The sequence below is a fragment of the Ranitomeya variabilis genome, chromosome 4 (genome assembly GCF_051348905.1).
Source record: "Ranitomeya variabilis isolate aRanVar5 chromosome 4, aRanVar5.hap1, whole genome shotgun sequence".
Lineage (NCBI taxonomy): Eukaryota > Metazoa > Chordata > Amphibia > Anura > Dendrobatidae > Ranitomeya > Ranitomeya variabilis.
The window spans coordinates 94,716,621-94,860,799 of record NC_135235.1 but is presented as its reverse complement, the minus strand read 5'-3'; the positions used below and the strand labels follow the sequence as shown (position 1 = coordinate 94,860,799).

The following is a 144,179-nucleotide window of genomic DNA, read 5'->3' as shown; positions in this document are numbered from 1 at the left end:
ATCTGACTCAATGGAACAGCATCATAATCTAGCTGTGGCTGTGCATCAGTGCACTCCATGTCCGCTTCTTCTTGTAATGGGCAGGGTACAATTTCCCTTTCTAACCCAGGCACGGTATGTGTAAAGAGCTCCATGGAGTAACCTGTTGTGTCACCTGACGCATCCTTCACTTTTGGTTTGGGAGAAGGACACAAGGAAACGTCTTGTTCCTGACCGGGAGCATCCACTGACGACTGGCTGCTGTGACATTTTGAACTTTGGGAAGAGGAGGCCAAAGAGCTAGAGGCTGAGTCAGCAAGGAAAGCCAAAACTTTTTCCTGCTGCTCCGGCTTTAAAAGCTGTTTTCCTACTCCCAGGTAAGGGAGCCTTCGAGGACTTGTGTAGCCAGACGATGACGCAGGCTCAACACCTCCAGCCTTAGGTGCTACTGTGCTTTTGCCACTACCACCAGATGCAGCACCACCATCAGTACCAGCTGACAACCCCCGCCCATGGCCTCTTCCACCAGACTTCCTCATTTTTTGGGGGGAGACACAGAACCACAACTCTGGCCCAGTGGTATAACAGTAAACTATGAACGTGGCAGAAAGTGGATGCCTGATATATATGACACACTAGCAGTACAGCAGAATATACACTGTGTGCAAATTTTATTCTCCCTTTTTTTTGGGGGGGGGAGACACAGAACCACAACTCTGGCCCAGTGGTATAACAGTAAACTATGAACGTGGCAGAAAGTGGCTGCCTGATATATACGACACACTAGCAGTACAGCAGAATATACACTGTGTGCGAATTTTAATCTCCCTTTTTTGGGGGGGAGACACAGAACCACAACTCTGGCCCGGTGGTATAACAGTAAACTATGAACGTGGCAGAAAGTGGCTGCCTGATATATACGACACACTAGCAGTACAGCAGAATATACACTGTGTGCGAATTTTATTCTTCCTTTTTTTTGGGGGGGGAGACACAGAACCACAACTCTGGCCCAGTGGTATAACAGTAAACTATGAATGTGGCAGAAAGTGGCTGCCTGATATATACGACACACTAGCAGTACAGCAGAATATACACTGTGTGCGAATTTTATTCTTCCTTTTTTTTGGGGGGGGAGACACAGAACCACAACTCTGGCCCAGTGGTATAACAGTAAACTATGAACGTGGCAGAAAGTGGCTGCCTGATATATACGACACACTAGCAGTACAGCAGAATATACACTGTGTGCGAATTTTAATCTCCCTTTTTTTGGGGGGAGACACAGAACCACAACTCTGGCCCGGTGGTATAACAGTAAACTATGAACGTGGCAGAAAGTGGCTGCCTGATATATATGACACACTAGCAGTACAGCAGAATATACACTGTGTGCAAATTTTATTCTCCCTTTTTTTTTGGGGGGGGGGAGACACAGAACCACAACTCTGGCCCAGTGGTATAACAGTAAACTATGAACGTGGCAGAAAGTGGCTGCTTGATATATACGACACACTAGCAGTACAGCAGAATATACACTGTGTGCGAATGTCAATCTCCCTTTTTTTGGGGGGGAGACACAGAACCACAACTCTGGCCCAGTGGTATAACAGTAAACTATGAACGTGGCAGAAAGTGGCTGCCTGATATATACGACACACTAGCAGTACAGCAGAATATACACTGTGTGCGAATTTTAATCTCCCTTTTTTTTGGGGGGAGACACTGAACCACAACTCTGGCCCAGTGGTATAACACAACACTATGAATGTGCCAGAAAGTGGCTGGAATTATTATTTAAAAAAAAAAAAATAACAGCTCCCTACAATGAGCTCAGGACAAGTATGGCAGCAATAAAAACGACTGCTGAACACAAAAATGTGGACAAATAAACAAGATAGGTAACTGTGCAGAAAGGAGCAACAGGAATTTTGCTTTTAAAAAAGCAGTTGGTTTGCACAGCACCGTGCACACAGCTCTCGCAAGTCACACTGCTGGTCCGTGTGGAATCCGTATTTTTCTCACACCCATAGACTTTCATTGGCGATTTTTTTGCGCAATACGGTGACAAACGCAGCATGCTGCGATTTTCTACGGCCGTACAAGACCGTATATTACGGATGCGTAATATACGGCTGATAGGAGCTGGGACATAGAGATTGCAGCAACACCTCTCCCTATGCTCAGATCGGCAGAAGTAAGATGGCGGTCGGCGTGCACGCCCCTTTATACCCCCTGTGACGCCGCAGACAGCAAGCCAATCACTGCCATGCCCTTCTCTAAGATGGTGGGGACCGAGACCTATGTCATCACGCTGCCCACACTCTGCGTCCTCCTTCATTGGATGAAAAACGGCGGTGACAGCGTCATATGAAACGCGACTTTGGCGCTCTGATTGTGTACCGCATGGCCGATCCCTCACTAGGATCGGTTCGGGTTTCATGAAACCCGACTTTGCCTAAAAGTCGCCGATTTATGAAAATGACCGATCCGTTTCGCTCAACCCTACTCCTGGAGAATGAGAACACTTTATAGCATATCCAATTTGGGTGCATACTACATTGAAGTATGCTTTTGATTTCCTGTAGATCATTTCAAGGAAGGTCTAAATCTTAGAGGATAGAGATACATGTACTCAGATATGATTATGCTAAAATGGCTAGACTCATGAGATGAGAAGCTCTAGAGAGGGACAGAAGCACACACAAAATAGGGCAATGGTAAAGCATAAGTATAAGTGATGGTAGCGCTCACCTGAAGGTGTGTGCAGGGACAATACCTATAAAAGCTTGAAAAATTGCTGCTGCCCTGTGACAGGAGTAAATGGTTCATCCAGATGTCTAATGGCAAACATATAAACTGTACCATTTCGGCAGGTTGAGCTGCAGGAATGAAGAGCCTTGGGTTTCTAAATCATTTTTTATTAATGTGTTTCTACTCAGGACCAGCGCTTTTCTCAAGGTGTTGTGGTAGAGCAGCTCACGCGGCTGCGCACGGAGGTAGTCAATGGAACACTGCGCCTTTAAAAATGCACTTGGTTTATTAGTATCGCATAAGCAAAGGTGTGGTAAAGAAAATACAGCCTTCTGGGCAAAACAGCAACACAAAAACAAAATGGTAGCACTTTGTGCAGTCCTTGTACTAGTGGGGGTCAATCACTCAGGGTTAACAATGTCCTTGCACAAGCGCTATGTGCACAAACACTTTCCTGGAGTCTTCCTTTCCAGGCCCTCAATAGCCCTGACTAACCCTGGATTTATGCTATTTAAAGCCAGACCATGTGACTTTATATCATGTGACTGATCACATGATCCTGACATCACACAGGTCCTGTAAGGACACTGCAGGTGGAGATATGTGGACCCCATCCCTCCCGTTGTATGGAAGTCCACTAAAACCAGCCTATAAAATACATTTCAATAAACCGACCCAACACATAGTGTGCTGGAGGAAACAATTCTGGTTTTACACCACTGACACCATCATGTGCCGTGGCCCGTGACACATATGTCCCCTACATCACTTCACCAGTGATTCTGCCACAGTGTAAAAACCAAGTGTGCAGTGTACAGCAACTCATGAGTTGTCAGATTAAGGTCTATGACTGGTGGGATGTCGCTAACAATGAGAGTATCTAATAATCACACAAGTTTTCCAAATGGTCACACTCTTAACCCCTTAACGACCGCCGATACGCCTTTTAACGGCGGCCGCTAAGGGTACTTAATCCACAGCGCCGTTAATTAACGGCGCTGTGGAAAAAGTGAATAGCGCCCCCCAGAGTCGGATTTTCTCTGGGGTCTCGGTTGCCGAGGGTAGCCGAGACCCCAGAGAACATGATTCGGGGGGTTTTTACCGACCCCCGAGTTGCGATCGCCGGTAATTAACCGTTTACCGGCGGTCGCAACAAAAAAAAAAAAACGCGATTTGCCGTTTAATTTCTCTGTCCTCCGATGTGATCGCACATCGGAGGACAGAGAAATGTGGTCCCCGATGGCCCCCAATAGCCCCCCAATACTTACCTACCTCCCCCGGTGCTCCTCGTGTCTCCCCATGGGCGCCGCCATCTTTTTTCCGGGAAAAAATGGCGGGCGCACGCGCAGTGCGCCCGCCGCCCGGCACCCGGATGTTCTTTGGGGTCTCGGCTGCCGGGGGTAGCCGAGACCCCAAAGAACATGATCGGGGTCGGTTTGCACCGACCCCTGCTTTGCGATCGTCGGTAATTAACAGTTTACCGGCGACCGCAAAAAAAAAAAAAAAAAAAGCGATCAGTTATCTCTATCCTCTGATGTGATCGCACATCAGAGGACAGAGAAATAGGGGGATTCGGGGACCCTATCATACTCACCCGGGGTCCCTGGGTCCTCTTCTGTCTTCTCCTGCCAGCCGGCTTTTTCATCATGGCGGGCGCATGCGCAGTGCGCCCGCCATCTGCTGCCATCTGCCGGCCGGCAGGAGAAGACAAGTTGGGGCTAAAATTAGGGTTAGGGTTAGGGTTAGAGTTAGGGTTAGAGTTAGAGTTAGGGTTAGGGTTAGGGTTAGGGTTAGGGTTAGAGTTAGGGTTAGAGTTAGGGTTAGAGTTAGGGTTAGAGTTAGGGTTAGAGTTAGGGTTAGAGTTAGGGTTAGAGTTAGGGTTAGGGTTAGGGTTAGGGTTAGGGTTAGGGTTAGAGTTAGGGTTAGAGTTAGGGTTAGGGTTGGGGCTAAATTTAGGGTTAGGGTTAGGGCTAGGGTTAGGGTTAGGCTACTTTCACACTAGCGTTTTTTGGCTTCCGTCGCAATGCGTCGTTGGAGAAAAAACGCATCCTGCAAAAGTGCTTGCAGGATGCGTTTTTTCTCCATTGGCTTGCATTAGCGACGCATTGCGACGGATTGCCACATGTCGCATCCATCGTGCGACGGATGCGTCGTGCTTCGGCGGACCGTCGACACAAAAAAAACTACATGTAACTTTTTTGTGCGACGTGTCCGCCATTTCCGACCGCGCATGCGTGGCCGGAACTCCGCCCCCGCCTCCCCGCACCTCACAATGGGGCAGCGGATGCGTTGAAAAAACAGCATCTGCTGCACCCGTTGTGCGGCGCTTACAACGCTAGCGTCGGTACGTCGGCCCGACACACTGCGATGGGCCGAGTACGACGCTAGTGTGAAAGTAGCCTTAGGCTTCTTTCACACTTGCGTCGGTACGGGGCGGTCGCGATGCGTCGGCCCGATGTACCGACGCACGTTGTGAAAATTGTGCACAACGTGGGCAGCGGATGCAGTTTTTCAACGCATCCGCTGCCCAGTCTATGTCCTGGGGAGGAGGGGGCAGAGTTACAGCCACGCATCCGCGGAAATGGCGGACGCGACGTACAAAAAAAAGGTTACATTGAACTTTTTTTGTGACGACGGGGGCTAAAGTTATGGTTAGGGTTGGGGCTAAAGTTAGGGTTGGGGCTAAAGTTAGGGTTAGAGTTGGGATTAGGGTTAGGGTTTGGATTAGGGTTGGGATTAGTGTTACGTTTGGGATTAGGGTTGAGATTAGGGTTAGGGTTGGGATTAGGGTTAGGGGTGTGTTGGATTTAGGGTTTTGATTAGGGTTATGGTTAGGGTTGAGATTAGGGCTGTTTTGGGGTTAGGGTTGTGATTATCGTTAGGGTTGTGATTAGGATTATGGATCGGGTTGAGATTAGGGTTAGGGCTGTGTTGGAGTTAGGGTTGGAGTTATAATTTGGGAGTTTCCACTGTTTAGGTACATCAGGGGGGTCTCCAAACACGACAGCCAATTTTGCGCTAAAAAAGTCAAATGGTACTCCCTCCCTTCTGAGCTCTGCCGTGCGCCCAAACAGTGGTTTACCCCCACATATGGGGCATCAGCGTACTCGGGATAAATTGGACAACAACTTTTGGGGTCCAATTTCTCCTGTTACCCTTGTGAAAATAAAAACTTGGGGGCTAAAAATCTTTTTTGTTGGAAAAAAATATATTTTTTTATTTTCACTACTCTGCATTATAAATTTCTGTGAAGCACTTGAGCTTTCAAAGTTCTCACCACATATCTAGATAAGTTCCTTAGGGGGTCTAGTTTCCAAAATTTGGTCACTTGTTGGGGTTTCTACTGTTTAGGTACATTAGGGGTCTGCAAACGCAACATAACGCCCGCAGACAATTCTATCAAAGTCTGCATTCTAAAATGGCACTCCTTCCCTTCCGAGCTCTGCCGTGCGCCCAAACAGTGGTTTACCCCCACATATGGGGTACCAGCATACTCAGGACAAATTGGACAACAACTTTTGGGGTCCAATTTCTCTTGTTACCCTTGTGAAAATAAAAACTTGGGGGCTAAAAAATCTTTATTGTTAAAAAAGATATATTTTTTATTTTCACGACTCTGCATTATAAACTTCTGTGATGCACTTGGGCATTCAAAGTTCTCACTACACATTTAGATAAGTTCCATGGGGGGTCTAGTTTCCAAAATGGGGTCACTTTTGGGGGGTTTCTGCTGTTTAGGCACATCAGGGGCTCTCCAAACGCGACATGGCGTCCGATCTCAATTCCAGTCAATTTTGCATTGAAAAGTCAAATGGCGCTCCTTTGCTTCCGAGCTCAGCCATGCGCTCAAACAGTGGTTTACCCCCACATATGGGGTGTCGGCGTACTCAAGACAAATTGTACAACAGCTTCTGGGGTCCATTTTCTCCTGTTACCCTTGGTAAAATAAAAATTTGGAGGCAAAAAGATCATTTTTGTAGAAAAAATGCGATTTTTTTATTTTCACGGCTCTACGTTATAAACTTCTGTGAAGCACCTGGGGGTTTAAAGTGCTCACCACACATCTAGATAAGTTCCTTAAGGGGTCTAGTTTCCAAAATGGTGTCATATGTGGGGGGTCTCTACTGTTTAGGCACATCAGCGGCTCTCCAAACGTGACATGGCGTCCGATCTCAATTACAGCCAATTCTACATTGAAAAAGTAAAACGACACTCCTTCTCTTCCAAGCTCTGCGGTGCGCCCAAACAGTGGTTTACCCCCATATATGGGGTATCGACGTACTCAGGAGAAATTGTACAACAACTTTTGTGGTCTAATTTCTCCTGTTACCCTTGTGAAAATAAAAATTTGGGGGCAAAAAGATCATTTTTGTAGAAAAAATGAGATTTTTTATTTTCACGGCTCTACGTTATAAACTTCTGTGAAGCACTTGGGGCTTCAAAGTGCTCACCACACATCTAGATAAGTTCCTTAAGGGGTCTAGTTTCCAAAATGGTATCACTTGTGGGGGGTTTCCACTGTTTAGGCACATCAGGGACTCTCCAAATGCGACATGGCATCCGATCTCAATTCCAGCCAATTCTGCATTGAAAAAGTCAAACGGTGCTCCTTCACTTCCAAGCTCTGCGGTGCGCCCAAACAGTGGTTTACCTCCACATATGGGGTATCGACGTACTCAGGAGAAATTGCACAACAACTTTTGTGGTCTAATTTCTCCTGTTACCCTTGTGAAAATAAGAATTTGTGGGCGAAAAAATCATTTTTGTGAAAACAAATGCGATTTTTTATTTTCACGGCTCTACGTTATAAACTTCTGTGAAGCACTTGGGGGTTCAAAGTGCTCACCACACATCTAGATAAGTTCCTTGGGGGGTCTAGTTTCCAAAATGGTGTCACTTGTGGGGGGTTTCCACTGTTTAGGCACATTAGGGGCTCTCCAAACGCGACATGGCGTCCGATCTCAATTCCAGCCAATTCTGCATTGAAACAGTCAAACGGTGCTCCTTCACTTCCAAGCTCTGCGGTGCGCCCAAACAGTGGTTTACCTCCACATATGGGGTATCGGCGTACTCAGGAAAAATTGCACAACAAAATTTGTGGTTAAATTTCTGTTTTTACACTTGTGAAAATTAAAAAAAATGGTTCTGAAGTAAAATGTTTGCAAAAAAAAGTAAAATGTTCATTTTTTTCTTCCACATTGTTTTAGTTCCTGTGAAGTACGTAAAGGGTTAATAAACTTCTTGAATGTGGTTTTGAGCAGCTTGAGGGGTGCAGTTTTTAGAATGGTGTCACACTTGGTTATTTTCTATCATATAGACCCCTCAAAATCACTTCAAAGGTGATGTGGTCCCTAAAAAAAACATGGTGTTGTAAAAATGAGAAATTGCTGGTCAACTTTTAACCCTTATAACTCCCTAACAAAAAAAAAAATTGTTTCCAAAATTGTGCTGATGTAAAGTAGACATGTGAGAAATGTTATTTATTAACTATTTTTTGTGACATATCTCTCTGATTTAAGGGCATAAAAATACAAAGTTTGAAAATTGCAAAATTTTAAAAATTTTCGCCATATTTCCATTTTTTTCATAAATAATCGCAAGTAATATCGAAGAAATGTTACCACTAACTTGAAGTACAACATGTCACGAAAAAACAATCTCAGAATCAGCGGGATACGATAAAGCGTTCCAGAGTTATAACCTCATAAAGTGACACTGGTCAGAATTGTAAAAATTGGCTCGGTCATTAAGTACCAAATTGGCTCTGTCACTAAGGGGTTAATGTACTTTATTAATGTGTTTTCTTGTTACCATCCCAATTACTCACTGTACCAGGACATAATTTTGTATACCCACTGTTGGAGAGGCCTGGACTTCTAGTGATGGGGCAGAATCATGGACTGCATCAATCAATAGGTCGCTCATGTGGAAGCTGATGAGACATGGATTTAGGCAACTATTCTGAGTGTGCTTAATTGTCAAAGGAAAATTAGTAACGTCTGGCTTCTGGCCTCCTTCATCCATGGCTCCTCTATGCACAGGTGCCTCACTGACATGAATAGGATGTATGAGAATGATTAGCACAGCCCCTTACTTATTACCAGGTTGTCAATGCTAACAATCATTTGTCCCCACTGAGCCTTGCTATGACAATTTGCACTTTTCGAGTCATTTTAATTTTCTGTTTTCTAGGATCATTACAAACTCTTGGTAAATCAACACAATTTTTTAAAGGTTTTAAATGGAAAGCTACAATTAAAAAAAAGCATAACATGATCAACAAATCTGTATTTACCCATGTCTTATATTAATCCTAATGAAATACCTGATACCAATGCAAAGTGCTCAGGTTACATGCCCCCCTGCTTCAGATGTTGACTTATGTTAATTGCCACCTAGACGTTCTCTAAGAATGTCAATGCTACTAGCGTTATGTTAGCATTGAAGGGTGCCTTTTCAGTGTTTAACCACTTTGAGGATATCTATCATCACCTGTCCATCCATTCTATATGGGGAAAAAGAGTTAAGCTATGAAAATGACAGTGATCCATCCTGCTACAGAAAAATAAGACTTGACTCCTAGCTGCCGTGTGCAAATTCAATGGCTTCTGTTGTGTTAAAAATAATCTGCCACCAGGTTTTTGCAGCCTTATCTGAGAGCAGCATGATATAAGGGCAGAGACCCTGATTCCAGTAATGTGCCACATACTGGACTGATTAGTGTAGCTTTTATTAAAAAAAACAACAGTGTTTTATCAGCAGTAGATTATAACTAGAATGCTATTAATCCTGTTGCCATTAATCATGAGCTCTTGATAACCTCGCCCCCACCACTGATTGGCCGCTTTCTGCCTATGCACAGTGTATGCAGAAAGCTGCCAATCATTGACAATAGTTTGACAATAAATGGCTTCACCCAACCACTAACCATGAGTGGAGAAAAAGTTTTGGTGTTAACATTCATATTCTCTGAAAAATGCCAAGAAAGCAGAGATAATAGGCAAAGGAATGTAGTCATGTCTACATTTAGGGTTATACATTAATGTGGCTTTTCAGTGTGTCCAAATTGGATGAAAACAGTTACAGGGACATTCTCTGTAAAAATAGTGATTGTGCTACTGATAGAAGAATTCCCTTCCTGTCTCCTGCTCCTCACATCCCAGGTTCATGGCAAGGTTGTTAAACTTTACAGGTTACAGGTTATGAGGCCGGGCAATCCAGGAAATCTCCTCTGAACTATAAGGACAAGTTTACACACAGTGCTTTCACATAGATTTAAAGGGGATTCTGCTCTAAAATCTAATGAAAAAACATTCAAAATAGTTTAGGAATAAGATTCCTTTTGATTTCAATTGATCAAAATACAATGAGCTTCTCTGTGAAATTTGCATTTCACTTGACATTAAAGTGAAAACAATTCCAAAGAAAGTTTAAAAATGCATAAAAATCTCCTTAAAAACGGCATCAGAACTGAAGACCGCATCAAAAATCTGCATGGATTTCTCACTTGGAATTTTCTTGAAAGGTATATTGGAGCTTTCCACTTCAAATCAGCTCTGTGATATAATCTATCCTGACGATGATAAGCATTAGCTTACCAATGTAATTACAAGAAATAGTGACTGAGCAAGAAATTTGTGAACAAAAATAATTGTAATAGATGTCATCAGGTGAGTTTTAAGCATACTTGTCAACTACTGAATACAGCCGCCAAGGTGATAACTCTTTTACTACAGATAATGTAATAGATGTTACCTGCAGTCCTATGTAAAATCATAGATAACACAGTGATAAATGTCTTACTAGTACTACAGATGATGTAGTAGATGTTACCTGCTGTCCTGTGTAACACCACAGATAACCGTGATAACTCTCTAATTATAGATAATGTACTGTAGATGTCGTCTGCAGTCCTCTATAACACAGTAATAACTCCGAGACTTGATAATACAGTAGTGAAGTATATCGTGGCACAGCTGTGTTGGTGCACAAAATAGGTTCCCCAAACCAGTGAATATATAGTATAATAAATTGGCACTCAACTTATATGTGTCTGTTGCTTAGAAAGGGGTATTTTATTGCAGTCCAAAATAAAGACATTTCGGTCTAAACACAACCTTCCTCAGTAAACTGCATCAAACATATTGTACAAGAGACAAAATTGAAAAGGGTACATAAAAATGTATATAGAAAAAGTACAAACAACAATACAAAGTTAATCTCAAAATAATATTATTCCAAATCGGTGCATGGTGATGGAAGTGAGGGTAGGAAAAGTAAGGAGGGGAGAGAAGGAAGTAATTACATACCCGACTGCTCTTGTGATGTAACTAAATGGATGTCACTGTACCCCAATCTTCATGTTTGAAGATCGTTTCTTTTTGCAGACAAAAGGCACCACGATGGGCTCTAATGTAGCCCCACCTTATGCAAACAGCTATATGGCCTTTTTGAAGAGGAAGTGATATACACAGACCCATTATTTCAAGCCTATGGTCCAATCTGGAAACGTTACATCGATGATGTATTTTGCATATGGACGGGCACTTCTGATACACTCGATCTCTTCTTCCACAACCTCAATACAGCGTGGCCTGGCTTAACATTTACAATTACTAGTAGTACACAACAGGTCAACTTCCTAGACACTTTAGTCATGAAAGATGCATCAGGAGCTCTGAAAATGGATTTGTACATGAAACCTACTGACAAAAACAGTCTTTTACATTTCCAAAGTCTGCACCCCTTCTCTACTAAGAAATCGATCCCCCGGTCCCAATTTAAACGAGTACAAAGGATCGTGACAGAACCCACTCTCATCAGGACCAGAACTGATGAAATGTACAACAAATTTAAGGAACGTGGTTACCAATTTGCTGGCTCAGTTTACTGAGTTTTACCTCAGTTTACTGAGGAAGGTCATGTTTAGACCAAAACGTCTTTATTTATTTTGGACTGCAATAAAATACCACTTTCGAAGCAACAGACGCATATAAGTTGAGTGCCAATTTATTATACTTGATAACATAGTAGACATTAACTGCAGTCCTATGTAACTGAGTGCAGATAATGTAGTAGATATTAACACCACAGATAACACTGTGATAACTCCAGAGTATAAATACTTTAGTAGATATTACCTGCAGTCCCATGTAACACTAATATAAGCACCATTCAGTGACACATAGAGGTAGATACCAGTTAAGCACAGGCATTATGCAGACCTTACATCTGTATAATGTACAGATTTTATTGTACAAGCTACTGATTGTAGTCATTCATCTCATATTTTTTTATGATTGGCTCAGACCACCATAATAATTTAGGGCTCGTATTTCTTGACTAAATCCCCAACTCCATTTGCTGAAATGTAGACACAAAACTTGAAAGGAACCTCCACCATGCTTCACTGTTGCCTCCAGAGATTCTTTATTGGTCCATTATCCAGTTCTTACTTTTTTGTGCATAGTTGAGTTATTATTTCCATGTTGAAGGTATGGTTTTCAACTGTAATTTTTCCATGAAGACTACTTCAGACTTCTCTGAACAGTAGCTGGGTGTAGCTGGGTCCCAATTCTGAGCTGAAGTAAGCATAACGTGCCTTTTATCTGCTGCTCTCTTTCCTTTGCCAAATAGTGCTTCTTCAACATCGCCCTTTTTTTAGTGTCCTCAAAGCTGAGAAACACAGGCATATTTTTATCCATCATGCTATATCACCAGGGAAGTGTCTGACTGCTTCCAAATTAATTCTGCAGCAGGACAATGACCCTAAACATTGAGCGAATATCAGTAAGCATAATCTTCAGTGTAAAGAAGAACAAGGAGTCCTGGAAGTGATGATATGACTCACCAAGCCCTGACTCCAGAATAATCAAGTTCCAGAGTCAGCATCATCATCAGCATCATCAGAAATCGGCATCAAGTCTCTCTGAGATTACATGAAGAGACAGAAGGATTTGCTCAAGGTGCATCCACTAAAGATCTGCGGTTATTTTTCCAAAATGTGTGGAACAAACCCCCTGCCGAGTTCCTTCAAAAACTGAGTTCAAGTGCAGGTAGAAGAATTGATGTTTTGATGCTGTTTTGAAGGTAAAGAGCGGTCACACCATATATTGAGTTAATTTAGATTTCTCTTTTGTTAATTCACTTTGCATTTCCATAATTGATAAAAAATAAACTAGTAACACTTCGACTTTTGAAAGCAAACATACTTCACAGCATTTTTCCTCACCTGCCTAGAAGTTTTGAACACTGCTGTATGTGAACTAGATAACAACATGAAAAAGGTAATTGACATGACCATGTAAGAAAGTGGACAAGAGACAAGATGAGCATAGTTGATGCCTAGCTGAGTAACTGCAAGCAAACACCGCCTTCTGCTGTTCAAAGGTGAAAGCAAGAATTACAGTAGTAGGAACCCATTAGTGAGAACCTATGTTCCCAGAGGAGAATATTAAAGACAACATCAGGTCAGGTGACACTTGTGTCGCAGTTACAAATTATAAAAGGCTTGGATGGCCTAAAAGAGGCAGTTGGCACCAGAACCTGTACCAGGACAGGTTGTGTGGTCGCCACAGAAGGGTCCAAGAACAATCAAATTCTGGAGAAGGCCTGAGCTACTGGGAGGAAGGAATAGTAGAAGATCCTTAAGCACCGCCAATAGGAGATCCGTAAGTAAAGCCAGTAGAAGACCGTGACCAGATCCAATCCAGGGTAAGGAGATGATCCGGCTGTAGCAAAGGACCATTCCTGTGGGCTGTTACTTCCCGTGCAGACATATAGTACAGGGTATGGGCTGGGGCTATGCTTCAGGGAATGGAGACAGCCAGTACGACGAGCACACTGTATACTCAGTGACTCACACATCTAGGATTTGCAGCCTAGCGGGAAATACCTGTGACCACCGCTAGAGCCATTATTACAATCAGAGGTGTTTACAGAGACTACGCGGGGGCGTGCCTAGTGCTCGGAGTGACGCCCATGAAGTTGAGACATAAAGGCATTAGCATTCAGTTGGAGCGCCCCCAGACGCAGGGCCGCGGGGTACTCGGTACCGGGCCTCTCTGGCTCTGTCTTGGGGTCGTCACGGTGGCTAGACCCGGTCCGTGACCCTGCTAAGGGGCATCCAATGAAAGATGTGATGATGGTACGTGGTGCAAGTCGCGATGAATAACGAGAACACAGGGTTGCAGTCTCTTTACCTCTTTACTGAAGGCTTCAGGATCCTCAATCCAGAGTACTGCTAACAGGGCTGGCTGAGACCGGCCGGTCCGAAGGCACATCCAGAGTTTCCTTTGCAGGTGGAAATCAGTGCCTACCTTCTAGCGCCTGTGTGTTGTAGTACCTCCCTGCTGAGCACCACGGGATAGTCCTCACAACTGTTGTGTCTGTTTCTGATGTTCTTCTCTCTCACAACTCATATCTATTCTTATGTTCTTTCTCCGTCCCCCAGATGATATGGATAGGACGCACTTCCGGGACCCTAGCGTCGCCCCTCTCCCACAATTGCCCCCTATGTCTGCTTAGGTGATTTAGGTGAGACAGCCAACCTATAATTAACTGTCCTGCCGTTGGTTTGAAGTAATGCGTGGAGCCCAATACTTCCTCGGCGTTCCGGCGACCAGCTACGCGCCTCAGTAGGATGTTGCCTCAATCTTACGGCACGACTCCTACTGGCTTTATCTCCTTTTTGCTGCGATCTCGTTTCTCACTTCTCCACAGTAAACCTCGCTTCTTTTCCTTTCTTAGGATGCCGCCGCATTCGAGTGCAGGCGCGGCTCCGTAACGTTCTGTTCTGTTCACTAGGCCACTGTCAGGATCCCACCCCTGACAGAGACCCCCCTGAATCTTCCCCTGCAACACCCTCTGCCACAGGATGTTGCCTGGATCCAACCCAGTCAGCTTCTCACTAACTTCCTATCCAGCCCCCAGTTTTACCAGAGTGTGAGGAGTGGCCTAATACATAGAACCCTTTGCTCCCCCTGGTGGCCAGAATGTGAAGTGTAAAGTCTGACTGTGATACCTGGTCAGGTGAACTCTTTAAGTGCCATCAGACGTACCATCACTCCCCTTAGCGGCGAAGCGTCAGTACTGCAACAACCAGGACTCTGGGGCGCTGCACATTTAACTGCTAAATAACAGGAATGGTGCATGCAATAGAACGTTGCATAGAAATTGTATTTAGTGGTATTGCTGTGTCATAATATACTGTATCTACCCTGTTACTGTAACCCGCCATATAGTGTATGTATATATATATATATATATATATATATACATAGTATATATACTTAGAAATAGATTTTGCTTTCTGTGATAGTTAAATAAATAGTGTTGGTTAAGTACCACTGTCTCCTCATTGTCTGCGCTGTTGCATCCATGTAACCTGCTTACATCCAGACTTGTTTAGAATCGTTGTACCTCAGGATATGTGACTTGCGCCCTTTGCTGACATCTTCATCACTGTGTCACCGCTCTCTGGTGTTGTAAGTCTTTTCTCTGCTCTACTCCTCGCACTATTCCCTCACTTAGACAAGCAGTGAACCTCTATATTTCCCAGTTTACAGAGGTGGCTCCACTTCTGCCCAGGACATTCTTCCATTTTGATGAGTGGGCTAATGTTCCTCTGCCAGAGACAGGCCACAATGGTTTGTTTTCTTCGATGTGATTACACCTGATTAATGCAGATATCATATACTGCACACAGGGCTTGTAGAGGGGAGATGCTTTTCTCCTGCAACTGACCCCAATGGTGAGAACTTAGTGGACTTTATAGTCTTCTACCCAACTCATCAGCTACATTTTCCAAACTACACAGTAACCCTTCCGACTACTGGTTGGTTCTGCATCAGAGTTATCACTTTTCTCACGCTTCCCACATCCCCACAGTCTCGGGAATAACACATGACATTCATGGAGTACTAACAAAGTGTGTTCACAAAAGAAAAGTACACATGGCAGTATCACCCAACAGGTTTTAATCATAACATAAGGAGCGTTAAACACCATGAACAAAACATATTATGGTAAACCAATATGAAAAGATGGGGCTGTGAACAAGTCTTTGTCAGTAATGTCCAACCCTTTTACAAGCATGCAAATCCTATATCTAATATGGACATATACCGTAAAAGATCCATTTGTTAGAGAAATTCATCCAGTAGCACATTGGACGTCATTTGGTCTTTAAAACAGCACAACACTGGATGTTGAAATCTTTTTGCAAAATTTTTTCCCAGGAGGACAGGATAGCTTCTTGCTGCAAATTACATGGAAGTATTGATAAGCACAGGGCAAATGGCTGCCAGGAACTGGGCTGCAATGCTTAGATAAGCCCTAACCTTCAGATGTCCATCCACAGGTGTCAGAAGACCGTGATATGCTAAGAAAACATCACACCATTACTCCAACTTCAACCCCCTGAACTGCTCACAGGAAGGGTTCATTGATTTGTGCTGTTTAATCTACATTCTGAACCTCCCATCAGCATAGTACAGTGAAAATCTGGGTTTCTCCAACCAGGCAATTTTTGGCTGCTCGGTGTTCTAATTTTGACCCTCTTTTGTCCACTGGAGTTGCCATCTTCTTTCTCCCAGACAGCTATGGCACACGTCTTTTGTTGTAGCCCCCATTTGCTGTGGAACGATGAGTTGATGCACCTGAATTGTCTGTGGTTGCTGTTTGCTTGAGCACTGTGTGGCTGTGATATTTTTACATCATCCTCGACCACATTCTTTGAATTTTTTACATCCACAGTACGTCCTTTTGGGTAAAATTCTAGTAAGGGTAAGGCTCTTTTCACATTGCATTTTTGCCCACATTCGTTGGTCCCATTGGGGCTTGTGTCCAAACCCCCCTCAAAACAGGATTTCCAATTTAGCTATTGACTATAATGGTGCCAACAGAGTCAACATGTGTGCTAATGGGCATCATTTTCAGGCTTATACAATTACTGGAGTTGGACATTCACATGTAGTAGACTGCATCTAGTTCTCTCCCTCCAGTAGGTGTATACTCTCAAAAATAATGCACATCAAAGCACATGTTGACTCTGTCATCACTATTACAGTCAATGGCCCCATTGACGCATATGCCTGAATCCCGTTTTGCAGCATATTCAGTTACAAACCCCGATGGGACCAATGAAATTGCGTAAAAATGCAATCTGAAAGGAGCCTTAGTCCAAGGCTCCAGGGGAGGGGGGTCAATGGCCAGATTGCCCCTATTATAACTAAAATTCTGATGGCACAGAGTAGCAGGGAATGAACTAAGGATAGATTCCAGCAGCTCTGTTTCTCCCTATATACAATTATATCTGCATGCTTCCTTGTGGCTTCCTGGTCTGTGCCATCTCTCTGACCCAAGTGGTATATTGATGCAATTGCTCTGCTTGAATCATACAGCAGGATTTCCACCAAAAGGGGTTATATTGGATAATTATATACTGTATTAATACTGAGGGGCATATTTTTATTCAGGTTGCAATGTAGTACATTTTTTCATCATGTATATAAAACGTTATTTTTTTCAGGGAATTGGTGATCCGTGCGGCAAACACACGTCGTGGCTGGAAGATGTCGATGTGAAGGTCTGACCAAATGGAGAAGAAATGAAAGAAAATGACTATGAGACATCACTGGTAAATCCACAGTATATGGCTTGCACAGAGATGATGGGAGTAACAGTCTTATTTCTCAAACAACCTGCCTTATTAGGTATAGTGCTGTACATTGTTTTAAAGTATACTCAATTATTATGTATAGCGATTAGTGATGAGCGAGTTTACTCGTTGCTCGGGTTTTCCCGGTCTCCGAGTATTTGTTAGTGCTCGGAGATTTAGTTTTTGTCGATGCAGCTGAATGATTTACGGCTGTTAGACAGCCTGAATACATGTGGGGGTTGCCTGTTTGTTAGGGAATTCCCACATGTATTCAGGCTGTCTAGCAGCCGTAAATCATGCAGCTGAGGCCCGAAAACTAAATCTCCGAGCACGCCGAAATACTCGGAGATCACCCTGGAGACCCAAGCAACAATGCTATTCGCTCATCACTAATAGCGATGTCCTCTGTTATATAGTGTACTCTCTTATTATAGATAGCACCGCCACCGTATGTTAATAAATACAGTTCTTACTTTATTACTTTACTATTAATAGCACCATCCATTATTACATAGTGTCCTCCCTTAGTATCTACAGTAACTGATGGTTATAAGTGTGGTTTTTATTTGTTTTGCATGTGGAGTGCAGTGAAGTCAGATGTGCCAAATTCTTAAAAGGGTTGTCTAGAACTTTAACATTGATGGAGTATCCTTACGATAGGTCAACAATATCTGATTGGTGATGGTGAAACACACGGCACCTCTGCCGACCAGCTGCTCCAAGTGACGGTGACAGATGGAACTGCTCAGTGGCAGAGCTGCACATCTACAACAGTAGGTAGTAGGAGTAATTGTCTGTACTATCTTTTCTATGAGGGTGGATTCATTCCTGTAGATTTGCCTTCAACTTGCTGGTGATTTCACTCTTTGCATTTCAAGGGGTGAAATTGACATCAAATCTGCATCCAATTTCTATTTGTAACAAATGGATTTTGTAAAGGATTTATTACATAATGTAGAGACAGAAATATTGATTCCACCATTGTGTCACTTATTGGGCTGCTTGCTATAAATTTGATAAAATCACTGATTTATCAGCAGGAGATTATCACTGGAGAACTAATAAACCAGTTGCCAGTGCTACCTGTGTTGCTCCCGCCTTTATCATGGGGGTCTGCTGCATTCTGCTGGCACATTGGTAATCTGACCTGTTTATAAGGCGTATCCTTTTATGTGATGTTTCCTTGAAATGTTGTCTTTTGTTAGCCATTTTTTATTTTAGTGTTAGGACTTGCAAGTGTGATGATGCTTGACATTGGTTGTGAGTTTGCGTATTTTGGACAAAATATTGACTAATACCTCATGTAATGTATTCACTTTATATATTATTTTTCATTATTAACTACAGACCAGTCTGCAATCTTCCTTTAAAGGGAATCTGTCACCACTTTTTTGCTCTATCAGCTAAAAATATCATTTAATTGCTTGTCAGGTATGCATTCCACATCTATATTTGAAACCCCCCGACACCCCATGCATCACCCATAAAAACCTTTTTAATTGGTCCCATGCTGTATGTTAATCTGTTCAGTCCTGTCCGATGGGCGTTGCCTCTGTTCCCTGACTCCACCCCTCCTCGGCTTGCTGTACGCATTCTTCGCCGTGAATCCCGCAGAGCACGTACAGATTTTGCGCGTGCGCATTGCAATGTGACCTCACGCATGTGCAGCGCCCCAGAGTCCTGGTCGTTGCAGTACTGATGCTCCGCCACTAAGGGGGGGCTATGGTACGTCTGATGGCACTGAAGGAGTTCACCTGACCAGGTATCACAGACACCAATACATTTCACAGTCTGGCCTCCAGGGGGAGCTAAGGGCACTATGCATTAGGCCACTCCTCACAGTCTGGTAAAACTGGGGGTTAGATAGGAAGTTAGATCAGAAAGCTGACTGGGTTGGAACCAGGCAACACCTTGTGGCAGAGGGTGTTGTAGGGGAAGATTCAGAGGGGTCCCTGTCAGGGGTGGGATCCTGACAGAGGCCTAGCAACCAGAGAGAACGTTACGGGACCGACTTGCACTTGATCGCAGCGGTACCCTAAGAAAGGACCAGAAGCGAGGTATATTGTGCTGAGTGAGAAACGAGATCAACGCAACAAGGAGAAATACCAGTAGGAGTCGTGCAGTAAGATCGAGGCAACATCCTACCACTGGCGTAGCTAGAGCTTTTGCCGCCCGGGGCTGATTCCGAGTTTGGCGCCCCCCCCCCCATTGCCGTCACTCAATGCCGGGCACCGCCCCCGCAGCACTGTTTACCCATGAAATCCGGTGCCTGCGCTGTGTATTGCTGTTTGGTGCAGGCGCAGAGAGCTCTGGCTGTCTGACGTCACAGCCAGGCTTGCAGACTGCGCCTGTGCGGCCACCCACCTTGGTAATCCCAGCCCCACAGTGTGTTATGCATTATGCAGAGTGCGGGGCTGGGATTCATAAGCAGGGCGGCCGCACAGGCGCAGTGTCCAGCATTGCCCCAGTGTGTCCAGCAATCTGCCCCCAGTCTGTCTCCAACATATTGCCCCCAGTCTGTCTCCAGCATATTGCCCCCAGTCTGTCTCCAGCATATTGCCCCCAGTCTGTCTCCAGCATATTGCCCCCAGTCTGTCTCCAGCATATTGCCCCCAGTCTGTCTCCAGCATATTGCCCCCAGTCTGTCTCCAGCATATTGCCCCCAGTCTGTCTCCAGCATATTGCCCCAGTCTGTCTCCAGCATATTGCCCCCAGTCTGTCTCCAGCATATTGCCCCCAGTCTGTCTCCAGCATATTGCCCCAGTCTGTCTCCAGCATATTGCCCCCAGTCTGTCTCCAGCATATTGCCCCCAGTCTGTCTCCAGCATATTGCCCCCAGTCTGTCTCCAGCATATTGCCCCCAGTCTGTCTCAAGCATATTGCCCCCAGTCTGTCTCCAGCATATTGCCCCCAGTCTGTCTCCAGCATATTGCCCCCAGTCTGTCTCCAGCATATTGCCCCCAGTCTGTCTCCAGCATATTGCCCCCAGTCTGTCTCCAGCATATTGCCCCCAGTCTGTCTCCAGCATATTGCCCCCAGTCTGTCTCCAGCATATTGCCCCCAGTCTGTCTCCAGCATATTACCCCCAGTCTGTCTCCAGCATATTGCCCCCAGTCTGTCTGAGTCAGACATAAAGAAAAAAAAAAAAAAAGTAAAATCCTCACCTCTCCCGTTCCCAGCGCAGGTCCGGTGCACTCAGCGTCTCTCCAGCTCTGCAACGCTCAGGACAGAGAGGCTGAGCGCGCAGTGATGACGTCATCGCACCCTCTGCCCTGAGACGTCGCAGAGTCAGAGGGCGCTGAAGACGCTGCAGCTGCCGCAGGAACCAGAAGAGGTGAGTATTAAAGGGGGGCCCAATGCCAGCGCTGGCACCGGGAGGGGGGGGGGCCTGGTCGTGGCGGCGGTCGGCGCCGCCCGAAGATTTAAAGGGCCCGCGTCTCTCTTTTTTTTTTTCTTCCTCCTCCTCTCTGGGTCGGAGCCGCCCCCGGCATTGTGCCGCCCGGGGCGGCCCGCACCCCCCGCACCCCCCTTCCTACGCCACTGCATCCTACTGAGGCGCGTAGCCGGTGGCCGGAACGCCGAGGAAGTATCAGGCTCCAAGCAATACTTCAAACCTACAGCAGGACAGTCAGCTATAGGCGGGCTGTCTCACACCAATCACCTATGAAGACATGGGGGGCATACTAGGAGAAGGGCAACAGTAGGGTCCAGGAAGAGCTCCGAGCCTACCCGTCATACGGGTGCGTCCTAGCCATATCATCTGGGGACGAAGAAGAACATCATAATACAGTTGTGAGGTAACACAAGAAACAGACACAACAGTTGTGGGGACTATCCCGTAAGCACAGCAGGGGAGGACCGCAACACACAAGCGCTAGAAGGTAGGCACAGATTTCCACCTGCAAAGGGAACTCTGGAGGTGCCATCGGACCGGCCGGACTTGCGCAGCCTGGTTAACCATATTCTGGACTGAGGACCCTGAAGCCTTCAGTAAAGAGGTAAAGAGACTGCAACCTGGTGTCCTCGTTATTTACTGCGACCGGCATTGCACCGCACTACCACCACCATCCACACCTATTATTTGGGCGCCCCTCAGCAGGGTCACGGACCGGGTCTAGCCACCGTGACAACCCCAGAACAGAGACTCAGAGGCCCGGTACCGGGTACCCCTCGGCCCTGCGACAGTGGGGGCGCTGCAAACTTGGCGTCACGAACAGGATCTACTTAAGCCTGAAGAATCGGGTCATGTGTGCCTTGGAAATGTGATTTATTATACTTGGGCTGTGACTTATTGCAAAGACTGTGTATTGCCACTTGCTGCCAAAAGTTCCCGCCAAAACCGCCGCCATTACAGCGATAAGGAGAGCGCAGGAGAAGAAGAGGGGCGTGGAGTGGGCGTAGACAAGCTGAAGAGCTCGAAAGACAATGGCCGCCCAGTCTAAATATTTCGGCCCTTTGAGGACGTGTCCATCAGCAGCCGAGATCCGCCTCCTGATCCTCAATGGTGGGCAGAGACAAAGAAAGCGAAACCGCCCACGAAGGAGAGAGCGGGAAAAGGACGAGGAAGAAGGAGCGAGCCACGTGGAGGACGCCATGGCCAGCCGCCCGGAGCCGGAGCGTGGGGTCGGAGCTGAGGACTCCCCTGTTATGATCCCAATGGCAGAGGATCTCTGATATTCCGGCAAGATAGCAAAAATATAAATACTGCTCTAGGGAGGTGGAAACTGGGCTAACCGCATACCTGATCCTGACACAAACAACTAAAAGTAGCCGGTGAACGTGCCTACGTTGGTTCTAGACGTCTCGAACCAGCCGGAGAACTGACTACCCCTAGAGGGAAAAAATAAGACCTCGCTTGCCTCCAGAGAAATTGAACCCCAAAGATATAGAAAGCCCCCAACAAATAACAACGGTGAGGCAAGAGGAAAACACAAACGTAGAGATGAACTAGATTCAGCAAAGTGAGGCCCAATAGTCTAGATAGCAGAAAATAGATAGTGGACTATGCGGTTAGCGGAAAACCCTACAAAACATCCATGCTGAACATTCAAGAACCCCCACATCGACTGACGGTGTGGAGGGAGAATATCAGCCCCCTAGAGCTTCCAGCGAGTCAAAAATCAAATGTAAAGCAAGCTGGACAAAAACACTGAATAATGCAAACGATCCAAATTGTACAAAACAGACTTAGCTTTTCTTGCATGAGGCAGACTGAAAGGAATCCAGAGGAGACCAAATAGGTCTGGATACAACGATGCCAGGCAAGAGACTGAGTCCAGAGGAGACTCAAATAGGAAACACCCGCTGCTTAACGACACAGCTGGAGCTCAGGCCTGCAACACAGCATACCTAACACAATACCGTTAGTGACCACCAGAGGGAGCCCAGAAACACAGTTCACAACAGTACCCCCCCCCTTGAGGAGGGGTCACCGAACCCTCACCAAGACCCCCAGGGCGATCAGGATGAGCAGCGTGAAAGGCATGAACCAAATCAGCCGCATGAACATCAGAGGCGACAACCCAGGAATTATCCTCCTGACCATAGCCTTTCCACTTAACTAAATACTGGAGTTTCCGTCTAGAGATACGAGAATCCAGAATCTTCTCCACCACGTACTCCAACTCGCCCTCAACCAAAACCGGGGCAGGAGGCTCAACAGCAGGAACCATAGGCACCACGTACCGCCGCAACAAGGACCTATGGAACACATTATGAATAGCAAAAGACGCTGGAAGGTCCAAGCGAAAAGACACTGGGTTAAGGATTTCCAAAATCTTATAAGGACCGATAAAGCGAGGCTTGAACTTAGGAGAGGAGACTTTCAAAGGAACATGCCGAGAAGACAACCAAACCAAATCCCCAACACGAAGTCGGGGACCCACACTGCGGCGGCGGTTGGCAAACCGCTGGGCCTTGTCTTGTGACAATTTCAAATTGTCCACCACATGGTTCCAAATCCGCTGCAACCTATCCACCACAGAATCAACCCCAGGACAGTCAGAAGGTTCAACCTGACCCGAGGAGAAACGAGGATGAAAACCAGAGTTGCAGAAAAAGGGTGAAACCAAGGTGGCAGAACTAGCCCGATTATTAAGGGCAAACTCGGCCAGTGGCAAAAAGGTAACCCAGTCGTCCTGATCAGCAGAAACAAAACATCTCAAATAAGTCTCTAACGTCTGATTAGTTCGCTCGGTCTGGCCATTAGTCTGAGGATGAAAAGCCGACGAAAAAGACAAATCAATACCCATCTTAGCACAAAAGGATCGCCAGAATCTGGACACAAACTGGGATCCTCTGTCAGATACAATATTCTCAGGGATGCCATGCAAACGAACCACATTCTGAAAGAACAAAGGAACCAAATCAGAGGAGGAAGGCAACTTAGGCAAGGGCACCAAATGGACCATTTTAGAAAAACGATCGCACACCACCCAGATGACAGACATCTTCCGAGACACCGGAAGATCCGAAATGAAATCCATGGAAATGTGCGTCCAAGGCCTCTTTGGGATAGGCAAGGGCAAAAGCAACCCGCTGGCACGAGAACAGCAAGGCTTAGCCCGAGCACAAATCCCACAGGACTGCACAAAAGAACGCATATCCCGCGACAAGGAAGGCCACCAAAAGGACCTGGCCACCAAATCTCTGGTACCGAAAATCCCAGGATGTCCCGCCAACACCGAAGAATGAACCTCAGAAATAACTCTGTTGGTCCATCCATCAGGGACAAACAATCTCTCTGGTGGACAACGATCAGGCCTATCAGCCTGAAATTTTTGCAGCCCTCGTTGCAAATCTGGGGAAATGGCAGACAAAATTACTCCCTCTCTGAGAATACCAGCCGGCTCAGAGACTCCCGGAGAATCAGGCACAAAACTCCTAGAAAGTGCATCAGCCTTCACGTTCTTCGAACCAGGCAGGTACGAGACCACAAAGTCAAAACGGGAGAAAAACAACGACCAACGGGCCTGTCTAGGATTCAGGCGCTTGGCAGACTCGAGGTAAATCAGATTTTTATGATCAGTCAAGACCACCACACGATGTCTAGCTCCCTCGAGCCAATGTCGCCACTCCTCAAATGCCCACTTCATGGCCAACAACTCCCGATTACCAACATCGTAGTTCCGCTCAGCAGGCGAAAATTTCCTTGAAAAGGAGGCGCATGGCTTCATCAAGGAGCAATCAGAACTTTTTTGCGACAAAACAGCCCCTGCACCAATTTCAGAAGCATCAACTTCAACCTGGAAGGGAAGAGAGACATCTGGCTGGCACAAGACTGGCGCTGAAGTAAACCGACGCTTCAGCTCCCGAAAGGCCTCCACGGCCGCAGGAGACCAATTCGCAACATCAGAACCCTTCTTGGTCATATCCGTCAAAGGTTTAACCACGCTGGAGAAATTAGCGATAAAACGACGGTAAAAATTAGCAAAGCCCAAGAACTTCTGCAGGCTCTTAACAGACGTGGGCTGAGTCCAGTCATGAATGGCACGGACCTTAACTGGGTCCATCTCCACAGTAGAAGGGGAAAAAATAAAACCCAAAAAAGAAACCTTCTGTACCCCAAAGATACATTTTGAGCCCTTCACAAATAGAGCATTCTCCCGCAAAACCTGAAACACCATCCTGACCTGGTTCACATGGGACTCCCAATCATCAGAAAAAACCAAAATATCATCCAGATAAATAATCATAAATTTATCCAGATATTTCCGGAAGATGTCATGCATGAAGGACTGAAACACAGAAGGAGCATTAGATAATCCGAAAGGCATCACCAGGTACTCAAAATGACCCTCAGGCGTATTAAATGCCGTTTTCCATTCATCTCCCTGCTTTATGCGCACAAGGTTATACGCACCACGAAGATCTATCTTGGTGAACCAACTGGATCCCTTAATCCGAGCAAACTAATCAGACAACAATGGCAAAGGATACTGAAATTTAACAGTGATCTTATTCAGAAGACGATAATCAATACAAGGTCTCAGAGACCCATCTTTCTTGCCCACAAAAAAGAATCCTGCACCAAGAGGGGACGAGGATGGGCGAATATGTCCCTTCTCCAAAGACTCCTTTATATAACTCCGCATCGCGGCATGCTCTGGCACAGATAAATTAAAGAGTCGTCCCTTAGGAAACTTACTACCAGGAATCAAATCTATAGCACAATCACAGTCCCTATGAGGAGGAAGGGCACTGGACCTGGCCTTATTAAATACATCCTGAAAGTCTGACAAAAACTCAGGGATCTCAGAAGGAGTAGAAGAAGCAATAGACACCAATGGAGAATCGCCATGAATCCCCTGACACCCCCAACTAGACACAGTCATAGCTTTCCAATCTAAAACTGGATTATGGGCCTGTAACCATGGCAGACCCAAAACGACAACATCATGCATTTTATGCAGTACCAAAAAACGAATCACCTCCTGATGTACAGGAGTCATGCACATGGTCACCTGCGTCCAATACTGAGGTTTATTCTCTGCCAATGGCGTAGAATCAATTCCTCTAAGAGGAATAGGATTTTCCAAAGGCTCCAGGACAAAACCGCAGCGCTTGGCAAACGACAAATCCATCAGACTTAAAGCAGCACCAGAATCCACAAAAGCCATAGCTGAGTAAGAAGATAATGAACAAATTAAAGTCACAGACAAAATAAACTTAGGCTGAAAAGTACCAATGGCGACAGGATTAACTTTTTTCTTTAAACGTTTAGAGCATGCTGAGATAACATGTGTTGAATCACCACAGTAGAAACACAACCCATTTTGACGTCTATGATTTTGTCGCTCGGCTCTGGTCAGAATTTTGTCACATTGCATAGAATCAGGTGACCGTTCAGACAGCACCGCCAAAGGATTATCAGATTTGCGCTCCCGCAAACGTCGATCAATTTGAATGGCTAGAGCCATTGAATCATTTAGACCTGTAGGGATAGGAAACCCCACCATCACATCTTTAATGGCTTCAGAAAGACCATTTCTGAAATTTGCGGCCAGTGCACACTCATTCCATTGAGTAAGCACGGACCATTTCCGAAATTTTTGGCAATATACCTCAGCTTCGTCCTGACCCTGAGAGATAACCAGAAACATTTTTTCAGCCTGATTTTCAAGATTAGGCTCCTCATAAAGCAAACCAAGTGCCAGAAAAAACGCATCAACATTCACCAATGCAGGATCTCCTGGCGCCAGAGAGAAGGCCCAATCCTGAGGGTCGCCGCGCAAGAAGGAAATAACAATCTTAACTTGCTGAGCGGAATCACCAGAGGAACGAGGTTTCAGAGACAGAAACAATTTACAATTATTCCTAAAATTCAGGAATTTAGATCTATCTCCAAAAAACGGCTCAGGAATAGGTATTTTTGGTTCAGGCATAGGGCTATGGATAACAAAATCCTGAATGCTTTGCACCCTAGCAGCAAGCTGATCCACACTAGAAGTCAAAGTCTGGACATTCATATCTGCAGCAGAGTTTCAGCCACTCAGAGAAAAAGGGGATGGAAGAAGCTAGGCAAACTGCAGCAAAAAAAAACAAAAACAAAAACTCAGAACTTCTTTTTAATCCCGCTTCTGCGATGCATTAAACATTTTCTTTTGGCCTGGCATTCTGTTATGATCCCAATGGCAGAGGATCTCTGATATTCCGGCAAGATAGCAAAAATATAAATACTGCTCTAGGGAGGTGGAAACTGGGCTAACCGCATACCTGATCCTGACACAAACAACTAAAAGTAGCCGGTGAACGTGCCTATGTTGGTTCTAGACGTCTCGAACCAGCCGGAGAACTGACTACTCCTAGAGGGAAAAAATAAGACCTCGCTTGCCTCCAGAGAAATTGAACCCTAAAGATATAGAAAGCCCCCAACAAATAATAACGGTGAGGCAAGAGGAAAACACAAACGTAGAGATGAACTAGATTCAGCAAAGTGAGGCCCAATAGTCTAGATAGCAGAAAATAGATAGTGGACTATGCGGTTAGCGGAAAACCCTACAAAACATCCACGCTGAACATTCAAGAACCCCCACATCGACTGACGGTGTGGAGGGAGAATATCAGCCCCCTAGAGCTTCCAGCGAGTCAAAAATCAAATGTAAAGCAAGCTGGACAAAAACACTGAATAATGCAAACGATCCAAATTGTACAAAACAGACTTAGCTTTTCTTGCATGAGGCAGACTGAAAGGAATCCGGAGGAGACCAAGTAGGTCTGGATACAATGATGCCAGGCAAGAGACTGAGTCCAGAGGAGACTCAAATAGGAAACACCCGCTGCTTAACGACACAGCTGGAGCTCAGGCCTGCAACAAGACATACCTAACACAATACCGTTAGTGACCACGAGAGCGAGCCCAGAAACACAGTTCACAACACTCCCCCAGCTACCCGGATAGGCACCGCAGCCAGACCTCCACAGTTGACGCTGACCTCCTGCAGACCGGAGCGGACGACCTGATCCACCAACTCCTGCGGACGCAGCTGAGCACTGAGGCCGGGTGGAAGAAGACCATCATCGGGAGCCTCACCAGACATCTGTCGGCAGCCTCGTCTGGTCCGGAGCAAGAAAGAAGTTCCAGCGCTCTAAAGCGAGAAAGCAGTGCCCTGCCGAAAAGTGAGATGCTGCAAACGGAGATGACAACGCCGCAGCGCAAGGCCCTGCAACTAGCATTCCAGACCCCAGCGGAGACGGAGCAGATCGGCACTGGAGGGACCGTATCTGAAGCAGGTATGAAGAACGACCCTGCCTCGCCAGCAGAGGACTTGCTGATAGGCCCCGTCGCGGTGCCCCCTCTCCCTGGGACCTATAGACTCCGGCGCCTTACACCCTGGGATCGGGCCACGGGTATGGAGCACTTCTTAAAGGCCCCGATCTCGCCGATCACCTTGCCGAGCGAGGTCTATGCGGAGCTTCGGCCGCCAGAGCGAGAGTAAACCTCAATGCCATGGATATGTAAATAGTTAACTGTTTGTTTCCCTGCTTTTTGCTGCTTTAAACCCGACTAGGGTTATTCTTAAAGGGATCCCTTCGTTTACCCGGGATCCCTATTGCTTTTATTTTTGCTTTTATTTTCCTTTTTGCTCCCTGTTCACCCATGTTATAAAGAACTGCTGGATCATGAACACTGCATGATTACAAACTTCTTGTAAATAGTTTGCACCTTCTTAAAGGTGCCCTCTACTGGTTTTATAAAAAGAAAAGACTCTTTGCGAAGAAACTGTTCCTGGAAGCAGTACCGGAGTCCTTGCTGCATACGGACTTGCAGCTTGAGAAGTTGCACTACCTCATAGAGACTTGGTTCCTTCTTAAAGGGAACGTTCATTGATAGCACTTAAAGTACAATGATGCCTTAAAGAGAAATAATGATAATGCTTACATGTGAAGTTATATGTAGTCAGACAGTTGATTGTAAGGAATGTTAAATAATGTGTTAGAGAATGAGGACAGGAAGTGAACCCGTACGGGGTTAGTCGGTGAGTCCTCCTAGGAGCCATACAGAGATGGCTCGGTGATCCTGAACTGAGAGATGGATGATACGTTCTATACTGTGTATAGTAGCAGAAAGGCAGTAGGCCGGGGCAGAAAGGGGCGGTCCTGCAACAGAACGAGAGGCAGTAGGCCTGGGGCAGATAGACAGGCGGTCCTGCAGATGTAAAGAAGGAGAATGTAGAAAAGTTGATTAGCCTTATAAAGTTTTATAAGAAGGTCTTTAGTGGATTCAGCGAGTATGTCCTTAAAGGCAAAGTTAAATTATTGTTCAAAAATTTTGCACTTAGTAGAATACCTGGTTGGGTAAGAAAAGTTATTTATAGTATGTTATTTAAAATATTTAACCATGTTTGTAACGTTCAAGTGTCCTCACCTCCCATAAAGGGAAGCTCTGTTAAAAAGTTTACTTGTACTTGCATTTTCAAAATTGTATGTCTTTTTGCTGACATGTATTGTTGTTTTCTTCCCAGTCCAGGAGTACTGGATTTAACCGGGGGGGAGTGCAGCGCCCCAGAGTCCTGGTCGTTGCAGTACTGGAGCTCCGCCGCTAAGGGGGGCTATGGTACATCTGATGGCACTGAAGGAGTTCATCTGACCAGGTATCACAGACACCAATACATTTCACAGTCTGGCCTCCAGGGGGAGCTAAGGGCACTATGCATTAGGCCACTCCTCACAGTCTGGTAAAACTGGGGGTTAGATAGGAAGTTAGATCAGAAAGCTGACTGGGTTGGAACCAGGCAACACCTTGTGGCAGAGGGTGTTGTAGGGGAAGATTCAGAGGGGTCCCTGTCAGGGGTGGGATCCTGACAGAGGCCTAGCAACCAGAGAGAACGTTACAGGACCGCGCCTGCACTTGATCGCGGCGGTACCCTAAGAAAGGACAAGAAGCGAGGTATATTGTGCTGAGTGAGAAACGAGATCAACGCAACAAGGAGAAATACCAGTAGGAGTCGTGCTGTAAGATCGAGGCAACATCCTACTGAGGCGCGTAGCCGGTGGCCGGAACGCCGAGGAAGTATCAGGCTCCAAGCAATACTTCAAACCTACGGCAGGACAGTCAGCTATAGGCGGGCTGTCTCACACCAATCACCTATGAAGACATGGGGGGCATACTAGGAGAAGGGCGACACTAGGGTCCAGGAAGAGCTCCGAGCCTACCCGTCATACGGGTGCGTCCTAGCCATATCATCTGGGGGACGAAGAAGAACATCATAATACAGTTGTGAGGGAACACAAGAAACAGACACAACAGTTGTGGGGACTATCCCGTAAGCACAGCAGGGGAGGACCGCAACACACAAGCGCTAGAAGGTAGGCACAGATTTCCACCTGCAAAGGGAACTCTGGAGGTGCCATCGGACCGGCCGGACTTGCACAGCCTGGTTAACCGTATTCTGGACTGAGGACCCTGAAGCCTTCAGTAAAGAGGTAAAGAGACTGCAACCTGGTGTCCTCGTTATTTACTGCGACCGGCATTGCACCGCACTACCACCACCATCCACACCTATTATTTGGGCGCCCCTCAGCAGGGTCACGGACCGGGTCTAGCCACCATGACAACCCCAGAACAGAGACTCAGAGGCCCGGTACCGGGTACCCCTCGGCCCTGCGACAGTGGGGGCGCTGCACATGTGCAGTATGCTTGCCTAAAGGCGGGCAAAGCCGAAAAGCAGTACGGCGCAGTACTGGTGCATACGCCATACTGCTTTTCGGCTTTGCCCACAATGAAGCTCCCCTTACTAAAGTCTCAAATGATCTACTAACAGCTAAATCTAATGGTCACTACTCCATGCTAATTCTCCTGGATCTCTCTGTTGCATTGGACACTGTGGATCATCAGCTCCTCCTCACTATGCTCTGCTCTATCGGCCTCAAGGACTCCTTTCTTTCCTGGTTCTCCTCCTACCTCTCTGACTTCTCCTTCACTGTATCTCTTGCCAACTCTTCTTCTTCTAATCTTCCCTTTACTATTGGGGTTCCACAAGGCTTAGTCCTAGGCCCCCTCCTCTTCTCCTTATATATTGCCCCTATTGGACAAACCATCAGCAGATTTGGTTTCCATCATCATCTCTGTGCAGATGTCACCTAACTATACACTTCTTTTCCTGACATTGCTTTCACTTTAATACAAAACACCAGTGATTGTCTTACCGCTGTCTCTAACATCATGTTCTCCCTCTATCTGAAACTGAATCTCTCCAAAACTGAACTCCTTGTGTTTCCTCCCTCTACTAACCTACCCATACCCGACTTTGCAATTTCCTTCGGTGGTGCAACCGTAACTCCCAAGCATCAAGCTCACTGTCTTGGAGTTATATTTGACACAGAACTTTCCTTTACTCCCTATATCTAATCACTCACTCACTCAGCTGCACCTTAATTCTCCAGAATCCAACCTTTTCTCACCTTTGAAACTGTAAAACCTCTTACTGTCACACTCTTAGGCTAGGTTCACGTTGCGTTAGTGGGTGATCGCTAACGGACAGCGTTGCACGGCGAAAATGTCACAATTAACGCCGTGCAACGGGTCCGTTAGCGCACCCATTGACAGCAATGTTGTTTCAGCCTGAAGCGCATCGCTTGTGCGTGCCTTTTTCGCGCCCAAGGTCCGTTCCCCGCTTTCGCTGATCGGGGATCTGCGAGAGAGGGGACGTTAGCGCGACCCCTAAACGCGGCCCCTACAAATACATTGCGTTAGCGCAATCCGCTAGCGCTAAACGGATTGCCCTAACGCAATGTGAACCTAGCCTTATTCACTCTAGTCTGGACTACTGCAAATCTCTTCTGATCGGTCTCTCTCTAGCCAAACTTTCTCCTCTCCAATCCCTCCTGAATGTGGCAGCCAGGGTTGTATTTCTATCAGGCCGTTTCAGTGATGCGTTGCCATATTCTTTAAATCCCACCTGGTATTATAGGATTCTAATGCAATGTCCTGTAATGCTACACTATGTTGCTGCTAGGTTGTATTATGCCTTTATAGCTAGATATTGTATTCCTGACCAAAGCCACTTTACTGTTCAGCATTGCTATTTTTATTAATTATTAATGTAAACTTGTTACATCTATACCTGAGATGTGACAGATGTGCCACTGATGGACGTTAGGCTGCAGGAGATGTAAGGGATTGATGAGGTTATGACCAGAATTAGAATACAGTGGGGAAAAAAGCATTTAGACAGCCACGAATTGTGCAAGTTCTCCCACTTAAATAGATGAGAGAGGCCTGTAATTGACATCATAGGTAGACCACAACTATGAAAGTCAAAATGAGAAAACAAATCCAGAAAATCACCTTGTTTGATTTGGCAAGATTCATTTTGCAAATTATAGTGGAAAATAAGTGTTAGTCACCTAAAAACATGCAAGATTTCTGGCTCTTACAGACAAGTAACTTCTTCTTTAAGAGGCTCCTCTGTCCTCCACTCATTACCTGTATTAATGGCATCTGTTTGAACTTGTTATCAGTATAAAAGACACCTGTCCACAACCTCAAACAGTCACACTCCAAACCCCACTATGGTGAAGACCAAAGAGCTGTCGAAGGACACCAGAAACAAAATTGTAGCCCTGCACCAGGCTGGGAAGACTGAATCTGAAATAGGCAAGCAGCTTGGTTGGATGAAATCAACTGTGGGAGTAATAATAAGAAAATAGAAGACGTACAAGACCACTGATAATCTCGCTCGATGTGGGGCTCCACGCAAGATCTCACCCCTTGGGATCAAAATGATCACAAAAATGGTGAGCAAAAATCCCAGAACCATACGGGGGACCTAGTGAATGACCTGCATAGAGCTGGGACCACCGTAACAAAGGCTACCATCAGTAACACAATACGCCGCCAATGACTCAGATCCTGCAGTGCAAGACGTGTACTACTGCTTAAGTCAGTACATGTCCGGGCCCATCTAAAGCTTGCTAGAGAGCATTTAGATTATCCAGAAGAGTATTGGGAGAATGTCTTATGGTCTGATGAAACCAAATTAGAACTGTTTGGTAGAAACAAAACTCGTCGTGTTTAGAGGAGACAGCATACCTACTGTGAAGCATGGGGGTGGCAACATCATGCTCTCGGGCTGTTTCTCTGAAAAGGGACCAGGACGACTGATTTGTGTGCACGAATGAATGAATGGGGCTATGTATCATGAGATTTTGAGTGCAAACCTCCTTCCATCAGCAAGAGCATTGAAGATGAAATGTGGATGGATCTTTCAGCATGATAATGGTCCCAAGCACACCGCCAAGGCAACGAAGGAGTGGTTTTGTAAGAAGCATATGAAGGTCATGGAGTGGCCTAGCCAGTCTCCAGATCTCAATCCCATAGAAAACCTTTGGAGGGAGATGAAAGTCCGTGTTGCCCAGCGACAGGCCCAAAACATCACTGCTCTAGAGGAGATCTGCATGGAGTAATGGGCCAATATACCACCAACAGTGTGTGCCAACCTTGTGAAAACTTACAGAAAACGTTTGACCACTGTCATTGCCAACAAAGGATATATAACAAAATATTGAGATGAACTTTTGTTAATGACCAAATACTTATTTTCCACCATAATTTGTTAAATCAATTTTGCCAAATCAGACAAGGTGATTTTCTGGATTCGTTTTCTGATTTTGACTCTCATAGTTGTGGTCTACCTATGATGTCAATTACAGGCCTCTCATCTTTTTAAGTGGGAGAACTTGCACAATTGGTGGCCGACTAAATACTTTTTTCCTCACTGTATGCTGCCTGGTTAAGAATAAGAAACACCTCCTGCAGGGTGATTCTGGGAAAAGTGGGAAGCATATGGAAGCTAGAGGTACAAGCAGTAGTGTTTGAGGGCTTTTTACTGTCATTGTGGTCCAATGTGTATTGAATTGCAGGTGAGTCGGCTGAGTCATGGGTCCGCGAAGGTCAAATGTCTCTTATATCATGTCAAAAGAGCAGTAAAGAATGGCGTTATGTGAGATGGCAGCTGTGCCTGAGAATATACAGCAGTATTAGGTTACTAGAGGGGATAATTATTTTTGTAATAAAGGGTTTGTCCAGGAGTGAATTTATGAAGACATATCCATAGGATAGGTAATTAATAGGAGATTGGTCGAGGTCTGACACCTGTCCCCTGTAAGGCCGGTTTCACATTTGCGCACCTGTGCGCAATATTTGATCCGCATAGATCCGCATGCGTCTTGCATACCTATGTTTAACATGGTGTATGTAGGGACATGCATTTGTATCAGTTTGCATGTGGATGCGTGCACATGTGTCGTTTCGCAGTGTGTGGTGGGGTCCGTCGATTACAACATGTTGCATTTTTTGAGACGTCAATTATGCGCAGTCATCCGCATGCAGATGATTGTGGATGGAGTGAGTCAAAACAACGCATTACTGTCTATGGAAGCACATTGGTGCGCAAGAACTGCGCATGTCCAGGAACTGTTTTGAGACACGCCCTCCAGGAAATATTGAACGCATGGGCATAATCAACGCAAACGCAAGCAAAAACGCATACAAACGCATGCGCACACAACATTTTTTTGCCGTCATGCATAAGCTGATGTAGATAAAAAATGCTGCATAAACATGCGTTTGCATGCGTTTTGGCATGCGTTTGCACATGCACATGAAACGCTGCGCACAGAAACGCTATTGGGAACTGTGATGCAGTGACCCCTGTAACAGGTAGGGGGCGCTGCATGGTCTCCCCAGTATGCACACAGAGGTGTATTGAGGCCATGAGAGTGCATGGCAGTTGCATGCATGGCTGTGGTCATAAGACAAAGTCCGGCATTGTGATGAATGGCCGATATGTGTGTAGCAGAGGAGGAGACTCTGCAATGCCAGCCTGTAGCAATGTGGTGTTCTGGGACCTGTAGTCCTACAGATATAGTATTTGGCATATTTATAATGGGAGGCTAGGCAGGGCTAGTTATGTGAGATGGGCGGGACAAACTAGCCACACACACCCACACTCCCACCCGGGGCAGTGGTAAAAAGGGATATAATGTGACCATGGTGTGGGTCACAGGGGTCCTGTGTGGTCTGAGTGTGCAGACCTGTATAGTACAGGTGCAAGGTCCAGAGAGATACCTCGGTGTTGGGTGTGTTAAGCCCTGAAGAGCACGTGGTGGGACTTTGCTACTGGTGGCCTGGGTATTGGACTGGTCCCAGCTGGGGATGGACTGGCCACCTGTGTGATCCTGTGTAACCTGGGTGTTGGGAGGTCCTGGGAGTAGGACCGGATCCCTGAACAGCACGAGGTGAGGACCGGGATCTGCAGAGCCAGTGACAGCTACTGCGTGGGGAAGCTACAGTCCTCCTGTGGGTCTGGACTGACTAAGATATGCCGCCCAGGCAAGTTGGTGATCCCTGTGAGGCAGCTTACCCAGAAGAGAGGACTGACAAGGAGTTAGCAGGTGGAGCAGGAGCTTCCGTAAGGGACCTCCATAAACTGTTGGTGCTTATTGTATCATGAACTGTGTGGTAACCCACGGTAACTGGTCAGAGAGGACCAGTGTGTTTAGTTGCCACAGACTAAGGATCTGAAACTTGATGTGATGTCCTGGTTCAGTGTGTAAAATGGACTGCTCATGATATGGTTTATGAGGTTTAATAAACCATATGGACTGCTTTGTTTGAAAAACCCGTGCCCGTGTGCTTGAATCCCATGCCAAGCGAGTGTCCCCAGAGCAATCTTACAGAACCTAGCCTTATTGACTTATTGTATAGAGCAACACAAGAGCACTGGATGCACTGTGCTGTGGTTGTGTGTTGTTATTGACTTATTGTATAGAACAACACAAGAGCACTGGACGCACTGTACTGTGGTTATGTGTTGTTATTGACTTATTGTATAGAACAACACAAGAGCACGGGACGCACTGTGCTGTGGTTATGTGTTGTTATTGACTTATTGTATATAACAACACAAGAGCACTGGACGCACTGCACTGTGGTTATGTGTTGTTATTGAATTATTGTATATAACAACACAAGAGCACTGGACGCACTGCACTGTGGTTATGTGTTGTTATTGAATTATTGTATATAACAACACAAGAGCACTGGACGCACTGCACTGTGGTTATGTGTTGTTATTGAATTATTGTATAGAACAACACAAGAGCACTGGACGCACTGCACTGTGGTTGTTTGTTGTTATTGACTTATTGTATAGAACAACACAAGAGCACTGGACGCACTGCGCTGTGGTTATGTGTTGTTATTGACTTATTGTATAGAACAACACAAGAGCACGGGACGCACTGCACTGTGGTTATGTGTTGTTATTGAATTATTGTATAGAACAACACAAGAGCACTGGACGCACTGTACTGTGGTTGTGTGTTGTTATTGACTTATTGTATAGAACAACACAAGAGCACTGGACGCACTGTGCTGTGGTTATGTGTTGTTATTGACTTATTGTATAGAACAACACAAGAGCACTCGACGCACTGCACTGTGGTTATGTGTTGTTATTGACTTATTGTATAGAACAACACAAGAGCACTGGACACACTGCGCTGTGGTTATGTGTTGTTATTGACTTATTGTATAGAACAACACAAGAGCACTGGATGCACTGCGCTGTGGTTATGTGTTGTTATTGACTTATTGTATAGAACAACACAAGAGCACTGGATGCACTGCGCTGTGGTTATGTGTTGTTATTGACTTATTGTATAGAACAACACAAGAGCACTGGACGCACTGCACTGTGGTTATGTGTTGTTATTGACTTATTGTATAGAACAACACAAGAGCACGGGATGCACTGCGCTGTGGTTGTGTGTCCTACAGATATAGTATTTGGCATATTTATAATGGGAGGCTAGGCAGGGCTAGTTATGTGAGATGGGCGGGACAAACTAGCCACACACACCCACACTCCCACCCGGGGCAGTGGTAAAAAGGGATATAATGTGACCATGGTGTGGGTCACAGGGGTCCTGTGTGGTCTGAGTGTGCAGACCTGTATAGTACAGGTGCAAGGTCCAGAGAGATACCTCGGTGTTGGGTGTGTTAAGCCCTGAAGAGCACGTGGTGGGACTTTGCTACTGGTGGCCTGGGTATTGGACTGGTCCCAGCTGGGGATGGACTGGCCACCTGTGTGATCCTGTGTAACCTGGGTGTTGGGAGGTCCTGGGAGTAGGACCGGATCCCTGAACAGCACGAGGTGAGGACCGGGATCTGCAGAGCCAGTGACAGCTACTGCGTGGGGAAGCTACAGTCCTCCTGTGGGTCTGGACTGACTAAGATATGCCGCCCAGGCAAGTTGGTGATCCCTGTGAGGCAGCTTACCCAGAAGAGAGGACTGACAAGGAGTTAGCAGGTGGAGCAGGAGCTTCCGTAAGGGACCTCCATAAACTGTTGGTGCTTATTGTATCATGAACTGTGTGGTAACCCACGGTAACTGGTCAGAGAGGACCAGTGTGTTTAGTTGCCACAGACTAAGGATCTGAAACTTGATGTGATGTCCTGGTTCAGTGTGTAAAATGGACTGCTCATGATATGGTTTATGAGGTTTAATAAACCATATGGACTGCTTTGTTTGAAAAACCCGTGCCCGTGTGCTTGAATCCCATGCCAAGCGAGTGTCCCCAGAGCAATCTTACAGAACCTAGCCTTATTGACTTATTGTATAGAGCAACACAAGAGCACTGGATGCACTGTGCTGTGGTTGTGTGTTGTTATTGACTTATTGTATAGAACAACACAAGAGCACTGGACGCACTGTGCTGTGGTTATGTGTTGTTATTGACTTATTGTATATAACAACACAAGAGCACTGGACGCACTGCACTGTGGTTATGTGTTGTTATTGAATTATTGTATATAACAACACAAGAGCACTGGACGCACTGCACTGTGGTTATGTGTTGTTATTGAATTATTGTATATAACAACACAAGAGCACTGGACGCACTGCACTGTGGTTATGTGTTGTTATTGAATTATTGTATAGAACAACACAAGAGCACTGGACGCACTGCACTGTGGTTGTTTGTTGTTATTGACTTATTGTATAGAACAACACAAGAGCACTGGACGCACTGCGCTGTGGTTATGTGTTGTTATTGACTTATTGTATAGAACAACACAAGAGCACGGGACGCACTGCACTGTGGTTATGTGTTGTTATTGAATTATTGTATAGAACAACACAAGAGCACTGGACGCACTGTACTGTGGTTGTGTGTTGTTATTGACTTATTGTATAGAACAACACAAGAGCACTGGACGCACTGTGCTGTGGTTATGTGTTGTTATTGACTTATTGTATAGAACAACACAAGAGCACTCGACGCACTGCACTGTGGTTATGTGTTGTTATTGACTTATTGTATAGAACAACACAAGAGCACTGGACACACTGCGCTGTGGTTATGTGTTGTTATTGACTTATTGTATAGAACAACACAAGAGCACTGGATGCACTGCGCTGTGGTTATGTGTTGTTATTGACTTATTGTATAGAACAACACAAGAGCACTGGACGCACTGTACTGTGGTTATGTGTTGTTATTGACTTATTGTATAGAACAACACAAGAGCACTGGACGCACTGCACTGTGGTTATGTGTTGTTATTGACTTATTGTATAGAACAACACAAGAGCACTGGACGCACTGCACTGTGGTTATGTGTTGTTATTGACTTATTGTATAGAACAACACAAGAGCACGGGATGCACTGCGCTGTGGTTGTGTGTTGTTATTGACTTATTGTATAGAACAACACAAGAGCACTGGACGCACTGCACTGTGGTTATGTGTTGTTATTGAATTATTGTATAGAACAACACAAGAGCACTGGACACACTGCGCTGTGGTTATGTGTTGTTATTGACTTATTGTATAGAACAACACAAGAGCACTGGATGCACTGCGCTGTGGTTATGTGTTGTTATTGACTTATTGTATAGAACAACACAAGAGCACTGGACGCACTGTACTGTGGTTATGTGTTGTTATTGACTTATTGTATAGAACAACACAAGAGCACTGGACGCACTGCACTGTGGTTATGTGTTGTTATTGACTTATTGTATAGAACAACACAAGAGCACTGGACGCACTGAACTGTGGTTATGTGTTGTTATTGACTTATTGTATAGAACAACACAAGAGCACGGGATGCACTGCGCTGTGGTTGTGTGTTGTTATTGACTTATTGTATAGAACAACACAAGAGCACTGGACGCACTGCACTGTGGTTATGTGTTGTTATTGAATTATTGTATAGAACAACACAAGAGCACTGGACACACTGTGCTGTGGTTATGTGATGCTTTTGACTTATTGCATAGAACAACACAAGAGCACTGGACGCACTGCACTGTGGTTATGTGTTGTTATTGACTTATTGTATAGAACAACACAAGAGCACGGGACGCACTGCGCTGTGGTTGTGTGTTGTTATTGACTTATTGTATAGAACAACACAAGAGCACTGGATGCACTGTGCTGTGGTTATGTGATGTTTTTGACTTATTGCATAGAACAACACAAGAGCACTGGACGCAGTGCACTGTGGTTATGTGTTGTTATTGACTTATTGTATAGAACAACACAAGAGCACGGGATGCACTGCGCTGTGGTTGTGTGTTGTTATTCACTTATTGTATAGAACAACACAAGAGCACTGGACGCACTGCGCTGTGGTTATGTGTTGTTATTGAATTATTGTATAGAACAACACAAGAGCACGGGACGCACTGCGCTGTGGTTGTGTGTTGTTATTGACTTATTGTATAGAACAACACAAGAGCACTGGACGCACTGCACTGTGGTTATGTGTTGTTATTGACTTATTGTATAGAACAACACAAGAGCACGGGATGCACTGCGCTGTGGTTGTGTGTCCTACAGATATAGTATTTGGCATATTTATAATGGGAGGCTAGGCAGGGCTAGTTATGTGAGATGGGCGGGACAAACTAGCCACACACACCCACACTCCCACCCGGGGCAGTGGTAAAAAGGGATATAATGTGACCATGGTGTGGGTCACAGGGGTCCTGTGTGGTCTGAGTGTGCAGACCTGTATAGTACAGGTGCAAGGTCCAGAGAGATACCTCGGTGTTGGGTGTGTTAAGCCCTGAAGAGCACGTGGTGGGACTTTGCTACTGGTGGCCTGGGTATTGGACTGGTCCCAGCTGGGGATGGACTGGCCACCTGTGTGATCCTGTGTAACCTGGGTGTTGGGAGGTCCTGGGAGTAGGACCGGATCCCTGAACAGCACGAGGTGAGGACCGGGATCTGCAGAGCCAGTGACAGCTACTGCGTGGGGAAGCTACAGTCCTCCTGTGGGTCTGGACTGACTAAGATATGCCGCCCAGGCAAGTTGGTGATCCCTGTGAGGCAGCTTACCCAGAAGAGAGGACTGACAAGGAGTTAGCAGGTGGAGCAGGAGCTTCCGTAAGGGACCTCCATAAACTGTTGGTGCTTATTGTATCATGAACTGTGTGGTAACCCACGGTAACTGGTCAGAGAGGACCAGTGTGTTTAGTTGCCACAGACTAAGGATCTGAAACTTGATGTGATGTCCTGGTTCAGTGTGTAAAATGGACTGCTCATGATATGGTTTATGAGGTTTAATAAACCATATGGACTGCTTTGTTTGAAAAACCCGTGCCCGTGTGCTTGAATCCCATGCCAAGCGAGTGTCCCCAGAGCAATCTTACAGAACCTAGCCTTATTGACTTATTGTATAGAGCAACACAAGAGCACTGGATGCACTGTGCTGTGGTTGTGTGTTGTTATTGACTTATTGTATAGAACAACACAAGAGCACTGGACGCACTGTACTGTGGTTATGTGTTGTTATTGACTTATTGTATAGAACAACACAAGAGCACGGGACGCACTGTGCTGTGGTTATGTGTTGTTATTGACTTATTGTATATAACAACACAAGAGCACTGGACGCACTGCACTGTGGTTATGTGTTGTTATTGACTTATTGTATAGAGCAACACAAGAGCACTGGATGCACTGTGCTGTGGTTGTGTGTTGTTATTGACTTATTGTATAGAACAACACAAGAGCACTGGACGCACTGTACTGTGGTTATGTGTTGTTATTGACTTATTGTATAGAACAACACAAGAGCACGGGACGCACTGTGCTGTGGTTATGTGTTGTTATTGACTTATTGTATATAACAACACAAGAGCACTGGACGCACTGCACTGTGGTTATGTGTTGTTATTGAATTATTGTATATAACAACACAAGAGCACTGGACGCACTGCACTGTGGTTATGTGTTGTTATTGAATTATTGTATATAACAACACAAGAGCACTGGACGCACTGCACTGTGGTTATGTGTTGTTATTGAATTATTGTATAGAACAACACAAGAGCACTGGACGCACTGCACTGTGGTTGTTTGTTGTTATTGACTTATTGTATAGAACAACACAAGAGCACTGGACGCACTGCGCTGTGGTTATGTGTTGTTATTGACTTATTGTATAGAACAACACAAGAGCACGGGACGCACTGCACTGTGGTTATGTGTTGTTATTGAATTATTGTATAGAACAACACAAGAGCACTGGACGCACTGTACTGTGGTTGTGTGTTGTTATTGACTTATTGTATAGAACAACACAAGAGCACTGGACGCACTGTGCTGTGGTTATGTGTTGTTATTGACTTATTGTATAGAACAACACAAGAGCACTCGACGCACTGCACTGTGGTTATGTGTTGTTATTGACTTATTGTATAGAACAACACAAGAGCACTGGACACACTGCGCTGTGGTTATGTGTTGTTATTGACTTATTGTATAGAACAACACAAGAGCACTGGATGCACTGCGCTGTGGTTATGTGTTGTTATTGACTTATTGTATAGAACAACACAAGAGCACTGGACGCACTGTACTGTGGTTATGTGTTGTTATTGACTTATTGTATAGAACAACACAAGAGCACTGGACGCACTGCACTGTGGTTATGTGTTGTTATTGACTTATTGTATAGAACAACACAAGAGCACTGGACGCACTGCACTGTGGTTATGTGTTGTTATTGACTTATTGTATAGAACAACACAAGATCACGGGATGCACTGCGCTGTGGTTGTGTGTTGTTATTGACTTATTGTATAGAACAACAGAAGAGCACTGGACGCACTGCACTGTGGTTATGTGTTGTTATTGAATTATTGTATAGAACAACACAAGAGCACTGGACACACTGCGCTGTGGTTATGTGTTGTTATTGACTTATTGTATAGAACAACACAAGAGCACTGGATGCACTGCGCTGTGGTTATGTGTTGTTATTGACTTATTGTATAGAACAACACAAGAGCACTGGACGCACTGTACTGTGGTTATGTGTTGTTATTGACTTATTGTATAGAACAACACAAGAGCACTGGACGCACTGCACTGTGGTTATGTGTTGTTATTGACTTATTGTATAGAACAACACAAGAGCACTGGACGCACTGAACTGTGGTTATGTGTTGTTATTGACTTATTGTATAGAACAACACAAGAGCACGGGATGCACTGCGCTGTGGTTGTGTGTTGTTATTGACTTATTGTATAGAACAACACAAGAGCACTGGACGCACTGCACTGTGGTTATGTGTTGTTATTGAATTATTGTATAGAACAACACAAGAGCACTGGACACACTGTGCTGTGGTTATGTGATGTTTTTGACTTATTGCATAGAACAACACAAGAGCACTGGACGCACTGCACTGTGGTTATGTGTTGTTATTGACTTATTGTATAGAACAACACAAGAGCACGGGACGCACTGCGCTGTGGTTGTGTGTTGTTATTGACTTATTGTATAGAACAACACAAGAGCACTGGATGCACTGTGCTGTGGTTATGTGATGTTTTTGACTTATTGCATAGAACAACACAAGAGCACTGGACGCAGTGCACTGTGGTTATGTGTTGTTATTGACTTATTGTATAGAACAACACAAGAGCACGGGATGCACTGCGCTGTGGTTGTGTGTTGTTATTCACTTATTGTATAGAACAACACAAGAGCACTGGACGCACTGCGCTGTGGTTATGTGTTGTTATTGAATTATTGTATAGAACAACACAAGAGCACGGGACGCACTGCGCTGTGGTTGTGTGTTGTTATTGACTTATTGTATAGAACAACACAAGAGCACTGGACGCACTGCACTGTGGTTATGTGTTGTTATTGACTTATTGTATAGAACAACACGAGCACAGGATGCACTGCGCTGTGGTTGTGTGTTGTTATTGACTTATTGTATAGAACAACACAAGAGCACTGTACGGACTGTGCTGTGGTTATGTGATGTTATTGAATTATTGTATAGAACAACACAAGAGCACTGGACGCACTGCACTGTGGTTATATGTTGTTATTGACTTATTGTATAGAACAACACAAGAGCACGGGACGCACTGCGCTGTGGTTATGTGTTGTTATTGACTTATTGTATAGAACAACACAAGAGCACTGGACGCACTGCACTGTGGTTATGTGTTGTTATTGACTTATTGTATAGAACAACACAAGTGCACTGGACGCACTGCACTGTGGTTATGTGTTGTTATTGACTTATTGTATAGAACAACACAAGAGCACTGGACACACTGTGCTGTGGTTGTGTGTTGTTATTGACTTATTGTATAGAACAACACAAGAGCACTGGACGCACTGTGCTGTGGTTATGTGATGTTATTGAATTATTGTATAGAACAACACAAGAGCACTGGACGCACTGCACTGTGGTTATGTGTTGTTATTGACTTATTGTATAGAACAACACAAGAGCACGGGACGCACTGCGCTGTGGTTATGTGTTGTTATTGACTTATTGTATAGAACAACACAAGAGCACTGGACGCACTGCACTGTGGTTATGTGTTGTTATTGACTTATTGTATAGAACAACACAAGTGCACTGGACGCACTGCGCTGTGGTTATGTGTTGTTATTGACTTATTGCATAGAACAACACAAGAGCATGGGACGCACTGCGCTGTGGTTATGTGTTGTTATTGACTTATTGTATAGAACAACACAAGAGCACTGAACGCACTGCGCTGTGGTTATGTGTTGTTATTGACTTATTGTATAGAACAACACAAGAGCACGGGACGCACTGTGCTGTGGTTATGTGTTGTTTTTGACTTTTTGTATAGAACAACACAAGAGCACTGGACACACTGTGCTGTGGTTTTGTGTTGTTATTGACTTATTTTATAGAACAACACAAGAGCACTGGACGCACTGCGCTGTTGTTGTGTGTTGTTATTGACTTATTGTATAGAACAACACAAGAGCACTGGACACACTGTGCTGTGGTTGTGTGTTGTTATTGACTTATTGTTTAGAACAACACAAGAGCACTGGACGCACTGTGCTGTGGTTATGTGATGTTTTTGACTTATTGTATAGAACAACACAAGAGCACTGGACGCACTGTGCTGTGGTTATGTGATGTTTTTGACTTATTGTATAGAACAACACAAGAGCACGGGACGCACTGTGCTGTGGTTATGTGTTGTTATTGACTTATTGTATAGAACAACACAAGAGCACTGAACGCACTGCGCTGTGGTTATGTGTTGTTATTGACTTATTGTATAGAACAACACAAGAGCACTGAACGCACTGCACTGTGGTTATGTGTTGTTATTGACTTATTGTATAGAACAACACAAGAGCACTGGACGCACTGTGCTGTGGTTGTGTGTTGTTATTGACTTATTGCATAGAACAACACAAGAGCACGTGACGCACTGCGCTGTGGTTATGTGTTGTTATTGACTTTTTGTATAGAACAACACAAGAGCACTGGACACACTGTGCTGTGGTTGTGTGTTGTTATTGACTTATTTTATAGAACAACACAAGAGCACGGGACACACTGTGCTGTGGTTGTGTGCTGTTATTGACTTATTGTATAGAAGAACACAAGAGCACTGGACGCACTGCGCTGTGGTTATGTGATGTTTTTGACTTATTGTATAGAACAACACAAGAGCACTGGACGCACTGCACTGTGGTTATGTGTTGTTATTGACTTATTGTATAGAACAACACAAGAGCACTGGAAGCACTGCGCTGTTGTTGTGTGTTGTTATTGACTTATTATATAGAACAACACAAGAGCACTGGACGCACTGTGCTGTGGTTATGTGTTGTTATTGACTTATTGTATAGAACAACACAAGAGCACTGGACACACTGTGCTGTGGTTGTGTGTTGTTTTTTACTTATTGTATAGAACAACACAAGAGCACTGGACGCACTGCGCTGTGGTTATGTGATGTTTTTGACTTATTGTATAGAACAACACAAGAGCACTGGACGCAGTGCACTGTGGTTATGTGTTGTTATTGACTTATTGTATAGAACAACACAAGAGCACTGGACACACTGCGCTGTGGTTATGTGTTGTTATTGACTTATTGTATAGAACAACACAAGAGCACTGGACGCACTGCGCTGTGGTTATGTGATGTTTTTGACTTATTGTATAGAACAACACAAGAGCACTGGACGCACTGCACTGTGGTTATGTGTTGTTATTGACTTATTGTATAGAACAACACAAGAGCACTGGACGCACTGCGCTGTGGTTATGTGATGTTTTTGACTTATTGTATAGAACAACACAAGAGCACTGGACGCAGTGCACTGTGGTTATGTGTTGTTATTGACTTATTGTATAGAACAACACAAGAGCACGGGACACACTGTGCTGTGGTTGTGTGTTGTTATTGACTTATTTTATAGAACAACACAAGAGCACTGGACGCACTGCACTGTGGTTATGTGTTGTTATTGACTTATTGTATAGAACAACACAAGAGCACTGGAAGCACTGCGCTGTTGTTGTGTGTTGTTATTGACTTATTGTATAGAACAACACAAGAGCACTGGACACACTGTGCTGTGGTTGTGTGTTGTTTTTGACTTATTGTATAGAACAACACAAGAGCACTGGACACACTGTGCTGTGGTTGTTTGTTGTTATTGACTTATTGTATAGAACAACACAAGAGCACTGGACACACTGTGCTGTGGTTATGTGTTGTTATTGACTTATTGTATAGAACAACACAAGAGCACTGGACGCACTGTGCTGTGGTTATGTGATGTTTTTGACTTATTGTATAGAACAACACAAGAGCACGGGACGCACTGTGCTGTGGTTGTGTGTTGTTATTGACTTATTGTATAGAACAACACAAGAGCACTGGACGCACTGTGCTGTGGTTATGTGTTGTTTTTGACTTATTGTATAGAACAACACAAGAGCACGGGACGCACTGTGCTGTGGTTGTGTGTTGTTATTGACTTATTGTATAGAACAACACAAGAGCACTGGACGCACTGCGCTGTGGTTATGTGATGTTATTGACTTATTGTATAGAACAACACAAGAGCACGGGACGCACTGTGCTGTGGTTGTGTGTTGTTATTGACTTATTGTATAGAACAACACAAGAGCACTGGACGCACTGTGCTGTGGTTATGTGTTGTTTTTGACTTATTGTATAGAACAACACAAGAGCACGGGACGCACTGTGCTGTGGTTGTGTGTTGTTATTGACTTATTGTATAGAACAACACAAGAGCACTGGACGCACTGTGCTGTGGTTATGTGTTGTTTTTGACTTATTGTATAGAACAACACAAGAGCACTGGACGCACTGCGCTGTGGTTATGTGATGTTTTTGACTTATTGTATAGAACAACACAAGAGCACGGGACGCACTGTGCTGTGGTTGTGTGTTGTTATTGACTTATTGCATAGAACAACATAGGAGCTTATCTTACACCGTGTCTTATGCAATGAGGCAGTGCTTAATGTGCCTAAAAACTTCATATGAATTTGTAGCATCGGAATTAAGATTTCATAATGAACCTATGAAATTGTTGAATTTTCTGCTATTAATAGATGGATGTCACACACTTCGTGCAGATGAGTGTATTTTTTTTGTTATCTAAGAAAATCAGATAAATTCTGCTAATATCACTGTGAACAGACTCTGATCTGAAAAGAGTGTGAACATAACGTGATCCCATTCTCCATCTTCTCCACTCTGTGAGTGCGCGGAAATCAGACTGCACTCAGATGTCATTCGAGTGCAATCAAATCAGCAATTATTAAAATTGACAAACCCAAGTACAGATTCATATGTTCAAGGATTGCAATGTAGCAGTAAAAATCAAATGGTATATGATTTATCCATATGGGATACGATTTTATTTGCGGACATTAGTCTCATCTGACACACAGAAGAAGCAAGTCCAAGCTGCATCGCGTTTTGTGGGGGTTTAGTACGCAAGTTCCGATGGGACCACTGAGCGTGGAGATGAATGCAATGTGACAGAGGCCTTAGGAATCGCATGGCTGATATCTATTTTTTACTGTTCCACAACCATTCATGGCTCCTTTGGATCAGGACATGACCATCTCAGACTGTGGTCATCTGTAGGGTGATTGGGGTCACAGCCAGGGTGCACTGCTCTTTTCTGGCGTTACCCTTTGGCCAGTGATATGATTGGATGCAGAGGTAGCACAAGGTTCTTAGGGTTGTCTTGCTGCTGCAGAAACAAGGCTATGGGTGAAGAATGATGGGTATCATTAGAACCCTGAAATGCCTATTTCCAAAAATTGATATCTCTTAGCAATTAATGAAGTTTTTTTGTTTCTTGTTTTTGAAATCCGTTCTTGCTAAGCAGAGTTTTCTATGTGGAAATGTCCCATCCATCGTGAATCCAAGAAATGTTCTCCTCGCCACAATCTCATACATAGAAGTCTGATATTATTGAGTAATTTTGTACTGGACGCTTGTGGGGAATGTCTGTCTGGTAGCACAGGGCATGGCATGTCGTTCTTCAGCAAGGATGACATCACTGATATTTAGCAAGTGTGACTTTAGGACATGCTCACCACGTGTGGTATTTTGGAAATCAGCGGGGGCAGCACAGCCTCAGGGACAGAACAGTAGGTGCTTGGCAGGAAGAAAATTAAGGTCACAGGTGGCCGAGTCCTTTGATGAAACTTGCAAATGATGTTAAAGAGACTTTCCTTGTTCACAAAGTCTTTTCCTTTATTATTCTCTGGACTCCTTTGTCACCTCCTCCCTTTTTTGCCTCTTGTGAATAAATTGCGCATTATTTTATAGTCTTTTAAAGTAATGGTAATACAGTTACACTTCACTGCTTCTCCTATTGTGTCCTAGTGCTTCAGTATGTCAAGGTAATGAAAAAGTATCATGTCCCTTGTGCATCAGGATTGTTATTTCTACACAGATCATATTGTACATCTCAAAGATTTCCAAAAAAATGGAGGTTCAATACTTGTGTTGTAGCTATCTGATATGTGATATGCAGCTCTGGTAAAAATTAAGAGACCACGGCAAAATGTTCAGTTTGTCTGATTTTTCTCTTTATAGGTATATTTTTGAGTAAAATGTAAATTGTTCATTTATTCTATAAACTTTTGACAACATGTCTCCGAATTTCCAAGCAATAAATTTTGTATTTTTTTCTGAAAAAGAAAAATGGTCAAAATTAAAAAAAAAAACCCTCAGTGCTTTCAGACCTCTAATGCAAAGAAAAAAAGTTCATAATCATTTAGAAACAACAATACGTACTAATGTTTTATCTCAGGAGGAGTTCAGAAATCAATATTTTGTGGAATAACCATGATTTTTAATCACAGCTTTCATGCGTCTTGGCATGCTTTCCACTAGTCTTTCACACTGCTTCTGGTGCAAAAGTTTAAGCATTTCTCCTTTGTTTGATGGCTGGTGACTATCCATCATCCTCGTGATTACATTCCAGACGTTTTCAATAGGGTTCAGGTCTGGAGATTGGGCTGCCCATGACAGGGTTTTGATGTGGTGGTCTCTTAATTTCTGCCAGAGCTGTATATGGTGGGAATGTGAATCCATTACTGTGATATGTATGAAAGTTACCTTTTTCCCTCTGCAATGTCATATATAATATCTAAACATCTTTCTTTTTGAGTAGAGATACTCTATTTATGAGTAGAAATGAGCAGATCGATCACTGGAGGATCAACCTTGAGTCAAATTTACTGAAATTTGAGGTTCCATGTGAATTTGAACACTTTGCGATAAGCACCATTTCCCTCTAATCTCTTTTTGTGTGGTCACACATGCCTCCCGATAATGCCCTGCACCTATGACCTCTAACGGATTATCATCGCTTGAACAGTGGTGGTCAGTACCTGGGACATCACAGATCAGCGGTTCCCAGTGGTGGACAGTTTATACAGCAGTCGTTTTCCATCACTGTTTTCCATCACCGGAGACTTACCCAGTAATTTCTCTCCTGTTGTGTTTAAACTCCCATGGTCAGTAGGGTCCTCACTTTCTTCCTCCATTAAATTTTAAGCTCTCATGGTCAGTGGAGTCTTTTCTCTTTCTCCTCTCCCCCACATATATTTTCCAAGCAATTACAAGCTTTACCAGTATTGAGATTCATGCTAATTTATTTGCAGAAAATCAAATTATTTGGAAAAATTTGGCAAAGTCAGAAAATTTGAATTTGATAAGATCCACTCATCTTGATCTTTGAGTATAATCCAGTAGTATTAAGTATATCTTAATTGAAAACAGACTAAAAACAGTTAAATATTGGAAAAATCTCATTTCAACCCCCTTAGCAGAAATCACAAACCGTTTTAACAAAATTTTGCCTCTCTGAAAAGATTTATGTTGGCACTCACCTTAAAACTAGGGTCACATGGGCATATATTCTTTCATCCGAGAGAATTGGGTGGATTACACACTCTGAAAGTGTGTAAGTATGATCAGAGTTTGATCAGAGTGTGATTCGATTGCAGATTGTACGAGTGCAATCTGACAAAACATCGGATCACACTCAAGCCAATCTTATTCTACAGTATGTAGCTGTGCACAAGTCCAATTTATTCCTCGAACTGAGCCGGTTCAAGGGAACAATTCCAGGATGTCCGAGTGTGATCTTATGACCAGAATGCAGCATAAAAGAGCATCGTTCATGCATTATCTTGGGGGAACAGGACTCATGCTGCCGAGAACCATAGCAGTCTATTCTCATGGACTGTTAGTGGGCATTGTTGGCTTTGGTCTGCCTGTGTAAAGAGACATTCAAACGACCACCAATAGGTAAAGGTTTACCGATTGCAGGTAGCATCTTGCCACTGGTCCGTTTGTGTAAACGGACATTTAGGCTACTACCGTAGATTCTTTCATCTGAGAAAATAAGGCCAATTATGCAAATTGACAATCTGATCAAACTCTGGTCCTAGTGTCAGCATATTGTGATCAGCTCCTCGGAAGAGAGAATCGTATCACACTGTAAGAAGATGGAGAACAAAATTTCTCCATCTTCTCCATTGTGTCACTGCTCGAAAATTGGACTACACGTGATCATTTGCATTCACTCATTGCTTTGCATGGTCGAGAGCGTTACGATATTCGGACCAAACTCGGACAAGCTGCAAGCCGATTCAAGGAAAAAAAATCAGACATGTGCGCGGCCCCATAGAATAACATTTCTCCAAGTGTGATTCGATTTTTTGTTGGATCGAACTTTGACGGAAAATATGGTGGTGTAAGTGAGCCCTAATTGTGTTAGTCTGCAATGTCTTATTTGTACATGTACCCTCTGATTTGTAAAGTGCTTTCGAGTTTTTGGTGCTACATCGACAACAATATGCCATGTTCAAATTACTGTTTTGAAGGCGACACCTTTGGGTTTTATAGGAAAAGGATGAAAGTGTGTGTTGAGTTATGGGTAGCTAATAAGTAGAAAATAAAATCCTGTAACCTGATTCTAGTGATTTATGAGCGGGGACACCATGGCTCAGCATTGGCAGGAGCAGTTCAGGGGGTGGAGTGCAAGTCCTTAGCATTACAGTGCAGGCACCTGAGTTTGAATACTGTGGCTCAGCATCAGAGCGGAGACGTAGAGCTGACATGTGGAGAATTTGCAAATTTCCTCTGGATCTGTGTGGGCTTAGATAACACGCATTGGATATAAAGAGCTGAGGCTGCTGCTTGTCTGACCCGGAACTCAGTCTATGGTAAGCAGATCTTAGCGTAATCTACAGAAGTTATGGCAGGAATTCCTTTAATCTGTATAAATGAGAAGGCAAGCGGGCTCTACATCGCATCTCATAGGTCCTGGAAGGAAATGCAGTGCCATAAGTTGGTGTTTGTGGTTTCATAGAATTATTGCTTTTATATCGTCTTTATAAGCTATCATTATTTTAGCCTTGTCTACAAATAAATTATAATATGATGTTATTGCTACTTAGTTTATTTAGAGATGAGGCTGAAATAATGATTACATATAATTAGGGAAGACAGTTTTTCTCATTATCTTACAATCTAAACTATATATAGATTTAATTGTAAGTTTTGCACATTGGGTTGAAAAAATATATATTCAAGATCTTTTTCGTTTGAGAAAGTGGTGCAAATTTTGTCAAAATTGTGCTAATGAAATTTTCACCAGGAACATTGAAATCTGCACAAATGTTCCTGGTGAAAATTTCATTAGTACGATTTTGACAAAATTTGCACCCCTTTCTCAAACGAAAAAGATTAGGCATCTTAAAACGGTTCTTTTTATTCTGCGTTGTCTAATTTTGGAACTGAACTACATTTTGATATTGTATAACTGCATAACTTTTTCCCCAAAAAATATTTTTCTGCTTGATTATAATATTTATATTGGAAATCACTTTATGTCTTTCTACTCACTATTTTGTCTTGGCCCTTTCTTCTTTTTCTCTCTGTCTTGTTAACTCTTCGTAGTGTTGGTTTAGATGATCTCACCATCATCTGGAGAGATGTTTGTAATGCAGATCTTTATGCTCCAGCAGAGGAGGGCAGGTCAGGTAATGGCCTCGGGCTGGGGAGAGGCAATGTGTGTAGTAAAGTGAAGGATTATACACTGCATGTCGTTTACATAAGACTAGCTCTGGCCTCCACAGTCAATGAGTAGGAAATTCTGCCATATGTTTTGGTTGAATACATTCATAGTTTTCTATTAGGAAAGGGTCACATGATCATATTTCCTCTCATTTGAGAGAATCAGGCCGATTAGGCTAATGACAGTCTGATCAAAGGTTGATGCGTTTGATTCGACTTTCTCAGATGTGTAAAAGATGTAAAACAAATGTCTACATTCAGTCCATGAAAATTGGACTGCAGTCGGATGTCATCTGAGTGCTCTCCTATTTTTTATTTTATGGGGACGGACACATTGACTGGCATTGCCGAGTGCAATCAGATTTACGGATGCTAATCATGCATGCTGCAATTTTTTTTCCTACAACAGAGGAAAAATTGGACATGTGTAAAGCCCTATAGAATAACATTAGTTCAAGTGCAATGTGATGCTTTGTAGGATCACAGTCGGACCGAAAATACAGTGGTCTGCATGAGCCCTTACTGAGTTATGGCAAACGGTCAGTATCTGATTGGCTACAATACTATTACCTGAGGTGTACTAATCATGCCGATACAGTTGAATGTGGTGCATAGGGAAGGCGGTGCCGGGTGGGCCCTTCTGACTCATGAGTGGCTACTGGCTGGGGGCCCTAGGCAGCTGCCTATTCTGCCAGCCCCTGACGCCGACCCTGCTAAACAGTAACTAAGCTTCTCAATATATCTGCATACCAAAATGTACACCATACCAATACACCTCTATTGCTTCTTTTTTCACCTCTTGGATTATCAACCAAGTATTATTATATTAGATATTTAGAAAATCAATGAACGTGATTTTTTATCAGATATTATACAGCCTCCTATTCCTTTATAAAATCTCTTACTCCATTTGTGCATTAAACAGAGAAACAAACATTGACATTTGCTTTTGTTATAACTAGCGTCACCCTTATTTCCTTAGTTTGGCAAGATCTTTCCCTTACTCCTCTTACTGGAAAGGGAATAATAAAATACCGTTTGATCCTATGTAGCTTAATGACGTTCACATTTTCTGCCTGACATTACTCCAAATGTGACGCAGATTTTCATTTCAAGTGACAAATTTTGGCACGTTCCTTTTAAAACAATATGCCATAAGTGGTGTGAACGTGCACTAGGTGGCAGCACTGAGTAAGGCTGGGAAAAAGACATGTGAAACATTTGGTGGCCATGCGTGTCCTATAATGGAATGTGCTCTGAAGTAACAATAACAACAACAGGGTCGGCTTTATTACCAGGGCCTGTCCATGTAGGCTGCATACACTTTATACTATAAACAGATCAGAAATAGGATTACTTTCATATGCACTTTACGGTATATTTGTTTTACTCCCTCAAATAGCGCCATCATATTCCATAGCATTTTACAGACATCATCACTGTCCGCAATGGGTCTCATATTCTAAATTCTATATCAGTACATCAGGTGAAATAGCTATTGAACATGTAAGTAAATGTATTTCTAAAGGCACTATTGACATGACATTCTCGCCATATGTCAGTAACAACCCATCCATTCCACACAGGCAAAGTAATCAAACCATAGATGTCCATCATTTACGTTATACAGTATGTTATAATGAGAAATGACACAGGAAAAAGTATTGAATACGCTTACTGAAATCTAATTAATACTTTATACAAAAGCCTTTGTTGGTGATGACAGCTTTAAGACACTTCCTGTTTTGAGAAACTAGTCTCAGACATTGCTCAGGTGTGATTTTGGCCCATTCTTCCACACAAACACTCTTAAAAACCTGAAGGTCCTGTGGTCTTCTATGAACTCTGAACTTTAGTTCCTTCCATACATTTTCTGTTGGATTCAGGTCTGGTGATTGGCTGGCCATTCTAGCAGCTTTATTTTCCTTTCTCCGAAACAAATTGAGAGTTTCCTTGGCTGTGTGTGTGGGATCACTGTCTTTCTGAAACGTCCACCCTCGTTTCATCTTTATCATCCTGGTAGATGGCAGCAGATTTTTATTAAGAATGTCTCGGTACTAGTGTTGAGCATTCCGATACCGCAAGTATTGGGTATCGGCCGATACTTGCGGTATCGGAATTCCGATACCGGGATTCCGATACTTGCCGCGTATCGGATACCGGAATCGGAAGTTCCCAGATTCAAAATGCACAAATTCAGCCAATGAGAATGATTTCAAGTGTGGGCACATCCTGTTCAGCATGGAGGGCATGAAACTACTGGCATGGCTGTGATTGGCTGCTGAAATGATGTCATGATGCAGTTTAAAAGTCGCTGGCGCCATTTTGCGATCACTCTGCTGTGAATTCAGTTAGTGACAGGACGCTGTTTGCTGACTGAGGGCCAGTTTAGAGATAGCGATTTGCTTCTTTGTGCTTTCCAAAGGCTAATTTAGCAACCGCTGTGTTCACCTACTATTCACCTTGCTTTTGCCTTGTAGCGCTGTTTTCACAGCGATCTGCAAGGTCTGTGTGTGTGTGTGTGTGTGTGAGTGCAGCCCACTCTCTAGTCTGAGTGCAGCCACATAGGCCATCCATAGCTGGTTGTATTCAGTTCAGGGAGGGTGGTTCATTGCCTCATACTGTTCTTTTTTTTTTTTTTTTTCCAAGTAGTGTAGTCTGCTGCTAATTTTTAACAAAAAATCCTATTAGTGTCTTTCCACCCGTCTCCAGCTAATTTGTGGAAAAACACTACATAGGATAACGTAGAGGAGGGTTTTTGGGCCTTGCAGCGCCGTTTACGGCTGTCTGCACGGTCTCCGTGTGACTGCAGCTCGCCCTGTAGTCTGTGAGCAGCCATAGCCTGGTTGTCTCCAGCTCAGGGTTCTTCACTGCGTCATACCGCAAAATCAATTTTCATTTTGTTTTAAGTAGTGCAGGCTGCTGCACATTTTTTCAAAAAATTCCTATTAGTGTCTTTCCACCCGTCTCCAGCTAATTTGTGGAAAAACACTACATAGGATAACGTAGAGGAGGGTTTTTGGGCCTTGCAGCGCCGTTTACGGCTGTCTGCACGGTCTCCGTGTGACTGCAGCTCGCCCTGTAGTCTGTGAGCAGCCATAGCCTGGTTGTCTCCAGCTCAGGGTTCTTCACTGCGTCATACTGCAAAATCAATTTTCATTTTGTTTTAAGTAGTGCAGGCTGCTGCACATTTTTTCAAAAAATTCCTATTAGTGTCTTTCCACCCGTCTCCAGCTAACTTGTGGAAAAACACTACATAGGATAACGTAGAGGAGGGTTTTTGGGCCTTGCAGCGCCGTTTACGGCTGTCTGCACGGTCTCCGTGTGACTGCAGCTCTCTCTGTTGTCAGTTCAGCCCCCAAAAAATAAATAAATAATAAAGTTCACCAAACACACCAGTGACACCACTTTACATTTCTGTAGGCCACATTAGCTCATATTAAAGTCTAGTCCACACTTTAGAAAATTAGTGTTTCTTATACCTGTTAGGAGGAGTTGTTCAGGAATAAGCACACAAAGCCGTTAGTACTTTTCTGCTTATCTTTATCAGTCACCCAAGATGAAGAAGGCAGTGAGTAAGGCACGTGGGCGTGGGCGCGGAGCAGGGAGGGGACGTGGGGATTCTGTGCCCGCTGCGGGCACCGGTGACTCATCAGCACCCACTTTCACAAGGGAACAGTCATTCATGCGCAGCTTTGTCGCAGAGCGCCGTACACCGCTGCTGCGTGAAGACCAAATTGAAGCCGTTGTCGGATGGATGGCAGCTAATGCATCAACTTCAATTAGTGCCACATCCTCTCAGACACAGAGCACTGGAGAGCAGCCATCTGTCTCTTCACCACCTGCCAAATTGCCCAGGCAGACAGAGAGCCCAGGACAGGAGCCGTCTCTACTTCTGTTCTCTGAATCTCTTGGCTTGGAAACAGGGGGCCAGCCAAGCAGCATTGGAGAAATGGAAGAAGAGGCAGGGTGCAGTGATGCCCAACAGCTTTTTCTCTCTTCCTCTGAAGAGGCGGGTGGGCCAGTGGCTCCGGTCACCACATCGCAGGCTGCATCAGCTGATGATGACACTCAGGTGCCACTTACTGGTGCGTGCTCTGCTGCTGAGACTACCTAGGAGGAGCAGTTGGGGGCAGAGGGTAGTGTAGATGATGAGGTCCTTGACCCATCTTGGCGTGAGGGACAGGAAGGTGGTGGGAGCAGCTCTGAGGAAGAGATTCCCCGTACGGCCCAAAGAGGGAGAGGGAGGGGGAAGACTGCGGATCCTGCAGCCTCCGCTTTGGCAGCCGTTAGGAGCATGTCTCTTCCAAAAGCCAAAAAGGGCGCTCCCAAGACTTGCAGTGCCTGGTCCTTTTTTGACACAGTTGCAGCTGACATTTGCTATGTCAAATGCAAGGTGTGTCATCACAAAGTCAAAAGAGGTCGAAATGTCAGCAACCTCAATACCTCCAACATGTGGAAACATGTGCGCACCAGGCACCCGGCGGAGTTAGAAAAACACACTGAAGAGCTAGGCCAACCAACAGCGGCAGCTACCACCTCTTCAGCTCGTGTTGCCTCTTCCTCCAGCTCACACGCAGCTGGTTCGGCTTCCTCCCAGGATCGCCGTGGAAGAACCTCTGGCCCTGTTGTCCAGAGACCCGCTGTAATTCCACCCGCAGCACCACTTTCCCAGTCATCCACACACTCCCAGCCCAGTCTACAGCCATCGGTAGTACAGGCATGGGAGAAAAGGCGGCCTTTCTCGTCAAACCACCCACGAGCACAGGCTCTGACTGCAGGCATTGCCAAACTTCTGTCACTGGAAATGCTGTCATTCAGGCTGGTGGAGACTGACAGCTTCCGTGACTTGATGTCATTGGCAGTCCCACAGTACAATGTGCCCAGCCGCTTTTACTTCAGCAGGCAAGCCGTCCCTGCCCTGCACAAGCATGTGGAGGGACACATAAAACACGCGCTGCTGAACGCCGTCAGTAGCAAGGTCCACCTCACCACCGATGCATGGACCAGTCAACATGGACAGGGGCGATACCTTTCCCTCACTGCCCATTGGGTTAATGTCGTTGAGCCGGGTACAGACCGTGCGAGTGGCGCAGGACGTGTCCTGCCCACTCCAAGGATTGCAGGAATCCATTCTGTACGCATTGACTCCTCCTCCTACACCAGTTCCTCAGAATCATCGCTGCAGGAGCCGTCACAGTCCACCTCCACATGGACCCGTGATGAACGTGTACCTGTTACGACCGACATGAGCACAGCCGTGGCCAAACGTCAACAGGCCGTCTTGAAATTAATTTATTTGGGGAATCGAAGCCACACAGCGCAGGAGCTCTGGAATGCCATCAAGCAGGAGAGCGATGTGTGGTTTGTGCCAGCGAATCTCCAGCCAGGCATGGTAGTGTGTGATAATGGCCGAAATCTGGTGGCAGCTCTGGGCCTCGGCAACCTTACTCACATCCCATGTCTGGCACATGTGCTCAATTTGGTCGTGCAGAGTTTTCTGAGGGACTATCCGGATCTTGATGCACTGCTGCACAAGCTCCGCCTAGAGTGTGCTCACTTGCGGCGTTCCAGCACGGCAAAAGCGCGCATTGCGGCTCTGCAGCGCCGACACCGCCTGCCGGAACATCGCATCATATGTGACCTACCTACCAGGTGGAATTCCACGTTACATATGTTGGAGCGGTTGTGTGAGCAGCAGCAAGCTGTAATGGAGTACCAGCTGCTTCAGGCGCAAAGAAGTCGCAGTCAGCGCCGTACAGACTTCACAACCACAGAGTGGGCCACTATGAATGACGTCTGCCAGGTTTTGCGTCCCTTTGATTATTCCACGCGGATGGCGAGTGCAGATGATGCACTAGTCAGCATGACTGTCCCCCTTATCTGCCTGCTTGAAAAATCACTGCAAGCGCTAAGGGATGATGTTGTGGAAGAGGTGGAGGATGAGGATTCAGCATTTCCATCATCTTCTGGACAGTCAGCGCCACGTGGTTCCTCACAAACGCGTAGGCAGGGGACAGTTTGTGAGGAGGATGAGGAGGAGTCAATGGAGGAGGAAGACATCCGTCCAGAGGAGGGAGTTACACAATTGTCCAGTAGTCAGTGTGTACAGCGAGGGTGGGGTGATGACGAGCGGGCAGAGATCACGCCTCCAGCAGGGGACAGCGTTTCTTGGGCAGTTGGCAGTCTGCAGCACATGGTGGATTACATGCTGCAGTGCCTGAGAAACGACCGCCGCATCGCCCACATTCTCAACATGTCTGATTATTGGGTGTTCACCCTCCTCGATCCTCGCTACTGGGACAACGTAGAAAGCCTCATCACACCGTTGAACCGGGAGCGAAAAATGCGGGAGTACCAAGACACACTGGTGAATTCCATCATCTTCTCCATTCCAAGTGAGAGAAGTGCTGCTAGTGCATTCCAAAGCAGCTCAGTGCGTCCAGGCAGTGGTGGAGGCTCTGCACAAAGAGGGAGCAGAAGCAGTGCCTCTGCCCAAGGCAAGAGCAGTATGGCCCAACTGTGGCACAGTTTTCTGTGCCCGCCACAAAAGTCTACACCATCACAGACGGCTCCAGTCAGCAGGAGGCAACGGTTCCGTCAGATGGTGACAGACTACATGTCTTGCCCTCTTGCTGTACTCCCAGACGGCTCTTCCCCTTTCAAGTTTTGGGTCTCAAAGCTGGATACATGGCCAGAGCTAAGCCAGTATGCATTGGAGGTGCTGGCTTGCCCTGCGGCCAGTGTATTATCGGAACGTGTCTTTAGTGCTGCAGGTGGTGTACTAACTGACCGTCGCATGCGACTATCCTCAGATAACGTTGACCGGCTTACTTTCCTGAAAATGAACAAGGCCTGGATCTCGCAGGAATTTGCCACTCCTCTTCCTGATTAAATAATTAGGTGACTGTCTACAGTATCCAGGTCTCCTGTTGTGTTCATCTTTCTACCACCCGAACTTAAATTCCTGGGCTCCAACACCGCCAGTTGAGGCTCAGAAGTGCCGTCTGCACAGTCAAAACATACGACCCAGTGTTATTGGGTTTCAGTAACGTCAGCTGATCCCCAGCTGTGTAGCCGGCAATGTGTCCTGCGACCGCCACGCTGACACAACAACTGAAATGTAAGGGAACCTGTCCCCCCCCCCAAGGCGTTTGTTACTGAAAGAGCCACCTTGTACAGCAGTAATGCTGCACAAGGAAAAGGTAGCTATTTTTGTTTAGCTCCTTGCACACGCAGGACTTAACACTTATAAAATGTGTCCACTGATACCGTAAAACCGTCCCGGAGGTGGGACTTTCCTTCGTAATATGACGCAGCACAGCCGTCATTCCTACCCCCTTGGCGCCGTGCCCCGGCTCCTCAGCGTTGTTTGATTCCGTCCTGGAGCCTGCGCTGTTATGTTATCCCTTGGCCAGGCACACTTAGCGCTCCCCGTCTTCTGACATCATTTGGTGTCAGGATGGCTGCGCCTGTGCGGCCGCGCTGGCCGAGAGCCCGCCTCGCAGTGTCTTCTGATTTCATCCCACTGGGGGCCTGAGATCCATGGACATGCGCAGTGCATATCTGAACCTCCACCTCTCTCTCATCTCCCTATGGCTTCTTCAGACTGTGCGGTGTCAGCTGGTCCCTAATAGCATGCCACGGCCGTGACACCGCACAGTCTTAAGAAGCCATAGGGAGGGGAGTGAGAGGCGAGGATATGCACTGCGCATGGCCACGGATCCCAGGCCCACGGTGGGATTACATTAGACGACACTGCGAGGCGGGCTCTCGGCCAGCGCGGCCGCACAGGCGCAGCCAGCCTGACACCAAATGATGTCAGAAGATGGGCAGCGCTAAGTGTGCCTGGCCAAGGGATAACATAACAGCGCAGGCTCCGGGATGGAATCAAACAACGCTGAGGAGCCGGGGAACGGCGCCAAGGAGGTAGGAATGACGGCTGTGCTGCGTCATATTACGAAGGAAAGTCCCACCTCCGGGACGGTCACACGGTATCAGGGGACACATTTTATAAGTGTTTAGTTCTGTGTTTGCAAGGAGCATCATGAAAAGAGCCACCTTTTCCTTTTGCATCTTTTTTGCTGCACAAGCTGGCTCTTTCAGCTACAAATGCCTTGGGGGGGGGGTTAAGGTTCCCTTTCGACTTTCTCCAATCAGGCTTCGGCCTACATTGTGTTCCTCTGCTTCTCCTCCTGTCCCTGGGCTCCAACACCGCTAGTTGTTGCCTGGTAGTGCTGTACGCACAGTCAACAGTCCCTCCTCTGTTATTGGGGTTCAGTAACGTCAGCTGTTCCCCTGATGTGTGTGTGGCAATCCCTCCTACCTCTTCCTACCTCCTCCACCTCCTCCTCCTCCACCTGTCCCTGGGCTCCAACACCGCTAGTTGCCGTCCAGAAGTGCTGTCCGCACAGTCCCAACAGTCCCTCCTCTGTTATTGGGGTTCAGTAACGTCAGCTGTTCCCCTGCTGTGTGTGTGGCAATCCCTCCTACCTCCTCCTACCTCCTCCACCTGTCCCTGGGCTCCAACACCGCTAGTTGCCGTCCAGAAGTGCTGTCCGCACAGTCCCAACAGTCCCTCCTCTGTTATTGGGGTTCAGTAACGTCAGCTGTTCCCCTGCTGTGTGTGTGGCAATCCCTCCTACCTCCTCCTACCTCCTCCACCTCCTCCTCCTCCACCTGTCCCTGGGCTCCAACACCGCTAGTTGCCATCCAGAAGTGCTGTCCGCACAGTCCCAACAGTCCCTCCTCTGTTATTGGGGTTCAGTAACGTCAGCTGTTCCCCTGCTGTGTGTGTGGCAATCCCTCCTACCTCCTCCTACCTCCTCCACCTCCTCCTCCTCCACCTGTCCCTGGGCTCCAACACCGCTAGTTGCCGTCCAGAAGTGCTGTCCGCACAGTCAAAAGTCCCTCCTCTGTTATTGGGGTTCAGTAACGTCAGCTGTTCCCCTGCTGTGTGTGTGGCAATCCCTCCTACCTCCTCCTACCTCCTCCACCTCCTCCTCCTCCACCTGTCCCTGGGCTCCAACACCGCTAGTTGCCATCCAGAAGTGCTGTCCGCACAGTCAACAGTCCCTCCTCTGTTATTGGGGTTCAGTAACGTCAGCTGTTCCCCTGCTGTGTGTGTGGCAATCCCTCCTACCTCCTCCTACCTCCTCCACCTCCTCCTCCTCCACCTGTCCCTGGGCTCCAACACCGCTAGTTGCCGTCCAGAAGTGCTGTCCACACAGTCAACAGTCCCTCCTCTGTATTTGGGGTTCAGTAACGTCAGCTGTTCCCCTGCTGTGTGTGTGGCAATCCCTCCTACCTCCTCCTACCTCCTCCACCTCCTCCTCCTCCACCTGTCCATGGGCTCCAACACCGCTAGTTGCCGTCCAGAAGTGCTGTCCGCACAGTCCCAACAGTCCCTCCTCTGTTATTGGGGTTCAGTAACGTCAGCTGTTCCCCTGCTGTGTGTGTGGCAATCCCTCCTACCTCCTCCACCTCCTCCTCCTCCACCTGTCCCTGGGCTCCAACACCGCTAGTTGCCGTCCAGAAGTGCTGTCCGCACAGTCAACAGTCCCTCCTCTGTTATTGGGGTTCAGTAACATCAGCTGTTCCCCTGCTGTGTGTGTGGCAATCCCTCCTACCTCCTCCTACCTCCTCCACCTCCTCCTCCTCCACCTGTCCCTGGGCTCCAACACCGCTAGTTGCCGTCCAGAAGTGCTGTCCGCACAGAGCCAAACACCTTGCCAATGTGTTAGTGGGGTTCAGTAACGTCAGCTGTTCCCCTGCTGTGTATACGGCAACGTGTACTGCAACCGCCATGCAGGCACAACAAGTTAAATTTAAGGGAACCTGTCCCCCCCCCCCAGGCGTTTGTTACTGAAGGAGCCACCTTGTGCAGCAGTAATGATGCAAAGGGAAAAAGTGCCTCTTTTCGTGGTGCTCCTTGCACATGCTGAACCTAACACTTATGAAAAGTGTCCCCTCCTACCGTGATACCGTCCGGTAGGTGGAACTTTCCTTTGTGATGTGACGCAGCACAGCCGTCATTCTTACCCCCTTGGCGCCGTGCGCCGCCTCCTCAGCGTTGTTTGAATCAGTCCCGGAGCTTGCGCTGTTAGGTTAGCCCTTGGCCATGCACACATTTTGCGCTGCCCGTCTTCTGACATCATTTGGTGTCAGGCTGGCTGCGCCTGTGCGGCCGCGCTGGCCGAGATCCCGCCTCGTACTGTCTTCTGATTTCATCCCACTGGGGGCCAGAGATCCATGGACATGCGCAGTGCATATCTGAACCTCCACCTCTCACTCATCTCCCTACGGCTTCTTCAAACTGTGCGGTGTCAGCTGGTCCCTAATAGCATGCCACGGCCGTGACACCGCACAGTCTGAAGAAGCCGTAGGGAGGGGAGTGAGAGGCGAGGATATGCACTGCGCATGGCCACGGATCTCAGGCCCCCAGTGGGATTAAATCAGAAGACAGTACGAGGCGGGATCTCGGCCAGCGCGGCCGCACAGGCACAGCCAGCCTGACACCAAATGATGTCAGAAGACGGGCAGCGCAAAATGTGTGCATGGCCAAGGGCTAACCTAACAGCGCAGGCTCCGGGACTGATTCAAACAATGCTGAGGAGGCGGCGCACGGCGCCAAGGGGGTAAGAATGACGGCTGTCATGTTCTCAATGGCAAGAGAACATAGCATCAGCATATATAGGAACTAGCTCTTGGAAGATGGGAACTGAGCTGACCATGAACTAAACCTAACGCACAACTAGCAGTGGCCGGGTAGCATGCCTACGTTGATTCTAGATGCCCAGCACCAGCCGGAGGACTAAATAATGCTAGCAGAGGAAAATATTAGTCCTAGCTCACCTCTAGAGAAATACCCCGAAAGGAGACAGAGGCCCCCCACATGTATTGGCGGTGAATTAAGATGAAATAACAAACGTAGTATGAAAATAGGTTTAGCAAATTTGAGGTCCACTTACTACATAGCAGAAGACAGAAAGGACACTTTCATGGTCAGCTGAAAACCCTATCAAAACACCATCCAGGAATTACTTTAAAACTCTGGCATTAACTCATAACACCAGAGTGGCAATTCCTGTTCACAAGAGCTTTCCAGACACAGTAACGAAACTACAGCTGTGAACTGGAACAAAAATGCAAAAACAAACATGGACAAGAGTCCAACTTATCTAGTAGTTGTCTAGGAGCAGGAACAAGCACAGAGAGGCTTCAGATAACATTGATGACCGGCAAGCAACTAACAGAGCAGCAAGGTTAAATAGCGACTCCCACATCTTGATGGGAACAGGTGAACAGAGAAGATGAAAACACCAGTTCAATTCCACCAGTAGCCACCGGGGGAGCCCAGAATCCAAATTCACAACAGTACCCCCCCCTCAAGGAGGGGGCACCGAACCCTCACCAGAACCACCAGGGCGATCAGGATGGGCCCTATGAAAGGCACGAACCAGATCAGAGGCATGAACATCAGATGCATTCACCCAAGAATTATCCTCCTGGCCGTATCCCTTCCACTTGACCAGATACTGGAGTCTCCGTCTGGAAACACGAGAGTCCAAGATTTTCTCCACAACGTACTCCAACTCACCCTCAACCAACACCGGAGCAGGAGGCTCAACGGAAGGCACAACCGGTACCTCATACCTGCGCAATAATGACCGATGAAAAACGTTATGAATAGAGAAGGATGCAGGGAGGTCCAAACGGAAGGAAACAGGGTTAAGAATCTCCAATATCTTATACGGGCCGATGAACCGAGGCTTAAACTTAGGAGAAGAGACCCTCATAGGGACAAAACGAGAAGACAACCACACCAAATCCCCAACACAAAGCCGAGGACCAACACGACGGTGGCGGTTGGCAAAAAGCTGAGTCTTCTCCTGGGACAACCTCAAATTGTCCACCACCTGCCCCCAGATCTGATGCAATCTCTCCACCACAGCATCCACTCCAGGACAATCCGAAGATTCCACCTGACCAGAGGAAAATCGAGGATGAAACCCCGAATTACAGAAAAACGGGGACACCAAAGTGGCAGAGCTGGCCCGATTATTGAGAGCGAACTCTGCCAATGGCAAAAAAGCAACCCAATCATCCTGGTCAGCAGACACAAAACACCTCAGATATGTCTCCAGGGTCTGATTAGTCCGCTCGGTCTGGCCATTCGTCTGAGGATGGAAAGCGGACGAAAAAGATAAATCTATGCCCATCCTAGCACAGAATGCCCGCCAAAATCTAGACACGAATTGGGTCCCTCTGTCAGAAATGATATTCTCAGGAATACCATGCAAACGAACAACATTTTGAAAAAACAGAGGAACCAACTCGGAAGAAGAAGGCAACTTGGGCAGAGGAACCAAATGGACCATCTTAGAGAAACGGTCACACACCACCCAGATGACAGACATCTTCTGAGAAACAGGCAGATCTGAAATAAAATCCATCGAGATGTGCGTCCAAGGCCTCTTAGGAATGGGCAAGGGCAACAATAATCCACTAGCCCGAGAGCAACAAGGCTTGGCCCGAGCACAAACGTCACAAGACTGCACAAAGCCTCGCACATCTCGTGACAGGGAAGGCCACCAGAAGGACCTTGCCACCAAATCCCTGGTACCAAAAATGCCAGGATGACCTGCCAACGCAGAAGAATGAACCTCAGAGATGACTCTACTGGTCCAATCATCAGGAACAAACAGTTTATCAGGTGGGCAACGATCCGGTCTATCCGCCTGAAACTCCTGCAAGGCTCGCCGCAGGTCTGGAGAAACGGCTGACAATACCACTCCATCCTTAAGGATACCTGTGGGCTCAGAGTTACCAGGCGAGTCAGGCTCAAAACTCCTAGAAAGGGCATCCGCCTTAACATTCTTAGAACCCGGTAGGTATGACACCACAAAATTAAACCGAGAGAAAAATAATGACCAGCGCGCCTGTCTAGGATTCAGGCGCCTGGCGGTCTCAAGATAAATCAAGTTTTTGTGGTCAGTCAATACCACCACCTGATGTCTGGCCCCCTCAAGCCAATGGCGCCACTCCTCAAAAGCCCACTTCATGGCCAAAAGCTCCCGATTCCCAACATCATAATTCCGCTCAGCGGGCGTAAATTTACGGGAAAAGAAGGCACAAGGCCTCATCACGGAGCAGTCAGAACTTTTCTGCGACAACACTGCCCCAGCTCCGATCTCAGAAGCGTCGACCTCAACCTGAAAAGGTAGAGCAACATCAGGCTGACGCAACACAGGGGCAGAGGAAAAACGGCGCTTAAGCTCCCGAAAGGCCTCCACAGCGTCAGGGGACCAATCAGCAACATCAGCACCCTTCTTAGTCAAATCGGTCAATGGCTTAGCAATATCCGAAAAACCAGCAATAAATCGACGATAAAAGTTAGCAAAGCCCAAAAATTTCTGAAGACTCTTAAGAGAAGAGGGCTGCGTCCAATCACAAATAGCTTGAACCTTGACAGGATCCATTTCAATGGAAGAGGGAGAAAAAATATATCCCAAAAAGGAAATCCTCTGTACCCCAAAAACACACTTAGAACCCTTCACACACAAAGAATTAGACCGCAAAACCTGGAAAACCCTCCTGACTTGCTGGACATGAGAGTCCCAGTCATCCGAAAAAATCAGAATATCATCCAGATACACAATCATAAATTTATCCAAATAATCGCGAAAAATATCATGCATAAAGGACTGGAAAACTGACGGAGCATTAGAAAGACCAAAAGGCATCACTAAATACTCAAAGTGGCCCTCGGGCGTATTAAATGCGGTTTTCCACTCATCCCCCTGCCTGATTCGCACCAAATTATACGCCCCACGAAGGTCAATCTTAGAGAACCACTTGGCCCCCTTTATGCGAGCAAACAAATCAGTCAGCAACGGCAATGGGTATTGATATTTTACAGTGATTTTATTCAAAAGCCGATAATCGATACATGGTCTCAAAGAGCCGTCTTTTTTTGACACAAAGAAAAAAACGGCTCCTAAGGGAGATGACGATGGACGAATATGTCCCTTTTCCAAGGACTCCTTTATATATTCTCGCATAGCAGCATGTTCAGGCACAGACAGATTAAATAAACGACCCTTTGGGTATTTACTACCCGGGATTAAATCTATGGCACAATCGCACTCTCGGTGCGGAGGTAATGAACCAAGCTTGGATTCTTCAAAGACGTCACGATAGTCAGACAGGAACTCAGGAATTTCAGAGGGAATAGATGATGAAATGGAAACCACAGGTACATCCCCATGAGCCCCCTTACATCCCCAGCTCAACACAGACATAGCTCTCCAGTCGAGGACTGGGTTGTGAGATTGCAGCCAAGGCAATCCTAGCACCAAATCATCATGTAGATTATACAGCACCAGAAAGCGAATAATCTCCTGGTGATCCGGATTAATACGCATAGTTACTTGTGTCCAGTATTGTGGTTTATTATTAGCCAATGGGGTGGAGTCAATCCCCTTCAGAGGAATAAGAGTCTCCAAAGGCTCTAAATCATACCCACAGCGTTTGGCAAAGGACCAATCCATAAGACTCAAAGCGGCGCCAGAGTCGACATAGGCGTCCGTGGTAATAGATGACAAAGAGCAAATCAAGGTCACAGATAGAATAAACTTAGACGGTAAGGTGCAAATGGAAACAGATTTATCAAGCTTTTTAGTGCGCTTAGAGCATGCTGATATAACATGAGTAGAATCACCACAATAGAAACACAACCCATTTTTCCGTCTAAAATTCTGCCGCTCGCTTCGGGACAGAATTCTATCACACTGCATACTCTCTGGCGACTTCTCAGTGGACACCGCCAGATGGTGCACTGGTTTGCGCTCCCGCAAACGCCTATCGATCTGAATAGCCATTGTCATGGACTCATTCAGACCCGCAGGCACAGGGAACCCCACCATATCATCCTTAATGGCATCAGAGAGACCCTCTCTGAAAGTCGCCGCCAGGGCGCACTCATTCCACTGAGTAAGCACAGACCATTTACGGAATCTTTGACAGTAAATTTCCGCTTCATCTTGCCCCTGAGATAGGGACATCAAAGTTTTTTCTGCCTGAAGCTCCAAATGAGGTTCGTCATAAAGCAACCCCAAGGCCAGAAAAAACGCATCCACATTGAGCAACGCAGGATCCCCTGGTGTCAATGAAAAAGCCCAGTCTTGAGGGTCGCCCCGGAGCAAGGAAATCACAATCCTGACCTGCTGTGCAGGGTCTCCGGCAGAGCGAAATTTCAGGGACAAAAATAATTTGCAATTATTTCGAAAATTCTGAAACCCAGATCTATTCCCCGAGAAAAATTCCGGCCAAGGAATTCTCGGCTCAGATACAGGTGCATGACAAACAAAGTCTTGCAAATTTTGTACCTTCGTGGCGAGATTATTCAAACCTGCAGTTACACTCTGAAGATCCATTACAAACAAGTGGACACAGAGCCATTCAAGGGTTAAGAGGAGGTAAGAAGCAGCTAGACAGCAATTAAGGGCTAGGCAGCAAAACTCTGAGGGGGAAGAAAAAAAAAAAAAAAAATTCCCTTAAACACTTCTTTTTCTCCTGCTTCAGCCCAAACAATTAACACTTTGTGGGCCGGTCAAACTGTCATGTTCTCAATGGCAAGAGAACATAGCATCAGCATATATAGGAACTAGCTCTTGGAAGATGGGAACTGAGCTGACCATGAACTAAACCTAACGCACAACTAGCAGTGGCCGGGTAGCATGCCTACGTTGATTCTAGATGCCCAGCACCAGCCGGAGGACTAAATAATGCTAGCAGAGGAAAATATTAGTCCTAGCTCACCTCTAGAGAAATACCCCGAAAGGAGACAGAGGCCCCCCACATGTATTGGCGGTGAATTAAGATGAAATAACAAACGTAGTATGAAAATAGGTTTAGCAAATTTGAGGTCCACTTACTACATAGCAGAAGACAGAAAGGACACTTTCATGGTCAGCTGAAAACCCTATCAAAACACCATCCAGGAATTACTTTAAAACTCTGGCATTAACTCATAACACCAGAGTGGCAATTCCTGTTCACAAGAGCTTTCCAGACACAGTAACGAAACTACAGCTGTGAACTGGAACAAAAATGCAAAAACAAACATGGACAAGAGTCCAACTTATCTAGTAGTTGTCTAGGAGCAGGAACAAGCACAGAGAGGCTTCAGATAACATTGATGACCGGCAAGCAACTAACAGAGCAGCAAGGTTAAATAGCGACTCCCACATCTTGATGGGAACAGGTGAACAGAGAAGATGAAAACACCAGTTCAATTCCACCAGTAGCCACCGGGGGAGCCCAGAATCCAAATTCACAACAGACGGCTGTGCTGCGTCACATCACAAAGGAAAGTTCCACCTACCGGACGGTATCACGGTAGGAGGGGACACTTTTCATAAGTGTTAGGTTCAGCATGTGCAAGGACCATAATTAAAAGAGCTAAGTTTACCTTTTCCAGCATTAGTGCTGTACACGATGGCTCTTTCAGCTACAAACGCCTGGGGGGGGTTTAAAGTTTCCCTTTCAACTTGCTCCAGTGCAGGCTTCGGCCTACACTCTGCTCCCTCTCCTCCTCCTGCTGACCCTGGGCTCTAACACCGCCAGTTGGGGCCCAGATGTGCTAGCTGCACAGAGAAAAACACCAGCCAAAGTGTCAGTGGGGTTCAGCAACGCCAGCTGTTCCCCTGCTGTGCAGCCGGCAACGTGTCCTGCAACAGCCATGCAGGCACAACAGACCCAAAGCTGCCGCCAGTGCAGGCTTCGGCCTACACTCTGCTCCCTCTCCTCCTCCTGCTGACCCTGGGCTCTAACACCGCCAGTTGGGGCCCAGATGTGCTAGCTGCACAGAGAAAAACACCAGCCAATGTGTCAGTGGGGTTCAGCACCGCCAGCTGTTCCCCTGCTGTGCAGCCAGCAACGTGTCCTGCAACAGCCACGCAGACACAAGAACTGGAATTGAAGGAAACCTGTCCCCCCTCCCCCAGGTGTTTCTACGTTTTACAGCCACCTTGTACGACAGTAATGCTGCATGTGTGCAAGGTGGCTCAGAAACTTATTCTCCTTGCCCATGTTGAACTGAACACGTCTAAAATGAGTCCTCTGCGACCATTAAAACGTCCCTCAGGTGTGATTTTCCTTTGTATTGACACGCAACAAGCTCCTTGGTAGCGCTGCCCGTCTTCTGGCATCATTGTTTGGCTGCCTGCGCCTCTGCGGCCGCCTTGCCCCACACAACGCCCCTCGGTGTCTTATTTATTTGTACTGCGAGGGTGTGATTGATGGGCATGAACGGTGCATTTCTTCGCCTGTCCCTCATCTCCTTCCGCCTTCTTCGGACTGTGCGTCTTCATGGCCGTGGCATGCGATAAGGGATCAGCTGACGCCGCATAGTCTGAAGCGGGTGTAAGAACCCAAGCGAGAGGCGAACATATGTACTGCACCAGGCCATGAATCCCAGCCCCGCAGTGTTTTAACAATGTTAAGACACTGCGGGGCTGGGATTCATGGTCATCGCAAACCGCAACGGCCAACATTACATGATGTCAGAGGATGGGCAGCGCTAACAGCGCAAGGCCAAGGGATAACACGACAGCGCAGACTCCTGTGCAACAAATAACGATGCTCAGGAGGCCGCGCCAAGCACCAAGGTGGCATTTTTGCCAGCTGTACTGCGTCTCTTTACGAAGGGAACTCACGCCTCAAAATCAGTTTGACTGTGTAAGGGCCTAAATGTTATACGTGTTCCTTTCAGCGTGTGCAAGGAGCAAAATTAAAAGAGCAACCTTTGACTTGTGCAGCATTACTGCTGCATAAGCTGTGGCTCTTCTACTTTGTAACACCTGAGGGGGTGTTAAAGGTTACCTTTGAAATTGGTTCAATTAGGCTTCGGCCTACACTCTGCTCCCCCTGCAGAGCCCGGGCTCCAACACCGCCAGTTGGGGCCCGGTACTGCTAGCTGCACAGAGAAAAACACCAGCCAATGTGTCAGTGGGGTTCAGCACCGCCAGCTGTTCCCCTGCTGTGCAGCCGGCAACGTGTCCTGCAACAGCCACGCAGGCACAACAGACCCAAAGCTGCCGCCAGTGCAGGCTTCGGCCTACACCCTGCTCCATCTCCTCCTCCTGCTGACCCTGGGCTCTAACACCGCCAGTTGGGGCCCGGTACTGCTAGCTGCACAGAGAAAAACACCAGCCAATGTGTCAGTGGGGTCCAGCACCGCCAGCTGTTCCCCTGCTGTGTAGCCGGCATCGTGTCCTGCAAAAGCCACGCAGACACAAGAACTGAAATTGAAGGGAACTTGTCCCCCCTCCCCCAGGCGTTTGTACGTTTTACAGCCACCTCGTACAGCGGTAATGCTGCATGTGTGCAAGGTGGCTCATAAACGTATTCTCCTCGCACATGTGGAACTGAAAACACGTCTGAAATGTGTCCTCTGTGTGACCATTTAACCGTCCCGGTGGTGTGACTTTCCTTTGTAATGACACGCTGCAACCCCCTTGGTAGCGCTGCCCGTCTTCTGGCATCATTGTTTGGCTGCCTGCGCCTCTGCGGCCGCCCTGACCCACACAACGCCCCTCGGTGTCTTATTTATTTGGACTGCGAGGGTGTGATTGACGGGCATGAACGGTGCATTTCTTCGCCTATCCCTCATCTCCTTCCGCCTTCTTCGGACTGTGCGGCTTCATGGCCGTGGCATGCGATAAGGGATCAGCTGACGCCGCATAGTCTGAAGCAGGTGTAAGAACCCAAGCGAGAGGCGAACATATCTACTGCGCCAGGCCATGAATCCCAGCCCCGCAGTGTTTTAACAATGTTAAGACACTGCGGGGCTGGGATTCATGGTCATCGCGAACCGCACCGGCCGACATCAAATGTTGTCAGAGGACGGGCAGCGCTAACAGCGCAAGGCCAAGGGATAACACGACAGCGCAGACTCCTGTGCAGCAAATAACGATGCTCAGGAGGCCGCGCCAAGCACCAAGGTGGCATTTTTGCCAGCTGTGCTGCGTCTCATTACGAAGGGAACTCACGCCTCAAAATCAGTTTGACTGTGTAAGGGCCTAAATGTTATACGTGTTTCATTCGGCGTGTGCAAGGAGAAAAATTAAAAGAGCAACCTTTGACTTGTGCGGCACTACTGCTGCATAAGCTGTGGCTCTTCTAGTTTGTAACCCCTGAGGGGGGGTTAAAGGTTTACTTTAAAATTGGTTCAATTAGGCTTCGGCCTACACTCTGCTCCCCCTGCAGAGCCTGGGCTCTAACACCGCCAGTTGGTGCCCGGTACTGCTAGCTGCACAGAGGAAAACACCAGCCAAAGTGTCAGTGGGGTTCAGCACCGCCAGCTGTTCCCCTGCTGTGTAGCCGGCATCGTGTCCTGCAACAGCCACGCAGGCACAACAGACCCAAAGCTGCCGCCAGTGCAGGCTTCGGCCTACACTCTGCTCCCTCTCCTCCTGCTGACCCTGGGCTCTAACACCGCCAGTTTGGGCCCGGTACTGCTAGCTGCACAGAGAAAAACACCAGCCAATGTGTCAGTGGGGTCCAGCACCGCCAGCTGTTCCCCTGCTGTGTAGCCGGCAACGTGTCCTGCGACAGCCACGCAGACACAAGAACTGAAATTGAAGGGAACCTGTCCCCCCTCCCCCAGGTGTTTCTATGTTGTACAGCCACCTTGTACAGCAGTAATGCTGCATGTGTGCAAGGTGGCTCGGAAACTTATTCTCCTTGCCCATGGGGAACTGAACACGTCTAAAATGAGTCCTCTGAGACCATTAAAACGTCCCTCAGGTGTGATTTTCCTTTGTATTGACACGCAACAAGCTCCTTGGTAGCGCTGCCCGTCTTCTGGCCTCATTGTTTGGCTGGCTGCGCCTTTGCCGCCGCCTTGCCCCACACAACGCCCCTCGGTGTCTTATTTATTTTGACTGCGAGGGTGTGATTGACGGGCATGAACGGTGCATTTCTTCGCCTATCCCTCATCTCCTTCCGCCTTCTTCGGACTGTGCGGCTTCATGGCCGTGGCATGCGATAAGGGATCAGCTGACGCCGCATAGTCTGAAGCGGGTGTAAGAACCCAAGCGAGAGGCGAACATATGTACTGCGCCAGGCCATAAATCCCAGCCCCGCAGTGTTTTAACAATGTTAAGACACTGCGGGGCTGGGATTCATGGTCATCGCGAATCGCACCGGCCAACATCAAATGTTGTCAGAGGACGGGCAGCGCTAACAGCGCAAGGCCAAGGGATAACACGACAGCGCAGACTCCTGTGCAGCAAATAACGATGCTCAGGAGGCCGCGCCAAGCACCAAGGTGGCATTTTTGCCAGCTGTGCTGCGTCTCATTATGAAGGGAACTCACGCCTCAAAATCAGTTTGACTGTGTAAGGGCCTAAATGTTATACGTGTTTCATTCGGCGTGTGCAAGGAGAAAAATTAAAAGAGCAACCTTTGACTTGTGCGGCACTACTGCTGCATAAGCTGTGGCTCTTCTAGTTTGTAACCCCTGAGGGGGGGTTAAAGGTTTACTTTAAAATTGGTTCAATTAGGCTTCGGCCTACACTCTGCTCCCCCTGCAGAGCCTGGGCTCTAACACCGCCAGTTGGTGCCCGGTACTGCTAGCTGCACAGAGGAAAACACCAGCCAAAGTGTCAGTGGGGTTCAGCACCGCCAGCTGTTCCCCTGCTGTGTAGCCGGCATCGTGTCCTGCAACAGCCACGCAGGCACAACAGACCCAAAGCTGCCGCCAGTGCAGGCTTCGGCCTACACTCTGCTCCCTCTCCTCCTGCTGACCCTGGGCTCTAACACCGCCAGTTTGGGCCCGGTACTGCTAGCTGCACAGAGAAAAACACCAGCCAATGTGTCAGTGGGGTCCAGCACCGCCAGCTGTTCCCCTGCTGTGTAGCCGGCAACGTGTCCTGCGACAGCCACGCAGACACAAGAACTGAAATTGAAGGGAACCTGTCCCCCCTCCCCCAGGTGTTTCTATGTTGTACAGCCACCTTGTACAGCAGTAATGCTGCATGTGTGCAAGGTGGCTCGGAAACTTATTCTCCTTGCCCATGGGGAACTGAACACGTCTAAAATGAGTCCTCTGAGACCATTAAAACGTCCCTCAGGTGTGATTTTCCTTTGTATTGACACGCAACAAGCTCCTTGGTAGCGCTGCCCGTCTTCTGGCCTCATTGTTTGGCTGGCTGCGCCTCTGCCGCCGCCTTGCCCCACACAACGCCCTTCGGTGTCTTATTTATTTTGACTGCGAGGGTGTGATTGACGGGCATGAACGGTGCATTTCTTCGCCTATCCCTCATCTCCTTCCGCCTTCTTCGGACTGTGCGGCTTCATGGCCGTGGCATGCGATAAGGGATCAGCTGACGCCGCATAGTCTGAAGCGGGTGTAAGAACCCAAGCAAGAGGCGAACATATGTACTGCGCCAGGCCATGAATCCCAGCCCCGCAGTGTTTTAACAATGTTAAGACACTGCGGGGCTGGGATTCATGGTCATCGCGAATCGCACCGGCCGACATCAAATGTTGTCAGAGGACGGGCAACGCTAACAGCGCAAGGCCAAGGGATAACACGACAGCGCAGACTCCTGTGCAGCAAATAACGATGCTCAGGAGGCCGCGCCAAGCACCAAGGTGGCATTTTTGCCAGCTGTGCTGCGTCTCATTACGAAGGGAACTCACGCCTCCAACACAGTTTGACTGTATAAAGGGCTAAATGTTATACGTGTTTCATTCGGCGTGTGCAAGGAGAAAAATTAAAGGAGCAACCTTTGACTTGTGCGGCACTACTGCTGCATAAGCTGTGGCTCTTCTAGTTTGTAACCCCTGAGGGGGGTTAAAGGTTTACTTTAAAATTGGTTCAATTAGGCTTCAGCCTACACTCTGCTCCCCCTGCAGAGCCTGGGCTCTAACACCGCCAGTTGGTGCCCGGTACTGCTAGCTGCACAGAGGAAAACACCAGCCAAAGTGTTAGTGGGGTTCAGCACCGCCAGCTGTTCCCCTGCTGTGTAGCCGGCATCGTGTCCTGCAACAGCCACGCAGGCACAACAGACCCAAAGCTGCCGCCAGTGCAGGCTTCGGCCTACACTCTGCTCCCTCTCCTCCTGCTGACCCTGGGCTCTAACACCGCCAGTTTGGGCCCGGTACTGCTAGCTGCACAGAGAAAAACACCAGCCAATGTGTCAGTGGGGTCCAGCACCGCCAGCTGTTCCCCTGCTGTGTAGCCGGCAACGTGTCCTGCGACAGCCACGCAGACACAAGAACTGAAATTGAAGGGAACCTGTCCCCCCTCCCCCAGGTGTTTCTATGTTGTACAGCCACCTTGTACAGCAGTAATGCTGCATGTGTGCAAGGTGGCTCATAAACGTATTCTCCTCGCACATGTGGAACTGAAAACACGTCTAAAATGTGTCCTCTGTGTGACCATTTAACCGTCCCGGAGGTGTGACTTTCCTTTGTAATGACACGCTGCAACCCCCTTGGTAGCGCTGCCCGTCCTCTGGCATCATTGTTTGGCTGCCTGCGCCTCTGCGGCCGCCCTGACCCACACAACACCCCTCGGTGTCTTATTTATTTGGACTGCGAGGGTGTGATTGATGGGCATTAGCAGTGCATATCTTCGCCTGTTGTCACTCATCTCCTTCCGCCTTCTTCAGACTGTGCGGCTTCATGGCCGTGGCATGCGATAAGGGATCAGCTGACGCCGCACAGTCTGAAGCGGGTGTATGGACCCGAGTGCGAGAGGCGAACATATGTACTGCGCCAGGCCATGAATCCCAGCCCCGCAGTGTTTTAACAATGTTAAGACACTGCGGGGCTGGGATTCATGGTCATCGCGAACCGCACCGGCCGACATCAAATGTTGTCAGAGGACGGGCAGCGCTAACAGCGCAAGGCCAAGGGATAACACGACAGCGCAGACTCCTGTGCAGCAAATAACGAAGCTCAGGAGGCCGCGCAAAGCACCAAGGTGGCATTTTTGTCAGCTGTGCTGCGTCTCATTACGAAGGGAACTCACGCCTCCAACACAGTTTGACTGTATAAAGGGCTAAATGTTATACGTGTTTCATTCGTGCAAGGAGAAAAATTAAAAGAGCAACCTTTGACTTGTGCGGCACTACTGCTGCATAAGCTGTGGCTCTTCTAGTTTGTAACCCCTGAGGGGGGGTTAAAGGTTACCTTTGAAATCGGTTCAATTAGGCTTTGGCCTACACTCTGCTCCACCGGCAGAGCCCGGGCTCCAACACCGCTAGTTGCTGTCCGGAAGTGCTGGCTGCACAGAGCCAAACACCTCGCCAATGTGTCAGTGGGGTTCAGCACCGCCAGCTGATCCCCTGCTGTGTAGCCGGCAACGTGTCCTGCGACCGCCACGCAGGCACAACAGACCCAAAGCTGCCGCCAGTGCAGGCTTCGGCCTACACTCCCCTCCCCCTGCTCCTCCTTCTGCTGACCCTGGGCTCTAACACCGCCAGTTGGGGCTCTAGGAAGACAAGCTTGAATAGGTCCCCATCCTGGTTCCAGTACCGTCAGCTGGTTCCGGGCAGAGCCTTTGGCTTAGGTGCCTCCCTCTGGGTATCCGAGTTCCACCAACGTCAGGTGGTCCTTGGTAGTGCTTTCAGGCACGGGTACCTCCTGCTTAGTAACCGGGTTCCAGTAACGTCAGCTGGTCCTCGGTAGTTCCATTGGCTCTTGGACCTTCGGCTACCCATCCGGGTTCTAGTACCGTCAGCTGGTTCTCGGCAGTGTCTTTTGCTCTTGTACCTTCTGCTCCCCATCCTGGTTCCAGTACCGTCAGCTGGTTCTGGGCAGAGCCTTCGGCTTAGGTGCCTCCCTCTGGGTATCCGAGTTCCACCAACGTCAGGTGGTCCTTGGTAGTGCTTTCAGGCACGGGTACCTCCTGCTTAGTAACCGGGTTCCAGTAACGTCAGCTGGTCCTCGGTAGTTCCATTGGCTCTTGGACCTTCGGCTACCCATCCGGGTTCCAGTACCGTCAGCTGGTTCTCGGCAGTGTCTTTTGCTCTTGTACCTTCTGCTCCCCATCCTGGTTCCAGTACCGTCAGCTGGTTCCGAGCAGAGCCTTTGGCTTAGGTGCCTCCCTCTGGGTATCCGAGTTCCACCAACGTCAGGTGGTCCTTGGTAGTGCTTTCAGGCACGGGTACCTCCTGCTTAGTAACCGGGTTCCAGTAACGTCAGCTGGTCCACGGTAGTTCCATTGGCTCTTGGACCTTCGGGTAGCCATCCGAGTTCCAGTTCCATCAGCTGTTTCTCGGCATTTTCTCAGCCTTCTTGTACCTTCTGCTACATTTCCAAGTTCAAGACCCTAAAGACGATGACCCTGAAGACCACCCCTAAGATGATGACGACACCAGAGACGACAACCACCGAGATGACGACGACCCTGGAGACGATGACCCTGAAGACGACCCCGATGACGACGACCCCGATGACGACGACCCCGGAGACGACGACCCTGGAGACGACGACGACATGGGAGACCGAGAAGCAGAAGAACAAGAGGCTGCAGAACAAAGAGCAGAAGAACATTATGCATAAGACTAAATATCAGAGCAAAAGATATTATCTAAATTATAAGCAGAAGAAGACTAAGCAGTGTATGGGGGTGAGTCCGTTCCTCCTCGTGGTGCCCCTGGATAAAGCCTGATGCTGCAGGCCAAACTGAACGCGGACAAATGTAACTCTTTTGTGACAGGCAGAACGGAAGGTGTAATCTTCAAACTTTTATAGATAACAACTACGGGAATGCCTGTCACAAATAAGAATATGATGAAGAAGTTGAATATGAAAAAGATAATAGTTAAATAAAAAGAATATGAACAATGTAAAAAAAAAAAATTATAGGTAGAAGAAGAAGAAGATGAATAAGGTGAAGATAGTTGATGTCAAAGAAGCTGATGATGAGGATAATGAAGAAGAAAGTGTGGGAGAAGTAAAAAAGAAGGTGAAGGACGTGGAAGTAGTGAAACATCAATATCTGACAAAAAAAAAAAAAATAGTCAAAATCTTTCTAACGCCGAACGTCATAAAAAAAAAAAAAAAATCCTGCTATTCTATTTGTTTGGGCTAAACCTCTGTGCCTTTAATGTCTCCGCCACCTCCCCCAATACATCCTACATTATTCTTAGTTGTTTTCCTTCATGTAGAATTAACCTACAAGGAAAGAAAGGGTTTATTTTAATTCCGATATTTTCGTCCCATTGACTTGCATTGGGATCGGGTATCGGTATCGGATTAGATCCGATACTTTGACGGTATCGGCCGATACTTTCCGATACCGATACTTTCCGATATCGGAAGGTATCGCTCAACACTACGAGTCGGTACATTCATCTTCAGGCATCACTCACTCGTACCCAGGCCTGTATGGCAGCACACCTAGAAATGATTAACATAGGTTTCTTACGCCGTGATACAAACCTGTGCATGATGCCTAAATCTGTGATTAGATGCGATGAGCTAATATAATAATATAACTATATAACTAACCAGGTCCTTGTGTGTAAATGAGTATTAATTTCGGATAATCTAATGCGAATGTGGATAAAAGCAGATGTTGTGGGTATTCAGGATGGACTGCATTTGTATTGAAGTGAATGGTGTATAGTTTTCTGATAAGATGGGGTCCAAATTTTGTGTTTGGGTTCTTTTTTTTAATCAATTAAATTATTATTATTGTTTTTACAAAATGTTAAATATAATGTACAGTAAAAAAAAAATACAAATGAATTAACACCAGGGCAGTTCTTGTTCCAGGAAAACATTTGGCCTTGCCCTGTAAGAATCATTCCAATGAATTGCATTTACCGGGACATTTTTTGTTAGCCACTTATCTGTGAATTGTGTGGACTTTACCATTAGTCCCACCGGCCTGCATTCTACACTGAATACAATACTTTAACCCCTTCAAAGCTAAATCAGCACTTGGATATTCCTATTTTCACTTTAGACATATTAGGTGATCACGCGTAAAGCTTTCTAGTATGATGGTCATAAATTACATGGGTTCCCAAAGACTTACTGTATGCCTAATGGCGTGAAATATCAACTCACCTTTGCTTAGAACTGTTTTATGCATTGTTCCTGTTATTCCTCCTGAAAATAGTTGATACTAAAACAGACATGTTAGAGTTAAAGAGGTTGTCCAATACTTTGACATTGATGACATCTCCTTCAATGCCTGATCGGCTGGGGTACGGCACCCAGCAAGACCTCCAATCATCTGTCCTCGGTGCCGGCAACGACCCAAAGTGCTCAATTACGGAACTGCGCCATTTACTGATAGTGGCTGTGGGTGGCCAGGTACTGCACATCTACCCCCTATTTAAATCAGAAATTTCCTTTGATGGTACTTTAAAAGACTAATTTTTTTCCATGGGAAAAACATGGCAAAACAAAAGCTCTTGGATAGGGTTGAGCGACCTTGACTTTTTTAGGGTCGAGTCATGTTTCGCGAAACCCGACTGTTGGAAAAGTCGAGTCGGGCGAAATCGGCCGATTACTGCGCAAAGTCGAGGATCGGCCGGAACACGAAACCCTATGCACGTCAATGTTTTTTTTTTTTTTTTTCTTCTCTCCCTCTCCCTCTACCTCTCCCTCTCCCTCTCCCTCTCCCTCTCTCTCTCTCTCTCTCTCTCTCTCTCTCCCCTCCGTCCCAGCACAGAAAATTTCGTTTTACACATTCCAAATCGCTAGTGCGCACAAGCGATAAAATGATGATAGGCGTGCACGCCCTAACCCCTATGTCATCACTCTGCCCACGCTCCTTCATTGGCTGAAAAAATGGCGCTACACGCGTCATACGAAACGCGACTTTGGCGCCAAGATCGCGTACCGCATGGCCGACCCCACACAGGGATCGGGTCGGGTTTCATGAGACGCCGACTTTACCAAAAGTCGGCGACTTATGAAAATGAACGATCTGTTTCGCTCAACCCTACTCTTGGACATGCTGACTGAGGTACCGGAGGACACTGAAACAAGCTTAGAGAGTTGGTTCTAACGGTTTAGTAAGAATACTGACTATTGTTCCCCTTTGGATGTTTGAACATATTGTAGATATTTAGCCTAATTTTTTATTTTACTTTCAATTTTCAGTACCTCTTGCATAAGATTCCCCAAAAGAATCATCTGATTTTATACAATGTTGAGTATTTTTACTACACCTATGTAATTTCTTCAACTGAAGGGGTAATTGATGGAGATGTCAACTAATTAGTCCATGAATTGTACATCTGGCTTTCTCCTTATCTCCCAACCTCCACATTCGTGTCACATGCAATTATTCTCCCACTATCATAATTACTGCTCCCTTCCTCCAACAGCGCACATTTCCTGATAAACTGTAGGGCCATGAGCCGCCATCATTAGTTACACATTGCTCAGTACCATAATTGCCAAAACTGGCGGGAGGGAGTTATATATACAGAACATTTACAGTAATGGTATAAATAGTCACTTTAACCAGTGTTTCATTTACAGAGTGTTGTACAATTCACATGACTCCTCTGTCATCGAAATCTGCGCAATAAGTGTAGTAATCATTAATGTTATTTTACTAGTGTGACTGTTTACTGACATCTAGGGGAATAGAGGGCTGTCAATAAGAGTGTTTTGTAGAAAATTAAAGGATGGAATTACGTCAAATATTTAAGAATGGTGCCCTGAAAATATGATAACCCTAGGGATCTATTGGAAGGCAAAGCTTGAGGGGTTTAATACTGTATAACTGCAGTGCCTCCACGGGAAGAACGATGCCTCCCGTTGTGATCACTAAAAATCAATAAGCTGTGGCACATAGACATGCTGGGTCTTCCAGAAAGATAGAAGGATAAAGGAGTTGTGGGGTCTTCTGTGTCCGTGACTGCAGACTTCTAGGTTCTCACAGCATGCGTATGGTGGCTCTCCAGTATTGCTGCCGAGAGCAGGCGACCGCATGGCCACAAGTATGTGATTTGCATACTTTCGGCCACATTACAACTAGACGTGCTTGGCTTCACTCCGTTCACTTGTATTTATAAATAGGTGTATTGAAATGACGCTGCATGAATCAGCCATCAGCCATTATCTGAATGAGTCCAGATTAAAAGTGTTATTCAGTGTGGGGAAGTATAGAAGTATGCTCGGCCAAGAGTGATGATCTTTCTTAACAGTATCAAACTGCATAGGATGGCACTTTTGACAAAAATGTTCTAAATCTCAAAATACCCAAAGAGATAATCTTTGGAAATAGTTTTCTTTACTGTTTATGAGCATAGTGGGTCCTGACACAGCAGTGGGCCACAAGGGTGCATCAGAAGACAACCCCATTTGGGCCACAGTTTGAGGCAATCTCTTGCCTCTATGGTCTATTTCTCATGGGTTGTTCACAAATAGCCCATTAAATCTTGTTGATATGGTTGTACACCAATAAAGTACAGCCACATACACAGATCCATGTGACTTTTTAAGAAACGGACTATTTTTCTTTCATGAGTCATCCGTTTCGCATGTTGCATACTTTTTAAAAGATGAAGGTGAACTGTCTGCACTTTTATTTATTGAGTTTTAACAATGGACTAGTAGGATGTGCTCTGAGTCTCACAGACCAGAGATACGGATCCATTTTTAAAAAGGACGTGTGTCTGGATCAATGAAACACTATGGGTCCATGTGCTGCCTGAAAGAAGAAGAAAAAACCTCCAAAAACTGGACAGCACATAGATGGGTGAATGTAGTCCAATTCCAAAAACCAAGTCTGAAACTGTGAGGAAACCAGCAGATTTCTGACCTTAAGTTTGGATATACTGTATAGAGAGATAAATGCTGAGCAGCTCATTAGATTTTTGTTTTTTGTATTTTTTCAATCAGAACAGGGCTTGTGTGTAATGTAAAACCAAAAGTGAAGATTTCTAAAGTGATAGAATATACGTGACAAATTGCTAAATGGGGTAAATGTATTTTTTCAAAAAGCAGATTCTTTTTTTCTTAAAATAAACGAATTATATGATTCCTTTAAATCTACTAACCCCCATCTTCAAAATAAGAGAGGTCAAATTTTTTACGAGAAATGTTGGCTTATTGTGTGAATAGGGGGATGTCAGGCCGGGTTTTGTTGGGTCGGTTAGGATGCATGTTTTTGGAGAACCTTTTTGTTCAACCTGTCAGTTTGGAATTTCATATCATCTCTACAGAGTTAATTTGATTATACCAGTCATGTAGAAGAAGGCGCAGCCAGTGCATTTTTGGGCTTGTTGAAAAATGGCTTGAATTTCAGTTCTCTTTATTTTTTATTTTATTTCCATGTACTGTACCTCTTGATAGCTTTTTTTCCTCAGGTTCTAGTGATAATGTGGCTATCTGTCAGATTTTAAATTAGTACGTAGAAGTTGTTTATATATTCTTCTTCAAAAGCTTCTATTCCTAGGGATAATTTTCATTGTGAAATGTTTAGTTTTATATATATAATCAGTAGTCTCTCTGTAATGAATATTGTGTAAAAGATTTTACTACAAAATACATGCCCTAAGCTTTAACAAGGATTGATCACCATGACGCCCTAAGAGAAGACATGTGATGTCTGTCTGTGTTGTCTCCTCTCATGCTTGGTTTCCTTGCATGTTCTTTATTTAGAAGTTAATGAATCATGTATGGAGACATGGTAAATTACAGTAATTCTAGCTATTTGGAAAGAAAATGAATCTGGAAGAATTGAGACTGTTCATACTATTTGCTTCGGGTATCACTGAAAGATCTTCTCACGCTTTCATTTTAAAAGTGCTTTTCCACGGCTTGGAACTAACCTCTTCATATACTGCATTTTGGATCACTTTGATTAGCAACTTTTCTCCCAGTAGCAGCATGGATAGGTTGTAGTCCACACATCTCGTAGGTTTTATTCCACGACTCATTATGGCACTGGAGACGAAAACAACGTGAATCATGGCTGGCTTGTGCTGCTCTTGAGAATAAAATTGCTTGTAATCCTGCAATGCCTCATTCCTCCTGAAAATCTGTGAATACATTGACAACCAGGTGTTGTTTGTTTGGTTGTGTCCCTGCACAGTGTGATACATTCATCACTGAATGGACAATGTAAAAGTGTGAAGGAACCCCCCCACCAGCTGGTAATGTAACACCCCAGGAAGCCGGTTGTTACAGTGGTATTGCCTTCCTCACAGGGAGGGTGATGCCATGCCTGGAAGCGAGGAAGATCCCTTTACCAGGTTACACGTACACACAACACTGTTCTGACTCCAGGCCACAAGGGGGAGCTCTGATCCAGTTTGTGGGTGGTTTCCCTATGTATTCTGGCTGGAGGAGGAGTTAGATAGTCAGTCTTGAGGAGAGCTGGGGTTGTGCAGACACATGGTTCTGCAGCTTCTGACAGGGCAGTCTGTGAGAGACTGTGAGGGGAGCACAGGCAAAGGAGAGGAAAGATACTGGGAGTGGAGCTGTGAGAGGGCTCACTCCAGAATCAGTGCAAGTAACCGGAGGCCGGAATTCCGAGGTTGTGGGGATAACTGTATGCCCCACAGCTGAAACCGGCGGGCAGGAGATTTCAAGTCACCTGTCCACCACTACACTCAAAGACACAGCAGCTTATAGAGCCTGGAGTCACCACTAGAAGGCACACCTGTAAAAAGGCTTGAGTTGCCTGTGTGAAGCCTTAGGCAGCAAGGGACTTAAACCACAGCGCAGTAAGGAAGGCTTCCAACCCCACCTGGCTAGGGGGATTCCGAATTGCTTCCAGGCTGGCCGGACCTCACATCACCTGTTACTGGTACCCTGGACTGTGCCTGCATACTTCCAGTAAAAGGTAAAGAGACTGCAACCTTGTGTCCTCCAATTCTTCCCAGCACTACAATGTCTGTCATCTTTACCCACTACACCAGGAGTCCTAGGGATCAAGCTTCACCTGTGGGAAGCCATACCATCCCTGATGGAGTACCATCATCCCTAGTGGACCCCTTTAAGCAGTGTCGGTCATCCCTGACTGAATACCACAGGTGGTGTCACTAACATTCTTCATTCAAAACAACCCCTTTAAAGACCATCCCTTTAACTTGGATGCCCAGGGCCACGGACCGGGTCGCTGCCACCGTGACTACCCCTTTAATGATCACCGGACCCGGCCCGAGTACCCCAAGGTGCTAGCGGGCGCTCCAGTAACACTCTGTTGTCAATTTCTTAAATTTCTAGTAGAAATAACAGAAGAATAGCATAACACACAGTTGTAAGATAAGATGCACTAGGAAGGTTTTATTTTTTGGGAGTCCGTTTATTTACTAAAATTGACCTGTTAGAAGAGCCGACAGATCCTGTCTGTCGATCTATACAGATCCTGTCTCTATCGATCTATAGAGATCCTGTCTACTGATCTATACAGGGCAGCACGGTGGCTCAGTGGTTAGCACTGCAGCGCGGGAGTCCTGTGTTCAAATTCCACCAAGGACAACATCTGCAAGGAGTTTGTATGTTTTCCCTGTGTTTGTGTGGGTTTCTTCCAGGCACTTCGATTTCCTCTCATATTCCAAAGACAAACTGATAGGGAATGTAGATTGTGAGCCCCAATGGGGACAGCGATGATAATGTGTGCAAACTGTAAAGCGCTGCGGAATATGTTAGCACTATATAATAATAAAGATTATTATTATACAGATCCTGTCTACCGTTCTATACAGATTTTGTCTATTTTTAGCAAAGGATTAATAGGTATTCCAAATACAAGAATGTCTTACTGGTGATCTGGTTACTGCTGTCCAGTAGAATGTGGATTTCAATATTCACTTTTGAGCATTCAAGCAGTTACAGTAGATGAAGAAGATGGATTTTTGGGTGGAAGACTTGCTCATGATGAAGCAGTTCCCCCTCTGTTTGGAAGTTTCCTATATTTCCCCTCGGGTAGCTGAATCAGTAGGGGAAACTAAGATCTTCCAATCCAAAGATTATTCTCCTCTGTACCTTTTTGGAGGAAGAGGGATAGCATATACAGCAGAAGCTCCTGAGTCCAAGCGTGAGTAAAGGCATCCGGAGATTTTGGATTGTCCTGCTATCACAGAGAGTAACTTTTTTTTAACCGAAGTCAAAAATAGTTTTAAATAGAATGGGTTTACATGGGTTTACAGTTGTCTATCTCACTAGATACACTTCTGGGTTTAGTTGAAAAAACGCATCAAAAGCTACCAGGTTATTCCCCACCACCTCCCCAAAATGCCATTTGTGATTCCACCTTAGTTACATAGTCATATAGGTTGTAAACACATAGTTCCATCAAGTTCAGCCTTTCTAGAGGCTCCTGGCCCCTATATAAATGCTGATACAGTGTTTTCCAATACTATGACATTCCACAGTCTTACTGCTCTAACTGTAAAGAATCCTTCCTATTTAGTTGCCAAACTCGCCTCTCCTCCACACCTAATGAATATTCCCGAGTCCTTATGTAAGTTCCTTTGAAGAAATAACATGGGATATGTTCTGCTGTGCAAGGTAACAATAATAAATGTTAATTTGTTCCAGTCTTGTGTATGAATTACAAAATAATTTGTCTTGTAAATTGACCAAATCTAAGGATAACTAGACATCGTCCCATTAACTGCAAGAGTAAAATGCCCTAGGGCTTCCTATCGCCTCTTATCCATTCCTAGTAAGTTATTACAGTCTTATGACACCATGGCCACGTCTCTATTTGTAAATGGGGAAGATGGAGCCCCGCACATTTTTACACTACTGATATAGAAGAATGATTACATAACCTGGGTTGAGCCACCTCGTTCCATGGGTCCCACAGCAGATTCCCTGACTGCCTCTACGGGGTCTAGGCATCACACAGCCCACTTCTCGAATGCTAATCACTTTAACCCCTTATACAATTTTTTGGCTGTTCATGCTAACAAATAGATTTTCCCCAATTTTTATTAGCTTTTTTTGGTGATTGCACATTTGTGGATTCAGTGTGTACACAGATTACATGAGGGTGAAGCCGTTAACAAGCATAGGTCGGCATTTACAGTATCTCCTGGGACTACGCTCATGTTGAACTCTGAGCGAAAGGATGCGAAAGTTGCAGGTCGCGATATTTACCTTGGAAAGAGTTGAGCTGGACCGCGGTCAGTACAAAGCACAGCACATGTGGCTTGTTCCCACAAGCAGCGAGAAGAAATCAGCCTCATTTTCCTGTCAGCAGGGATAGGCTGATGTCAGAGCAGGCTAGGATCATACGTTCTTCACGTGTTTCTGCCACAACTTTTAGGCTTGTGCATTCATGAAGATACATGGTGTTCTACAGGACTTGAAAAAACTGATACACATGACCCGTATAGAAAAGACAGGATTTTCTTTCACTTAGTAAATATTCAGAATACCCCTCCCTTTATTTTGACAGGGCTAGGTGGTGTGGACTTGCCACTTCTAAACAAGAACGTTCTTAATCACTGACAGATACAAAACCTTGAACCACTTTGACAGACAAAAGGTCAAGAGGTCAAAGTTTGCTAGGTGTCACTGCTACATGTCAGCACAAGACAAATTGATGGAGTCGCATTGCACCCCTGAGGGCACTGCGACAGCAAGTTGCAAAAAGTCTAATTACTGTGTCAGATTTTTTGCAAACTGTTTATCTCGATTGACAATATGAACCAACTGATTGGTATTGCATCTAAGAAACTTTGACCATGAAGCCAGAGTCCCATGTAAAGCTAACCTTAGGTCATGTTCAGTATTTTACAGCAGTACTTGTAAGCCAAAACAAGGAGTGGGTGAAAAATGCTGAAGTGGTGACATGTTCCAATTATACCTCTGATTGTTCTACTTCAGCCAGCAAAATGCAGAAAATCAACCTGTAAAAGCCAAACAACGCAACATTTTTAATTAAATTGAAGTGTAAAAATTATTCTTGGCTTCCAAAAAAAATGCATCCAGGTAAAAAAAGGAAAAAATATGGCTTAGGAGCAGTCCATATTCTTTATCAGTAACGCGTTTCCATTGTAGTAGGACTGATCAGTCTCACTCTGTAGGGGTGTACTTTATGTAGGAAAATACTAGGGGTTATATTGAGATTCCTGTGGAGTCTCAAACATGATGTCACAGTGAGCAGCGCCGACACTCTGCTTCTATCGCCGTCTCCATAGCTTCTGTGAAAGAAGACCTTGTCAGGGGGCCGAGATAGAAGCAGGGAGCGATACCAGTGCTGCCCCTGATGACGACTTGTTTGAAAGCAGTGCTAGAAGCTGTGTGGCAATGCTGGTGTCACTCACTGCTTCTATCTCCGCCCCCTGATAATGTCATCTTTCACAGAAGCTACGGCAGTGGAAATAGAAGCAGAGTGCCAGCGCTGCACTCACATCTCCAATAGCATCCATCACTTAGGATCCAGAATGTCTTCAGATGGGGCCGTGATACCAGAAAATATATTTTTAGGTGCTGGGCCACCCCTTTAAATCTATCACCTTTTGCAGAGAATTGTTGAAGCCTAACGTTTATTGCCTCTAAATAAGACAGTCACACCAAGCTCGTCTTCTCTGTATGAGAACTATTGTATTTGTAGTTAGCGATTCCAAAAGTTTGTAAGCACTTGTGAGTGAAAAAAAAGTAAATAGCCATTGGATTTCTCCTTGATTCTTGTCTCATAGGGACGCAGTGAGCGACAGCTCAGCTGCCCCATAGATGGCGGGGGCGTACTGGGCCATCAGTATTGTGAATGGGATATCTCAGCTGCCTAAGCAGGGACTGGGGCGTGCTGAATATCCTCGTGCTAATTAGGGATAGTTCAGTCGCCTAGTCAGGGGCTGGGGCATGCTGGTCTGTCCCCATTCAAATTTAGGATTGCTCATCTGTCCAATCACAGACTGGGCCTGCTGGGCTTGCTCCGGGTATTTGCCTTTCAGGGTGGACGCCTGGCCATTTAGCTGGCTAGCAATGATCAGACCATAGCCTTGTTGTAGCTTTGCTCTGTGGAATTTCTGACTTGTGCTTTAGTGTACTGCTGTGTGACCTCAGACCTTGCCTTTGCTTCCATGTTTGCTTAGCTCTTTTGTCTTGATCCGCACTATTTTGGACTGCTGTCCTCAGATCGTGACCTGTTTACACTTTTATCTTGCCTTTGACGTACACTCTTGGCATTTGACCCCAGACTTCTTGACTTCGCTGCCTCATGGCTCATTCCTGCAAAATGACAATAGCCAGCGTCACACTATGATTCCACAGAACGTCTTGTGGAAGCAACGTTGCAGGGATGAGCAAGCAAACTATCGTTTGTGGTTTTCGGTACGGCTTTGAGTCAAATAACAAAAACATTTCTTTAAGAAAGTTGAACAACAAGCTGAGAAGTTCTTATTGCAGATGTCTCTGACAAAAAGACCCTTGACCTGTGGCTACATGATTTTTCCACACAGCTGCTATTTTGTGAAAAGACAGTGAAGATTTACCTTACTAGCACTTTGCCAACACTTTCCATTATGGAAGATTTTGTACCATATAAAGCAAGGAATACATAAAAATGGATCTATGTTATACCATTTCAGCATTCTTTAGTGAATTGTAGCATCTTTGGCTCTTGTGTTAGAAAGTTGGTTGTCGAAGTGCCAACACTGAAGTTAATATTTATAGCATTTTTGTGATTGTCAAAGAGATTGTTCAAACAAGTCAGTCTGCAAGGCAACAAAAGAATTTTTCTTGAGGAGTTACTTGACCCAATGTACTCATATCAGCACAAAATAACCGGCATGTAAACAATGGATATGTCATCAGCTAGTAAAATGTAGCTTAGTTAGATATCATGACTAAGCAAGTACAAAACTGTACATCTCATTCTACTGCTGTCTAAAAAAAATGCTGGGGCAGCAATACATATCAACCAAGAGAAACGTTCATTTTATAGGCTGGTAGCCATTTTCAAAGACCACATTGTTGGAGGTCTCTGCATAAAGTCAAGAAAAATGCCACTTAAATCCAAAATCTTTAACAGGCTCCAACAACCTTCCATATTGAATCACCATCAAAAGTAACAACTGGTAGATAAAGGACAAGCCTTTAACCCATTACTTGCCAAATTAAAATTGGATTGTACGGATTTTTCAGAAAAGGGCATCCCAATATTCATTTAAAAATGGCAATGACATGATTTCCTATTTTGAAAACATTCATTTTACAAACACAACACAAAAAATTGGACCAAATTATAAAAATTATATAATCTTAGTTGCTAGAAGCTAAAGATTAGGCGTCCCCAAAAAAGGACATTGGTAGATAATGGGTTAAAAACTAATTGTTGTGTTAATTTTTATTTCATAAATCAATAGTACATATGAAAGGAAGAAAACTTTGTAAATCTGCTTCTTTCTCTGCTAGGACTGATCATTAATAAAAAAAATTTGTCTTCACTTAAAGGGAATCTGTCACCCCAAAAATGGCCTATAAACTAAGACCACCGGCATCAGGGGCTTATCTACAGTATTCTGTAATGCTGTAGATAAGCCCCCGATGTATCCTGAATGATGTGAAAAACAGGTTATATTATACTCACCCAGGGGCGGTCCCGCTGAGGTCCGGTCCGATGGGTGGCGCGGCCCGGGTCCGGCATACCCATCTTCATATGATGTCATCCTCTTGTCTTCTTGCCATGGCTCCTGCACAGGTGTACTTTGTCTGCCCTGTTGACAGAGGCGCTGGGCCTCTCTGACCTTTCCCGGAGCCTGCGCACTGCAGTACTTTGCTCTGCCCTCAACAGGGCAGACAAAGTACATCTGCACAGGAGCCGCAGCGAGAAGACAAGAAGAGAACGTAATCATAAGAAGATGGGAGGCGCCGTACCCTAGACCGCGACACCCATTTGACCGGACCGCACCAGGACCGCCCATGGGTGAGTATAATCTGACCTCTTTTTCTTATCTTTCAGGATACATCGGGGGCTTATCTACAACATTCCAGAATGCTGTAGATAAGCCCCTGATGCCGGTGGCCTTAGTTTATAGGCCATTTTTTGGAGTGACAGATTCCCTTTAAGACAGATTTTATCTGTGAATTCAGAATTTTGAAAATTAATGATCGGTACTGGTAGCGAAAGAAGCAGATTTTTATGATAATATTACAAAGTTTCCTATTTTCATTTGAACTATTGATTTATGAAAGCTTCAGAGTTGAAATCTCAAAGCATTTCTTGCTGGTCAATGTCTGCAGAAAAAGCCATCTGCGTTATAAGGGCTCATACTCACTTGCGCGAAACTCGGATGAGTCTAGCACGGCAATACCCGGCACTGCACCTGGCACAGAGGAGCAGAGCGTGCGGCCGCATGTATTCCTATGCGGCCGCATGCTCCGATCTGAGTGCCGGCAGCAGATCTGCTGCCGGGTATTAACATACGAGACTCATCCGCGTTTCGCCCAAGTGAGTATGAGCCCTAAGGGATAGTTCCGCATTTGGACAAGTGAAAAATTCCATTCTATACCAGTGAATCGTGCTTTTTTTGCAGCATGTGCAGGGATTTCTGTTAGCCATGTTCAGATAAAGGAGACAATCGTAGAAAAGTTTTGACTGTTTGTTTCCTATAGCAACAAGCAGAACAGTGAATTCTGTTCTGGACTATGATGCCTTTATATTTGCCTTTAAGACGAGTCATAGATATATGATCATTTTCTTTCTTGTAGGTTTTGTGTAAGTAAAAAAAAAAGCAAAACTGCGTCTAAATAACATAAGGTTCTTAGCAAACACTATTTTTGATCAAAAAAGCCTAAAAGCCATCCTACCATTGGTAAGGTGACCCTTTTTGGGATGGTCGTACACAGTCTAATATTTTTAATATTAGACAGTGTATGACCATCCTAAACAGGGTTAACTTGTTGCTGACACCTTACCGTGTGTCAGAGTTGACCTCAATGTGTATAAGGGCAGACAAAGAATCAGGTCCCAAACTGTGGATACCAGCCATGGGAAGATATTTAAATGTAATATCCAGCTCAAGGGAGGGAGGCTACGCCATGGCTTGCACAAACTGCTTGAGCTTGGGTTTATGTTAAACTTAAACCCAAGCTCAATTTTTTGGGGGTCATAACTATAGGGCAGTGATCCGCTCCTCAATATACGCCTTAAGATTTCAATGGCTGAGTGTTTAACGTGAATTGAGCTCATCAGGATCCAGTACTATCTGCTGGATACACACAAGTCATGACACTAGTGTGAATAAAGCCGAACACTAGTTTACATGATGCAAGATCACTTAGATCGATTGTAAATGTCGCCTAAATCGGTAAAATGCCTTGTACTGTCTGTATCAAACATGCTCTGCCTTTCTCCAAAAAGGCTTGCCCCGTGTCTGTTCTGTCTGACCACCGGCTATTCCTCTCTGTCTTACTTATTAGGTAACTAGGTATCACATTTTATACCTTGTACAGTAGAACCATCCGACCTTGTGCTGATACCGACGTGAGTTAAAATTTAAACAAATTTCCAGAATATGCCTGGAAATTTATAGGAGTAACCGATGGGGTTATAGCTTTACATTCTGACGAAAGAACGGGATGTCCTCAGTTACTGCTGAGTCTCTAAATTATGATCCTACCTGGAATTATTGCCTGGGCTTTACTGTATAATACTGATGGAAAGCAATAGATATATACTTGTCTGTTGGGAGTCGATTACAAATAGGACAGTAGGTGTAGATTGAGCCCCTTCCATATTTTATTTTATTGCTTTTGTTTTTTTCATCATTGCTTTCCAAGAGGCATATTTTTTAAATTTTCTATTAACAAAGGCATATGTTGCTGCTTTATAAACAGTAAAATAACATTATTCCCCTTTTATAAAGGTAATAATATCCTTGTAAACAGGGAATAATGCCTGTTCTGTAGATGGATCTTGCACTGTTAGATCACATCTTTTTCATAAAAATGTTCATGAAGCTCCTTAATTTCCAATATATTTTATCCAACGTTAAATAAAAATGTCTTTCCAGTAGATGATATTTTATCTTCAGGACAGAGACCATTTGTAGCAACCCAACTGTTCTTAAATACTGGGGGGGTCAAATTAAAGGAGTTTTCATTTTATGCATATTTTATTTCTGTTACTATTTGCTTGACAATTTTTAAAAATAAAACACACCAATACCCACCTTCCCCAGGTACAATTTTGCCTCTACTCAATCACTGTGATCCAGTGTTCCAAAACTTCTACCTGGTGGCATTAACAATTCCAAATATCTGACTTTTGTATCCTAATTTCATACTAATAATTTCTCAATCTTGGGAATAAAGATGACTTAATAGCCTGCTTGGTAGTTTTTCCATTCATTCTTTGCCTTGATGAGGAAGATTGCTTTGGACATAGATGCAGGTACGGGTATGACATAAGTCCTTAGTATTGCACAGGTAATAATTTCATCACCTGCTCAAGCATTAATTCCATCACCTATGCAATACTAAGGAAATCCTGAATACATAACCTGTTGGTGGGTCTTGAAGACTGGAGTTGAGAAGCACTGCTTTCGAAGATTTGCCAAAAAAACCTCCTGCCACTTTGTTTTAAGGATAGGCAAGGCTCCCAGAGGATGGACCTTCATCACTTATAAATTAACGGCATGCTCAGCATAAAACCGACTTTCATCCAGTATATGGTGTATACATACTTGTAATCATTACTAAAATATTCTTATTCTTTTGCATCTTGGTCAAATCCCCTTCGATAGCCATTAATATATTGAAGAAATTGATATAATTTCCTGGATAATTTCCTACATATGATTGGAGACAAAGGTCCTTTTTTATCAAGACCGGTGTTTTTCATTTCGGTCTTAATGAGGATGCTAATTGGAGTCAGACGCTCCTGATTCATTGAGCAGCACATCCCTCTTAATGAATCCGGCATGTTTGATAAATCGTGTGCGTCTTGACACAAATCTGACTCCAGTCACGGACTGGATAACATTTGTGGCATAAGGAAGGTCGCCGCTCATCGTGAATTTGATGAGCGAGGCTTTGCCATGACCCTGTCCTGCCCCAGCTCCATCCTCTTTGTTGGGGCTGGGCAAAAATGGTGTGAGAATGCCTAAAGTGTCAACATTTTAGCGCCCAAATGTGAAGATTTTGCAATGCTTTTTGCGCCATAATTCTAGTGTAGAAGTTTTGAATCAGGCCCAAAGTATTTGATACATACATGTAAACTTCAGTAAGACACACCCTTACACCCATTGCATAACATGTAAAAAATTGAAATCCTCCCATCTTTGTCCCACCCTAATCTTTCCAGCTTTAGGGAAAGTGTAGTGGATGCTTGTACCGCAACTGGTTTATAGGGCAGGAGATAGGTGCCAAAAATATTCTGTAAGATAACATCAAATGTTCCTAAACATAAGTGAATTCTCCACTACAGACAAGTTAGAGCAGGTAATATTGTTAATATGCTAAGACATGAAGTACTTGGGAGCACATCAAGTTAATAGGTGGTAATTGTCAATGTACTATACTGGTGAATATACAGGTGCTTCTCACAAAATTAGAATATCATCAACAAGTTAATTTATTTCAGTTCTTCAATACAAAAAGTGAAACTCATATTATATAGAGTCATTACAGACAGAGTGATCTATTTCAAGTGTTTATTTCTGTTAATGTCGATGATCATGGCTTACAGCCAATGAAAACCCAAAAGTCATTATCTCAGTAAATTAGAATATGTCATAACACCAGCTTGAAAAATGAAAATTTTAAAATCCGAATGTTGGGCTACTAAAATGTATGTTCAGTAAATGCACTCAATACTTGGTCGGGGCTCCTTTTGCATCAATTACTGCATCAATGCTGCGTGGCATGGAGGCGATCATCCTGTGGCACTGCTGAGGTGTTATGGAAGCCCAGGTTGCTTTGATAGCAGCCTTCAGCTTGTCTGCATTGTTGGGTCTGGTGTCTCTCATCTTCCTCTTGACAATACCTCATAGATTCTCTATGGGTTTAAGGTCAGGCGAGTTTGCTGCCAATCAAGCACAGTGATACTGTTGCTTGTAAACCAGGTATTTGTACTTTTGGCAGTGTGGACAGGTGCCAAATCCTTGTCGGCAGAGGGAAGCATGAAGTGCTCTGAAATTTCCTGGTAGACGGCTGCCCTGACTTTGGTCTTGATAAAACACAGTGGACCTACACCAGCAGATGACATGACTCCCCAAACCATCACTGATTGTGGAAACTTCACACTAGACCTCAAGCAGCTTGGATTGTGGCCTCTTAACTCTTCCTCCAGACTCTTGGACCTTAATTTCCAAATGAAATGCAAAATTTACTTGCCCAGCCCAATTTTGGGGTTTTGTGTGAAATTATGTTCAATTTGCATTATTTCCTCAAATTTTTGTGGTGTTCCAATACACACAATGGAAATAAACATGTGCATATCAAAACATGTGTAATTGCTCTAATTTTCTGGGAGAAATGCTTCATTTTCTGGAACAATTTCATGGATGCTAACACTTTTGGCCATGACTAAATATGTCCCAATCAGGGGCACATCCGGGTACATATGTTCCCAAATTTGGTATATGTCCCCCGTTCTGCCGCTATTCTTTAATGTATAGAAAAAAAAAGATTCTACTCACGTCCTATGTGCTCCTCCACTGTGCTGCGTCCTCTTCTGAAGCCAGCAGAATGTGGTCTAAAGCTCTGCACGTGAGGACATCTCTACATTGCTGAGAAGTCAGAGCTTAGATGCACAGGGAGAATGGAGGAAGGAGCTGACAGCTTCCTTTTCCATCATTGCTTTCAACTGTACTTCTTCTACTTTTGGGAAGCAGATGCAGTTAAGTGTGATGGCGAGGGTGGGTGTTGGTGCTAGTGCTGCTCCCCGGCTTATGGGACACTTTTGACCAATTGACTGGTCCTCTTTAATGGAACCCTACAGTATGACACATAAATGGGTGCCAACAGCATGTACACAAGGCCCCGTGTAACTAGAGGCTGGTGTAGTACAATTAATATATTCAATGTGTTGTGCCAAGTTACAAATTCTGCATTGATATATTTGTACCCGACAACTAGTTAGTAAATGTAGATAAATCGGATAACTGTCTTTACAACTTTATGTTCCTAGAGAGAAAATGTCTCCTGCATTTGGCTTTTCTCGCCAGGTTATAGGTGATAGGTTTAACCTCATAGATTGTGCTGAGTACACAATGTGTTACTGAGCGGCAGGTAAAAATAAACATTCCAGCTCAGACGGCAGTTGACTTGGCTAATTATTGGTGCTGGCCTTCAGTAATATGTAATATGAATGATTACACTGAGCCTGAATTAAGCCTCCTAATGTAAACCAGGAGTATGTGGAGCGATCAGAAGTGCTGAGTGTCATTTAGTGAATGGTTATCTTTTCTCCCTGACTGTTCCAGTATTGGACATTTAATGATTCTGCAGAATCTAGAACACAGCGGCAATTATTAACATGCTCGTCCCGCTGTCCCCTATATATTACTAATTCTTATTCATTGTGACTGTGCCAAGGAATATTACTGGAATAAGAAGCATCACCTCTTAATAACCAACTAGCTACGAAGGGTTAGTAGAGGAAAGTGCCGCATCTTCATTAACTCTATTTTTTTGATTTATATGCTCTTTAGGGGACAGCGTGCCATATGGGGAAAGAAAATCTTCCATGCAAGTATAGGAATGCCCATGTAGCTGCAGTGATCCCTGAAATATTAATGCCATTAGGGGATTTCCTGGGATAAGGATATTGATTGTCCATAGTAATTATCAGATCAGTTGGGCTCTGAATCCCCTCTCCCGTTATATGGGTCTGCAGCTGTATGTTGAGCACTTCTTCATTGTTACATCACTCCATCTACCTGCATGCCATGTACTTTGGAGTAGCTGTTATCCCATTCACTTTAATGGGACAGACCTGCAATACTTTGCGGTCACAGTCTTTATACGGCTTATTCTAGGGCTAATCAGTGCCTGTAGTAAGATACTTTATGTGTAAGATCAGTTTTTCATGAACGATGCAGGACCATATTTAATGATTTATTATTAGATTGATGATTGGTTCAGGATTTGTGGCTTTTTTTTTTGCTGCTGCTTTTCTGCGTCCAAAACCTAATCTCTTGGCCGTAAAAAAGTTGCAGACGAGATGCAGTTTTTGCTGGCTTTTTTTGCTGAGTTTCTTTTCTGTGTTTTTCAGGATCTCAAAGTTCCGCTTTGCTTCCACCATGTAAGCATAAACAATACAAGGTGTTAGGCCACTAATGAAAGGCGTAGTTTGGTCAAATTATTTAGTGGAAAAAGTTTATGTCTGAAAAAATAGTGACTATGCTGAACTGAAAGGTTTATGAAAAAATACACAATTGCAAATGTAAAAGCAGTGGGGGGAGCAGAATTGGTCAGACATTGTTTACCTACATAAGTAGGGCATTGAATTAGTTGGTATTGTTCAGTTTTGCACAAATTGTTAGCATTGATTACTTTCTCACATATCTAATTTAATTAATCTGTTCTAATACTCACATCTGTGCTCATGTGAGCATATTAAGACATTGTGTTTTCAATTTGCCGGATCCTTACCTCCCTCGACAATCATTTGCCTGGGGCCCCATACACATTAGACAGTAGACCGTTGATATTGGCAGGTTTGGCCAACTTTAGTCTATTGTGTATAGGGGACTTTAAAATTGCCATTAGGCCTGCATCTTATTAGAGAACACCCTTACTTGTAAGACTTTGTTCACGTTTGCTTTCGGGGGATCCATTTTGTTTTTTTCAGCAAAAAAGAATAACTCCGTCTGCTTTGCTTTCCTTGCCCCCTAACATAACAGGCCAATATTTTTCTCACTTGCCATCTGCTGGAAATCCGTTTTATGTTTTTTTACAACAGTTGCTATTAATAAGTTGCAATGTATCAGTAAAAAATGGATGCTATACTTTCTTTGTATGGAATCCATTTGTTTTTTCACGCACCCATACACTTAAATGGGTGAGTTTCATCCGGCACGCGCAAGATCTAGTACATGCTTACATTTTTTTCACATGCAGATTAAGTGAAAAAAAAAATTGCTCATCTGCGCTGTCCCATTGAATAATATTGGACCTGGTGCTGTACGGGTTCTTCACGGACAGCACTCTGCTGTAAATACGGTATCGTTAACTTGGCCTCAGAAGAATATATGTATGTGCACAATATTGGGCAACTATTAGTGTGCAGAATTATCATGCAACTAAACGAAAGATGTTGTACATTTTCCCATCTCAATTGTTTCTATTGATCTGTTAAAAGAGAATATTGAGCAAATACCTCAAAATGTACAAAAATATATTTCTAACATTTCTTCTTGCATGTGGGCCTCTTCTTTACTGGCTAGTCAGAGGCTGACCCAGACAGAAGAGGCCCATGTGCAAGAACAATTTATGGCCCCTTTAAAGCTCCCTAGCTCCCTGTATCTGTCTTCAGATACTTCTTGACCCAGTCTTGACTTGTTCAGTGATGATCAGGTTTCATCCTTCCTCGCCTTGGCCATGTCTATGAGCACTGAACACCTTGTGCTTCTGGGCCTCCTGGGAGGTTGCTGTTCTGGAATATGGCAGCACTGGAGGATAATGGCTTCCTGGTCGCTTGTCATCTGTTTCTTCTCAAATCTTTGATAGATAAGGTGCGTCTTTTTTTCTCAACACATTTTTTTTGCGACCTTATTGACTATTTGCAGCAAAACCTTTGATAGTTCTGTTATTACGCCCCAAAATGTTAGCCGTTTCATGAGTGCTGCATCCCTTTCTAAGACTTGTAACAATTTTTCAATCTCTAATAATTATGCACACAGTCTACATGTATATATATGAGTTCATCAAAGATGAGCCTAAACATGAAGGGTTCTTGTTGCTATCTATACCAACTGACTGGCAGAAATTATCTAATAATAGAAGCTTCTAATTATATTCTGCAGCTAATATGTGGATACAATGCTGGATGTACACATAGCTGTCTGGGATACTGTATGCATATAATGTTTCACAGCATACGTATATAGTCTATCCAGGCTAAGTGCTAATGGGAAACCGGCAGAGATGGATACAGCAATATGGACAAAGCCACTTATAGCAGACCTACGTGTTTTCCAGGTAAACATCTTTACTCCTTGTCTTCCCATGCACGACATTACAGTGAATATACATAAATATAATGTTGAGTCAGACATTCTATAGCTCCTATAGTTTTGTTTTGTTAAAGGGAATCTGTCACCCCAAAATTCGCCTATAAGCTAAGGCCACCGGCATCAGGGGCTTATCTACAGCATTCTGTAGATAAGCCCCCGATGTAAGCTGAAAGATAAGAAAAACAAGTTAGATTACACTCACCCAGGGGCGGTCCCGGTGCGGTCCGGTCCGATGGGTGTCTCAGGTCAGTGTCCAGCGCCTCCCATCTTCATACGATGACGTCCTCTTCTTTGCTTCCTGCCGCGGCTGCTACACAGGCGTACTTTATCTGCCCTGTTGAGGGCAAAGTACTGCAGTGCGCAGGCACCAGGAAAGGTTAGAGAGGCCCGGCGCCTGCGCACTGCAGTACTTTGCTCTGCCCTCAACAGGTACACCTGCGCAGGAGTTGCGGCAGGAAGCAAAGAGGACGTCATCACATGAAGATGGGAGGCGCTGGACCCCGAACGCGGCGCCCTTCGGATCGGACCGCACCGGGACCGCCCCTGGGTGAGTAAAATATAACTTGTATTTCTTATCTTTCAGGTTGCATCGGAGGCTTATCTACAGCATTACAGAATGTAATAAGTCCCTGATGCCGGTGGCCGCAGCTTATAGGCCAAAAATGGGGTGACAGATTCCATTTAAGGGATTTTCACCTGTCCTATTTTTTTTTTTTACTGATTGTCTGCAAAAGAAATCCAAAAACAAATTTGAAGCATGTCCTACTTTGATTTCCATTATAGACTAAAGTTGCTCGTTCAAGTGAATAAATTTGTAGGAAAAAAAAGAATAGCATTTTTTTTAGTGGACACTCTAAAAAAGTACGCAGTGTGAACATACCCTTAGGGAAAAGTCCACTGTGGCAGATCTCTTTTCCAAGGTTTGTCTTCCTGAAGCTGATCTATTATAAGAACAAAGTTACAATTCTGTTGTCTGGTGTCCCAGGACCAGGGGCTCCTTCCCTTTCCTTAATGCTTGGGATGCCCTATCTTGCCCTGTTCCCTGGATTACTTCTGATGTTGAAGACGCCAAGGCCACGTACCTTTCCTTAGCTCCTGATTCCACCCTCAGTCTACACCCTTCCCCCACCCAGTGAAGAGGGGAGTTGTAGTGTACCATTATACACCAACCAGACTAACAAGGTAATGCAAACGTTCAAATATACTCACACATGTAAACGAGGAAAACACTGGGGAGTGGAGGATGGAGTTAAACCAAAGTAAGAGAAGAAAGGAAATGATCACACACTGAAAGTCTAGCAACAGTCACAGATAAATCCACCAAAAGCCTTTCTCCAATATCCACCCGCAACAACCTCCAGCCATGCAGCAAAAGCTAACTCTGACAATGAGTGCTAGCCTGGACTCAGTTTATATAGGAGATGGGAGTGGCTAACAGTGCACAGCTGAGAGCCTTAGCTCCAGGAGCTCTCAAACATTTAATAAGAAGGTGAAGTGCTTCTAATCTGTGTAGGAAAAGGAGAAATCAGATGCTGCAGTCTTCTGTCTTTTCTCTGTTGCAGTTAACCCTGTGATAAACACAGGCTGCATGAACACAAACCCTGGGAAAGATGACTGACCCAGTTGACTTTTACCTAACATCAACCTTGGTAAGTGGGACGAGTTGATTAATAATCCAATATTAGGCTAAAGCAATGGAAGATCATGACAAGACAGATTCCTACAGAGAAGAGGAAACACAATTCAGCAAATGGTTGAAATACAATTTAGTGTTTATTCAACGTGTAATGTAAAACTACAAGGCTTATATCTTCTTAAATGGCTTAAATATCATTGTTCTCAGCAACACATTGTCATGTTTTAACACATGGTGTGCTGGCGATAATATGTTCTGTGCACATAGGACTCTGGTCCATCTCTTAAAACAGGATACAGCCACCGATCTTCTTACATGTGTAACAAGAAAACATGGGCCCTCTGAAAAATTGGTGCAATATGTGCCATTAATGAGGAGAGACTGCCATCTGCTGGCCAGCCAAAATCAAGTGAAACCAAAGTGTGCTGGAAGATTTGCAGAGGGAAGACCTTGTATGATGGACAAGATCAGGTGACCCTCAGTAAGAACTTCTCTGATATAAAATCTCAGCGCGCCAAACCACAGAGGGATTTGGCGTCAGGAAAGAGAGCGGGGCAGACGTGCTCCAGAGACTTCTCTGAGACCAACGTGTCAGGCCTCAGCAGGGAGTCTGTGCTACCTGGGTGTCGGTCACCACCTGGCAAGGTTCGGATCCCCTGGAAGATATCCCCGAGCCCATCTTATGCTGGTCAGATCTGTAATCTGCGCCCTGCGCTGGTCAAGGTTCCAAGGTCTGACTACACCTGTCAAAAGTTGAGGCCCAGCCCTCTCTGCCCCGAGCCTGAGAGACCTTCGCTGACAGTCAAGCTGAGAAGGACCGTGTGGCGACTATAATAGGAGAGGCATGTCTGGGAGAGAGGGGGAACAGTGTAAGTGAGCAGGGCTGCCACTTTCAGCTATCACCTATGCTGCCGGGGCCGGCTGGGACTAGGATCACAGGTTGAGAGGGGGCAGGTTGGTTTGTGGAGGCTCAAAGGGCTTTATTAGACTACATCAGGAAGAGACTTGCGGCTTAGGCTACTTTCACACATCAGGTTTTCAGTGTCAGGCTAAATCCGGCTAATTTTTAAAAAACCGGATCAGGCGAATGTTGCCGCCGGATCAGTTTTTTTTCCCATAGATTTGTATTAGTGCCAGATTGCACCAGATGACATTGCGTTTCGTCCGGCAAATCTGCAGCTTCCGGTTTCTTGAAAAAGCGTCCATAGCAACGTTTTTTGTCTCCAGCGAAAAAGCCTGAAGCGCTTCCAGCTGTTTGCTAGAATGGGAGCCAGAAGGTGCCGGATCCAGAAAAAGGCAGATCCAGCGTCCTGATCTGGTTTTTTAAACTGAGCATGCTCCAATTTTTTTTTTTATCCAATAATCTAGATATGCTAGCCGGATCCGTCAAAAAAACGGATCCGTCGCATCGGTTTTTCACAATCTGCGCTGGATCCAGTTTTTCCAACATTCGCCGGATTTAGCCTGACACTGAAAACCTGATGTGTGAAAGTAGCCTTAGTGGGAAAACCTGGTGACCCTAAAGCCAGAGCTTCAAGAGAGAATTCACGTGGTGTCTCCCAAGACTGGGCGCAACACTAACGTTAAGTACTGAGAGACTTTCTAGCTTGTTCATAACCTGTTACAATCCTCTATATTGTTAAATTGCTTATTTACTAACCCTGATTGTTTAGAAGTTATTATAGTGCTTTGGAACAAAGCACTATACTGTTATTCCACCGTGGTAAACTTCTTATTATTCTTATTATTCAGTCCGCACGTAATGCGGCCCGAACCGCTAAACTCACAGACTCCAGTGAGGTGTCATTTCGAAGCCAGCGTCCCCAAGAGGTGTGCTAAGTATTTTTCGTGCCGATCGGATTTGTAGTTTTTGCGCAATTTGTGTTTGAAAAAAGTCTTTCAATGCGTTTCAATAGGGAAATTGTCCCATACGTTTATAATGGGCTGGTTTCTGAGGCAATTTCTAAAAATAACTGCCACCTGGCTGATTAGCTCATTGATATGCGCAGTCAGACACAGTTACTATGCCAACTCCTATGAAATCTACATCAGCTCACCAGGTCACACGTTTTGTCAGATAATATCAGCTCTTAAAGTGACAGTACAGCACAATTCCAAACCACTATCTGTAGTCTTATGATTATTAGATGGAGGCCCGATTCTAACTCATCGGGTATTCTAGAATATGCATGTCCACGTAGTATATTGCACAGCCACGCAGTATACAGTGCAGAGCCGCGCAGTACACAGCGCAGAGCCGCGCACTACACAGCGCAGAGCCGCGCAGTATAAAGCGCAGAGCCGCGCAGTACACAGCGCAGAGCCGCGCAGTACACAGCGCAGAGCCGTGCAGTACACAGCGCAGAGCCGCGCAGTATAAAGCGCAGAGCCGTGCAGTACACAGCGCAGAGCCGCGCAGTACACAGCGCAGAGCCGTGCAGTACACAGCGCAGAGCCGCGCAGTATAAAGCGCAGAGCCGTGCAGTTCACAGCGCAGAGCCGCGCAGTACACAGCGCAGAGCCCCGCAGCATACAGCGCAGAGCCCCGCAGTATACAGCGCAGAGCCCCGCAGTATACAGCGCAGAGCCCCGCAGTATACAGCGCAGAGCCCCGCAGTATACAGCGCAGAGCCCCGCAGTATACAGCGCCCACCAAATCGGCCCCTGAGGGGCCCCACCCACCAAATCGGACCCAGAGTGGCTACAACTACCAAACCAGCGCCTGAGGGGCACCCAAGTGTGAAAGTCTTGCTGGGGCAACCCGGGCACCATTCCAAAGCACTATCTGTAGTTCCTTCAGGAAATACCCATCTATTTCTCTCTGTTATCAGCCATTCCCCGTACTGCTGTCAGTCTATTTCTCTCTGTTATCAGCCATTCCCCTGTCCTGCTGTCAGTCTATTCTCTCTGTTATCAGCCATTCCCCGTCCTGCTGTCAGTCTATTCTCTCTGTTATCAGCCATTCCCCTGTCCTGCTGTCAGTCTATTCTCTCTGTTATCAGCCATTCCCCTGTCCTGCTGTCAGTCTATTCTCTCTGTTATCAGCCATTCCCCGTCCTGCTGTCAGTCTATTTCTCTCTGTTATCAGCAATTCCCCTGTCCTGCTGTCAGTCTATTCTCTCTGTTATCAGCCATTCCCTTGTCCTGCTGTCAGTCTATTCTCTGTTATCAGCCATTCCCTTATCCTGCTGTCAGTCAGAGTGACCCGGCCCACCAAATCGGACCCAGAGTGACCCGGCCCACCAAATCGGACCCAGAGTGACCCGGCCCACCAAATCGGACCCAGAGTGACCCGGCCCACCAAATCGGACCCAGAGTGACCCGGCCCACCAAATCGGACCCAGAGTGACCCGGCCCACCAAATCGGACCCAGAGTGACCCGGGCCACCAAATCGGACCCAGAGTGACCCGGCCCACCAAATCGGACCCAGAGTGACCCGGGCCACCAAATCGGACCCAGAGTGACCCGGCCCACCAAATCGCACCCAGAGTGACCCGGGCCACCAAATCAAACCCAGAGTGACCCGGGCCACCAAATCGGACCCAGAGTGACCCGGGCCACCAAATCGGACCCAGAGTGACCCGGGCCACCAAATCGGACCCAGAGTGACCCGGGCCACCAAATCGGACCCAGAGTGACCCGGGCCACCAAATCGGACCCAGAGTGACCCGGGCCACCAAATCGGACCCAGAGTGACCCGGGCCACCAAATCGGACCCAGAGTGACCCGGGCCACCAAATCGGACCCAGAGTGACCCGGGCCACCAAATCGGACCCAGAGTGACCCGGGCCACCAAATCGGACCCAGAGTGACCCGGGCCACCAAATCGGACCCAGAGTGACCCGGGCCACCAAATCGGGCCCAGAGTGACCCGGGCCACCAAATCGGACCCAGAGTGACCCGGCCCACCAAATCAAACCCAGAGTGACCCGGGCCACCAAATCGGACCCAGAGTGACCCGGGCCACCAAATCGGACCCAGAGTGACCCGGGCCACCAAATCGGACCCAGAGTGACCCGGGCCACCAAATCGGACCCAGAGTGACCCGGGCCACCAAATCGGACCCAGAGTGACCCGGGCCACCAAATCGGACCCAGAGTGACCCGGGCCACCAAATCGGACCCAGAGTGACCCGGGCCACCAAATCGGACCCAGAGTGACCCGGGCCACCAAATCGGACCCAGAGTGACCCGGCCCACCAAATCGGACCCAGAGTGACCCGGCCCACCAAATCGGACCCAGAGTGACCCGGCCCACCAAATCGGACCCAGAGTGACCCGGCCCACCAAATCGGACCCAGAGTGACCCGGCCCACCAAATCGGACCCAGAGTGACCCGGGCCACCAAATCGGACCCAGAGTGACCCGGCCCGCCAAATCGGACCCAGAGTGACCCGGCCCGCCAAATCGGACCCAGAGTGGCGCCGCCCGCCAAATCGGACCCAGAGTGGCGCCGCCCGCCAAATCGGACCCAGAGTGGCGCCGCCCGCCAAATCGGACCCAGAGTGGCGCCGCCCGCCAAATCGGACCCAGAGTGACCCGGCCCACCAAATGGGACCCAGAGTGACCCGGCCCACCAAATGGGACCCAGAGTGACCCGGCCCACCAAATGGGACCCAGAGTGACCCGGCCCACCAAATGGGACCCAGAGTGACCCGGCCCACCAAATGGGACCCAGAGTGACCCGGCCCACCAAATCGGACCCAGAGTGACCCGGCCCACCAAATCGGACCCAGAGTGACCCGGCCCACCAAGCCTCAACCCTGAGGGGCTACAACTACCAAACCAGCGCCTGAGGGGCACCCAAGTGTGAAAGTCTTGCAGGGGCAGCCCGGGCACCATTCCAAAGCACTATCTGTAGTTCCTTCAGGAAATACCCATCTAGTTGTTGTATAAAAATACCAATATATCAACCCCTGGCTGTTCCCGCTTCGTGATCTCTGTATGTTGTATCCAGGCACCTGCATATATCCCATGGGCAGTTTAATGGTAGTGCAGGGATTAGATGGCACAATCATGAACACTTGCCATGTCCTCCAATTTCCTCTAATCCATTTTATCAGAGCAAGGTCTAAGTCATACTTTTGGGAATGATCAAACAGTGAGAAAACTGCCTGCTATATGAAATTGTGGACAATCAATAAGTGACCTCTCATTTCTGCTTAAATGTTGCTTGAGTAATCCGTAGTGGGTAGTGATTCATTAATGGAGCTAATCTGCAAGTGTATCGGGAAATTTCTAACTGCAGATAATAATAATAATAATAATAATAATAATAATAATAATCTTTATTTATATAGCGCCAACATATTCCACAGCGCTTTACAGCTTAACAGTTTCAAACACAACAGTCATAGGTAACAATCTTAGCAATACAGTAATAAAGCAAAATAAGAAGTTCTTAAGCAGAAATCCAAGGGTCAGCCCCAGATTTCTTTTGAGGTTCAACTACTAAAACATGTCAGATTTTTCCACCGTATGAATATAGCCTGACATTTTGATGGGGTCATGCATGGCATTCTTACCTGTCTGTTAAATGTGCTTTCCATTATGTTGGTCTGATTGTATTTTTTTTATACATGGTCTTTTACAAGGACTTGCTTGTAAAATTGCAAGGTAAGCTGGTCTGTGAAGCCTTGGTCTAGGTGGAACTGCAGTCTCAGGAAAAAAAAAATCTATTCACAGCTGTTCTGTGACCTAGGCATATGCCTGCGGCGGCGGCAGGAAACCGAGACTGCATTCATATAGATACTGTATATCAGCTCAGCGCCAGTTGTCCTGGATGAGGAAAATAAAAATGTATTTTAGCTTTATATCAGGTGGGAAAAAAACTTTTAGAAAGCAGTATACAGTCATTCTGACGTGAACTTGTGAAGTAAATGCTCCATCCTCATCAGGTCAAGGAGATGTATATGTAAAATACTTTACATATTTTACTGATGTAAAATACTGAATGTGTGAACGTGACGTAACACAGAGAATCCTTTGAGCATAGATTGGGCCAGCACCTACACTTATTCCCATCATCCTGGGGCTGGATTCCTTCATGGAGAGCAGGAAAACGTCCCTTAATTCCTTATAAATCAGACATTTTATTTTTTTATTTTTGCACTTTTGTTTTTTCTCTGCTCTTTCCAAGAATCATCACATTTTTTCTTATTCTATCAGCATAACTGTAGGAGGGTTTATTTTTTGTGGGAAAGGTTATAGTTTTGAACTACACCATTTATTTTAGCACTCAATGTACTGGAGAATCCAAAATTCCCTGTGCTGTGAAATTGTAGGAGAAGTAAAATACAATTTTGCCATGTGTTTTTTTTTTCTTTTTTTTTTTTTACGACTTTTATTCTGTGGCAAAACTTACTCTCGATCATGATTCTTCAGGTCAGTATAATTATGGTGATATCAATCTTGTATAGGTTTATTTATTTTTTTAATTTATCTGTAGAAAAAAAATTTCCGAAGTGTCTGTCAGTGTGTATACACTCACCGGCCACTTTATTAGGTACACCTGTCCAACTTCTTGTTAAGGCTACGTTCACACGATCCTTTTTTCACTGCGGATTTTTCCGGTCCTTTTTCGGGAAAATCCGCAGTGAAAAACGGCGGTGCTTCTCTCTGCGGTTTTGTGTCCTTTTTCTACTGCGGATTCCACTGCGGGTTTCAAACTGCAGTTTCCTATTGGTGCTGTTGGAAACCCGCAGCGGAATCCGCAGAAAGAATTGACATGGTACTTCTTTTTTCTGCAGGCAAATCTGCGCGGATTTGCCGGCGAAAAAAAGGATCGTCGGCACAGCGGATTTTGTTTTCCATAGGGTAACATTGTACTGTACCCTGCATGGAAAACTGCTGCGGATCCGCAGCTGCAATTCCGCTGCGGATCCGCAGCAAAAACCGCATCGTGTGAACATAGCCTAACACTTAATTTCTAATCAGCCAATCACATGGCGGCAACTCAGTGGATTTAGGCATGTAGACATGGTCAAGACAATCTCCTGCAGTTCAAACCGAGCATCAGTATGGGGAAGAAAGGTGATTTGAGTGCCTTTGAACGTGGCATGGTTGTTGGTGCCAGAAGGGCTGGTCTGAGTATTTCAGAAACTGCTGATCTACTGGGATTTTCACGCACAACCATCTCTAGGGTTTACAGAGAATGGTCCGAAAAAGAAAAAAAATCCAGTGAGCGGCAGTTCTGTGGGCGGAAATGCCTTGTTGATGCCAGAGGTCAGAGGAGAATGGGCAGACTCGTTCGAGCTGATAGAAAGGCAACAGTGACTCAAATCGCCACCCGTTACAACCAAGGTAGGCCTAAGAGCATCTCTGAACGCACAGTGCGTCGAACTTTGAGGCAGATGGGCTACAGCAGCAGAAGACCACACCGGGTACCACTCCTTTCAGCTAAGAACAGGAAACTGAGGCTACAATTTGTACAAGCTCATCGAAATTGGACAGTAGAAGATTGGAAAAACGTTGCTTGGTCTGATGAGTCTCGATTTCTGCTGCGACATTCGGATGGTAGGGTCAGAATTTGGCGTAAACAACATGAAAGCATGGATCCATCCTGCCTTGTATGGAGCATCTTTGGGATGTGCAGCCGACAAATCTGCGGCAACTGTGTGATGCCATCATGTCAATATGGACCAAAATCTCTGAGGAATGCTTCCAGCACCTTGTTGAATCTATGCCACGAAGAATTGAGGCAGTTCTGAAGGCAAAAGGGGGTCCAACCCGTTACTAGCATGGTGTACCTAATAAAGTGGCCGGTGAGTGTATATTTCAGTTGATTGAGCTGTTTGAAAGCTTATTTTTCGCTTGGTAAACTGGTGGGTTTTTTTATACTAAAGTAGGTTCCATACATTGTTTAGATCTGTTTCTGTTGCATTCATTAGGGAGATAAGACCAGAATAGAAAAATACAGGATTTTTTTCACACTTTTGTAAATATTCAGAATACCAACCCCCACCTTTATTTTGACAGGGCTAGGTGGTGTGGACTTGCTAATTCTTCTAAACAAGAACATTCTTAGTCACTGACAAAGACCTTGAAACACTTTGGCATGGCAAAAGTCATGAGGCCAAAGTTTGCTAGGTGTCACTGCTACATCTCGGCACAATACAAGTCGATGGAGTCGCATTGCGTCCCTGACGGTACTGCGACCACCACAAGCAAATTGCAAAAAGACCAACTGTGTCAGATTTTTTGCAAACTGTTTATCTCGATCAATAATACGGCCTTCTGTTTCTGGCCATGACCTCTCTAAGGGCGCAGTCAGATGGCTGTATAAATCAGGCAGAGATCGGCATGCAGTGCATGGGCTGGTCGGCAGCTCTACCAATCCAACCGTGAGAGCTGCGTAGAAATTCATGGGCTGCTGTCTACATGGGCTTTAGATTACAGGCTGTCATAGACCAAACTAATTCTGTAAGACAACTGCAGGCAGTATCGGTATGGGTTGCCAAGGGCCCGCCAGTGACCAACTCCAGTTCCCAACCAACACCAGTACCCAACTCCAGGGCCCCATTTTCAGCCACATGCAAATGTGACATTATCCTCAATCACAAATTTTTATATCGATGAACTGGGTAGATTATTAAATGTATAAGATGCTGCCTTTGTCTGTACATAGTGATTATAAGAGGGTGGTGGTTTACTCCTGCACAGCGGAGGATTCTCCAGTCCTGTTCTGTCCAAGCCTGACTGAAAGCACAACTTTAATTATGAGATCTTCCCTCTAAAAGCACCAATTCACATAACATTGAAGATGTTTTTCCATAAAAGATTCATAAACCCTTGTTCCTTGGCTAAAGTTTATTTAAAGGAAACCTCTGTCCTTTACTCACCCTCCCCAGGTCCCGAGCTGAGTCTCCGCCTCTTCTTCCAACGTCTGTTATTGTCTGCAGCCAAAAAGTGAGCTCGGCTGCTTGTGTCGTCCACTCAGTCAAAGCTCCAAAGCTCAATTATTGGCTGAAGTGTTACCAGTATGGCAGAGATTGATGGAAACTGCCCCAGGGAAGACGTTTTTTTGCAAACGACAAAGCACTTTTAATATCAATTACACAGGATTATTCAGTGATACAATTGGTGCTTAAAATCAGCCATTTTGAGATGTTTGGAAACAAAGTGAACACCACAATATTTGTGGGGTGCAAATGTTTTTGGGCGTGAATTGCTCACCAACAAAGACCCTCAGTACAATATGCAGGCTCCTGCTGCAGACAGAATGAACAAACCTTTAAGTAAGTGTGGTCTTTATGGACAGACTGTTTACACTCAACGCTGCCGCTGATCTGTGTGTGAGAACCTTAGACCTTTCGGAAGTACATGTGCTAGTGCCCCCCTCCCTTCACCACATAATAGTGGGTCAAAGGTGGAAAGCTAGGGACTGAAGATTGTAGAGCAGCTGCCCATAGTCCTAAAAACTATGAAACTGTCCAAGAGAGATTCAGGAAAAAGTCTAACTACATGGACAGGGCAAACCTACTGCTCTATGGTAAGTGGTTTTATAGTTTATTTCTTTACTGAAATGGTATTTTATGCCTTCATTTTGAAGTAATTAGATTTATCTTCAGATTTGGGAATATTCTGAAGTGCATTGGCACAATTGCTCGTGTATGAATGGATTCTAGCTCTTGCTTTTGCTGCTATGGATAGTCCCATTTACCTGGTGTGTGTAGAATCTGCATTTATCTGTCATTGTACTAATGAATGGCCATGACTATGCACAGAATGGTCACACTTTTTCATTGTGTTAAAGATTAGATTACTGTTATTTAGATTCTATAATTTCCCAGTCATTCCCATGAATATCGTATATGAAATGCACTTATCTGCTAATACATGTGATACCAATGCTATATCTATGGGCTTTACAATACTAGTTGCCATATACACACATTTTAGTATGTGGCGTAATAAAAGGTGATCTCTTTACATTGCTTATTCAATTGCTAACTTTTTTTATCTATTTTTCTTGTTGGTTGTATAGTGCCAACATATTCCACAGTGTTGCAAAGAGGTTGTCATTACTCACCTCTGTCTCTGTCCCTAATGGGGCTCACAATCTACATATCCTATCTCAGATACAAAGTTCAATTACATAGGAAGCCTACTAACTTATCAGGATGTTTTCGAATGTGAGAGGAAATAGGAGAGGTGATAAGTGTCTGATCACTGGGGGTCCCACTGCTAGTAGCAGCGCTAACCACAAGAACAAGGGTCTCATTGTACCAGTTCTGTTTTTACATGTCAGTAATGAGGAGGAGCTTGAATATAGTCGCTATCGAACTTGTGCCGATAGGAATGGAGGAGACCACCATGTGCAGAGCTCAACTACCTCTACAAGTCCCATAGACTTTGAATGGTGAGCCCAAATGATTGACCATAGCTCCTTACGGTGGTCATATGGTGAAGTGACATAGTGCCTATGGGACCCCCCATTCTTCTGACTACTGGAAGTCCTACAAATGGACTTGACTATGCAGTCCTAAGATCACAGCAGCATCGGAGTGGTGTGAGACGTTTGCCTATCTGGTGTACCACTTCTGCAGATCCTTACCTTCTGTCTTAGATCATTAATTATTGTCTGAGGGGTAAAGTTCTCCTTGTGGAGACTGACATGCCAAGTATGGCAGAGTGAGGAGACTTAGGCTATGTGTACACGTTGCGGATTTTGCTGCGGATCCACAGCGGATTGGCCGCTGCGGATTCGCAGCAGTTTTCCATCACGTTTACAGTATCATGTAAACCTGTGGAAAACCAAATCTGCAGTGCACATGGTGCGGAAAATACAGCACAGAAATGCTGCGTTGTATTTTCCGCAGCATGTCAATTCTTTGTGCGGATTCCGCAGTGTTTTACACCTGCTCCATAATAGGAATCCGCAGGTGTAAAACCGCAGGTGAAATCCGCACAAAAACCGCAGGAATTCCGAGGTAAATCCGCAGGTAAAACGCAGTGCGTTTTACCTGTGGATTTTTCAAAAACGGTGCGGAAAAATCCACACACGAATCTGCAACGTGGGCACATAGCCTTATAAGCCATGCATGCTCCTCGCTGAAATTAAACATGCAAATTGTCTCTTCAAAGAGAAATAGGACTAGAACTTTGCACTGATGATGAGCAACACCCCGAAACATTGTGTCTTCAAACTGAGATTCTGGTTTGCTTTTTATCCTAAGTTAAATTACAAGGCTCGTTAATAAAGAGTCGATATTAACTTTTAGAATCGCAGCTTGCAATAGGTGGCGCTAGAGTTCTAGTCTTCTTCCATGGCTTCCAATTAGTAAATTACACTATGTTCCAAATTATTATGCAAATTAAATTTTTATCAGATTTTCCTAAATGGTTGGTGCAAATGACAGTCAGTCTAATAAAAGTCATCACCCGTTAGATTATACATCGAATTTTATTGAAGAAACTTCCCAATGATAACAGTATAATCTCCAAAATGAATAAAAACTCAAAATGCACTGTTCCAAATTATTATGCACAGTAGAATTTCTAAACATTTGATATGTTTTAAAGAACTGAAAATGCTCATTTGTGGAATTTGCAGCATTAGGAGGTCACATTCACTGAACAAAAAAGTTATTTAACGCCAAAACATCCCAACAGGCCAAGTTACATGGTAACATAGGACCCTTCTTTGATATCACCTTCACAATTCTTGCATCCATTGAACTTGTGAGTTTTTGCAGAGTTTCTGCTTGTATTTCTTTGCATGAAGTTGCAATAGCCTCCCAGAGCTGCTGTTTGGATGAGAACTGCCTCCCACCCTCATAGATCTTTTGCTTGCTGATCATCTAAAGGTTCCCTATAGGGTTGAGGTCAGGGGAAGATGGTAGCCACACCATGAGTTTATCTCCTTTTATGCCCATAGCAGCCAATGACTCAGAGGGATTCTTTGCAGCATGAAGATGATTTTGCTCCTGAAGGCACGTTTCTGCTTTTTAGACCATAGAAGAAAGTGGTCAGTCAGAAACTCTATATACTTTGCAGAGGTCATTTTCACACCTTCAGGAACCTTAAAGGGCCTTACCAGCTGTTTCCCATGATTCTGGCCCAAAACATGACTCCTCCACCTCCTCGCTGACGTTGCAGCCTTGTTGGGAAATGGTGGCCATCCACCAACCATCCACTACTCCATCCATCTGGACCATCCAGGGTTGCTCAACACTTATCAGTAAACAAGACTGTTTGGAAATTAGTCTTCATGTATGTGTGGGCCCAATACAACCATTTCTGCTTGTGAACACTGTTTAAGGGTGGCCGAATAGTAGGTTTATGCACCACAGCAAGCCTTTGAAGGAGCCTACACCTTGAGGTTCGAGGGACTCCAGAGGCACCAGCAGCTTCAAATATCTGTTTGCTGCTTTGTAATGGCTTTTTAGCAGCTGCTCTCTTAATCCGATGAACTTGCCTGGCAGAAATCTTCCTCATTATGCCTTTATCAGCACAAACACATTTGTGCTCAGATACAGCCACAAATCTCTTAACAGTACGATGATCACGCTTAAGTTTTTGGAAAATTTCTAATGTTTTTATCCCTTCACCAAGGCATTGCACTATTTGATGCTTTTCAGCAGCAGAGAGATCCTTTTTCTTTCCCATGTTACGGTACTTTAAAACTGTGACCTGCTTAATAATGTGGAACATCATTTTTAAGTAGTTTTCCTTTAATTAGAATCACCTGGAAAACCAATTATCACATGTGTTTAAGATTGATTTCAGTGATCCATTGAGCCCTGAGATACAATACCATCCACGATTTTATTTGAAAACAAAACAATTAAATCTTTATGACACTTAAATCCAATTTGCATAATAATTTGGAACACAGTGTATTTGCAGCATTGAAAAAAAGCTGTGTTCCCACGTTGCAGTAAAATGTGTGGGAATTTGCAGTAAAACAATGTAACACAGCTGCGGCGTGTGAACGCAGCCTAAGGCTACGTTCACATTTGCGTTGTGCGCCGCAGCGTCGGCGCCGCAACGCACAACGCAAGCAAAAACGCAGCAAAACGCATGCACAACGCTGCGTTTTGCGCCGCATGCGTCCTTTTTTCGATTGATTTTGGACGCAGCAAAAATGCAACTTGCTGCGTCCTCTGCGCCCGGACGCGTGCGCCGCAGGGACGCATGCGGCGCAAAACGCAAGTGCGACGCATGTCCATGCGCCCCCATGTTAAATATAGGGGCGCATGATGCATGCGGCGACGCTGCGGCGCCCGACGCTGCGGCGCAGACCGCAAATGTGAACGTAGACTTAAGAAAGTGAGACAATCTGGAATTTGCTTTTTATCTATCCATGTTCTATCAATGAATCTAAATAAGACGTACACTTTAAACATAGTTTATCAATAGCAGTAATGTAAAGATGTAGTAGGGAGGAATTTCGGATTCCTTGAAATTGGCTAGAAAATGTCAGCTAATTATTCATAAAAAAAAGTCTCTAATCTTCTAACTACAAACCATGTCAGCCCACTATTGGCTTCAAGATTGTCCATGCACCCCTGCAGGTTAGTTTTGGGAACAGTATCAGTACTATTCTATGGAATTGCTGTTTATGCTATGTAATAATACTAGATCTGTGGATGTTATAGTTTTTTGGATCAGTGTTATCCCTGACAATCTATTGGCAAGAATGTCAGTGGAGCAACACCCATTGGATTTCCCGTCGGCTTTGCATGTTGTCAGCAGATGTACAGTACTTCTGTTTGTTTGTACTATATTCTTTTTAACTGGATTGTTCTCATCCTGTAGATAAGAATCCTTTTATTTTATTCTTGATGAATCTGAGTACGCTTCTTAAGGGTTTTGTTGTGGTTTCCATTGGAATTTTATTTTTGTGACTTTTGCTTTTACTTTATTTTATTGCCAGATTTTCCATATGGCAACAATGGGACTTGAAAAGTATTGGTCTTTCATTTGTTTAGACATCCCCACTTTCTACTTGTCACATTAAGAAAATTCAGAATGCAAAATAAAACAAAGGGCTACTTAAAGGCAATGTATCATCAGAAAATGACCTATTTTTTAATCATATTTTTCTGTATTTAAAAAAAAATCTGTATTTTTTAAAAGTTGGCAATTTTTTTGCACATGGAAAGTTATAGAAGAAATCTTGCAATTTTTAGTCTGGCCACTGAGGCTGTTAAACTTTTATTTCCTGTTCTTTACAAAAGTATCTTCAGAAGTCTCATTTTTATCACAGGCAGGATTGCAATGATCTTTGCACACGCTCACTAGATGTTGTACTACAAACCTAGAGGTCAGTTTATTGCTACTAATGTAAATGTGTATTTCTAAAGACCGGAAATAACCTTAGTAGCCAACATGAAAAGTAGAAGATTTCTAATAAATATTTTTTTAAATACAGATCATGATAGAAAAAAATGCAAAAACAAAATTATTATTGTAAAAAATATTATTATTATTTTCGTTAAAATATATGTTCTATAAAACCTGATTTAAACAGTAGGTTATTTTCTTATGACACATATCCTTTTACTCGATAATGTATTCCTAATGTAAATTCACTACATGTGGTCATGGCTGGTGTATGGAGCAGGCTCAGGAACTGAGTATGCACTGTACCAGGCAGTGTTACAGAGAGGGCATCTGCCTGTTACAGTCAGCGTCGGACTGGAGCACCTTGGGCCCACCAGAGAAAATCATTCTTGAGGCTCACTATGTAGCTACATAAAAATAAATACAATACCACCAATTGTGTGGTAAAACACACTAATATCAGGGTTATAATATAAGGTAATACACGTCTTATGTAGCAGGGGTTGGGGTAACCCCTTATAGAATATAATGTAGCCCCTCATAGAATATAATTCAGACCCCCCTCATGGAATATAATGCAGCCCCTCTCAAGTAATATAATGCAGCCCCCCTCATGGAATATAATGCAGCCCCCCTCACAGAATATAATGTAGCCCCCTCACAGAAAATAATGCAGCTCCTCATAGAATATAGTGCAGCCCCCTCATAGGGTATAATGCAGCACCCCACAAAATATAATGCAAACCCCTCATAAGGTGTAATGCAGCCCCCTCCATAGAATATAATATAGCACTCTCATAGGATATAATGCAGCCCCATTCATACAGTATAATACAGCCCATCCACACAGAATACAATGTAGCCCCCTCAGAGTATAATACAACTCCCTCATAAGGTATAATGCAGCCCCCCATAGAATATACTGTCGCCCCCTCATAGGGCATAATGCAGCCCCATATAGTATTATGTAGCCCCCTGAGAGAGTGCAGCCCCTACACAAAATATATTGCAGCCCCACACAGAATATAATGTAGCCCCCTCATATAGTATAATGCAGCCCCCTCCAGCTCCATCATTGTTCTCATTGCCACCTGCATCATTGCCTTCTCACCCACAACCCCTATCATTGCCCATTCCACAACATCCATCGTTGCCTCCTCCCTCACCACCTTGTCCTTTCCATCACTACCATCATTTTCCTTTCCACCACCTCCATCATTGCTTTCTTCCCCACCACCCCATCATTACCCATTCCACCACCTCCATCATTGTCTTTTCCCCCACAACCACAATTGTCCTTTCCACCACTACCATCATTGTCCTTTCCACCACCCTATCATTGCTTTCTCCCTCACCACCCCCATCATTGCCCATTTCAACACCTCCATCATTGCCTCCCCCCACCACCACCACTATCATTGTCCTTTCCACCACAACCATCATTGCCTTCTCCCCCACCACCCCATCAAAGCCCATTCCACCACCTCGGAGGCATCATTGCCTCCTTCCCACCACTCCATCATCCTTTCCACCACCACCAACATTGCCTTCTCCCCCTCCATTCCCATCACTGCTCTCTCCATCACCCACATCATTGCCAAACTCCAATACACACACAGTACCACACACACAGCACCATTCCCATCACAGCTCTCTCCATCACCCACATCATTGCCAAACTCCAATACACACACAGTACCACACACACAGCACCATGCCACATACACTCACGCAGGCAGACAAACAGAGACATCGCAAAACTCACCTCTCCACACATTCTCCACAGCCGCAGCGCATCCAGGAAGCAGCGTCTTCGGCAGCTTTCTCTCTGAAACAGCCGCGGTGAATGATGATGTCATCCAGCCACGCTGTGTCAGACAGAAAGCACCGGGCAGTGGACAGGAAGCAGGATGGTCACGGCATCGGGTCCCTGCAGCTCTGCTTCGCTGCCAAGCTGCAGGGATTAACCGCCCTGCAGGGGCCCACCTCCAGGGCCCCAATGCAGCCGCTCCGGATTTACATGCGGGCAGTGTTAGCCTCAGCCTGCGGCTAACACTGCCCGCTATGTGAAATGAATACTCACTCCTCTTCACGCCCATGGGGGTGTGGGGAAGCGTGAATATTAATTTCTCTTTAGCAGCGGGGCAGGCTCCGGTCTCCAGCTGCTGCTCAGCTGACACTGGATGGGCCCCCCTGACTCAGGGACCCCATAGCTGCTGGGAGTGCCGCTATTAGCGACATACCACTGGCTGGGGCCCCCTGGAGCAGTGGGGGCCCTAGGCAGGTGCTGGCCAGTATGCCAGCAGGTGTCAGTGCCTGGGCCCACCAGAGAATCCTTCGGTTCTCCCGTGGGCCTAATAATTCCTCACACAGCTCCATTGATGGAAAGATAAAGGTTACAGATTTCAGAAAATGTTGACACACACTACAGTAATTATTTTTTTTTTACCTCTAAAATCTAAAATCCCCTTTTATATGCTTGGTATTGCCAAATAATAAATGCCGTAAAAATAAGCCCCAAAAATTATGGCAGAATTTAGTTTTTTTCCCCAGCATTTTACCACACATAACTTTCTCCAATTTCTCAGTCCATTACATGGTAAACTGAATGGTGTAATTGAAAACTACATCTCGTTCTGCAAAAAAAAATGCTCTCATATGTCAAAAATAAAAAAGTCTCTTGGAAAGAGAGGACATAAAAAGAAGGGTAAAATTTCTCAGTCATGAAGGGGTTAAAAGATTTGTACAGGGTTAGAAAAACATGGTGGCATTGTTCCAAAAACAGCACCATACTTAGCCACAGATTGTGAGTGCTATTGTACCTCAGCCCTGTGCATGTGAAAGGAGGACTACATGACAATGACAGCTCTTCCACAAATAATGTCACTTTTTTTCTGCTTTAGTACATTCTAAGTTTATTACCAGGAAACAAGAGTTTTATTAAATTGTGATGGTTTATTCTTTCATTTTTGATATTTTATGAATTTGAATCTTCTACCTTTATGGTCTCTTTCAGATGGTGAATAAAATTGTACTTAATAAGACTTCTGTTCTGGAGTATTCCGCATGTCGCCCAAAATTTGTCTGTATCTTGGTGTGATCTTATGTGGACAAAGAAGCTCCACCACCATTTATACCTGCTTAAGGTGGGAAGTTTGGACTCCAGAGGTGTCTACAATTGTCAACCATGACAAAGAAGACGATTCAGCACACGGCCCCACCTGATGGCGGCTGGGGGTGGATGATTGTGATTGGCTGCTTTCTTGTCACAGTCTGCACACGAGCTGTTACAAGGTGCGTAATTTTCTATTGTATTTATTTCATGTTGTATAGCTGATAAGACACTGCCGACAATAAGGCCCAAAATTCCCTTACCAAGCATGTCCAGTGGTGTACCACCAATAGTAGCAAGTCACATGACTACTATTGGGCCATCCTCTAAGGTGGCTCAGTAACAAGTCACCCTGCCTTCTGCCTGGTGTTTTCCTACTTCTCTTGAAATCCCAGCAGCTGGGGCCTAATAAAACCCTTCCAAATGAGCCCCCAGATTTTTATGTAGGCACCGGAGTATGTCCGTTTTAAGACTCCACCATAAGCTGACTCTTGCCTAGGAGACCGACCAATTCCACTTTCTAGCTTCTTTTGCACTGTGCTGAAGCTGGCAGAGATTGGAAGGTAACAGCGCTCTTCAGTGATCCTGGGCAGCTTCGAAGGAGTTCTTGCATGCCTGACAGAAAAGAGCTTGGAAGCACTACGCACGTTCTGCTGTCAGTGGTCGGTCTTCAAGGAAATGATCTGTAAACAAAAGAAATAAAGTGTTAATATATTAAGAACAGTTGGAAATCTTAATTAGCAGTCATTTACAAGATTTATCCCACAATGCTCAATGCTCTAATATAATATATTTTAGCCATGTACATGACGTGTATTACTGCTCGGAGTCCTTTGACTTTAATATAATAAGCTGCTTTTTTTCTTCCTATTGTATAGATGCATCTCAATATTTTTTGTTGAGTTTCAAGTGTATTTTGGTCAAGATTATTCACGAACTGCCTGGATACATTCCATTGTTGACTGTGCTACTATGCTGTGCGGTAAGTAATGTGGACATGTCCCTATAATCCTACATTACATAATGCTGGGAGTTACATTCTGAATGTAAAGATGTTAAAATGAAATCTCTGACCAAACATAAGGCACGGCAGAGAGAATGCTATAAAAAAGCTAAAGAATCTAACAGAGGATTGGTTTGGTGTTGGTTTTTACATGACCTTTTTTTGTGTTTTATTAATATTAAGTTTAAGAGACAAGTAATCTAGCCTCTGTGTTCCCAATTCCTTCACCATAGACAGTGTGAATTTAGGGGAGATTTCCCTTCTGGATTGGAATTATGTAGTGTGGTCCAAGAAAACAGAACCTGGTTCTTTTTGAAAGAAGAAATACTCAGTCTTGTGATCAGATAACGGTACACAGACTTGCTGGAAGACGTCCATGTATATGATTGTTCTTTCACATTTTAATCCAAATACCGGATCTGCAATCTGAGTACCAATAGCTGATCACCAAACACCATTTTTTCTATCGTGTAAATTATCTGTGTGCCAGGTCAACAATATGCCACATCTGATAAATTGTTTCATGTTTCACCAGACGTGGTGCCTGATTCATCAAGACTTAGAACTGAGCAGTTCACGCCGGTCTTGATGAGGGGGCATGCTGGATGGAGTCAGACGCTCCTGATTCATAAAGAGGCGTACGAGCGGTGTGCGCTTTGCCACAAATCCTACTCTTAAAATTTGTGGTGTATTGAGTGCCGCGGATTGTCAAGAATTTGACAATAAACCTTCACAATGCTCAGTCCCAACTAAACCAATTTTGGTGGTGCTGGGAGAAACTATAGTAAAGATGTCACCATGTAGGTGCAGCTCTGAGTTTCGCCTAAATTTTGAGACTTTTCAAGGCTTTTATGCCAAAATTATAGCAATAAATCTTTGATGAATTGGGCCCATAACGTATGGCAATGCAGTGAGTCCAAATGGCCATCTACGATCATTTGTAATGATCCACCTCCTGTCTGGTAGCAGCTTTCTCTTCTTTGTCCATTGAAAGCACATGAACCAGGGCCAAGCCAAACGCTCATGTGTACGTTGACTTTTCTTCCGATTCCACAGACAATTACCTCGTATATGGCGAGATCAATTTTCGCATCAATTCATCCATTGAGCCATGGATCCTATATTATGCCACTTCTGCACTACGCCACCATGTACACTGCTTTTGCTTGTACCATGAGGATCGGAAACTCTGCCCCCTAATTTTCTGTGAATCAGCCAGTGTATTATTTCTGTAGTTTTTCTCCATAACAATTCTGTGTTGAATCAAGTATAAAGTGTTAGATACACACAGAACACTACTGCTCGCTACGTGGGGTACCATGCGACTGTCATAGAGAGGGATAATGGGCCTCATTCATTTCTTAATCTGATCTGGTAAAGTGAAAACTGAAAACTGATCTCTGATTGGTAGTTATTGGCAACAAAGGCAGTTTTGGCAATGGAGCCCCAATGTGGCAATGTATTATCCTGAAATATCCACATCAAGGATACAAGTTTTGTTTTTTCGTGGCCACTCTGTATGATTTCATTCGAAATAGGGGAAAGGATTTAGTCAAGCAATCCAACCACTTTTTTCTGCTACAGATATTGGTGTACAGAGCCAGATAGGAGTGTGCCCATAGGGCCTGTGCCCTGGGTTCTTAGAGGGGGCATCAAGCCACTTTATTCTGATCAAGTTAGCTAGATAAAGGGCATGGGCAGCAAACTGGTTACCTAAGGTGAAGCTAATATATGGAATGTGCGGTAGAAATAAGTAATGTAATCTTCTGAGATGACATGTGTGACCCTCAAGAAGGGGATGCCATTTTGACATATTTTTTTCCTGTGACCTTTACACATTTTATTCATGATCCTGAATGGGATTCTAAATCTTGTGCCCATAACTTCTAACTGGACAGAAGTCAGACGTTACGTCACAAGAGCTCAATACAATTCTGTGAGAGCCAGAACGAGGCCCCCATAGAGATGCATTGAAGGGAAGTGAATGAAGATGATGGCAACAGGTGAGTATAAGACGGGGCAGTAGAATTACATTAAAGCACCACTCCAGCGGCGCAATAAATAAAAATAAATAAAAAAACAAACAAGGGAGTGGTGCTTTAACAGACATTGCATAAAAAGCTTGCAATCTACAGATGCAATGAAATCACAATTAAGTCAGTTGCTGGACTCTGCATTGGTTTAACACGAAGGCTAACTATACTCTGAAGTAACTTTTTGAATAAGCTGTCGTGTGCGAGTTTGTACATGAGGAATAACATTATTTCAAATCATTATATTACTAGCATCCTGTACTTTTGAAGACTCTTTTACTAATGTGCAACTAACCCTTGAACTAGTAGAAGGAGATAAGCAGTTATGTCTCTTATACACTAAACACAAAATGATTTCTGCTCTCTTCCCCTTTGGTAGCCCACAGAGAGAAGCAGCAGAAGCAATGTGGAAATTACCCAGTATAACTGAGCAGTGTAGCTGTGAACCAGCACTGGGATAAGCTAGCTAGAATCGGCATACTCTGTTTCTTTACTTTGCTCTCCACCTCCTTATCCTCCTCCTCATCCCCTTTCTAGTCCCTCTCCTCTACATATATTATATTAGGATGTGCAACCTGATATCTCACTGTGCAAGCAGCCTGTCTTACCATCCGCACGATGAATTTGATCTGTTTTTTTCAGAGTAATGATAAGTTCTGGAAGCCGGGGAAGGTGAAGAAATGGTTCATAAATGTAGAAAGAACCAGATATCTCTGAAATGATTTATTACATAGTTTAATGCATTTACTTGTATTACTGATTTATGCCAAGTTTGATGTCTGTATAGTTTCCACTGAAAGTAGCTGCACTTTTGCAAAACTTTTTTACATGTCTGAAGCTTTGATAGTGATGATACGTATGCAAAGACCCTCAAGTGAGTGGAAGCATTAAACTGAGTGCTGCTCTCTTGGTTTGCTGAAGACAACTTTAGGGTAAATGCATACTGAGGTTATTTAGGAGTTTTTGTAGCAGAAACTATCCACATCAAAGTCACTCAAAACATCTAAACAATTTGCAGTTTCCGCTCCAAAAACTCAGCAAAAAGGCTGATGGAACACACACACTTATAGACTTTCTATTGAGCCCATTTTCAGTTTTGAAGAAGAGTAGTGCTAGATGAGGTTCTATTTCTTTGTTTTTGTGGGGCCTGTAGGACCTGAACCATGACCAATCATGGCAATCAAGCTTCTGACATATCTAACAGTTTTGTGAAAGTGCAGTGTGTGTTAGGTGGATACTGACTGGAAACCATCTGGAAAAGTGCTTAAAAATCCCCCAAAACAGAATGAACACATGCAAAGAAATGTCAAAACGACTTGCTGCGCACGTTTCATCTTTTTATAACTTCTTTTAACAGCTTCAGGCTTCAAAAGAATGGACCTGTCCATTCTTCACAATGCTATATGTCTTTTCTGCAGCAAAAGAAACTGGAAAAGATGCTTCAGCCGGCATTTTCCTGAAGCAAATTCTGCTTCAAAAACAATGCGGGTATGCTGGCGTCTAAAAGATGTGGTGTGCACATACACATTTACTGTCAACTAAAATAATTAGACCGGACTTGTCCATCTCACTATCACTGGTAGCTTCAGCAAACCATTGGAGACTGGTACAAATAGAAAAATGCCTCTTCTTTCGTGCAGCTCCTTGAGCTCTGTAGTATCTATAGACAATCAGGGGTAATTGTCTGATGACATCCTTAGAAATACTTTTATGGCCAAAAATGACAAAAGTAGTCTAGAAATGCTACCTTTATTGGCTAACCAGAAGAATTATGTCTGGAAGCTATCAGAGCACAGGGGGTTCCGTCTTCAAGCAGGTGTGCAAGCCTAATTCTTCTGGTTAGCCAATAAAGGTATCACTTCTAGACTACTTTTGTCATTTTTGGCCATAAAAGTACATATAGTACCACAATATAATTTTTTATTGTACATGATAACATTCTTACGAAGGTTTGACTGGTCATACCTCCTTTTACAGCCCCTCTGGGAAGCTATGTGAGCAATCATGTCTCCTGTCAAATGGGAATCATTCTTGGTGGCCTTCTTGCTTCCACGGGACTAATCCTAAGTTCATTTGCAACAAGCCTGGAGTATCTCTACCTCACCCTAGGAGTAATCACAGGTAAGACCTACAAGGATACATATCTCTTTTACAGAACTTCATAGTAGGCAAAGGTAATATCACTTCTTCAATCTCGCAGTCATTTGTGTCGTAAACTGGAACATAGAACTGACTCCATTGATTTGGTACAAAATGAATGATTACATACATTGCAGCACTGTCAGTGTCCTCCATCTCTTGCCACTAACACATTATACTAACCCAAATCATTACAAATATAAACTGTCAGATACATTTAATTTTAAGATGGTTGTTTTGAAAGAATCGGATATGTAGACAAGGCAAAACATTGTAAGTGATGGTCTGCATCACCATGTTCCGAATACTTTATACTATATTTACCCAAAGATGTAGTTCTTAAAGAAGTTGTCTCACGAACAAAGTACATTTTAATTAATATATCTTGGAATAATAATAATTTCCACAATTTGATGTAATTAAATAAAATGTTCCTGTGCCAAGATAATCTTATAATTGTGCCTTTACTATGTACTGTGTAATGGCTGTGTTTGACTGTACAGGAACATGGTCTGATCATTCCACAGCTCCTGGGTGCGGGAAGTAGCAAAATAGAGGATACAGACAGGTCAGCATGGGGTCACAGCTGATTCTATTTGGGAGTTTTTAAAAAAGGCAGAAATATCTTTCACTTCACAGAATCAGCAGCGATCCCATGATGTCCTTTAATCTATTAATTAAAACCCCTTTAAGTCTCATGTTCTCCTGTGTATAAAGCACACACTTTCTATAGCTTCCATATGGTTTTATGCACAGTCGTGCAATGCTTTCTTGGGTGCTCTGTGTGGGGTGTAATTCTCCTCTAAGACATTGAATACCTATGCACAGGAGACAAAAATTTTGGCACCACAGTAAGAAATTGGAGGCATTTAGAAATAAACTAAAGGCCTCATTCACCCCTATTTTGACTGTATTTAGCAGATCTTATACTCGGCATTTTAATCTATATGCAAAGCTACAGGCAAGGAAATCGGACACTCTGCTATCAATCACGCTAAGGAGGTTGGTGCTAGGCAAGAAAACAAACTCAGGGAGTTAAGGCTTGTGAAGTGCTCAGTCACACCCAGAGCACTTGATGTCTTGTTTGCATATAAATTAAGATGCTGGTTTTTCACCAGATTTGAAAGCGGAATCCATTAGCACCTTTATATTTCACAGACCTGCATGCCCATATATAAGGTGTGGATGGTTGATCTTATTGAAAGGTTTCCTTTTAGGACGTGAGGGCTACACAGGGAATTGAACGTGTAACTCAGACATAGTTTACTGGATAGATGACAATTTATTGGCAGATGGTTATAAGCACATTGGAACTTGCATTTTCTTAATTATAGCCTAGAAGTCAGCAAACAAGAGAAAATTACATAGCAAAAATAAATCGTGCTAGTGTTGTCAATCAAGTAGAGGGAAATTGTCGTGGGCACAGCTATGAATGTGCGTGGAGTGTCAGGCAAGCATGTAAAATGAATCAATGGAAAACAAAACAGTATATGCAAAAGGAGGGGGACTGGTCATCCAAAAAAATAAAAACTTTATTATAAAACAAATATAGCACAGGAATTAGAAATGCCAAAGTTGTGTATGATAACATACCTCAGCATAAGATAATGAGCATGAATAGACTACATCCTCAAACCAAAATAATGGGTACAGATATGTAGTTGGTACACACAAAAATCCAAAAACTACAATACCCCTAATAATCATGTAATACAATTTGAAGAATGTGTGTGTAATATGATGTTTTAGAACCTAAAAGGGATGATGAGAGAATAAGCAAAGAAAAAAAAGCGGAATGTGTGTAGCGGCAACAGTGATATTGGGCAAAACCATACATGGTGGAGAAATAGAGTAAAGAAACACTAATGACATCTACCCATAAGTGAAAAAAATAAAGGAGCAAATTTAGCCAACATATCTGGAGACTAAGGGAGCTGTGAAGAGAACCCCAACGCGTTTCTGTGAAGAGATGCCCAACATGTTTCTGTGAAGAGATGCCCAACGTGTTTCTGTGAAGATATGCCCGTGTTTCTGTGAAGAGATTCCCAACATGTTTCTGTGAAGATATGCCAAACATGTTTCTGTGAAGAGATGCCCAACATGTTTCTGTGAAGAGATGCCCAACGCGTTTCTGTGAAGAGATTCCCAATGCGTTTCTGTGAAGAGATGCCCAACGCGTTTCTGTGAAGAGATTCCCAATGCGTTTCTGTGAAGAGATGCCCAATGCGTTTCTGTGAAGAGAAGCCCAACGCGCTTCTGTGAAGAGAATCCCAACGCGTTTCTGTGAAGAGATGCCCAATGCGTTTCTGTGACGAGATGCCCAATGCATTTCTGTGAAGAGATGCCCAACGCCTTTCTGTGAAGAGATGTCCAATGCGTTTCTGTGAGGAGATGCCCAACGCGTTTATGTGAAGAGATTCCCAACGTGTTTCTGTGAAGAGAACCCTAACGCGTTTCTGTGAAGAGATGCCCAATGTGTTTCTGTGACGAGATGTCCAACGCGTTTCTGTGACGAGATGCCCAATGCGTTTCTGTGAAGAGATTCCCAATGCATTTCTGTAAAGAGATGTCCAACGCGTTTCTGTGAAGAGAACCCCAACGCGTTTCGGTGAAGAGATGCCCAATGCGTTTCTGTGACGAGATGTCCAACGCGTTCCTGTGAAGAGATGCCCAACGCGTTTCTGTGAAGAGATGCCCAACGTGTTTCTGTGAAGAGAACCTCAACGCGTTTCTGTGAAGAGATGCCCAACGCGTTTCTGTGAAGAGATGTCCAAAGCGTTTCACCACACACAGCAGCTTTTTCATTCATGTAGAGCCAGCATGTGAGAAACCAGCATGTAGTCTTCTCCCCATGCCCTCCATTTCCGAACTGTGTTTTCTTTGAAATGCTGTTGTCTTTCTGCATAAAACATAACAGCTTGTGTCCCTAATTCGTACCAATGGTTCAGGCTTGTCGAATCTCCTGAACGTTTCCCTTAAAAGTGGTGAAACTTTTTCACATTTCTTTTGCTATTATATTTAGATATTTCTTCATATCTTGACATTGTCAATGTTGGGTTTGTACGCAGCTTTTAGGACAAATTGTTGTGGCTCTTACCCTTCATGTGGTTTGTTGGGGCTTAGATCTCACCAAAAACTGAAGCTACCTAATATGTTTCAGCTTGTGGTTAATTTTATTTCAATCACCTGAAATGTACAGAACATGAAACAGGACAACATTTTACCTGTACTAAGCTAATGTCACATAAGTCGAGAATAAGCTGCCAAATAACCGTTGCCTTAAATTAGCTTTTTTCACTTGCTAAATGGAAACACGAATAATAACGTCCATTATTAGCCTAGAATAGCTGCGGCATTAAAAGCTTAGATTTTGGTCTCCTAGAGGATAGTATTAATAATCTGGCATTACTATTGTTTTTGCATGGAAACCGGCCAAAAGTTTACAAAGTAAAAATGTGCATCACAAGCCACCTGCATCAACACCCTGGTCACGGCTTTTGTGTCAATTTTTAGAAGTTTTTTTTATATGCCAATATGAGCGCAGATCATTACTTGTATTACTACATAATAATACGATAATCATACTACCCCGACCCTTAACCCCTAAACGGGAATGGGCCACACTTCATCATACTAATCTAACATAACGATCCTTATCACAGGATCAAGAAGTGCTACCAAACTCAATTTATAAAAAAACAATTTCTTTATTTCAATATAAATAACACAAACATTAAAATTGGTGCCTCAAACCAAGCAAACCAGAGACCAGGCAGGCAAAGTGGAATATAATTAGATTTTTCAATAAATATATAATTAATAGAGACATATACATTATAAGTCTAATACCTGACATATTGCAATCATCTTTCTTTGCATAATAAATAGTGAGATACTTCGCCAAACACATTGACCATATAGCTATTATAGGGAAGGAAGGCACAAGAACCGGAACTTCTATCCACAAATTGTAGCAGGTGCTGAGGTCACAATTAACCAAGATTGCCTTACGCAGGCATGTACTACTGAGGACAGAGAATGAACTTCAATCCAATATTGCGGCCAGCATGCAGCCAGCGGGTAAGGAAAGGGTGAATCAAACACCCGAAAACCCCGCCCATATGACCCAAAACTGGTCCCGCCAAATTCAGGTGACAGGTTCCCTTTAACTTCCCGATTACCCCAAGATCTGTGCATTTCTCAGGGTAGGGAGTTCTGATAGATTGACCCCCACTTATCTTCTTGTAATTAAATGGGCACTATAATATTAAACTTTTTAAAAATATACTCTTTAAATAAGATATTTTATGTGCATGGGTGCATATAGCTATTTTTTTCCACTCGTTCTATGTATGCTTTGATTTAATTTTGCTGCACCCGTATTGGATATTGGTGGATGGTGCTTCTATTTTTTCATTTTGTCAGTATGCTGATATACTCCATACAAAAAGTACAGCAATTAGTCCATGAGCCAAGAACCAAATTTGACGATATCGGTACCAAGCGGAGTGACTAATTCTCTTTGGTATTTTTAGGTAGATGCATGTCTGTAGTTTATTTTTTGATATGATAGCCCTTACATATACGTAGCTTATTAACCCCTTCAGCCCTAGGCCTATTTGTACCCAAGTGCCTAAGCCAATCTGACCTGTGCCACTTCATGGGCTAATAACTTTGGAACGCTTTCACCTATCCAAGCCATTCTGAGATTGTTTTCTCGTGACATATTGTACTTCACGTCAGTGCTAAATGGGAGTCAATATATTTTACCTTTCTATATAAAAAAATGCTAAATATTCGGAAATTTTGGAAAAATCGGCAATTTTTTAACTTTGAAATTCTCTGCTTTTTACAAAAATACTGATACCCCCCATAATAGTTATTAATTTACACTCCCCACATGTTTACTTCATATTGGCATCATTTTGAAAATGAAACCTTATTGTTTTACGACGTAATAGGGCTTATAGTTTTATGCGCAATTTTTCACATTTACAGCAAAACCCACTTTTCAAAGGACCAAGTCACTTCTGAAGTCACTTTAAGGGGCTTACATAACAGAAACCACCCATAAATTACCCCATTTTGCAAACTACACCCCTCAAGCTGTTCAAAACTCATTTTTAAAAACTGTTAACCCTTTAGGTGTTCCACAGGAATTTTAGCAGAATGAAGGCGAAATTTCAAAATTTCATTTTTTTTCCAGATATTACATTGTAATCCAATTTTACCTGCAACCTAGCAAGGGTTAACGGCAAACCCAAACTTGGTTACCCTAATTCTGCAGTTTATAGAAACACCCCACATGTACTCGTAAACTAAAGTATGGGCACACAGCACAGCTCAACACGGAAGGAGCGCTATGTGGTTTTTGGGTGGCGGATTCACTGGAACAAAGAAAGTCCTGCCAGATGTAACCAAGTCGAAGAAAAGAAGCATAACTCTGACAGAATTAATGCTACCGATATACAATGTTGGGCAGCGGGGAGAGCCACCCAGGATTGAGACTTCGAATGTTAACACTACCAAGGAGGTCCAGGATTCAAAAACCAAAAACCATATCTGGCTTCTGGCTAGAATGTCAGACCATGAGGATCAGACCACCAGCAGTTGGACTGGGTTCAACATAAAAATCCGCAGCGACATTGTAGTGGCCCAGGACACTGTAAGCTACCTGCCCACTATCAATGCTCCTGCAACAGCCATGTCCACTGTGAATGAAGTCTTGGAGCAAACACATGCCATCATGCAGACCCTGAAGCTTAACAGAATTGTGTGTGTGTTTGATCAAGCACTCTATGCCAAAGCTGCCGAGGTTATCTGGAAACAGGAGAAGTTCAAGAACATTATAATTAGAATGGGTGTCTTCCACACAATCTGTAATCTCCTCTCTATCATAGGGAACAGATTTCAGGATGCAGGCCTTAGAGATCTGTGTGTTGAATCCGGTGTAATCGCTGAAGGATCAGTGTCTGGAGTGATGGACGGCCGGAGGTACAACAGAGCAGTGAGACTACACAAGCTGGTCTATGAAGCACTTATGAGGCTTGCATGGAAAAACTTCCTTCCATGGCTAGAAGAAAACCATGCAAGGGACCTTCACCATCTGGATGAAACACTGAAGAACATCACAAACTTTCGCATCAGTGTGTCGCAGGGATCCTTCGAAAAGCTCTTGGATAATGAATCTTGCACACTTACCCTGAAGCTCTTTCAAGTTTATCTTGAGACCCTCAGAAATGAACAACTCTCAGCATTCTGGATGTCATACTTGGACATGGTCGAGACCATGCTGGCCCTGGTTCGAGCTTCAAGAGAAGGCAACTGGATGCTTCACCTAGGAGCAATCCGACAGATGATACCATGGTGTTTTGCCTATGACAAGGTCAACTATGCCCGATACCTAACCTATTACTATGCCACAATGTCTCGGCTGCCCATAGAACACCCAGAGGTCCATGAATACTTCATGCAAGGTGGCTTTTCGGTCCAGATCGGTAGCAAGAATCCTTTTGGACGAATTCCTGTGGACCAGACCATTGAAGAGACAATCAACAAAGACACCCAGACACCAGGGGGCACAAAAGGCTTCAGCCTCAAAGTTGGAGCTGTTTCCAGGTTCTACCTGACATCAGAGTACCGCAGTATGTACTTGAGGCAGCTGAGGGCCCTGGTAGGCCAACAATATACTGACTTCAGCCATTCAGACCTACAGGTGTCTAGGATTAGAAGAGATGAAGCCGATGTCCAATCTTTCGTTCAACTGCTGGAGACAGGTTGGGTGAACCCCTTCAACAAAGAGCATAATGGTGAACTTATCAGTTTGTCAACAGCGACTGTAGCACCACCAGATGTAGCCAAAGACCTTCAAGGGGCATACAGTATAGGAGAGGATGCATATCAAACATTCAAGGATGAGCGTTTGGGTACCGATAAGCCAACTACATTGTTTCATGACAAGATGACGAAGAACAAACTTAAAACGTTCTCTAACATCCAAATGAAGACACGCAGACAAGGTCTTGGCAAGGAGGTAATTTTGAAGGCTGACAGAAACCTATTTGGCCAGATGATACTTGTAGCTGAGAACAGAAAGCTACAAATGAGTGATGTCTTGACTCATCCCCTGGGTCCATTGCCATGGGCACTTGCCAATGGTGATGGGTCTATCCGCAAGACCAACAAGGCTGCCCTCGCAAGGGAGTTGGAGAGGAATGCTCGTCCTGCAGAAGTGATCCCCGAGCCCTCTGCAACCATCATTGATGGGATGAGCCTGGTTCAGAAACTGAAGGGAAACAATGCAACATTTGGCCAGCTAGCAGGCACAGCAATGAGTCGCGCTATCCATGAGGGTGCTAAGAGCAAGCGCATTGATATTGTCTTTGACGTCTACAAGGAGACATCCATCAAAGATACAGAAAGAGTCAACAGATATGAAGGCACAGGGATCCATTTCAAGAACATTCAACATGGGCACAACATCCAGCAGTGGAAAAAGCTTCTAAGGCTACTTTCACACTAGCGTTAACTGCAATACGTCGCAAATGCGTCGTTTTTGCGAAACGCCGCATCCAGCAAAAGTTTTTGCTGGATACGTTGTTTCGTCATAGAGTAACATTAGCGACGCATTTGCGACGCATTTGCGACGCATTTCAAAACGGTGAATGCGTTTGGCGGCGTTTGGGCGTATGGTAGCGGTCCGTCGGGAGAAAAAAACGTTACATGTAACGTTTTTTGCTCCCGACGGTCCGCTTTTTCCGACCGCGCATGCGCAGTCGGAACTCCGCCCCCACCTCCCCGCACTTCCCCGCACATCACAATGGGGCAGCGGATGCGTGAGAAATATGCATCCGCTGCCCCCGTTGTGCGGCGGAGAACACACTAGCGTCGGGAACGTCGGCCCGACGCGCAGCGACGGGTTGTTCCCGACGCTAGTGTGAAAGTAGCCTAAGTAGTTCCTCCAACAAGGCAAGTCTCATAAAGTTTCTGGTAGAAGAATGGAAGGCGAAACACCACAGGGAGAAGCTTGAGGAGAAGGAGCTGTATGTCACATGTGAGCAGCTCTGCTTTAAGATCACCAAAGAACAGTGGGAAGAGGCTGCTGACCTTAAGTCAAATCAAGAAGAAGCAGACACACGCCTCCTTCTCCATGCTCTTCATGCAGCAGAATCTGGTTACAAGTCGGTCATCATCACTTCGGAGGATACTGATGTCATGGTCCTGTGTCTGGGCATGTGCCACAAAATCCCATCCCACCTGTTCCAGAAATGCGGTACACAGAACCGGACAAGATTCCTGGATATCACCACTCTGAGCCGAACATTGGGAGGCAGCGTATGTGATTCATTGATTGGTATGCATGCATTTACAGGCTGTGACACCGTCAGTGCATTCGCTGGCCGTGGGAAGATGACGACACTCAAGCAGTTGAAGATGAACAAGACATACCAGGATGCCTTTCAGGAAGTTGGTCGTTCATGGGAAGTGTCTACCGAACTTTTTGAGAAGTTACAGGAAATCACCTGCCACATGTACCTGCCAACTACCCAAACAACTGAGGTAAACAGGCTCCGTTATCAGCTGTTCTGTGCCAGACGTGGAGTGGTAGAGTCAAGTCAACTCCCTCCTTGCCAGGACTGCCTTTTCATGCATGCACTGCGTGCAAACTACCAGGCTGCGATCTGGAGGAGAAGTCTGCAGAGCCAGCCATGGGTTGCAAACCCAACAGACTGCGGTTGGATGATAGATAACGACGGAAAGCTTGTTGTCAAGTGGATGCAAGGGGCACCAGCACCAGAAGCTATTATACAGCTACTGTCCTGCAAGTGTGTGCGGTCATGTGAACTTCCTCAGTGTACTTGCCTCAGCAATGGCCTGAAGTGCACAGACATGTGCAGATTACAGACATGCCAGAACAAGGGTACTGAAGACGAGCCAGTAGAACAACAGTCAGATTCAGAGTCCGATGTTGAAGATATTATGGAGTAACATATATATATATATATATATATATATATATATATATATATATATATATATATATGCACATGACATGTTCAGTGTGTATTTACATAACTTGGATTAAATTTTGTTACAAATACTACATCTAGTCACTCCGGGTGGTACCGATATCGTCATATTTGGTTCTTGGCTCATGCTAAAATTCCTGTGGAACACCTAAAGGGTTAACAGTTTTTAAAAATGAGTTTTGAACAGCTTGAGGGGTGTAGTTTGCAAAATGGGGTAATTTATGGGTGGTTTCTGTTATGTAAGCCCCTTAAAGTGACTTCAGAAGTGACTTGGTCCTTTGAAAAGTGGGTTTTGCTGTAAATGTGAAAAATTGCGCATAAAACTATAAGCCCTATTACGTCGTAAAACAATAAGGTTTCATTTTCAAAATGATGCCAATATGAAGTAAACATGTGGGGAGTGTAAATTAATAACTATTATGGGGGGTATCAGTATTTTTGTAAAAAGCAGAGAATTTCAAAGTTAAAAAATTGCCGATTTTTCCAAAATTTCCGAATATTTAGCATTTTTTTATATAGAAAGGTAAAATATATTGACTCCCATTTAGCACTGACGTGAAGTACAATATGTCACGAGAAAACAATCTCAGAATGGCTTGGATAGGTGAAAGCGTTCCAAAGTTATTAGCCCATGAAGTGGCACAGGTCAGATTGGCTTAGGCACTTGGGTACAAATAGGCCTAGGGCTGAAGGGGTTAATAAGCTACGTATATGTAAGGGCTATCATATCAAAAAATAAACTACAGACATGCATCTACCTAAAAATACCAAAGAAAATTAGTCACTCCGGGTGGTACCGATATCTGGCCCGGCTCATGGACTAAATATCTGATGTAAAAGTGCAATCCTGAGGATACATAGAATAGAAAGGACTCATAAACGAATGGACCCCTTGCACCTCTGATGACTGCACCAAACGCACTACTCCACTACAGCTTGGGGGCGCTAACTGCACATATAGCATTGATCTCAATGGGGACTGCTTGAATCTATTTGCTGTGAGCTCCCTCTAGAGGCAGCAACAGGTAACTGCTATGAATGTTACACCATCACATTATCCTTTTGTGACCCGTGTCTTCATTTGACCCCTTAGCATTCACATAGCTATGTGACCAACAATATTGTATTACTAATTTATGTTAAGCAACTTTAGTCTATAATAACAAACTGATAATGGAATAACAGTTTAAGTTATTTTTATTCTACTAAATAATTGATTTTTTTTTTTTTTCTAGGTGTTGGATTTGCACTTTGTTATAGTCCTGCTATTGCCATGGTGGGAAAGTACTTTGACAAGCGGAAAGCCTTGGCTTACGGCATTGCCATGTCCGGCAGTGGGATTGGCACCTTTATATTGGCCCCTGTGGTACAAATGCTAATTGAACAATTTTCCTGGCGTGGAGCTTTACTCATTCTTGGTGGGTTTGTTGCCAACCTTTGTGTATGTGGTGCTTTGATGCGACCTATACTCCTGAAAGATGACTTTGCCCATTATTCACTAAAGCATAATCCAAAGGAGCCAAACCAAAGCCGCATTCCTTCCCCCAAATGCTCCCCTCTGAGCCAGGACTGCACTCACAAGAGTCTCTGCTACTGCTCTCAAAAGGAGTACAGCTTTCTGCTGAAGCCAAACTTCATCATTCTCGCCATCTCTTTTTTATTCCTCGCTTATGGATGCAGTCCTCCGTTTGTCTACCTGGTGCCTTATGCTCTTAGTGTTGGTGTGAGCCACCAGCAAGCGGCCTTCCTGATGTCCATCCTGGGTGTCGTAGACATTGTTGGGAACATCACCTTCGGATGGTTGACGGACAGACGGTAATCCACTTTATTTAATTTTAGACCACAAACTGGCTACATAGTTATAGATCAGGTTTACAATACCCTAGTGAGTTGCTGTGTGTCATGTATAAATCTCCTCCATTAGTCCCCTTCTTCCATCCACCCCCTACCTAGAAAACAAAACTAAACCCCACAAGTATCTAATGGTGAAGGCTCCATTCACACTGGTGTTATTTGATACAGCTCAGGTCTTAACATTCAATGAAATGGCACCATAACTTGATGGACCCCATTATAGGTCAGTACTAGAATCTGCCATGATTTGCTGGGAACTGGTCGACCAAGGTATCATTGCTGCACATTGAATGGGAAGGATGACACTGCTGTGATCAGAACCTTGCATAATTAAATTAAAGGGATTCTGTCAGTTGGATCAACCCTCCTAAGCCGTCTATATGAGCATGTAGGTCATAGGAAGCTGAATAAAATGACACCTTGATATCTGCGATCTGATGTCTTATTCCAGAGAAATTCAAATTTTTCTTATATGTAAATGAGCTGTTCCGAACTAGTGGCTAACACTGATCTGCAGGAGAATCTGCTCCAGAGATTATTGGAAATAAAAAGGAGAGTTACCAGTGTGAGGCAAGTAATAACTGACAGTCTCATCTCCTGATCTACGTCTCACACTGGTAACACCCTCTTTCATTTCTAATAATCTCTGGAGCAGATTCTCCTGCAGATCAGTGTCCGGCCCACAGTCCTGAACAGCTCATTTACATATAAGAAAAATTAGGATTTCTCTTTAATAAGGCTGGTTTCACACTTGCGTTTTGATCTGCAGCGTTTTAAAAAAAAACGCAGGTGGTGAAAAAACGCATGTAAACGTGGCAAAACGCCGCGTTTTTTAGACGCATGCGTTTTTGCATGCAGAAAAAAACGCGGCGTTTTTCCGCGTTTACATGCATTTTTTTCCTGCGTTTGCGTTTTTTAAACGCATGCTGAGAAGTGTGTGACAGCTGCCAATCATCAAAATCAACTAGAAAACCCACTATAAACAGAAATAGCTAGGGTTAGGGTTAGGATCCCTAGTAACCCTAGGGATCCTAACCCTAACCCTAGGGATCCTAACCCTAACCCTAGGGATCCTAACCCTAACCCTAAGGGTTAGGATCCTAACCCTAACTCTAACCCAACCCTAACCATAGGGATCCTAACCCTAACCCTAAGGGTTAGGATCCTAACCCTAACCCTAAGGGTTAGGGTTAGGATCCCTAGGGTTAGGGTTAGGGTTAGGATCCCTAGGGTTACTAGGGATCCTAACCTTAGGGTTAGGATCCCTAGTAACGTTAGGGTTTTCTTGTTTTTTCTTGTGTTTAGTTTTAGGGTTAGGGTTAGGATTTTCTTGTTTTTTCTTGTGTTTAGGGTTAGGGTTAGGGTTAGGGTTTTCTTGTTTTTTCTTGTTTTTACTTGTGTTTTTCTATAAAAACGCATGCGTTTTTAACGCAAGCAAACGCATGTGCTTAAAAACGCATGCGTTTACATAGACAGCAATACATTTTTTTTCCGCGAATAAACGCATGTGTTTTTTTGCGGCAAAAAAACGCCGCTAAAAATTACTACAGGTTGCATTTCTGCAACTAAACGCACGCGTCAAAAACCGCATGCGTTGCCGAAAACGCGTCAAAACGCATGCTAAAAAACGCATGCGTTTACAAACGCGACCAAACGCGTACAAAAAAACGCATGCGTTTTCAATGTTAAATATAGGGGGAAAAAACGCATGCGTTTTTTGTGCAAAAAACGCTGCAGACAAAAACGCAAGTGTGAAACCAGCCTAAGACATCAGATCGCAGATATCAAGGTGTCATGTTATTCAGCTTCCTATCACCTACATGCCCATATAGACGGCTCAGGAGGGACAATCCTACTGACAGATTCTGTTTAATTGCAATATGTACTCAAGTTACGTCCCTGTGGATAAGATATTTATTGTGCCAGATAGAGAAGTGTGAGAATAAAAAATGGCAACTCTTAAAATTGAAGATCATGAATACAATTAGAGCTTTCAAAAGCAACCGTTATTTTTTATTTTATTTTTTCCATAAATTAGTAGTTCACCTGAAAATAAACTTCCTGGACTGATATTTCGTTCTCAAAATTCTCAGGTAAAATCTGTCTTTAGTGAATACAGAATTTTCCTTTACTGAGATGACAGTTGCTGCTCATAAAGTTCTATGGAGAACTATAACTGTCACTTCATGTGAACTTGCATCGGAATGTCTGTTTCTGTCTCCTCCTCTTAGAATTTTAAAAGCACCAACTGTCATCCGTAGCTCAGTAATAGGAAGATCTATCATCAATATATACAGACTATATCCAGAATTTAAAAGAGAAAGATCTGTCCAGATGGAGAAAGAAGCAGATTTCTCTGATAAGATATATTACAAAGTTACTTATTTTCATGTGTACTATTGATTTATGAAATAAAAAAACTAAAACGAAGGTTACATTGTCATATTGATTCTGTGTACTGCTAAGTTCACCATATACTCTACAGCTTTGTTGTGCACAGGAGTTCTTGAAGTTAGTGAGTGACCACCTTGTTGTTGGCAAACTTATGTGCAAATTTCTATCCAATTGTTTTCAAAGCATGCTACAAAAAAAAAACTGGATCGGAAAGTCATGGCAGTGGTGCCATCTAGTGGTAAAGGGACACTTTACTAGGAGAAGTTTCATTAGTTTTACATAGAACATATACTGTATACTCCAACTGTCCCAAATTTGTAGGAATTCTCCTTATTTTTCGGAAACAGTCCTAGCAAATTTCCTGGATGAAAAGAAGCAGAGTTTAAGCAAACCCCACCCATGATTAGACATTTCGAGGAGAGACCTGGTCAGTTCTAGTTGGGCCCTGGTGAGGGACTAAAGCATCCCTAAATTACCAGCACCAATACTGGTGAAGGGGTTTTCTAACAATCCCTATCCATCAGCTCAGGAACTTTATGATCTAATATGAAGATCTGCTCTGAAGGTTTGGTTCCCAATCTGATGGTTCTGGAGCACACATGGCCAAAAGAGCCTCCTGGAACCAGTGGTCCCTGACACTTGTCGGGTTCACTGCGTGCTGACCCTAACTTAGAAAACAATGTATCCTAACGCAAGTGCCTGTGAAAAAGAATTGTCTATATCAAACTAAGATAATAATAATGAAGCCCCCAAAAATATCAGATTTCCATTTTCAATAAGGAAAATGAACATAGTAAAATGTTTTGCGCTCATTTCGTTTTATTTCTCATCAGAAAGTCCATCACTATTGGTGTTTACACAGCAAGACGGGGCCCTCTAGTGCCCTAAAATGGTATATATGCCACAGCTCAGATCAGATACAGTATCCGCTATAATTATTTTTAATTGATGAAATTATAAATTTTATATGAGTTTTATTTATTTACTTTTATTTTTTTTTTCATATGGTCATTGGTTTTCAAAAAAAATCAAAAAACAAAGCACAAAGCTGTTTTCTTCCAGTTTCTGGAGAAACTTGTACACATTATTTTATTAAAAATGTAATTGACATTATTTTCCATTCATAAGTGAGTGGAACAAAATCTTAATATTTTATTTTTGATTTCCAATGTGTCCATCAAAAAATATAGTCTTATCTGTTTTTTATTTCTAAAAAAAGCAAAAAAAACCCCAAAAAGTTAGCAATCCATGTTGGAGTAGGATGGAACAGAGCTACATTACCACACACAACACATGACAAACGTTCAACCATGTTCCTCTAAGTTATGATCCATTGGCAAATAAATTGTGCAGACACAATTTTTTTATCATTTTTTTTTAAAAAAACTGATCTTTGCTGTATACGTTTTTTTTAACATTTAAATGGAAAACGGATCAGTAATTAGCCATCCACTTTCTTCCATTTGTAACGGATCCAGTAAGCAAAAAAATGGATCAGTTACAAATGGTACATAAATGGGTGGCTGATTGACGGATAGGTTTTCCATGAACTGCAATGTTAAAAAAATGGCTCCAGCAGAGATGAGATTTGTAAAATGGATTAAAAAAATTGTCTGCAAAACTTTTTTGCCAACGTATTGCTGCTGGGTCCGATGGATCATTACTGGACATGTGAACATAGTCTAAGACCTCATTCAGATGTCAGTGATTTGTTTTTTGTACACAAAAAAAGGATAGAATCTTATCAATGTTTGGTTCATCAGTTTTTCTTGAATGCAAAGAGAAAAAAGTTTTTTCTATCAAAGGTTGTGTGCAAACAATGTCTTTTAGACGTCTACCTACCCGCTGAGTTCTACAGGGTGAAGATGCTCCAGGGCACAATGGCATCTTTTCTTCTGAAGTGACATTTTTTAGGCTTCTTTTCGGAGGTTACTTCAGTGTTTTGTTTTTATTCTTTTTTAAAAGGGGTTGTTCACTATTTTGACAACACTATCTGAACCCACACGTTTCCCCCCAGAAAAATATTAACAGACTCTGGTTTCAGCACTGGTTCTCCTGGGGATCACGTCACATTATGTCACACAGTCCCTGCGGTCAGTCAGTGCCGGCTTCACTCTCCTCTCCTACAGACATAATTGACATCCGGAAGAGGTCAGAGCTGCGGCTGCTCTCTCACTTCCTCCGGATGTCTTGATTTGTTATAAGGAGGAGAGAGTGAAGCCACAGGGACCGCGTGACTCAACAATGTCACATGAGACCCGGGAGAGTCAGTGCCGACACCGCAAGAAGAGCCCCTGCATCGGAGGTGAGTATAGATGTAATTATTTTACTGGAAGGAGACATAGGCATTCATATGGGTAATGGACAACCCCATTCATTTTTTAATGACTTAAGTATGCCCAAGACACTTTTTTTTAGTGGCTTTTATCTTTCAAAACCTGAAATGGTTAAAGGGAACCTGTCACCCCCAAAATGAAAGTTGAGCTAAGCCCACCGGCATCAGGGGCTTATCGACAGCATTCTGTAATGCTGTAGATAAGCCCCCGATGTATCCTGAAAGATGAGAAAAAGAGGTTAGATTATACTCTCCCATGGGCGGTCCTGCTGCGATGGGCGTCGCGGTCCGGGGCCTCCCATCTTCTTATGATCACGTCCTCTTCTTGTCTTCACGCCGTGGCTCCTGCGCAGGCGTACTTTGTGTGCCCTGTTGAGGGCAGAGCAAAGTACTGCAGTGCGCAGGCACTGGGAAAGGTCAGAGAGGCCAGGCGCCTGTGCACTGCAGTACTTTACTCTGCCCTCAACAGGGCACACAAAGAACGCCTGCACCGGAGCTGCAGTGTGAAGACAAGAAGAAGACGTCATCCTATGAAGATGGGAGGCGCCGGACCGGAGCGGACCGCAGCAGGACCGCCCATGGGAGAGTATAATCTAACCTCTTTTTCTCATCTTTCAGGATACATCGGGGGGGCTTATCTACAGCATTATAGAATGCCGATGCCGGTGGGCTTAGCTCAACTTCCATTTTGGGGGTGACAGGTTAAAAGAAGCTCAAAAGACTGAGCATATGAACAGCAAGTTGAACATTGCAGTGTAGATGATGATTCTCCTTAGCATTCACTAAGCGCTGTTTCAAGAGGGTTATGGAGGGGACCTACCTGAAAAAGATGTTGTGTGCACATATCCGGTCCATGAAGGACAGACAGAACACAAACGGCATCCAAGTGCTGTCCGATGTATATATATATATACTGTGTGTATATATATATATATATATATATATATATATATATATTTATATTTAGCCATACCTATACCCAGACCATTAATAGCGAATTTTATCAGTAACTCTGATCATAATTGGACATGTTTCCATGTTTTGGGGCAGACCGTTCAGTCCTAAAAAATAGATGGATGTATTGACACCCACATAGACTAAAATAGGTAGGAGTTTTGTTCACGAAAAGAACAGTTAGAATTTACGTGTGAAAAACTGACGTCTGAATGAGCCGTAACCCTGTACAACCCTTTTACCTTCTCTCTGAATTCTAATAATGTATTATGTAATTGATATTTTATTTTTTTTCTAATATAATATATTAATCTAAACATCGTAAAGCTAGAAAATTACATAATATCCAAGAGTTTTTTAGCATTCATAAATGCGATATTTAGGTTTTGATATATATTGAAATTTCCATTTCTTTCAGATTTCTGAAGAAGCACCGATACACATGCTACCTCATTGCTGTGGGACTGGACGGCCTTAGCTGCCTTTTCCTTCCGATTCTTAGGTGCTTTGAACTCCTTGTGCCTTTCTCTGTTACATTTGGTTATTTTGACGGAGCCTACGTTGCCCTGATTCCTGTGGTGACTGGAGATGTTGTAGGTACATCCAGCTTATCATCAGCCCTTGGTGTGGTGTTCTTCCTCCATGCAGTGCCATATCTGGTCAGCCCACCAATATCAGGTATGCTTAGATGTCCAGAAGCCTTTTCAGTTTTGTAGCTACAGATGTTCAATGATTTATGACTAGACTATATGGCCAAAAGTGAACACTTTACCATCCTACCTATATGAGGTTTATAGCCTTCTCATTCGGAAACCATGAGCATTAATATGGAGTTGCCCTGCCTTTTGTGAATATCATGGCCTTGACTCAGGCTGAAAGAATAGCTTCAGAGAGATACACAGCCTCTGGCCTGATATGGTGTATTACTGAGAAGGCTTTGCACTGCGGTTACATTCCTGGTAACGCTAGTCAGAGGTATGAGGCATTAGTCAGCACCTAGTCAGGCAAGTGTTTGATGTTTTTCGGTTGCTTTATTATTTGCTGCATCTTGGCTGAAAATAAAAGCCCCTCATTTCCTTTATATGGACGGTTTCCATCTATGTCACGGCCATGCCTCCCTACAATGCCCCTAGCGTATAACATTATCTATTGGTGTTTTTCACTTGTGATACAGGAAAAAAGCACATGTCTATGAATTTTACACGAACACGCAGTCTGCATTGAACACTGATACATGAAAGAGCCCCATAGACCATAATGGGTATTTTTTACAAATGGAACACTTACATGCAACACCGACGTCTGATTGTGGCCTAAAGGAGCACATTAGGAAAAACTGATAACTCTTCCTTGAATTTATTCAAAGGAAACCAAAGACATAATCCATGTGTTTTGCATTGGCTCCTAAGAGCTGGTAATAAACATAGGGATGAGTGGACCCTTCGAAGTTCAGGTTCGACCGACCTTCAACCTGAACCCAATAGAAATCACTGGGGACATGAACTTGGGAGCTGAAAAAAAATTCTATCTCTCTCCTCCCCGAACTGGAGCGTGTGTTCGGAGTTCCGCATCGGATGCTTAGTATCCGGTACAAACCCTAAACTTTACAGTTCGGGTTCGTTAATCTCTTAGACATAACAGCATATATAAATCTTGCATGTTGTGTTCAACTGATACTTTTTAGTGATCTGATTCTACAGGCTTCTAATTCTCCTTTTTTTTGCCTTGTGCAGGTTTGCTGGTGGACACAACTGGAAACTACACGGCAGCATTCCTCCTAAGCGGGTTTTCTATGATATTTTGTGCCCTTTTATTAGCATTTGCCAAACTGATACAAAGGTTAAAGCGCAAACGGCTGGCAATGACTGTGCCAACATCTGACACCAAGCAAGAGATCTGGACTAATGGAAATCTGACTTCTGCAGCCACCGAAGAGTGTAACCACAGGGAGGTTTAGAGCAACCTGTCTCAACGGACAGTGATTCCGGATGCCTGGATTTCTAGGAACAGGCAGAAAATCAGAAATCAACAATGCATTGGATTATGTTCTTCATTTTTAAACACCAGCCAGTATCTTTCAGACTAAGACTTAATATTTTAGAAATTGCACAATTTGAAAGAATTCGCCCGCTCGTCGATACGCCCATTGCATAGCAAATGCAGAAAAGCTGCACTTTATAAGGAACATTCTTGAAATTTAGATAAACTGGACTGACTTGCTCCTAAAATAGGAGTAGCTTTTAGGATATTACAGTATATTTTAAACTTGACACCCCATGGTGAGCTAGACCTATGTGGGTGTGCGATGGATCGATTTCTATGCAATTAAAGAAGATGGATTAAGAATGTTTTCTCACTGGAAAATAAATCTTTACTTTTTCAGGATGAGGACGACACAAAAACCAAAAATTCCGACGGTAGCCTATGCTAATGTATCATTTACTTTCTGTGAATTGTTCACCATTTCAGTAGCTGACAAGTGCACCAGCCTAATGTGCGCCCTGGTCCTAAAATACCACTACGGGGAGGTATAGTCTGGATATTGATTCATCTTTTATTTTTGAGGAGGATATATTTTAAAGTGAATCTACACCTTTTATGTTTCAGCTGCTGAAGACATCTGAGTCCTATGTACATAGGCCTGCTGGTCTTTGAAAGCTAAATTCTTCACCACCTTTATATCTTCTATAGGTTGCTGCATTCCTGAGAAATCAGCGTTAAAAACATATGCATTAAATGCCCTGGGCGGGTCCGAGCACTTCCCAAGCTTTTGCCTCCTGAGGTTCATCCCAGCCAGAACTAGTCTCCTTAGCTGGATTTTTGTGACAACAGGTGTCAGGCAAATAAATCAAACAGAGAGCTATCAATCAAGCTAAAGAGGCTGGTGTTGGATAGGGAAACAACTTCAGGAGGCAGAGGCTCCTCCAGAGCACTTGATGCCTAATTTGCATATGAATTAAAACACTGATTTCATGAGAAGGTAGCAACAGATAGGAGAAATAAAGGTGTAGATGGATTTAGCTCTTAAAGACCTGAATGCCGATAAATGTGTCTGTAAGAGCATCCCTACAATTACCAAATTTCCTTTTAAAGACAACATTTCCCCTTTCCCTTTCCCCTCTCATCCTCTTTTAATAAACAAACCCCTCAATTCCCAGCCTACTTACCCCTTTTCCCTTATCACTCCCCCCTTGTTAATTATAAAAGATTCAATAAAAATTTTGGGAAAAAAGAAAAAGGCAACATATTTCTACCTTCAGCCACCACTAGAGGGAGCTTACCGCATTGTTTCATTGTACCACGTACAGTCAAAAATAAGATGGCTCCCCCTAGTGGCAGTCAAAATATTATCCTTCCAATGTATGTCTTTGCAGTAAACTGCATAAAAATACAGAAGAATGGCCGCTATTAAAATATATCATGAACTTAATCAGCACAGAACTTTAAAGTCACGTTCTGCTATTATATTAGTTTAAAGGGAACCTGTCACCTGAATTTGGCGGGACCAGTTTTGGGTCATATGGGCGGGGTTTTTGAGTGTTTGATTTACCCTTTCCTTACCCGCTGGCTGCATGCTGGCTGCAATATTGGATTGAAGTTCATTCTCTGTCCTCCGGAGTACACGCCAGCGCAAGGCAATCTTGCCTTACACAGGCGTGTACTCTGGAGGACAGAGAATGAACTTCAATCCAATATTGCAGCCAGCATGCAGCCAGCGGGTAAGGAAAGGGTGAATCAAACACCCGAAAACCCCGCCCACATGACCCAAAACTGGTCCCGCCAAATTCAGGTGACAGGTTCCCTTTAAAGGGAATCTGTCAGCAGAGTTTTGCTATGTAATATAAGAGCAGCGTTGTTTGGGGACAGTGGGCCTGAGTCCAGCAATGTGTCGCTTACTAGACTTCTTGGTGCAGTTTTTATAGAATCCCTGCTTTCTCTGTTGTAGATGTATCAGTGGCCAGAATGTTAACCCCTTAGTAACCCTACCCAAACCATTGATTGACAGGTTACTTATAGTTCAATTCACAGTGTACATAGGAAGCTGTCAATCAGCGGTGTGGGCGGCATGTGAAACTCAGGCGTTGATAATCTCCTGCTGATAAAATATTGCTTGTATTGAAGGTACAGCACAAAGCCTAGTAAGCGACACATCCTTAGAATCAGACTTTCTCTTCCTAACTAGTGCTGCTATCACTGACACATTCCCTTTAAGGAATAATTTCACCCAAAATGTATATTTATATGGAAATAGCATATATTTATCGATAACTGGAATTGGGGTCAATTACCTAGAATTTTGAAAATCTTTCTATTCTCAATATTCAACCTAACATCCTGCTTGGATAAACAGAATCAGATTTTTGCTACCCCATGAGAGTAGCATGATGCAAGGGCAGAGAGCCTGATTCTAGTGATGTTACTTGCTGGGCTGTTTGTTGCAGTTTTGATAAGACCCTGTTTTATCTCTGGCATATCTACCAGTTCTCTGAAAGCTGAGCTCTGTATAACCCCGCCCACACCACTGATTGGCGGCTTACTGCCCATGTACATATAAAAAGCCAATCGTGGGATGGGCTTATACAGGGCTCATGAATATGGAGGACTACCAGCAGCAAGTCCACTAGTCCTCTAGTGTAATCTCCTACTGATAAATTAATGATTTTACCAAAACTATGCCGAGCAGCCTGGTAAGTGATACATCACTGAAATGAGAAAATCAGAAATCAACAATGCATTGGATTATGTTCTTCATTTTTAAACACCAGCCAGTGTCTTTCAGACTAAGACTTATTATTTTAGAAATTGCACAATTTGAAAGAATTCGCCCACTCTAAAGTATTTCATACTACTACCACTTTTCTAATGTGCCTTACTTTTATGAGCTGTTTTCATGCTGTCCTCTCACCACTACAAATTTCATCACTAAACATAACAGAAATAAGCTGTTTTTTTCGCATTAAAAATTACCTTTAAAATGTTAGAGGTCATTTGCCATTTTTCAGGGGGTAACTATGAATCTCTGTCTCTAAAGCTTGGTTTACATAGGGAGTGATGGATGGATATCTACAATTCACTGCCATCTGCTCAGAGTTATCCACATGAAGAGGAAGAAATGCATGCAGACTAGACTTTCACTGTGGCTGATGTCGGCGTAGCTTCGTGTGGTGTTTGCAGCAGAAGGCAAGAGATTAAAGTCCATGCACACCGCAATGCGCAAGGGTTCCAAAACTAACACCCCCCCCCCAGAAAACCTGTGAGCCATACCCCTTTGATAAATACCATAAAATTAACATATGAGGCCACCAAAATAAAAAAAAATCCCATATCTCTGTAACCGTATGGCAAATATCAAGATATTAAAGCAAGCAAGAAAGTGTGAGAATAGAACAGGTGGCCACTTTTCACCTCGATACAGGTCCTTATTATGATATCCTAGAGGGGCGCAAGGTTATCAACAAAGCATGAGTTTGCGATACTCTGTCTCGAGATGTCTATACAACATATTTGTGTGGCCACCCATTGATAGTAATATGTACTACCAGATGTCAAGAATTTTACTGCCATGTTGTGATGCAGTTTTGTGAGAAATTGGAGTCCTTTAGAACCAACTGACGTATATGTATGTTATTGCTGTGGTGACCATTTGTGGAGGAGGCTCAGGAGCTGAGATCTCTCCACATTCATCCGATGATGGCTAAATTACCGCTGCAGCGTGGGCCGGGGGTACTCGGGAGCCTGGCAGGCAGTCTATCAGGGATATCACAGTGGCAACTGCCCAGCACCGTGGCCCTGGCCGGACACGTGAAAGGAGAGTATTTACAGGGGATAATAGTCTATGGTTTTATCGTGACGCCAGCTGAGGTGTCTGGCCAGTGATGGCCAGCGCTGCATGAGGGTCCCCAGGGGATAGATGGCAATGCAGCAAGATGGATCACTCCCCTCAGCAGGAGCATGCCCCCTGGGCAATGATGAGAGTTGTAGTGAGCAGTGCAGCAGAAAGACGCAATGAGGTGAAGGAATTCAGTCTTTACCTTTACTGATGATGGATGCAGGTTGAATCCAGGGGTTCTGGTCACTAGGGACAGGGTCTGGCTAGTCTGGAAGCGGTTGGAGTCCGCTCCACTATGTGGGCAGAATAAGCCTTCCTTTCTGTGCCCAATGGTTTGGAGATTCAACAATTTAAGAGCTGATCTGTACTACGTGCTTGTCTATTCTGCAGCTGCTTCAGCCAGCATACATTGCGAACGCTGCAAGCTGTTCTCCCGGTCCCAGCTCTGAACCCTCTAAAATGTGGTGCTTCTAGTGCTGCAGGGGTGGCCAGAGAACCTGCAGTCCCCCAGTCTCCAGATTCTACTCTCAGGGTTTGCAATCCCTTATCCTAGGGTGAGCCTTCCTTCGCTCCAACCCCTGGAAGCTCGATGTGCTCCTTCTGCCCTTCCTCACAGTACACTG

At 44.7% G+C, this 144,179-nt stretch overlaps 1 protein-coding gene across 1 annotated transcript; it reads left to right on the top strand.

The window, feature by feature from the left end:
* Positions 1 to 50,802: 50,802 nt before the first annotated feature.
* Positions 50,803 to 141,221, top strand: SLC16A12 (solute carrier family 16 member 12). The gene is made up of 7 exons (XM_077258933.1): positions 50,803 to 50,958; positions 115,890 to 116,167; positions 116,864 to 116,967; positions 120,999 to 121,142; positions 131,425 to 132,004; positions 138,145 to 138,404; positions 139,460 to 141,221. The coding sequence occupies exons 2-7, from the start codon at positions 116,061 to 116,063 to the stop codon at positions 139,681 to 139,683; spliced, it is 1,419 nt and encodes a 472-aa protein (XP_077115048.1). The 5' UTR covers positions 50,803 to 50,958; positions 115,890 to 116,060; the 3' UTR covers positions 139,684 to 141,221.
* Positions 141,222 to 144,179: the final 2,958 nt, after the last annotated feature.

Bases quoted from the DNA above. Each gene is read 5' to 3' on its own strand.
- SLC16A12 (XM_077258933.1), top strand. From the start codon at position 116,061: ATGACAAAGAAGACGATTCAGCACACGGCCCCACCTGATGGCGGCTGG. The intron at 116,968-120,998 runs GTAAGTAATGTG...CTCCTTTTACAG, and splicing joins CTGTGCTACTATGCTGTGCG to CCCCTCTGGGAAGCTATGTG. The intron at 132,005-138,144 runs GTAATCCACTTT...CATTTCTTTCAG, and splicing joins GGATGGTTGACGGACAGACG to ATTTCTGAAGAAGCACCGAT.